The following is a 144,179-nucleotide window of genomic DNA, read 5'->3' on the forward strand; positions in this document are numbered from 1 at the left end:
CAAGGAGAGGGGGGCGGCCCCCCCCTTTCCTTTCTCTCTCCCTCCACTTTCCCCCTCCACTCCTAGTCCAACAAGGAAAATGGAGGGAGTCCTACTCCCGGTGGGAGTAGGACTCCTCCTGGCGCGCCCCTCCTGGCCGGCCGCACCTCTCCCCCTTGCTCCTTTATATACGGGGGCAGGGGGGCACCCTAGAGACACAACAATTGATCTCTTGATCTCTTAGCCGTGTGCGGTGCCCCCCTCCACCATAATCTACCTCGATAATATCGTAGCGGTGCTTAGGCGAAGCCCTGCGTCGGTAGAACATCATCATCGTCACCACTCCGTCGTGCTGACGGAACTGTCCCTCAAAGCTTGGCTGGATCGGAGTTCGAGGGACGTCATCGAGTTGAACGTGTGCAGAGCTCGGAGGTGCCGTGCGTTCGGTACTTGATCGATCGGATCGTGAAGACGTACGACTACATCAACCGCGTTGTGCTAACGCTTCCGCTTTCGGTCTATGAGGGTATGTGGACACACTCTCCCCTCTCATTGCTATGCATCACCATGATCTTGCGTGTGCGTAGGATTTTTTTTGAAATTACTACGTTCCCCAACAGCTATCGCCTCCTGAGCTGCAGCATGGCGGCGAGCTGCCTCCGCCCTCCTCTCGTACTCATCTGCCACCTCTCTGGAAATAACATATCTTCCTTTTGCCTGATAATCAAAGAAGGCAGGAGCAGGGAGAGTAATACAGACAGGACGACGTCTGGCAAAGATTAAGCGATACTGGAGAGGTGATTCATTCCTCTCAACAAACTGGTGGTGAACCATAGCATTAAAGTCTAGGTAAGCAGGAGGCAATTCAATATCATCATCACGTATGGTTACACCAAGAAAATCAGCTAAGCGGGTTGCATAAATTCCACCGAAGAAATCTCCATTAAATCTATTATTATGCAACCTACGTGCAACAATGGCTCCCAAATTATAAGATTTGTCTCCTAACACAGCACTCCTAAGAATACTGATGTCGGGGACACACATATGACATGCTTCATCTTTACCATTTATGCACCTACCTATGAAGAGAGCAAAATAATGTATAGTAGGAAAATGAATGCTCCCTATGGTAGCTTGTGCTATATCTCTAGATTCCCCCACAGTTATACTGGCAAGAAAATTTCTAAATTCAGATTTGCGAGGTTCACTAGCACTACCACATTGTGGAAGTTTGCAAGCAGTGGTAAAATCCTCTGAGTCCATCGTATAGGATTTTTCATAAAGATCAAACAGGACAGTTGGAGAATTACGTGAAGATGAAAATTCAAACCTCCTCACAAAGGAACTAGTGAGATAGTGGTACTGGCGGCACTTTTCTTCCTCGAAGCTCACAAGATCAACGTTACGCAAATATGCGTTAAATTCTTCCTTGATTCCCGCTCGATCCATAAAGTTTTCTGAAGACCATTCACAAGGCTGCACTGGAGCGTCCCTTGGTGGCTCATCGTCAGCATAGCGCATTGCAAGCCTGGGTCCTTGCTTCCTTGAAGAACCACCTTGGTACATTTTCCTAAGCATATTTCTTCCTCTGAAAAATTTCTGAAATTTTTAGTAACTTCAAACAAAAGTGAACCAAGCTCAATAAAATTGATAGCAACTAATCCTACAAGTGCCTAGAGACTATATCATGCATTAGAACTACTTGGAACCATATAAATTTGACATGCAAGCTCAAGAACATGGTCACCTAGGCAGCACAAATTTGCAATGAATAAAGCACTAGAACAAAAACTAATTGGACCAATGGAGGAGTCACATACCAAGGAACAATCTCCCAAGCAGTTTTGTGAGAGGTGCTTTGAGCAAGGAGATCGAAAATCGCAGCAAAATGAGCTAGAACTCGTGCTTGAGCTGGATGGTGATTTTTTTGGGAGGAAGAAGAAGTGTGTGGGTGCAGGAATAAGTGGAGGGGAGCCACCATGGGCCCATGAGGTAGGGGGGCGCGCCCTGTAGGGGTGGGCACGCCCTGGACCCTCGTGGCCAGGTGCTTGCTCCCCTGCTGTGTTCTCAGTGCCAGATATTCTCAAATATTCCAGAAAAAATCATATTCCATTTTCAGGGCATTTGGAGAACTTTTATTTTCGGGGTATTTTTATATTGCACGGATAAATCAGAAAACTGACAGAAAAATACTATTTTTACTTTATTTCAACTAAATAACAGAAAGTAGAGAGAGGGTACAGAAGGTTGTGCCTTCTAGTTTCATCCATCTCATGCTCATCAAAAGGAATCCACTAACAAGGTTGATCAAGTCTTGTTAACAAACTCATTCCGAATAACATGGAACCAAAGAAATTTCGAATAACACTATGTTACCTCAACGGGGATATGCACATCCCCAATAATAAGAATATCATATTTCTTCTTGATAGTAGGAAGAGGAAATTCAAAACCTCCAAAAATAATCGATGGAATTTTTCTAATAGAATTGATACTGTGGACCTGAGGTTGTTTCCTCGGAAAATGTACCGTATGCTCATTACCATTAACATGAAAAGTGACATTGCCTTTGTTGCAATCAATAACAGCCCTTGCAGTATTCAAAAAGGGTCTTCCAAGAATAATAGACATACTATCGTCCTCGGGAATATCAAGAATAACAAAGTCCGTTAAAATAGTAACGTTTGCAACCACAACAGGCACATCCTCACAAATACCGACAGGTATAGTAGTTGATTTATCAGACATTTGCAAAGATATTTCAGTAGGTGTCAAATTATTCAAATCAAGTCTACGATATAAAGAGAGAGGCATAACACTAACACCGGCTCCAAGATCACATAAAGCAGTTTTAACATAGTTTCTTTTAATGGAGCATGGTATAGTGGGTACTCCTGGATCTCCAAGTTTCTTTGGTATTCCACCCTTAAAAGTATAATTAGCAAGCATGGTGGAGATTTCAGCTTCCGGTATCTTTCTTTTATTTGTTACAATTTCTTTCATATACTTAGCATAAGGATTCATTTTGAGCATATTAGTTAATCGCATACGCAAAAAGATAGGTCTAATCATTTCAGCAAAGCGCTCAAAATCCTCATCATCCTTTTTCTTGGATGGTTTAGGAGGAAAAGGCATGGGTTTCTGCACCCAAGGTTCTCTTTCTTTACCGTGTTTCCTAGCAACAAAGTCTCTATTATCATAACGTTGATTCTTTGATTGTGGGTTATCAAGATCAACATCAGGTTCAATTTCCACATCATTATCGTTACTAGGTTGAGCATCATCATGAACATCTTCATTAATATTATCACTAGATTCATGTTCATTACCAGATTGTGTTTCAGCATCAGAAATAGAAATATCATTTGGATTCTCAGGTATTTCAGCAACAGGTTCACTAGAAGCATGCAAAGTCCTATCATTTTTCTTTTTCTTCTTTTTAGAAGGACTAGGTGCATCTATATTATTTCTCTGAGAATGTTGCTCAATTCTCTTAGGGTGGCCTTCAGGATACAAAGGTTCCTGAGTCATTTTACCAGTTCTAGTAGCCACTCTAACAGCATAATCATTATTCTTACTGTTTAATTCATTGAGCAAATTATTTTGAGCCTTAAGTACTTGTTCTACTTGAGTGGTAACCATAGAAGCATGTTTACTAATGAGTTTAAGTTCACCTTTAACTCTAGACATATAATCACCCAAGTATTCAAGCGTATCGGAATTGGATTTCAATTGTCTACCAAAATAAGCATTGAAGTTTTCTTGTTTGACAATAAAATTATCAAACTCTTCTAAGCATTGTCTAGCAGACTTATAGTGAGGAATATCACCTTCATCAAATTTATAGAGAGAATTTACCTTTACTACCTGTGTCGGGTTATCAAGACCATGAGTTTCTTAAATAGGTGGAGGATTAAGATCATATGTTTCTTCAACAGGCGGTAAATTAAGACCATGTATTTCTTCAATAGGAGGTAAATTCTTAACATCTTCAGCTTTAATACCTTTTTATTTCATAGATTTCTTTGCCTCTTGCATATCTTCAGGACTGAGAAATAGAACACCTCTCTTCTTCGGAGTTGGTTTAGGAATAGGCTCAGGAAGTGGCTTAGGAAGTGTCCAATTATTTTCATTTGTCAACATATTATTCAATAGAATTTCAGCTTCATCCGGTGTTCTTTCCCTGAAAACAGAACCAGCACAACTATCAAGGTAATCTCTGGAAGCATCGGTTAGCCCATTATAAAAGATATCAAGTATTTCATTTTTCTTGAGAGGATGATTAGGCAAAGCATTAAGTAATTGGAGAAGCCTCCCCAAGCTTGTGGGAGACTCTCTTCTTCAATTTGCACAAAATTATATATGTCCCTTAAAGCAGCTTGTTTCTTATGAGCAGGGAAATATTTAGCAGAGAAGTAATAAATCATATCCTGGGGACTACGCACACAACCAGGATCAAGAGAATTAAACCATATCTTGGCATCACCCTTTAATGAGAATGGAAATATTTTAAGGATATAAAGGTAGCGGGTTCTCTCATCCTTAGTGAATAGGGTGGCTATACCATTTAGTTTAGTAAGATGTGCCACAACAGTTTCAGATTCATAGCCATAAAAAGGATCAGATTCAATCAAAGTAACTATATCAGGATCAACAGAGAATTCATAATCCTTATCAGTAACACAGATAGGTGAAGTAGCAAAAGCAGGGCCAGGTTTCATTCTAGCATTAAGAGATTGCTGCTTCCATTTAGCTAATAACCTCTTGAGCTTGTATCTATCGTTGCAAGCTAAAATAGCTCTAGCAGCTTCTTTTTCCAGAACATAACCCTCAGGAACAACAGGCAATTCATATTTATTAGGGGGAGAGTCTTCATCACCACTTTCATCAATATTATCAGTTTCAATAATTTCATTCTCTCTAACCCTAGCAAGTTGTTCATCAAGAAATTCACCAAGTGGCATAGTAGTATCAAGCGCAGTAGTAGTTTCATCATAAGTATCATGCATAGCAGAAGTGGCATCATCAATAACATGCGACATATCAGAACAAGTAGCAGAAGCAGGTTTGGGTGTCGCAAGCTTACTCAAAACAGACGGTGAATCAAGTGCAGAGCTAGATTGCAGTTCCTTACCTCCCCTCGTAGTTGAGGGATAAATTGTTGTTTTTGTGTCTTTCAAGTTCTTCATAGTGACCAGCAGATATAAATCCCAAGTGACTCAAAGAATAGAGCTATGCTCCCCAGCAACGGCGCCAGAAAATAGTCTTGATAACCCACAAGTATAGGGGATCGCAACAGTTTTCGAGGGTAGAGTATTCAACCCAAATTTATTGATTTGACACAAGGGGAGCCAAAGAATATTCTCAAGTATTCGCAGTTGAGTTGTCAATTCAACCACACCTGGATAACTTAATATCTGCAGCAAAGTATTTAGTAGCAAAGTAATATGGAAGTAACGGTAACGGTAGCAAAAGTAATATTTTTGGGTTTTGTAGTGATTGTAACAGTAGCAACGGAAAAGTAAATAAGCGAAGAACAATATGTGAAAAGCTCGTAGGCATTGGATCGGTGATGGAGAATTATGCCGGATGCGGTTCATCATGTAACAATCATAACATAGGGTGACACGGAACTAGCTCCAATTCATCAATGTAATGTAGGCATGTATTCCGAATATAGTCATACGTGCTTATGGAAAAGAACTTGCATGACATCTTTTGTCCTACCCTCCCGTGGCAGCGGGGTCCTAGCAGAAACTAAGGGATATTAAGGCCTCCTTTTAATAGAGTACCGGACCAAAGCATTAACACATAGTGAATACATGAACTCCTCAAACTATGGTCATCACCGGGAGTGGTCCCGATTATTGTCACTTCGGGGTTGCCGGATCATAACACATAGTAGGTGACTATAGACTTGCAAGATAGGATCAAGAACTCACATATATTCATGAAAACATAATAGGTTCAGATCTGAAATCATGGCACTCGGGCCCTAGTGACAAGCATTAAGCATAGCAAAGTCATAGCAACATCAATCTCAGAACATAGTGGATACTAGGGATCAAACCCTAACAAAACTAACTCGATTACATGATAAATGTCATCCAACCCATCACCGTCCAGCAAGCCTACGATGGAATTACTCACGCACGGCGGTGAGCATCATGAAATTGGTGATGGAGGATGGTTGATGATGACGACGGCGACGAATCCCCCTCTCCGGAGCCCCGAACGGACTCCAGATCAGCCCTCCCGAGAGGTTTTAGGGCTTGGCGGCGGCTCCGTATCGTATAACGCGATGAATCCTTCTCTCTGATTTTTTTCTCCCCGAAAGTGAATATATGGAGTTGGAGTTGAGGTCGGTGGAGCGTCAGGGGGCCCACGAGGCAGGGGGCGCGCCTAGGGGGGTAGGCGCGCCCCCACCCTCGTGGATAGGGTGTGGGCCCCCTGACGTGGATTCTTCTTCCAGTATTTTTAATATTTTCCAAAAACATGTTCCGTGGAGTTTCAGGTCATTCCGAGAACTTTTTTTTCTGCACATAAATAACACCATGGAAAGTCTGCTGAAAACAGCGTCAGTCCGGGTTAGTTCCATTCAAATCATGCAAGTTAGAGTCCAAAACAAGGGCAAAAGTGTTTGGAAAAGTAGATACGACGGAGACGTATCACGTAATGGTGTGTCCGAACGTCGTAACCATACTTTATTAGATATGGTGCGATCTATGCTGTCTCTTACCAATTTACCACTATCGTTTTGGGGTTATGCATTAGAGACAGCTGCATTCACGTTAAATAGGGCACCGTCTAAATCCGTTTAGACGACACCGTATGAACTGTGGTTTGGCAAGAAACCTAAGCTGTCGTTTCTTAAAGTTTGGGGATGCGACACTTATGTCAAAGGCTTCAGCCTGATAAGCTCGAACCCAAATCGGAGAAGTGCGTCTTCATAGGATACCCTAAGGAAACAATTGGGGACACCTTCTACCACAAATCCGAAGGCAAGATATTTGTTGCCAAGAATGGAAACTTTCTAGAGAAGGAGTTTCTCTCGAAAGAAGTGAGTGGGAGGAAAGTAGAACTTGATGAGGTAATTGTACCTTCTCTCGAATTGGAAGGTAGCTCATCACAGAAAACCGTTTCCGTGATGCCTACACCAACTAGAGAGGAAGTTAATGATAATGATCATGAAACTTCAGATCAAGTTACTACTGAACATCGTAGGTCAACCAGAGCACGATCCGCACCAGAGTGGTATGGTAATCCTGTTCTGGAAGTCATGTTACTTGACCATGAAAACCTACGAACTATGAAGAAGCTATGATGAGCCCAGATTCCGATAAATGGCTTGAGGCCATGAAATCTGAGATAGGATCCATGTATGAGAACAAAGTATGGACTTTGGTGGACTTGCCCGATGATCGGCGAGCCATTGAGAATAAATGGATCTTCAAGAAGAAGACTGATGCTGATGGTAATGTTATTGTCTACAAAGCTTGACTTGTCGCAAAAGGTTTTCGACAAGTTCAAGGAGTTGATTACGATGAGACTTTCTCACCCATAGCGATGCTTAAGTCTGTCCGAATCATGTTACCAATTGCCGCCTTTTATGATTATGAAATCTGGCAAATGGACGTCAAAACTGCATTCCTTAATGGATTTCTTAAAGAAGAGTTGTATATGATGCAACCAGAAGGTTTTGTCGATCCTAAAGGTGCTAACAAAGTGTGCAAGCTCCAGCGATCCATCTATGAACTGGTGCAAGCATCTCGGAGTTGGAATATACGCTTTGATGAGGTGATCAAAGCATATGGTTTTATACAGACTTTCGGAGAAGCCTGTATTTACAAGAAAGTGAGTGGGAGCTCTGTAGCATTTCTAATATTATATGTGGATGACATATTGTTGATTGGGAATGATGTAGAATTTCTGGATAGCATAAAAGGATACTTGAATAAGAGTTTTTCAATGAAAGACCTCGGTGAAGCTTCTTACATATTGGGCATCAAGATCTATAGAGATAGATCAAGACGCTTAATAGGACTTTCACAAAGCACATACCTTGATAAATTTTTGAAGAAGTTCAAAATGGACCAGTCAAAGAAAGGGTTCTTGCCTATGTTACAAGGTGTGAAGTTGAGTCACACTCAATGCCCGACCACTGCAGAAGATAGAGAGAAAATGAAAGTCATTCCCTATGCCTCAGCCATAGGTTCTATCATGTATGCTATGCTGTGTACCATACCTGATGTGTGCCTTGCTATAAGTTTGGCAGGGAGGTACCAAAGTAATCCAGGAGTGGATCACTGGATAGCGGTCAAGAACATCCTGAAGTACCTGAAAAGGACTAAGGATATGTTTCTCATTTATGGAGGTGACAAAGAAATCGCTGTAAATGGTTGCGTCGATGCTAGTTTTGACACTGATCCGGATGACTGTAAGTCACAAACCAGATACATATTTATATTGAATGGTGGAGCTGTCAGTTGGTGCAGTTCCAAGCAGAGCGTCGTGGCGGGATCTACGTGTGAAGCGGAGTACATAGCTGCTTCGGAAGCAGCAAATGAAGGAGTCTGGATGAAGGAGTTCATATCCGATCTAGGTGTAATAACTAGTGCATCGGGTCCAATGAAAATCTTTTGTGACAATACTGGAGCAATTGCCTTAGCGAAGGAATCCAGATTTCACAAAAGAACCAAACACATCAAGAGACGCTTCAACTCCATCCGTGATTAAGTCAAGGAGGGAGACATACAGATTTGCAAAATACATACGGATCTGAATGTAGCAGACCCATTGACTAAGCCTCTTCCATGAGCAAAACATGATCAACACCAAGACTCCATGGGTGTTAGAATCATTACAATGTAATCTAGATTATTGACTGTAGTGCAAGTGGGAGACTGAAGGAAATATGCCCTAGAGGCAACAATAAAGTTGTTATTTTATATTTCCTTATTCATGATAAATATTTATTATTCATGCTAGAATTGTATTGATCGGAAACCTAAATACATGTGTGAAGACATAGACAAACATTGTGTCCCTAGTGAGCCTCTACTTGACTAGCTCATTGCTCAAAGATGGTTAAGATTTCCTAACCATGGGCATGAGTTTTCATTTGATAATGGGATCACATCATTAGGAGAATGATGTGATGGAGAAGACTCATTCGTTAGCTTAGCATTATGATCGTTCAGTTTTATTGCTATTGCTTTCTTCATGTCAAATACATATTCCTTCGACTATGAGATTATGCAACTCTCGGATACCGGAGGAATACCTTGTGTGCTATCAAACGTCACAACATTACTGGGTGATTATAAAGATGCTCTATAGGTATCTCCGAAGGTGTTTGTTCAGTTGGCATAGATCAAGATTAGGATTTGTTACTCCGAGTTTCGGAGAGGTATCTCTGGGCCCTCTCGGTAATGCACATCATAAGAAGCCTTGCAAGCAAAGTGACTAATGAGTTAGTTACAGGATGATGTATTACGGAACGAGTAAAGAGACTTGCCGGTAACGAGATTGAACTAGGTATGAAGATACAGACGATCGAATCTCAGGCAAGTAACATACCGATGGACAAAGGGAATAACGTATGTTGTCATAACGGTTCGACCGATAAAGATCTTCGTAGAATATGCAGGAGCCAATATGAGCATCCAGGTTCCGCTATTGGTTATTGACCGGAGAGGTGTTTCGGTCATGTCTACATAGTTCTCGAACCCGTAGGATCCACACGCTTAACGTTCGATGACGATTTAGTATTATATGAGTTATGTGATTTGGTGACCGAATGTTGTTCGGAGTACCAGATGAGATCACGGACATGACGAGGAGTCTCGAAATGGTCGAGAGGTAAAGATTGATATATAGGACGATAATATTCGGACACCGAAAGTGTTTCAGATAGCATCGGGTATTTATCGGAGTACCGGGGGGGGGGGGAGGGTTACCGGAACCCCGGGGGAAAGATATGGTCCATATGAGCCATAAGAGGGGAGCACACCAGCCCACAAGGGGTAGCGCCCCCCCCCCAAAGGAAGGAGGCCGAGTGGGAGAAGGGAAAGAGGGGATTCGCCACCCCCTTTCCTTCTCTCCTCCCTCTTCCCTTTCCCCCCTCCGACAAATATGGAAGGGGGGAGGCCGAATTGGGGAGGACCCCAAGTAGGATTCTGATACGTCTCCAACGTATCTATAATTTATGAAGTATTCATGCTATTATACTATCCTTCTAGGATGTTTTATATGCATTTATATGATATTTTATATGATTTTTGGGACTAACCTATTAACCTAGAGCCCAGTGCCAGTTTCTGTTTTATCCTTGTTTTAGAGTATCGCAGAAAAGGAAAACTAAACGGAGTCCAATTGACGTGCCACTTGACGAAGATCATTTTTGGACCAGAAGAAGCCCACGGAGTACTAGAAGTGGGTCAGAAGAGTCCCGGGCTGCCCACGAGGGTGGGGGGCGCGCCCCCCTGCCTCGTGGACAGCCCGGAGACCCCCCTGACGTGAAATCAATGCAAAACTCTTCTATATATATATACCCAAACTTCCATAAAGAAACCTAGATCGGAAGTTCCGCCGCCGCAAGCCTCTGTAGCCATGAGAAGTCAATCTAGGCCCTCTCCGGCACCCTGCCGGAGGGGGCCATCATCACCGGTGGCCATGGAGGAGTATCCCGGAGGGGCCATCATCACCATGAAGGCCAAGGACCAGAGGGTGGAGGCCATGGAGGAGGAAGCACAAGGGGGAGAACCTCTCCTCCTCTCTTCCGGTGGCGCCGGAGTGCCATCGGGAGGGGAATCATCGCCACGGTGATCGTCTTCATCAACATCACCATCATCATCACCATCCTCATCTCTTTTACGCGGTCCACTCTCCCGCACCCCGCTGTAATCCCTACTTGAACATGGTGCTTTATGCCACATATTATGATCCAATGATGTGTTGCCATCCTATGATGTTTTGAGTGGATATCTTTTGTCTTTGGGTTGGTTGATGATCTAGATTGGTATGAGTTGTATGTTTTACTTTGATACTGTCCTATGGTGCCCTCCGTGTCGCGCAAGCGTGAGGGGTTCCCGCTGTAGGGTGTTGCAATACGTTCATGATTCGCTTATAGTGGGTTGGTGATGTTGGAAATATGCCCTAGAGGCAATAATAAATGGTTATTATTACATTTCTTTGTTCATGATAATTGTCTATTGTTCATGCTATAATTGTATTGTCCGGAAATTGTAATACATGTGTGAATACATAGACCACAACGTGTCCCTAGTAAGCCTCTAGTTGACTAGCTCGTTGATCAACAGATAGTCATGGTTTCCTGATTATGGACATTGGATGTCATTGATAACGGGATCACATCATTAGGAGAATGATGTGATGGACAAGACCCAATCCTAAGCATAGCATAAAAGATCGTGTAGTTTCGTTTGCTAGAGCTTTTCCAATGTCAAGTATCTTTTCCTTAGACCATGAGATCGTGCAACTCCCGGATGCCGTAGGAGTGCTTTGGGTGTGCCAAACGTCACAACGAAACTGGGTGACTATAAAGTTGCACTACGGGTATCTCCGAAAGTATCTGTTGGGTTGGCACGGATCGAGACTGGGATTTGTCACTCCGTGTGACGGAGAGGTATCTCTGGGCCCACTCGGTAATGCATCATCATAATGAGTGTTGGAAATATGCCCTAGAGGCAATAATAAATGGTTATTATTATATTTCTTTGTTCATGGTAATTGTCTATTATTCATGCTATAATTGTATTGTCCGGAAATCGTAATACATGTGTGAATACATAGACCACAACCTGTCCCTAGTAAGCCTCTAGTTGACTAGCTCGTTGATCAACAGATAGTCATGGTTTCCTGACTATGGACATTGGATGTCATTGATAACGGGATCACATCATTAGGAGAATGATGTGATGGACAAGACCCAATCCTAAGCATAGCATAAAAGATCGTGTAGTTTCGTTTGCTAGAGCTTTTCCAATGTCAAGTATCTTTTCCTTAGACCATGAGATCGTGCAACTCCCGGATACCGTAGGAGTGCTTTGGGTGTGCCAAACGTCACAACGTAACTGGGTGACTGTAAAGGTGCACTACGGGTATCTCCGAAAGTGTCTGTTGGGTTGGCACGGATCGAGACTGGGATTTGTCACTCCGTGTGACGGAGAGGTATCTCTGGGCCCACTCGGTGATGCATCATCATAATGAGCTCAATGTGACTAAGGCGTTAGTCACGGGATCATGCATTGCGGTACGAGTAAAGAGACTTGCCGGTAACGAGATTGAACAAGGTATTGGGATACCGACGATCGAATCTCGGGCAAGTAACATACCGTTTGACAAAGGGAATTGCATACGGATTGATTGAATCCTCGACACCGTGGTTCATCCGATGAGATCATCGTGGAACATGTGGGAGCCAACATGGGTATCCAGATCCCGCTGTTGGTTATTGACCGGAGAGGCGTCTCAGTCATGTCTGCATGTCTCCCGAACCCGTAGGGTCTACACACTTAAGGTCCGGTGACGCTAGGGTTGTAGAGATATATGTATGCGGAAACCCGAAAGTTGTTCGGAGTCCCGGATGAGATCCCGGACGTCACGAGAGGTTCCGGAATGGTCCGGAGGTGAAGAATTATATATAGGAAGTCAAGTTTCGGCCACCGGGAAAGTTTCGGGGGTTACCGGTATTGTACCGGGACCACCGGAAGGGTCCCAGGGGTCCACCGGGTGGGGCCACCTGTCCCGGAGGGCCCCGTGGGCTGAAAGTGGAAGGGAACCAACCCTTAGTGGTCTGGGGCGCCCCCCTTGGGCCTCCGCCCATGCGCCTAGGGTTGGGAACCCTAGGGGGGAGCTTCCCCCTTGCCTTGGGGGGCAAGGCACCCTTTTCCCCCCACTTGGCCGCCGCCCCCCTTGGAGATCTGATCTCCCAAGGGCTGGCGCCCCCCCAGGGGTCCTATAAATAGTGGGGGGGAGGGAGGGCAGCAAGACACAGCCTTGGGCGCCTCCCTCCTCCCCTGCAACACCTCTCTCTCTCTCGCAGAAGCTTGGCGAAGCCCTGCCGGAGACCCGCTACATCCACCACCACGCCGTCGTGCTGGTGGATCTCCATCAACCTCTCCTCCCCCCTTGCTGGATCAAGAAGGAGGAGACGTCGCTGCACCGTACGTGTGTTGAACGCGGAGGTGCCGTCCGTTCGGCACTCGGTCATCGGTGATTTGGATCACGACGAGTACGACTCCGTCATCCACGTTCATTGGAACGCTTCCGCTCGCGATCTACAAGGGTATGTAGATGCACTCCTTTCCCCTCGTTGCTAGTAGACTCCATAGATGCATCTTGGTGAGCGTAGGAAAATTTTAAATTATGCTACTTCTCCCAACAGTGGTATCAGAGCGAGGTCTATGCGTAGTTACTATGCACGAGTAGAACACAAAGCAGTTGTGGGCGTTGAGTTTGCCAATTCTTCTTGCCGCTACTAGTCTTTTCTTGTTTCGGCGGTACTGTAGGATGAAGCGGCCCAGACCGACCTTACACGTACACTTACGTGAGACAGGTTCCACCGATTGACATGCACAAGTTGCATAAGGTGGCTAGCGGGTGTCTGTCTCTCCTACTTTAGTCGGAACGGATTCGATGAAAAGGGTCCTTATGAAGGGTAAATAGAAATTGGCAAATCACGTTGTGGTCATACGTAGGTAAGAAACGTTCTTGCTAGAAACCTACAAACCACGTAAAAACTTGCAACAACAATTAGAGGACGTCTAACTTGTTTTTGCAGCAAGTGCTATGTGATGTGATATGGCCAGAAGATGTGATGAATGATATATGTGATGTATGAGATTGATCATATTCTTGTAATAGGAATCACGACTTGCATGTCGATGAGTATAACAACCGGCAGGAGCCATAGGAGTTGTCTTTATTATTTTGCATGACCTGCGTGTCATTGAATAACGCCATGTAAATTACTTTACTTTGTTGCTAAACGCGTTAGCCATAGAAGTAGAAGTAATCGTTGGCGTGACAACTTCATGAAGACACGATGATGGAGATCATGGTGTCATGCCGGTGACGAAGATGATCATGGTGCCCCGAAGATGGAGATCAAAGGAGCATGATGATATTGGCCATATCATGTCACTATTTGATTGCATGTGATGTTTATCATGTTTTTGCATCTTATTTGCTTAGAACGACGGTAGTAAGTAAGATGATCCCATATAATAATTTCAAGAAAGTGTTCACCCTAACTGTGCACCGTTGCGAAGGTTCGTTGTTTCGAAGCACCACGTGATGATCGGGTGTGATAGATTCTAACGTTCGAATACAACGGGTGTTGACGAGCCTAGCATGTACAGACATGGCCTCGGAACACACGCAATACACTTAGGTTGACTTGACGAGCCTAGCATGTACAGACATGGCCTCGGAACACGGAGGACCGAAAGGTCGAGCATGAGTCGTATAGAAGATACGATCAACATGGAGATGTTCACCGATCTTGACTAGTCCGTCTCACGTGATGATCGGACACGGCCTAGTTATACTCGGATCATGTTTCACTTAGATGACTAGAGGGATGTCTATCTGAGTGGGAGTTCATAATCAGATGAACTTCATTATCATGAACATAGTCAAAAAGGTATTTGCAAATTATGTCATAGCTTGCGCTTTAGTTCTACTGGTTAAGATATGTTCCTAGAGAAAATTTAGTTGAAAGTTGGTAGTAGCAATTATGCGGACTGGGTCCGTAAACTGAGGATTGTCCTCATTGCTGCGCAGAAGGCTTATGTCCTTAATGCACCGCTCGGTGTGCTGAACCTCAGCGTCGTTTGTAGATGTTACGAAACATCTGACATACACGTTTTGATGACTACGTGATAGTTCAGTGCGGTTTAGAATTGTGGCACCAAAGACGTTTTTTGAAACGTCGCAGAACATGTGAGATGTTCCGAAGACTGAAATTGGGATTTCAGACTAGTGCCCACGTCAAGAGGTATGAGACCTCTGACAAGTTTCTTAAGCCTGCAAACTAAGCGAGAAAAGCTCAATCGTTGAGCGTGTGCTCAGATTGTCTGAGTGCCACAATCGCTTGAATCGAGTGGGAGTTAATCTCCCAGATGAGATAGTGATAGTTCTCCATAGTCACTGCCACCAAGCTAGTAGAGCTTCGTGATGAACTATAACATATCAAGGATAATTATGATGATCCTTGAGCTATTCACGATGTTTGACACCGCGAGAGTAGAAATCAAGAAGGAGCATCAATTGTTGATGGTTAGTAAAACCACTAGTTTAAGAAGGGCAAGGGCAAAAGGGATACTTCATGAAACAGCAAGTCGTTTGCTGCTCTAGTGAAGAATCCCAAGGTTGAACCCAAACCCGAGACTAAGTGCTTCTGTAATGAGAGGAACGGTCACTGAAGCAGTACTACCCTAGATACTTGGTAGATGAGAAGGCAGGCAAGGTCGACAGAAGTATATTGGATATACGTTATATGAATGTGTACTTTACTAGTACTCCTAGCAGCACCAGGGTATTAGATACTGGTTCGGTTGCTAAGTGTTAGTAACTCGAAATAAAAGCTGCGGAATAAATGGAGACTAGCTAAAGGTGAGATGACGATATGTGTTGGAAGTGTTTCCAAGGTTGATGTGATCAAGCATCGCATGCTCCCTCTACCATCGAGATTTGGTGTTTGCGTTGAACATGATTGGATTATGTTTACCGCAAAACGGTTATTCATTTAAGGAGAATAATGGTTACTCTGTTTATTTGAATAATACCTTCAATGGTCTTGCACCTAAAATGAATCTCGATCGTAGTGATACACATGTTCATGCCAAAAAGATATAAGATAGTAATGATAGTACCACATACTTGTGGCACTGCCACTTGAGTCATATTGGTGTAGAACGCATGAAGAAGCTCCATGTAGGTGGATCTTTGGACTCACTCATTTTTGAAAAGATTGAGACATGCGAACCATGTCTATTGGTATATATGCATGAAGAAACTCCATACAGATGGATCGTTTGGACTCACTTGATTATGAATCACTTGAGACATGCAAATCATACCACATGGGCAAAATGACTGAAAGTCCTCGTTTTCAGTGAGATGGAACAAGAGAGCAACTTATTGGAAGTAATACATTTTGATGTACGCAGTCCAATGAGTGCTGAGGCATGCAGTGGATATCGTTATGTTCTTACTTCACAGATGATTTGAGTAGATGCTGAGTGTATTTACTTGATGAAACACTAGTCTGAATTATTGAAAGGTTCAAGTAATTTCAGAGTGAAGTTGAAGATCGTCGTGACAAGAGGATAAAATGTCTGTGATATGATCATAGAGATGAGTATCTGAGATACGAGTTTGGCACACAATTGAGACATTGTGGAAAGTGTTTCACAATTAATACCGCCTGGAACACCATAGTGTGATGGTGTGTCCGAACATCATAACTGCACCCTATTGGATATGGTGCATACCATGATGTTTCTTATCAAATTACCACTATCATTTATGGGTTAGGCATTAGAGACAACCGCATTCACTTTAAAAGGGGCACCACGCAATTCCGTTGAGACGACACCGTTTATAGAAACCTAAGTTGTCGTTTCTTAAAAGTTTGGGGCTGCGATGCTTATGTGAAAAAGTTTCAGGCTGATAAGCTCGAACCCAAAGCGGATAAATGCATCCTCATAGAATACCCAAAATCAGTTGGGTATACCTCCTATTTCAGATCTGGAAGCAAAAGTAATTGCTTCTAGAAACGAGTCCTTTCTCGAGGAAAAATTTCTCTCGAAAGAATTGAGTGGGAGGATGGTGGAGACTTGATAAGGTTATTGAACCGTCGCTTCAACTAGTGTGTAGCAGGGCACAGGAAGTTGTTCCTGTGGCACCTACACCAATTGAAGTGGAAGCTTATGATAGTGATCATGAAACTTCGTATCAAGTCACTACCAAACCTCGTAGGACGACGAGGATGCACACTACTTCAGAGTAATGCGTGATCCTGTCTTGGAAGTCATGTTGCTAGACAACAATGAACCTACGAGCTATGGAGAAGCGATGGTGGGCCCATATTCCGACGAATGGCTCGAGGCCATGAAATCCGAGATAGAATCCATGTATCAGAACAAAGCATGGACTTTGGTGAACTTGCCCGATGATCGGCAAGCCATTGAGATAAATGGATCTTTAAGAAGAAGACGGACATGGACGGTAATGTTACCATCTATGAAGCTCGACTTGTGGCAAAGAGTATTTTCACAAGTTCAAGGAGTTGACTACGATGAGTTTTTCTCATCCGTAGCGATGCTTAGGTCCGTCGGAATCATGTTAGCATTAGCTACATTTATGAAATCTGGCAGATGGATGTCAAAACAAGTTTCCTTACCAGTTTTCGTAAGGAAAGGTTGTATGTGATACAATCAGAAAGGTTTTGTCGATCCTAAGGATGCTAAAAGGTATGCTAGCTCCAGCGATCCTTCTATGGATTAGAGAAAGCATCTCGGAGTCAGAATATACGCTTTGATGGGGTGATCAAAGTTTTTGGGTTTATACAAAGTTTGTTAGAAACATGTATTTACAATAAAGTGAGTGGGAGTGCTACAACATTTCTGATAAGTATATGTGAATGACATATTGTTGATCCGAAATGATGTAAAATTTCTGGAAAGCATAAAGGGTTGTTTGAAAGGAGTTTTTCAAAGGAAGACCTGGATAAAGCTGCTTACATATTGGGCATCAAGATCCATAGAGATAGATCAAGACGCCTGATGATACTTTCAAAAGACATCACACCTTGACATGATTTTGAAAGAGTTCAAAATAGATCAACAAAGAAGGAGTTCTTGGCTGTGTTACAAGGTGTGAGTATTGAGTGAGACTGAAGACCTGACCACAGCGGAAGATAGAGAAAGGACGAAGGTCGTCCCCTATGCTTTAGACATAGGCTCTATAGTATGCTATGCTGTGTACCGCACATGTAGTGTGCCTTGCCATGAGTTGGTCAAGAGGGTACAATGGTGATCCGGGAAAGGATCTCATGACAGCGGTCGAACTTATCCTTAGTACCTAGTGGATTAAGGAATTTTCTCAATTATGGAGGTGGAAAGGAGTTCGTCGTAAAGGGTTACGTCGATGCAAACTTTGACACTAATCCGGATGACTCTGAGTAGTAAACCGGATTCGTATAGTAGAGCAATTATTTGAAATGGCTCCAAATAGCGCGTGGTAGCATCCACAAGATGACATAGATATTCGTAAAGCACACGGTTCTGAAAGGTTCAGACCCGTTGACTAATAACCTCTCTCACAAGCATAACATGACCAAACCAGAACACATTGAGTGATAATCACATAGTGATGTGAACTAGATTGTTGACTCTAGTAAACTCTGTAGATGTTGGTCACATGGTGATGTGACCAGTGAGTGTTAATCACATGGTGATGTGAACTAGATTTTTGACTCTAGTGCAAGTGGGAGACTGTTGGAAATATGCCCTAGAGGCAATAATAAATGGTTATTATTATATTTCTTTGTTCATGGTAATTGTCCATTATTCATGCTATAATTGTATTGTCCGGAAATCGTAATACATGTGTGAATACATAGACCACAACCTGTCCCTAGTAAGCCTCTAGTTGACTAGCTCGTTGATCAACAGATAGTCATGGTTTCCTGACTATGGACATTGGATGTCATTGATAACGGGATCACATCATTAGGAGAATGATGTGATGGACAAGACCCAATCCTAAGCATAGCATAAAAGATCGTGTAGTTTCGTTTGCTAGAGCTTTTCCAATGTCAAGTATCTTTTCCGTAGACCATGAGATCGTGCAACTCTCGGATACCGTAGGAGTGCTTTGGGTGTGCCAAACGTCACAACGTAACTGGGTGACTATAAAGGTGCACTACGGGTATCTCCGAAAGTGTCTGTTGGGTTGGCACGGATCGAGACTGGGATTTGTCACTCCGTGTGACGGAGAGGTATCTCTGGGCCCACTCGGTGATGCATCATCATAATGAGCTCAATGTGACTAAGGCATTAGTCACGAGATCATGCATTGCGGTACGAGTAAAGAGACTTGCCGGTAACGAGATTGAACAAGGTATTGGGATACCGACGATCGAATCTCGGGCAAGTAACATACCGTTTGACAAAGGGAATTGCATACGGATTGATTGAATCCTCGACACCGTGGTTCATCCGATGAGATCATCGTGGAACATGTGGGAGCCAACATGGGTATCCAGATCCCGCTGTTGGTTATTGACCGGAGAGGCGTCTCGGTCATGTCTGCATGTCTCCCGAACCCGTAGGGTCTACACACTTAAAGTCTGGTGACGCTAGGGTTGTAGAGATATATGTATGCGGAAACCCGAAAGTTGTTCGGAGTCCTGGATGAGATCCCGGACGTCACGAGAGGTTCCGGAATGGTCCGGAGGTGAAGAATTATATATAGGAAGTCAAGTTTCGGCCACCGGGAAAGTTTCGGGGGTTACCAGTATTGTACCGGGACCACCGGAAGGGTCCCGGGGGTCCACCGGGTGGGGCCACCTGTCCCGGAGGGCCCCGTGGGCTGAAAGTGGAAGGGAACCAGCCCTTAGTGGGCTGGGGTGCCCCCTTGGGCCTCCCCCCATGCGCCTAGGGTTGGGAACCCTAGGGGGGGAGCTTCCCCCTTGCCTTGGGGGGCAAGGCACCCTTTTCCCCCCACTTGGCCGCCGCCCCCCCTTGGAGATCTGATCTCCCAAGGGCTGGCGCCCCCCAGGGGTCCTATAAATAGTGGGGGGGGAGGGAGGGCAGCAAGACACAGCCTTGGGCGCCTCCCTCCTCCCCTGCAACACCTCTCTCTCTCTCTCGCAGAAGCTTGGCGAAGCCCTGCCGGAGACCCGCTACATCCACCACCACACCGTCGTGCTGGTGGATCTCCATCAACCTCTCCTCCCCCCTTGCTGGATCAAGAAGGAGGAGACGTCGCTGCACCGTACGTGTGTTGAACGCGGAGGTGCCGTCCGTTCGGCACTCGGTCATCGGTGATTTGGATCACGGCGAGTACGACTCCGTCATCCACGTTCATTGGAACGCTTCCGCTCGCGATCTACAAGGGTATGTAGATGCACTCCTTTCCCCTCGTTGCTAGTAGACTCCATAGATGCATCTTGGTGAGCGTAGGAAAATTTTAAATTATGCTACAATTCCCAACAATGAGCTCTATGTGACTAAGGCGTTAGTCTCGGGATCATGCATTGCGTTACGAGTAAAGAGACTTGCCGGTAACGAGATTGAACAAGGTATTGGGATACCGACGATCGAATCTCGGGCAAGTAACATACCGATTGACAAAGGGAATTGCATACGGGATTGATTGAATCCTCGACATCGTGGTTCATCCGATGAGATCATCGTGGAACATGTGGGAGCCAACTTGGGTATCCAGATCCCGCTGTTGGTTATTGACCGGAGAGGCGTCTCGGTCATGTCTGCATGTCTCCCGAACCCGTAGGGTCTACACACTTAAGGTTCGGTGACGCTAGGGTTGTAGAGATATGTGTATGCGGAAACCCGAAAGTTGTTCGGAGTCCCGGATGAGATCCCGGACGTCACGAGGAGTTCCGGAATGGTCCGGAGGTGAAGAATTATATATAGGAAGTCAAGTTTCGGCCACCGGGAAAGTTTCGGGGGTTACCGGTATTGTACCGGGACCACCGGAAGGGTCCCGGGGGTCCACCGGGTGGGGCCACCTATCCCGGAGGGCCCCGTGGGCTGAAGTGGGAAGGGAACCAGCCCTTAGTGGGCTGGGCGCCCCCATGGGCCTTCCCCCTGCGCCTAGGGTTGGAAACCCTAGGGCAAGGGGGTGCCCCACTTGCCTTGGGGGGTAAGTCACCCCCCTGGCCGCCGCCCCCCATCCAGATGGGATCCCTGGCCGGCGCCCCCCCTCCCAGGGGGCCTATATAAAGGGGGGGAGGGAGGGCAGCAGCAATACAGCCTTGGGCGCCTCCCTCTCCCCCTGCTACACCTCTCCCTCTCGCAGAAGCTCGGCGAAGCCCTGCCGAGACCCGCTACATCCATCACCACGCCGTCGTGCTGCTGGATCTCCATCAACCTCTCCTTCCCCCTTGCTGGATCAAGAAGGAGGAGACGTCGCTGCACCATACGTGTGTTGAACGCGGAGGTGCCGTCCGTTCGGCACTCGGTCATCGGTGATTTGAATCACGGCGAGTACGACTCCGTCATCCACGTTCATTGGAACGCTTCCGCTCGCGATCTACAAGGGTATGTAGATGCACTCCTTTCCCCTCGTTGCTAGTATACTCCATAGATGCATCTTGGTGAGCGTAGGAAAATTTTAAAATTATGCTACGATTCCCAACCGTGGCATCATGAGCCAGGCCTATGCGTAGTTACTATGCACGAGTAGAACACAAAGAAGTTGTGGGCGTTGATGTTGCCAATTCTTCTTGCCGCTACTAGTCGTTTCTTGTTTCGGCGGCATTGTAGGATGAAGCGCCCCGGACCGACCTTACACGTACGCTTACGTGAGACAGGTTCCACCGACTGACATGCACTAGTTGCATAAGGTGGCTAGCGGGTGTCTGTCTCTCCTACTTTAGTCGGAACGGATTCGATGAAAAGGGTCCTTATGAAGGGTAAATAGAAATTGACAAATCACGTTGTGGTCATACGCAGGTAAGAAACGTTCTTGCTAGAAACCTACAAACCACGTAAAAACTTGCAACAACAATTAGAGGACGTCTAACTTGTTTTTGCAGCATGTGTTATGTGATGTGATATGGCCAGAAGATGTGATGAATGATATATGTGATGTATGAGATTGATCATATTCTTGAGGAATCACGACTTGCATGTCGATGAGTATGACAACCGGCAGGAGCCATAGGAGTTGTCTTTATTATTTTGCATGACCTGCGTGTCATTGAATAACGCCATGTAAATTACTTTACTTTGTTGCTAAACGCGTTAGCCATAGAAGTAGAAGTAATCGTTGGCGTGACAACTTCATGAAGACACGATGATGGAGATCATGGTGTCATGCCGGTGACGAAGATGATCATGGTGCCCCGAAGATGGAGATCAAAGGAGCATGATGATATTGGCCATATCATGTCACTATTTGATTGCATGTGATGTTTATCATGTTTTTGCATCTTATTTGCTTAGAACGACGGTAGTAAGTAAGATGATCCCTTATGATAATTTCAAGAAAGTGTTCACCCTAACTGTGCACCGTTGCGAAGGTTCGTTGTTTCGAAGCACCACGTGATGATCGGGTGTGATAGATTCTAACGTTCGCATACAACGGGTGTTGACGAGCCTAGCATGTACAGACATGGCCTCGGAACACACGCAATACACTTAGGTTGACTTGACGAGCCTAGCATGTACAGACATGGCCTCGGAACACGGAGGACCGAAAGGTCGAGCATGAGTCGTATAGAAGATACGATCAACATGGAGATGTTCACCGATCTTGACTAGTCCGTCTCACGTGATGATCGGACACGACCTAGTTAACTCGGATCATGTTTCACTTGGATGACTAGAGGGATGTCTATCTGAGTGGGAGTTCATTGAGTAATTTGATTAGATGAACTTAATTATCATGAACTTAGTCTAAAATCTTTACACTATGTCTTGTAGATCTAATGGCCAACGTTGTCCTCAATTTCAACGCGTTCCTAGAGAAAACCAAGCTGAAAGATGATGGCAGCAACTATACGGACTGGGTCCGGAACCTGAGGATCATCCTCATAGTAGCCAAGAAAGATTATGTCTTAGAAGCACCGCTAGGTGATGCACCAATCCCAGAGAACCAAGACGTTATGAACGCTTGGCAGCAGCGTGCTGATGATTACTCCCTCGTTCAGTGCGGCATGCTTTACAGCTTAGAACCGGGTCTCCAAAAGCGTTTTGAGAAACATGGAGCATATGAGATGTTCGAGGAGCTGAAATTGGTTTTCCAAGCTCATGCCCGGGTCGAGAGATATGAAGTCTCCGACAAGTTCTTCAGCTGTAAAATGGAGGATAATAGTTCTGTTAGTGAGCACATACTCAGAATGTCTGGGTTGCACAACTGCTTGACTCAGCTGGGAGTTAATCTCCCGGATGACGCGGTCATTGACAGAATCCTTCAGTCGCTTCCACCAAGCTTCAAGAGCTTTGTGATGAACTACAATATGCAGGGGATGGAAAAGACCATTCCCGAGGTATATTCAATGCTGAAATCAGCGGAGGTGGAGATCAGAAAAGAACATCAAGTGTTGATGGTGAATAAAACCACTAAGTTCAAGAAGGGCAAGGGTAAGAAGAACTTCAAGAAGGACGGCAAGGGAGTTGCCGCGCCCGGTAAGCCAGTTGCCGGGAAGAAGTCGAAGAATGGACCCAAGCCTGAAACTGAGTGCTTTTATTGCAAGGGAAGTGGTCACTGGAAGCGGAACTGCCCCAAATACTTAGCGGACAAGAAGGCCGGCAACACCAAAGGTATATGTGATATACATGTAATTGATGTGTACCTTACCAGTACTCGTAGTAGCTCCTGGGTATTTGATACCGGTGCGGTTGCTCATATTTGTAACTCAAAACAGGAACTACGGAATAAACGGAGACTGGCGAAGGACGAGGTGACGATGCGCATCGGGAATGGTTCCAAGGTCGATGTGATCGCCGTCGGCACGCTACCTCTGCATCTACCCACGGGATTAGTTTTAAACCTCAATAATTGTTATTTAGTGCCAGCTTTGATCATGAACATTGTATCTGGATCTCGTTTAATTCGAGATGGCTACTCATTTAAATCTGAGAATAATGGCTGTTCTATTTATTTGAGAGATATGTTTTATGGTCATGCCCCGCTGGTTAATGGTTTATTCTTGATGAATCTCGAACGTGATGTTACACATGTTCATAGTGTGAATACCAAAAGATGTAAAGTTGATAACGATAGTCCCACATACTTGTGGCACTGCCGCCTTGGTCACATTGGTGTCAAGCGCATGAAGAAGCTCCATGCAGATGGACTTTTGGAGTCTCTTGATTACGAATCATTTGACACGTGCGAACCATGCCTCATGGGTAAGATGACCAAGACTCCGTTCTCCGGAACAATGGAGCGAGCAACCAACTTATTGGAAATCATACATACCGATGTGTGCGGTCCAATGAGTGCTGAGGCTCGCGGAGGATATCGTTATGTTCTCACTCTCACTGATGACTTAAGTAGATATGGGTATGTCTACCAATGAAACACAAGTCTGAAACCTTTGAAAGGTTCAAGGAATTTCAGAGTGAGGTTGAGAATCAACGTGACAGGAAAATAAAATTCTTACGATCAGATCGTGGTGGAGAATATTTAAGTCACGAGTTTGGTGCACACTTAAGGAAATGTGGAATAGTTTCACAACTCACGCCGCCTAGAACACCTTAGAGAAACGGTTTGTCCGAACGTCGTAATCGCACTCTATTGGATATGGTGCGATCTATGATGTCTCTTACCGATTTACCGCTCTCATTTTGGGGCTATGCTTTAGAGACTGCCGCATTCACTTTAAATAGGGCTCCATCAAAATCCGTTGAGACGACACCGTATGAATTATGGTTTGGGAAGAAACATAAGCTGTCGTTTCTAAAAGTTTGGGGATGCGATGCTTATGTCAAGAAACTTCAACCTGAAAAGCTCGAACCCAAATCGGAAAAATGCGTCTTCATAGGATACCCTAAGGAAACCATTGGGTATACCTTCTACCTCAGATCCGAAGGCAAGATCTTCGTTGCCAAGAATGGGTCCTTTCTGGAGAAGGAGTTTCTCTCGAAAGAATTGAGTGGGAGGAAAGTGGAACTTGATGAGGTGATAGTCACCCCTTCCGTACCGGAAAGTAGCGCAGCGCGGGAAGATGTTCCTGTGGTGCCTACACCGACTGGGGAGGAAGTTAATGATGATGATCATGAAGCTTCGGATCAAGTTACTACTGAACTTCGTAGGTCCACAAGGACACGTTCCGCACCAGAATGGTACGGCAACCCTGTCCTGGAAATCATGTTGTCAGACAACGGTGAACCTTTGAACTATGAAGAAGCGGTGGCGGGCCCGGATTCCGACAAATGGCTAGAAGCCATGAAATCCGAGATAGGATCCATGTATGAAAACGAAGTATGGACTTTGACTGACTTGCCCGATGATCGGCGAGCCATAGAAAACAAATGGATCTTTAAGAAGAAGACAGACGCGGATGGTAATGTGACCATCTATAAGGCTCGACTTGTCGCTAAGGGTTATCGACAAGTTCAAGGGGTTGACTACGATGAGACTTTCTCACCCGTAGCGAAGCTGAAGTCCGTCCGAATCATGTTGGCAATTGCCGCATACTATGATTATGAGATATGGCAGATGGACGTCAAAACGGCATTCCTTAACGGCTTCCTTAAGGAAGAGTTGTATATGATGCAGCCGGAAGGTTTTGTCGATCCTAAGAATGCTAACAAAGTATGCAAGCTCCAGCGCTCAATCTATGGGCTGGTGCAAGCATCTCGGAGTTGGAACATTCGCTTTGATGAGATGATCAAAGCGTTTGGGTTTACACAGACTTATGGAGAAGCCTGTGTTTACAAGAAAGTGAGTGGGAGCTCTGTAGCATTTCTCTTATTATATGTGGATGACATATTATTGATGGGAAATGATATAGAATTCTTGGAAAGTATAAAGGCCTATTTGAATAAGTGTTTTTCAATGAAGGACCTTGGAGAAGCTGCTTATATATTAGGCATCAAGATCTATAGAGATAGATCAAGACGCCTCATTGGTCTTTCACAGAGTACATACCTTGACAAGATATTGAAGAAGTTCAATATGGATCAGTCCAAGAAGGGGTTCTTGCCTGTATTGCAAGGTGTGCAATTGAGCACGGCTCCATGCCCGACCACGGCAGAAGATATAGAAAAGATGAGTGTCATCCCCTATGCCTCGGCCATAGGGTCTATTATGTATGCCATGCTGTGTACCAGACCTGATGTAAACCTTGCCGTAAGTTTGGTAGGAAGGTACCAAAGTAATCCCGGCATGGAACACTGGACAACGGTCAAGAATATCCTGAAGTACCTGAAGAGGACTAAGGATATGTTTCTCGTTTATGGAGGTGACGAAGAGCTCGTCGTAAAGGGTTACGTCGATGCTAGCTTCGACACAGATCTGGATGACTCGAAGTCACAAACCGGATACGTGTATATTTTGAATGGAGGAGCAGTAAGCTGGTGCAGTTGCAAGCAAAGCGTCGTGGCGGGATCTACATGTGAAGCGGAGTATATGGCAGCCTCGGAGGCAGCACAGGAAGCAGTCTGGATGAAGGAGTTCATTACCGACCTAGGGGTGATTCCCAATGCATCGGGCCCGATGACTCTCTCCTGTGACAACACTGGAGCTATTGCCCTTGCAAAGGAGCCCAGGTTTCACAGGAAGACCAGGCATATCAAGCGTCGCTTCAACTCCATTCGTGAAAGTATTCAAAATGGAGACATAGATATTTGTAAAGTACATACGGACATGAATGTACCAGATCCGTTGACTAAACCTCTCCCTAGAGCAAAACATGATCAACACCAGGACACAATGGGTGTTCGATTCATCACAATGTAACTAGATTATTGACTCTAGTGCAAGTGGGAGACTGTTGGAAATATGCCCTAGAGGCAATAATAAATGGTTATTATTATATTTCTTTGTTCATGATCATTGTCTATTGTTCATGCTATAATTGTATTGTCCGGAAATCATAATACATGTGTGAATACATAGACCACAACGTGTCCCTAGTAAGCCTCTAGTTGACTAGCTCGTTGATCAACAGATAGTCATGGTTTCCTGATTATGGACATTGGATGTCATTGATAACGGGATCACATCATTAGGAGAATGATGTGATGGACAAGACCCAATCCTAAGCATAGTATAAAAGATCGTGTAGTTTCGTTTGCTAGAGCTTTTCCAATGTAAAGTATCTTTTCCTTAGACCATGAGATCGTGCAACTCCCGGATGCCGTAGGAGTGCTTTGGGTGTGCCAAACGTCACAACGTAACTGGGTGACTATAAAGGTGCACTACGGGTATCTCCGAAAGTATCTGTTGGGTTGGCACGGATCGAGACTAGGATTTGTCACTCCGTGTGACGGAGAGGTATCTCTGGGCCCACTCGGTAATGCATCATCATAATGAGCTCTATGTGACTAAGGCGTTAGTCACGGGATCATGCATTGCGGTACGAGTAAAGAGACTTGCCAGTAACGAGATTGAACAAGGTATTGGGATACCGACGATCGAATCTCGGGCAAGTAACATACCGATTGACAAAGGGAATTGCATACGGGATTGATTGAATCCTCGACATCGTGGTTCATCCGATGAGATCATCGTGGAACATGTGGGAGCCAACTTGGGTATCCAGATCCCGCTGTTGGTTATTGACCGGAGAGGCGTCTCGGTCATGTCTGCATGTCTCCCGAACCCGTAGGGTCTACACACTTAAGGTTCGGTGACGCTAGGGTTGTAGAGATATGTGTATGCGGAAACCCGAAAGTTTTTCGGAGTCCCGGATGAGATCCCGGACGTCACGAGGAGTTCCGGAATGGTCCGGAGGTGAAGAATTATATATAGGAAGTCAAGTTTCGGCCACCGGGAAAGTTTCGGGGGTTACCGGTATTGTACCGGGACCACCGGAAGGGTCCCGGGGGTCCACCGGGTGGGGCCACCTATCCCGGAGGGCCCCGTGGGCTGAAGTGGGAAGGGAACCAGCCGCTAGTGGGCTGGCGCCCCCCCCATGGGCCTTCCCCCTGCGCCTAGGGTTGGAAACCCTAGGGCAAGGGGGCGCCCCACTTGCCTTGGGGGGTAAGTCACCCCCCTGGCCGCCGCCCCCCATCCAGATGGGATCCCTGGCCGGCGCCCCCCCTCCCAGGGGGCCTATATAAAGGGGGGGGGGAGGGAGGGCAGCAGCAATACAGCCTTGGGCGCCTCCCTCTCCCCCTGCTACACCTCTCCCTCTCGCAGAAGCTCGACGAAGCCCTGCCGAGACCCACTACATCCATCACCACGCCGTCGTGCTCCTGGATCTCCATCAACCTCTCCTTCCCCCTTGCTGGATCAAGAAGGAGGAGACGTCGCTGCACCGTACGTGTGTTGAACGCGGAGGTGCCGTCCGTTCGGCACTCGGTCATCGGTGATTTGAATCACGGCGAGTACGACTCCGTCATCCACGTTCATTGGAACGCTTCCGCTCGCGATCTACAAGAGTATGTAGATGCACTCCTTTCCCCTCGTTGCTAGTATACTCCATAGATGCATCTTGGTGAGCGTAGGAAAATTTTAAAATTATGCTACGATTCCCAACAGGTGAGTGACTGAAACACAAATCCGAGTAAGAGGGATTGTTGCGTATGGGAATAAAGAGGACTTGATGCTTTAATGCTATGGTTGGGTTTTACCTTAATGATCTTTAGTAGTTGCGGATGCTTGCTAGAGTTCCAATCATAAGTGCATATGATCCAAGTAGAGAAAGTATGTTAGCTTATGCCTCTCCCTCATATGAAACTGCAATAGTGATTACCGGTCTTGTTAACGATTGCCTAGGAGAATTCCGCACACCGATCCACCATTATTCCGCACTCGCTATTTGTAATATTTAGTAATATATTCTAACTTTATGATAACAGCACCTACTTTTATATTTTAGCTCTCCGATATCATACAAAGTTATCCTCTTCATACCCACAACATAGTTTTATTTCTCGTTTCTAGTTGGAAGCAAACGTTCGGTGTACGTAGAGTCGTATCAGTGGCAGATAGGGCTTGAGAGAATATTGATCTTACCTTTAGCTCCTTGAGGGTTCGACACTCCATACTTATCGCTTCCACCTTTGGAAATTGCTACGATGATTCCCTGCACTTGGGGATTATCAAGCTCTTTTCTGGCGCCGTTGCCGGGGAGCAATAGCGTGGGGTTGATATTCTCGTGTGTGCTTGTTTGCTTTCTTCACTAAGTATATTTTGTTTTTTCCTTTTTGTTTCTGTTTAGTTGTGGGTGAAACATACAATTTTTTTAAAGAATGAAAATACAAAAAAAAAATTACTTGCCTTTCATGCCTAAAAAGTATTTCGAAAAGAGAAGTGATTGGAAAGTTATGCATTGAAGAAGTGAGGGTCGACCTTGAGCACTTGTGTTCATGCTCACGGAAACAATGTAGAATTTTTCATGGAAGTTTCTCTGTAAATAATTATTCCCTTGTATATATTCATTGTATTATAAAAATAATGTGCCAAGCTTTGGTTTTAGGATGATTAGATTGCTTGTTTACTATGTGCAGAACAAAAACAGAAACTTTGGCTGTGGTGTGTGAATTTACATTTTTTTACTGGAAAGTCAAATGGGTCTGAAACTTTTTGCACATTACTTCTGTACAAATTGTTCAAATTGTCAAATTTAGTTCATAATTTTATGAGTTACAGAAGTTTACCAAACTTCCAGATTACTACAGACTGTCCTGTTTAAGACGGATTCTGTTTTTGATGCTTTGATTGCTTGTTTTGATGAAACTATTGATTTCTATCAGTGGATTAAGCCATGGAAAAGTTATATTACAGTAGCTACAATGCAAAAACAAAATATGAATTGGTTTGCAACAGTACTTATAGTAGTGATTTGCTTTGTTATACTAACGGATCTCACAAAGTTTTTGTTAAGTTTTTATGGTTGAAGTGTTCGAAGAACGAGGAGTTACCGATGTGAGAAGAATAAAGAGAGGCAAGAGTTCAAGCTTGGGGATGCCCAAGGCACCCCAAGTAAATATTTCAAAGGATACTCAAGCATCTAAGCTTGGGGATGCCCCGGTTGGCATCCCATCTTTCTTCATCAACAAATATCGGTATACCTCGGTTTTTGTTTTGTTCACATGATTTGTGTCCTTTGTGTTTTTGTTTTTCCTTCAAGAACCATGATAGTGTGAGATGCCCCTTTATCAATTTATAGAATACTTCGTGTGCTTCACTTATATCTTTTAAGTATGACCTTATAGAATTGCTCTTTGTGCTTCACTTAAATCTTTTGAGTATCGTTTTATAGAATGCTTCATGTGCTTCACTTATATATTTTGAGCTTGGATATTGGTTAGTCTATGTTAATTGTAGAATGCTCCATGAACTTCACTTATATCTTTTGGAGTATGAATAATACTATCATTTAAAGTGGGTTTGGAAGAGTGTCAACTTTAGGAATTAGTGATCCCACTATTTTGGAGGTATTGAATCTTAGTGTGATATTTATGAAAGTGGATTTGGAAGAGTGTCAACTTTAGCTAGTAATGACTCCACTATTTCGGAAGAGGTTCCAATTGAGTATGAGAACAAAGTTGCTATCCATGATGCTACTGAAAATTATTATGAGGGAGGAATACATGCTTGTAGGAGTTGCAATAATATCAAGTTTCCTCTCTAAGTGCTTAAAGTTTTGAAGTTATACTTGTTTTGCCTTCCTATGCTAGTTGATTGTTGTTCTTATAAGTTGTGTGCTCACAAAATCCCTAGGCATAGGAAGTAGGTTATATTTAAATGTGCTAGTCATATTCTTCAAGATGCTCTCTTTGTGCTTCAATTCCTATCTTTTATGTGAGCATCATTGAAATCATCATGCCTAGCTAAAAGACATTAAAGAAAAGCGCTTGTTGGGAGACAACCCAATATTTACCCTTACTGTTTTTGTGTGTCAACATGATTAATATACTGTAGTAATCATGTTTTATAGCTTCTGTTTCAATAAAGTGCCAAGTAAGACCTTTGGGAAGACTTGGGTGAAAGTTAATGTGATCTTGCTGTAAAAAACAGTAACTTTGCGCTCACGAGAATAGATGTCATTTTTTTTACAGAAGAGTGCTTTTGAGTTGATTATTTTTGCAGAATATTAATAGACAAATTCCTCACGTCCACCAATTTATTTCATAATTTTGGAGTAGCAGAAGTATGGTTATTGTTCAGATCATTACAGACTGTTCTGTTTCTGACAGATTCTATTTTCATTGCATAGTTTGCTTGTTTTCTAGTTTCTATGGCTTATATTCTTCAATATAAACTGTAGAAATGATATGGTACAGTAGGCATTGTGTGAGAACAATTATGAACCTTGTCTTTGACAGTACCAAAGTGAATGGTTTGCTCTTTATCATACTAACCTATCTCACGAAGTTTGGTTAAGTTTTGTGTGATTGAAGTTTTCAAGTTTTGGGTGAGTTATCGATATGAGGAGAATAAGGAGTGGAAAGACCCTAAGCTTGGGGATGCCCAAGGCACCCCAAGGCAATATTCAAGGAATACTCAAGTACCTAAGCTTGGGGATGCCCCGGAAGGCATCCCCTCTTTCGTCTTCGAAACTATCGATACACCTTACTCGGAGCTATATTTTTATTCATCACATGATATGTGTTTTGCTTGGAGCGTATTTTCAATTTTACTTGCTGTTTGAATAAAATCATTGGATCTGAAATATTGAATGAAAAAGAATCCTCCGATGGCTAGTTAATTATTTGACTACTCAAGTTCTTCACTCATATCTTTTGGAGTAGTTTGTCATTTGCTCATGTGCTTCACATATATCCTATGAGTAAATGGTTGAATAAATTGAATGTCATAAATCTGAATTTATATAAGTTTTGTATGCTTATAACATGCGGAGTAATGACTTCACACATAATAAGTATAGGTAGTAAACTTATTGAAAGTTAGCAAACGTAGAATTGGTCACTTGAACAATTCATGAAAGAATATTGAAGGGAGAGGGATTTCACATATAAATATACTATCTTGGACATCTTTTATGATTGGGAGCACTCATTAAAATATGATATGCTAAAGAGTTGATGTTGGACAAGGAAGACAACGTAATGGGTTATGTTTTCTTATATCTGAAATAAAGTATATTGTCATGGATCATCCAACATGTTGAGCTTGCCTTTCCCCCTCATGCTATCCAAATTCTTTGCACCAAGTAGAGATACTACTTGTGCTTCCAAATACCCTTAAAACTAGTTTTGCCATGAGAGTCCACCATATCTACCTATGGATTGAGTAAGATCCTTCAAGTAAGTTGTCATCGGTGCAAGCAATAAAAATCGCTCTCTAAATATGTATGATTGATTGGTGTGGAGGAAATAAGCTTTATACGATCTTGTGATGTGGAAGAAATAAAAGCGACGAACTGCATAATAAAGGTTCATATCACAAGTGGCAATATAAAGTGACGTTCTTTCGCATTAAGATTTTGTGCATCCAACCCTAAAAGCGCATGGCAACCTCTGCTTCCCTCTGCGAAGGGCCTATCTTTTATTATTATCTTCTACCTTATGCAAGAGTCTTGGTGATCTTCACCTTTCCTTTTTACATTTTATCCTTTGGGAAGCACATGATGTTGGAAGGATCCTGATATATATATATATATATATATATATATATATATATATATATATATATATATATATATATATATATATATATATATATATCTAATTGGATGTAAGTTAGCATGAGCTATTATTGTTGACATTACCCTTGAGGTAAAAGGTTGGGAGGCAAAACTATAAGCCCCTATCTTTCTCTGTGTCCGATTAAAACTCCATAACCACAAGTATTGCATGAGTGTTAGCAATTGTGAAAGACTAAATGATAGTTGAGTATGTGGAGTTTGCTAAATCAAAGCTCTGACATAGACTCTTCCTGAAAATAAGATGAATTGCAATTGTTTGATGACTGAGAATATTGTTTGTTAGTTTTCAAGAAAGTATATGATCTATACTTTAAACGTGTGATTTGCTTGTTACTTGATCATGAAAAGTTTTATGAGATGAGCTATTGTTATGATATATAATGATGCTAGAAAAAGTGATTGGAATTATCATTGATCAAACTTATGCACTTGCTAGCATTCACACTTCATAAATTATTTCTTTTATCATTTACCTACTCGAGGACGAGCAGGAATTAAGCTTGGGGATGCTGATACGTCTCCAACGTATCTATAATTTATGAAGTACTCATGCTATTATACTATCCTTCTAGGATGTTTTATATGCATTTATATGATATTTTATATGATTTTTGGGACTAACCTATTAACCTAGAGCCCAGTGCCAGTTTCTGTTTTATCCTTGTTTTAGAGTATCACAGAAAAGGAAAACTAAACGGAGTCCAATTGACGTGCCACTTGACGGAGATCATTTTTGGACCAGAAGAAGCCCACGGAGTACCAGAAGCAGGCCAGAAGAGTCCCGGGCTGCCCACGAGGGTGGGGGCGTGCCCACCCCCTAGGGCGCGCCCCCTGCCTCGTGGATAGCCCGGAGACCCCCCTGACGTGAAATCAACGCAAAACTCTTCTATATATACCCAAACTTCCAGAAAGAAACCTAGATCGGAAGTTCCGCCGCCGCAAGCCTCTGTAGCCACGAGAAGTCAATCTAGGCCCTCTCCGGCACCCTACCGGAGGGGGCCATCATCACCGGTGGCCATGGAGGAGTATCCTGGAGGGGCCATCATCACCATGAAGGCCAAGGACCAGAAAGTGGAGGCCATGGAGGAGGAAGCACAAGGGGGAGAACCTCTCCTCCTCTCTTCCGGTGGCGCCGGAGTGCCATCGGGAGGGGAATCATCGCCACGGTGAACGTCTTCATCAACATCACCATCCTCATCTCTTTTACGCGGTCCACTCTCCCGCAGCCCGCTGTAATCCCTACTTGAACATGGTGCTTTATGCCACATATTATGATCCAATGGTGTGTTGCCATCCTATGATGTTTTGAGTAGATATCTTTTGTCTTTGGGTTGATTGATGATCTAGATTGGTATGAGTTGTATGTTTTACTTTGATGCTGTCCTATGGTGCCCTCCGTGTCGCGCAAGCGTGAGGGGTTCCCGCTGTAGGGTGTTGCAATACATTCATGATTCTCTTATAGTGGATTGGTGAGTGACTGAAACACAAACCCGAGTAAGAGGGATTGTTGCGTATGGTAATAAAGAGGACTTGATGCTTTAATGCTATGGTTGGGTTTTACCTTAATGATCTTTAGTAGTTGCGGATGCTTGCTAGAGTTCCAATCATAAGTGCATATGATCCAAGTAGAGAAAGTATGTTAGCTTATGCCTCTCCCTCATATGAAACTGCAATAGTGATTACCGGTCTTGTTAACGATTGCCTAGGACAATTCCGCACACCGACCCACCATTATTCCACACTCGCTATTTATAATATTTAATAATATATTCTAACTTCATGATAACAGCACCTACTTTTATATTTTAGCTCTCCGATATCATACAAAGTTATCCTCTTCATACGCACAACGTAGTTTTATTTCTCGTTTCTAGTTGGAAGCAAACGTTCGGTGTACGTAGAGTCGTAGCAGTGGCAGATAGGGCTTGAGAGAATATTGATCTTACCTTTAGCTCCTTGAGGGTTCAACACTCCATACTTATCACTTCCATCTTTGGAAATGGCTACGATGATTCCCTGCACTTGGGGATTATCAGATTCCTCCTATTTGGGGCGCACCCTTGCTGCTCCCCTCCCCCTCCCACCTGTATATACGTGGGGAGGGGGCGCCTAGAACACACAACATCAATTGTGAGCCGTGTGCAGCGTCCCCCTCCACAGTTTACGCCTCCGGTCATATTTTCATAGTGCTTAGGCGAAGCCCTGCGCAGATCACTTCATCATCACCGTCACCACGCCGTCGTGCTGACGGAACTCATCTACTTCCTCGACCCCTTGCTGGATCAAGAGGACGAGGGACGCCATCAACCTGAACGTGTGCAGAACTCGGAGGTGACGTACGTTTGGTACTTGATCGGTTGGAGCTAGAAGAAGTTCGACTACATCAACCGCGTTGTCGAACGCTTCCGCTTTCGGTCTACGAGGGTACGTAGACACACTCCCCCCTCATTGCTATGCATCTCCTAGAGAGATCTTGCGTGAGCGTAGGATTTTTTTTGAAATTGCATGCTACGTTTCCCAACAACTGATGCTCACCAGCCACCCAGCACATGCCAACACCTCATCTACAACCATCATGGAATATATTTCAAGCTGGGATAGAAGATAACTAGTTCTATTTTAACTTAGAATATGATGATAAATTATAGCTCTATATAGAAAATTGAAGTCCATTTGGAATCCGTATGTTACTTGCTATTGTGTGGGTCTAAAATTTTGGTGTGCATTAAATTTCGCATGAACTATCATTGTGTTTTGCCCATCTAATTCTAACTAAATTTAAATACACATCAATTGCGTCTCCCGTAGCAACGTACGGACATTTTTGCTAGTGTATATACACGTATCTATCCTTGAAGGGGGCATGGGCTGCCGGATGGCCCAAGTGGGCTCTTGATGGCACCGACAGCTTTATGTCCGCATTATGTGAGGCGTTTCTATGTATAGGCGTGACTATGTGACGCCCGCATCGGTTCCTATCGCAGCGTCGCTTGCAGGGAGCCCTTGCTGGCACTGCCCAGTGGTCTTGCCTGCTGATGTCATATTGAGGTCATCCATTTTTTTTCCTTTATTCATCACATCTTTAATATATTTTCTGTACCATTGTTTTTATTTTGAAATATTTCATATATATAATTAAAAAATTAAATATTTTATTTCGAAATATTCTATATAAACTTTGCATAAATTTAGAAAATGTTAAACATGCACTTGAAAAAGGTTAAACGTGCATAGAAAATATTAGTCATGTGTACGAAAAATGTTCTGACACTCAAAACATGTCACATGCCTAACAAAAGGTACGCGCCATTAAAAAAATCTTTATACAATGTAAAAAATGTTCATTTATTTTTTCAAAAATGTTTCATACATTCAAAAATTGTATGTTACATTTAGGAAAATCGTTCACAAGTTTTAAAAATCAGATTTTAAAAAAATCTGTATACAATATAAAAGAAAATATTTGCGCAATATAAAGAAATGTTTCATACCATTAAAAAATGTGTGTGACATTTTAAAGAAAAATTCCTGCATTTCATAAAAAATGTTCATGACAATTAAAAAAGTATAAAGTGTAAAATAATGTTACCTTAGGTCTAAAAAATTATTATTTCTATTAGAAAATGTATGTGAAATTTTAAATAAATATTCACATGCTTCCAAAAAATGTCTGTGAAAAAAATGAAAATGTTCGTTGATGCAAAAAATGTTTATTGCAATTAAAGAAATTTACAATGTGTATTTGAAAAATATTACCGTGTATTCAAAACTTGTATATTAAAAAATGTACATCATGTATTTGAAAGATCTGCACAGTGTATCAGAAAAATGTTCGCGTGTGCTCTAAAATTTAAATTTTATACGAAGAAAGTAGACATGAGTTCAAAAAACAAAAATCTACAAATCCACAAAGAAACAAAAAAGAAAAGTAAAAAACTGAAGAAAGAAAATAAAGAAACAAAGAAAACCAAATATAATGTAGAAAGAAAAGAAAACCAACGGGAAAACAAAGACAAACCAAAATAAAATAAATAAAAACTGAAGAAGACCGTGAAAAGGCAAATAAAACCAACAAAAATACAAAAAGAAATTAAAACTAAATAAAGGAAAGAATACTGGACCGATCGAAGGTACAGCGATCGCTACGAGCGGCGACTACCACACTAAATGGGCCAGCGGTGTGTCGCCCGTAGGTGATTCCTAGGAGGAACCGCTACTGGCGACACATAGTTCTCGCGTTTGTATGTCTCAAAGTGATTCCTATGTGTGCGTCGTCTGCAGGGACCGTCCCGTAACCACGTGGCCTCGTCATGCTGATGTCGTGCCGATGTCACATATTTTTTTATTTACTTTCATTTATATATTTTGAAAATAATAATACTAAATACATATATTATGAAAAATGAAATTAGTTAATTCTTTTGAAAGTGTTCATCACACATTTTAAAAATGTATGTATTGTAAAGAAAAAGTTTGCATCATGCCGCTCACAACCATGCAGCATGACATTTCGCAAGAAAAAAGAACCATGCAGCATGATGCAAAATCTGACAGCCTAAACGTGCGCGCTATAGATTTCCTAAGAAAAAAATGGATGATCTCCGTCCACAAAAATCCTCACCGAATTCACCATCAGTGTTGAACATACAAATGCAAACACCCTGAAACTTGGAGAAAGTTGGCACACGAATTCGAGAAACACAAAACGTACATCCATGCCCCACGCATCCAGTCAGAGACAGATCCAAATACATCCGCACACATTCACAGGTACGTACAGCTGAAAGCCAAGTCTGGTCGGTCAGTAGGAGCCGAGCTGGGTGATCTTGCCGCCGAGCTGCTTCTGCGCGTAGGCGAAGAGCCTGCCGGCCTCCTCCCCGCCAACGGCGCCGTCGCGGTTGGCGTCCGCGGCGCGCACCCCTCCCCGCGCCTTCCAGGACGCGAACCACAGGTTGAGGCTCCGCAGCGCGCGCTGCAGCTCCTCCCGGCTGATCCGGCCGTCGTGGTCCGCATCGAACTGCCCCAGCCACGCCCAGAACTCCTCCGCCGTCACCTCCCCCTGCGGCAGCCCACGGTACCGCATGAACGCCATGGATCGAGAGCGAGCTCCGCTTTGATCGTTTGCTAGCCTGGCTACTGCTTCTCTCTATCGGAGTGAGCAGCTGATGTGATTGTGTTGAGGAATTGGGCAGCGACGCACCGTCCTATATATACGGGGGAGCAGGGTTTGCAGCGGCACGGTTACCGCACGTTTTTCACAGCTCCACGGACGCGCGTTGTGATATGACGCGTAAATATTTCACTCGGCTTGGGTGATCTCATGTTAAAGAATGGGTCGACCGCTAGTGGGGTTTTAGCAAGGGAATAATCAGCGGTGTAGCTTAAAAGTGCTTCCTTTAGAGATGGATTAGGCGAGTGGCATATAATTGGTCTACAAATGTAGGGAGCTAAGGGGTTGTATGAACCAACTGGCCAGATTGGTAAGCTACCAATAAAAAAAATAAGGAGTTGTATGATCATATTTTGAGAATCAACATATAACACTTGGCAAAAATATTGCAAGTACACACTTTGAGAGGTTGGCTACACTTATTGGATGCCCAATCGGTTTCTTTTAAGTATGCGATGACAATCAGCGTCGTACAATTGTACAAACCGCTGAGGAACAAGGGAGTTAGGGACAATGATACTCGTCGGAAAGAACCGCCGCCTTTTGAGCTGTTGGATTCATGCACTAGAAGCCACCCGTCAGCCGTTTAGTGCGACGCATCAGCTCATCAAGACGAAGGTGAACATTTGCAACAATGGCTATGTTGCAAACACAACATGGACCATGTTACGGTTACCTCCAGCTTGCATGGCAAACATGTGGGTCACCATGTTGCGGTCACCTCCAACAACGACAATGACAACACCGAGCAGACAACCCGCCGTAGCTTCACCTCTGGCTTGTAGCATCCCCATGGAGAGTGGTGCTCATCGTTGTGTTGCACCGAACCACTTCGGAAAAGCTGCGCTGTTAAAGGGGAGGACGTGATGTCGCCGTTGTAGCGTTCGACGTCGTGCCGTGCGCGCCTCCGCCTAGGCTAGAGTTCAAGGCTGTTGTGTGCCGACACGGAGTGGTGCTAAGTCGTGCGCCTACCCTCCTCCATCAGCCGTTGTCGAAGCCGATGCACGGCGAGCCTGTTGGCTGTCCTTGGTTTGAATTTGCCTTAGGACAATCCTAGAGTTTTAATAATTTTAAAGCGGAGAGAGTATTTCTCTTCCAGCAAAACTAGGCTTACAATACTTTAGATTGAGCATCACCTCCACGTCAACGTTTGTGACATAGCGTTACCATGAGTTAGTTTACCCCGTCGAATATTATCAATGGTCCTCCATGGGTTAGACTAAAGAGTTGGATCTAGATGAAGAGTGCTCGGTTAACTAAAAAAAAAAAGAGTTGTGGTTTTATGAAACCTTCATCTCAGTTTGTCATGAATTCTTAATATTCAGCGTTGCAAAGGATGCGTTTATTCATATTTTATACAGGAAATGCACCGACATATTTGTTAACAACACTCAACAGGCAGAACACAAGCAAAATAATCAACCGAGCTTGGAGAAACGTCCATCATGTCTAACAACTCTGCAAATCTTCACAGAGTTCACAGTGCTGAAAATACAAAGTAGGAAACCCTTGGGAAACCATTGCAAAGGTTGTCCCAAGAACTCCGAAAACACAAACATCCATCTCATATTGGAATACTCCACACACCATCATAGTTACAACAGCAGATTAACTCATGCCCAGCTTGATCAGTAGGAGCCGAGCTGGGTGATCTTGCCACCGAGCTGCCTCTGCGCGCACTAGTAGAAAAAGGGGCTTTCGTTCGGGCCTGGCCAGCCCATTAGTCCCGGTTCTTTCACGAACCGGGAACAATGGAGGCATTTGTCCTCGTTCGTGAGCCCAGGGGGCTGGCCGGGGCCTCGTGGGTATTGGTCCCGGTTCGTCTAGGCCCATTTGTCCTGGCTATTGGCACGAACCGGGACCAATGGGCCTCGCTCCTGGCCCACAACCATTGGTCCCGGTTCGTGGCAGGAACCGGGACAGAAGGATGGCCTTTAGTCCCGGGTCGTGTCACGAATCGGGACAAATGATTTGCCTATATATACCCCCTCGCCGGCGAGCAGAGCACTCCACAGTGCTCTGTTTTTTGCTGGCCGGCGAGGGGGAGGGCATTGGGTGCTCTAACTCACCTCCTATGCACATGAGGTGTTCGATGAAATGCCCGAACCACACTAGTTAAGCTTTCTCCTCTCGAAGCTCGACCTCCGAGCTCCATTTTTCCCGAGATTTGTCTAGGTTTATATTAGCGGTCCGTCACGCCCCATCCCCGTCTTCACCGCCGTCGATCGCCCGCGGCGATCTCGTCGCCGGGACCACCGCGGTGAGCCTCTTGTTCTTATCTTTTTTCTGAAAGAAAAAAAATCTTACTTTAGATAGATACTTGTCTAATTTTCTTACTTTTAACACACATAATTATATATAATGCACACAGATGAACCGGCAATGGATGTACGGTGACAGACACACCTCCGAGTACATTAAGGGCGTGCATAATTTTCTCGAAGTGGCTGAGGCAAACAAGCAGAATGGTTTTATGTGTTGTCCATGCCCTAATTGTGGGAATACGAGGTCTTACTCTGACAAGAAAATCCTTCACACCCACCTGCTTTATAAGGGTTTCATGCCACACTATAATGTTTGGACGAAGCACGGAGAAATAGGGGTTATGATGGAAGACAGCGAAGAAGAAGAGGACGATGACAACTATGTGCCCCCTAAATACGGTGATGCTGCAACGGGGGAAGCTGAAGATCAAGGGGAACCATACGATGTGCCCGATGACGATCTCCGCCGGGTCATTGTTGATGCAAGGGAAAAGTGCGAAAGTGAAAAGGAGAAGCTGAAGTTCGATCGCATGTTAGAGGATCACAAAAAAGGGTTGTACCCCAATTGCGAAGATGGCAACACAAAGCTCGGTACCGTACTGGAATTGTTGCAGTGGAAGGCAGAGAATGCCGTGCCTGACAAAGGATTTGAGAAGCTACTGAAAATATTGAAGAAGAAGCTTTCAAAGGATAACGAATTGCCCGACAGTACGTACGCAGCAAAGAAGGTCGTATGCCCTCTAGGATTGGAGGTGGAGAAGATACATGCATGCCCTAATGACTGCATCCTCTACCGCGGTGCATACAAGGATTTGAACGCATGCCCGGTATGCGGTGCATTGCGGTATAAGATCAGACGAGATGACCCTGGTGATGTTGAGGGCGAGCCCCGCAGGAAGAGGGTTCCTGCGAAGGTGATGTGGTATGCTCCTATAATACCACGGTTGAAACGACTGTTCAGAAACAAAGAGCATGCCAAGTTGATGCGACGGCACAGTGAGGACCGTAAAAAAGACGGGAAGTTGAGAGCACCCGCTGATGGGTCGCAGTGGAGAAAAATCGAGAGAAAGTTCTGGGCTGAGTTTGCAAGTGACCCAAGGAACGTATGGTTTGCTTTAAGCGCGGATGACATTAATCCTTTCGGGGAGCAGAGCAACAATCACAGCACCTGGCCCATGACTCTATGTATGTATAACCTTTCTCCTTGGATGTGCATGAAGCGGAAGTTCATTATGATGCCAATTCTCATCCAAGGCCCTAAGCAACCCGGCAATGACATTGATGTGTACCTAAGGCCATTAGTTGAAGAACTCTTACAACCTTTTCGTAGTTCATTTGAAATGCCTGTTGTAACAGACGAGTTTCCGTATGAAATCCTGATACTTCGAAACAGATTGTCCGTTTTGTACACGAAGTGCATCCAGTTTTTGCCGTAACCCTCTCTACTTTCTTGCACATGCTATGTGGGTGAAATGATGATACCATGCCAACTTTCAACCTTTTCAGAGTTCATTTGTAGTGCTTTTCAATTTCAGGGTCTTATAGCTCAAAATGATCAGTAAATGCATGAAAAATAACAAATATCATAAAATAAAATAAATAAGTAATTAAAAACAGAATAAAATAAACTTTAATAAAATATACAAGTAGAAACAAAACAAAATAAAATAAACTTTAATAACATAAATAAAATTTATGAAACTAAAATTATCAACGTATTTTCTGTTCAAAACATTATAAGCAACCTCTAGTATTATTGAAACTAAAATTATATAAAATTGATGCAACTAAAATTATCAAAGTTTTTTCTGTTCAAAATCATTAAAAGCAAAAAGAATTTTCATAAAGAACTTTTTTTGTTAGAAACTTTAATAGCAAAAAGAATTATCATAAAATAAAATAAATAAGTATTTTGTTGTAAGTAAAAACAAAATAAAATAAATAAACTGGGAAAAATAACAAAAATGCTACCTACTGGGCCACAACGGCCTGAATACGACTAGAAACCCACCCATGGGCCAGGATTCAGGCCCGCAGAAGGCCCAGCAGACCCACAGGCATAGCACTACGAGATTAGGCCCAGAGGCCTGCAATTCAGAGGAGTTCAATGGAGATGGCGGGGCAGGGCTTATAAACAGGTCCTACCGCTCATCGGCTAGCGAGGTGGGACTAAACATCCCACTGCACCGTGGCTTTGGGAGGCGCAGGCCTTTGGTCCCGGTTGGTAGCACCAACCGGCACTAAAAGGGGGCATTGGTCCCGGTTGGCGCCACGAACCGGTACCAAAGACACCCTTCAGTCCCGGTTGGTGCCACCAACCGGGACCAAAGGCATGTGCTTCCCGCCCTTTGGGCTGCTGAAAAGAGGCCTTTGGTCCCGGTTGGTGGCACATGCCTTTGGTCCCGGTTGGTGGCACCAACCAGGACTAAAGGGTGGCTTTGGTCCCGGTTGTTGTCACGAACCGGGACTAAAGCCTTTCCTATATAAGCCAGCACTTGTCATTTTTTAAGATTTCATCGCCAGTTGCCGCCCGACGACGCCGACCTCCTCGACGCCGCCAGGCTGCCCCGCCGCCGTCGCCGTCGCCCGTGCCCCCGAGCCCACGCCGCCGCCGTCCGCCGCCCCCGAGCCCACGCCGTCGCCGGCCGCGCCCCTGCGCCACGCCCCGACGCCGTTCCACCCCGTCCCGACGCCGTCGCCGCCCTGCGCCGCCCCTGCCCCGACGCTGCCTCCTCGTCGCCGTCGCCGCGCACCCTGTGAGCGCCGCCCCGATCCCCTCCTCCTCCTCCTCCTCCCTGTAATGGCCGCCGTCGCTGCCGCCGCACCGCCGCGCCCCTAGCTATTATGTGTAGTTTAGATTTGTAATTTAGTTGTATTAATTTGGATGTGTAGTTAGATGTGTAGTTAATTTAGTTGTTCTAATTTAGATGTATTAATTTGGATATGCAGTTTAGATTTTTTTGGTGATATTATTATTGAATATGCAAATGTTTGTATGTTCATATGTAAAGAATATGTCAATTTTTTCATAAAATTTTTATGATTTTTTATGCTGTAATTTTGTTCATAGAATTTTTATGATTTTTTCTGTTGTAATTTTGTTCATAGAATTTTTATGACTTTTTTGTTCATAGAATTTTCTTTGTCAATTTATGTATATGTTCATATTGTGTAGGAATCTGAAAATTGTGTATGATCAAAGTCATTTATGTATGTTCATATTTAGAAGAAAAAGAAGGAGAGAAAAAAGGAAAATAAGAAGAGGAAGAAGGAGGAGAAGAAGAAGAATAAGAAGAAGTGGAGAGGAAGAAGAGGAGAAATAAATAAGAAGATGAAAAAGAAGAAAAAAAGAGGAGAAGAAGAAGAAATAGAGGAGAAGAAGAAGAAACAGAATAATATATTATTCTATTTTTTTCTTCTTCTCCCTCTATTCCTTCTTCTTCTCCTCTTTTTTTTCTTTTTTTTCTTCGATCTCCTCCTCTATTCCTTTCTTCTTCTCCTCTTTTTTTTCTTCTTCTTCCTCTTTTATTTTTTTATTGGGTATGTCGTTGTCGATATACACCCCTCCCCGATAACTTTTAGTAAGTACTACTTAGAAAGTGTTTAATAGAATTAGTTAGAAAAATAATAGAACTAGTTAAACTAGTTTATTTTTAGTAAGTACTACTTTATTCTATTTATAGTAAGTGCTTAGTAGTTGAACTAGTTGATTTAATAAAACTAGTTTATTTTACTATATAGAAGTAGTTTATTTTTAGCAAGAAAATTAATAGAACTAGTTTATTTTTTTAGTTAAAGCAATTATTCCCGCATCGACGTCGACGATGCCTATCCCGCATCCTCGTCGTCGACTCGGCGGAGGAGGCCGGCTTGATCAGAGGGGCCATGTCCGGGACTGGGCTCCGCCGGGCTGGTTTTGGGAGGTGCTACCTTCCGGGGGGCGTAGGTTGGTGAGGAGCCAGCCCGTCGTTGACCCGATCCTTATTTGGTGGCGGTCGCGTGGGCCAGTGACGGTGCCGAGGCTTCCGGACACCGAGGAGGTGGTACGTCATCGTGTCAGCGAGGAGGATGAGCACGTCCGTCGCTACATGGTTGCGTTGGAGGGCAGGTTCGACGATACCTGGCAGGTTCTTCAGGGATCTCACTGGAGCTATGATCCTGTGATGGTTCCTTCCCTTTGGGTGTCCACCGCCCGCGCCGATACCCGTCGGGCACTACGGTTCTAGCTGTACTAGCGATGGTATATGTATGATAGTATTCGAGGTGTATTAGTGATAATATTCGACGATGCACGTACGGAAGAGATGATGTAGTTTTGCTTATAATTGAATGCATGCTAATTTGAATACTACTTTATTTTACGATTTGGTTTTGCTTATTGAATGCTCAAATTGGAAAACTACTCCTACTTTGAATGCTAAAATTGGAGAGCACTATGCAAGGCGTATGCATATGATTAGTTGATAGCTTATAGGGTTTTTGTTGTCGCAGAAATCTAGGAGCCCCCCTCCATCATCCCCGCCGTCGTCCCCGTCACCGACCCCCCCTCCGACCTCGAGGTGAGACCAGCCAAATCCTTTTTTTAGAAAGATAATTAAACGATATTTCGGGTTGACTTTAAGTCTGTCGAGTCTCCATCATATATATATGAGAGGACGAAGAATCCCGACTGTTGCCGTGGGGGTCGCTTCTCCTTCGTTCCCGTGTGCTAGACATTTTGGTGTAATGCACTCGGGGACAAATGGAGGAGCGACCATCACCAACGGTCGAATGTATACACCACGTGAGCTGATAGTTTTCAAAAAAAGACTCGACAGACCGATAGTCAACCCGTGATGAATAATAATAATCTAATTTAGTTTTTGTAGTACATATATTTAATCGTACAAGTTTAATCTTTGAATTATGAACGTAGGAAATGTCGTCATCGGACGACGAAAGTCTCCCGGGGGAGTGCGGCTGGTGCCACGACGATCGAGGTTTGTGCGACAGGCCTCACCTGGATGATGATCGGCGCTTCAGCATTAAGCTCGAGGAGACCTTCGATGTTGAAATGGTACGCAACGGCGACAAGTATTTTTTTCGTAATTAAGCATGACTTCAACTATTTCAACGTGTAATTTTCATCTTTTACAATTCGAGTATAGCTTATCCCATGCCATGCAAGACGCTATGTCTTGGAGAGGATGGATTTTGAAGACCATGAAAATTTTGAAACGAAGAAAATTCACCTAAGGACCCATCATGATGTGGATTTTGAAGTAATTCTGTATAATGCTGAGAGCGTAACCCATTGGTTGCAAAAATTGGGAAGCATTTTGCAAGATGTATGGTTTTGATGAGGGTATGCTTGTCACCATGGATCTTGGTGATCCTGACATCGACCAAGACAATATGGACATTTAGGTCCTTGTTGATACGCCTTCGGTTCTACCGCTATGTGAGTTTCTCAAACATAGTTAATTATTAACTAATTTATATTGTTTATTTCAAAATAGTTGACAGCTTATTTCCATTGACAGCTTATTTTGATTGTTCAAACAATGTGCGGAACATGGTAGACAAAACTCACTACACCGATGGCTCCGAGTTAACTTATCAGGAGAAAAATTATCTGGTCAGATTTTGTACTGATCTTGAGAATTACAATATCTACAATCAAACTCCTCAACATTATGGTCAATACGTGCCACTAGTGCACGTGTTGAACTACGGTAACTACCATGGAGATACCCTGGTAAGATGTTTTACTATTACGACATCCATGCATCTTTTGCATACTTCTAAAACTAGTACATCATTGCTAACTATGAAGTTATTACTATGTTTTCAACAGAGAATCCCAGAGGGCTGTGCCTCACTTGATGTATCAGAATGGCAGCCTTCGTGTTTTGAACATATATCTAGGTCATCCTACGAATCTCAACTGTCCATATAGGATTTCTAAAAGAAGTGGAGACATGCGAATCAGAGAATGGAAAAAAATGTATGGGCAGTCGTAAGGAGGTTCTTGGAAGCAAAAGGAAGCGCTGCGCAAGAATTGGAGACAGGATGATCTCCATTCTCCATAATGGAGAGTCAGGGTCTATATTGTTTTATACTATTTTATCTTTAATAGGGTATTTAGGTCCTGCATAATACTGATGATCATGTGCTAAGAACAATTAAGTAGGGCTGGTTCGATGACTATCAGGATGATGATCGTATGACTTGTTATTAATAACGAGTAGAAGTTGTATGATGATGATTAGTAGGACTTGTTATTATGATGATGCATGATGCGAGCATGAAGAGTTATTATATATCTGTGGGTGAAATGAACATGGATTGGATTAAAGTGAAGCCAACATGCATGTGGTGCATGTCGAAAGTAGTACAATCCAGACTTGATCAAGTTAGGATTAGTATTACTTTCGACATGCACAACATGTTGCCCCACTTCAATCTAAGTCATGTTTATAAATAGCAGTAGCACGGAGATAAGAGAGGACACATCTCTCTATTGGCTACCTATAACAACCTAAATTAACCTCCAAAACCCCTAAACCACCTCCTTTAAAAAAACCAGCCCCTAAAATACTGACACGTGGAAGCTTATTGGTCCCGGTTGGTGCTACCAACCGGAACCAAAGGCCCTCCTACTTGCGCTCGCCGGAGCGGCCACGTGGAGGCCCATCTGTCCCAGTTGGTATAAGAACCGGGACTAAAGGCCTAGGCATTAGTAACGACCCTTTAATCCCGGTTCCACAACCAGGATAGATGAGCTTTATGAACCGGAATAAATGACCCTTTTTCTACTATAGGCAAAGAGCCGGCCAGCCTCCTCCCTGCCGACGGCGCCGTCGCGGTTGGCGTCCGCGGCTTGCACCCCTTCCCGCGCCTTCCAGGACGCGAACCACAGGTCGAGGCTCCGGTGCGCGCCCTGCAGCTCGTCCTGGCTGATCGGGCCGTCGTGGTCCGCGTCGAACTGCCCCAGCCACGCCCAGAACTCCTCAGCTGTCACCTCTCCCTGCGGCAGCGCACGGTACCGCATGAACGCCATGGATCCCCCTCCCGCCGGAACCTAGCTTGGTCGATTAGCTGCTCTGGCTGCTGCTTCTCTCTGGGTGAGTGCGAGTGTGAGCTGATGGTGATGAAGATGTTGAGCGGCCGCGCACGGTGCTATATATACGGTGGAGCCTGAACAGTTACCGCACGTTTTTCACGACTCCGTGAACGCGCCTTGTAGTTGTCGTCGTGTTTCACTTGGGTGATTTGGGGTTTAAGAAATGAGTGGGTCAGTAGTGGGGATTTGGCTGGGGAATAATCAGCGGTGTGGCTTAAAAGCTCGTTCTTTAGAGAGCGATTAGGTGAGTGGCACATTGTTAATCTGGAACTGTGGGGAGAGTAAAGGGGCTGTATGATCAAATGTTGAGAATCGACATAACAGTTGCCAAAAATATAGCAAAGCATACTTGGACGTTGGCTACACATTTTTGGATGCCCAATTCGATGGGGCTACAAACATCTGAAAAATTAGTTCAACACTTCGACTTGCTTGGCTAAATCCTTTTCAATCCTCAATCAGTAATGTAAAACCTTTGGCGTCTACGTACTTGTTTTAAGAAAGTACCCCCTTGTAGTTTACAAAAACGTTTTATATTGTAGGATGGAGGGAGTACTTGTTACAACACTTGAAAGGTTAATTGATAATACTCCCTCCGTTTCTAAATATAAGCCTTTTTAGAGATTTCAATACATACTATATACAGAGCAAAATGAGTGAGTCTATACTCTAAAATATGTCTATACATCTGTATGTGGTCTGTATTGGCATATCCAAAAAAATCTTATATTTAGAAACGAAGTGAGTATTTTCTTAGAGAAGGACATGGACATGGTTTTGCGACAAGTTTTTTTTGTTGCGAAAAATGCCCATAGAAAGAGGTTGCTTGCTTCCTAGCTAAATTATCACGTGTAAGGACGGGCGCGCCGAAATTTCAGGTGAGCATCTGATTGGTTGTCATAGTTATGTGTTGCCACACATTACTACTCAAAACTTGACTTCTTGGCAAAGTTATAGCTTTGAACCAACCATGTCATAAAAGCTAGAAGCCTAGTTGAGCTATAGGTGGCGGCTGGAGACCAAACTTTAAATTTAATGATTAGCAGCCTCAAATATTTTAGGCAATCCACTTATCTTACCCCTCAGGCGGCTAATGATAGGTTATGAAAATTCATAGGTCATGTCTTCCCCGAGAAGATAGTCTTTCTCTTCTGAATTATATGCATATAATAAAAAGTACAAATAGGTAAGTATCAAGAAGATACCAACTAACCAAATATTTACAACAACATGATATCAAGAGCTCGTCAAGACATCGATGGTGCATACATGATCAGTATTACTCTTGCATCGCAAGAGAAGTTAGACACGGGAGACATTATCCATTTTTGTTACATATTGAAATATTAATATCTCCATCCTCTGTTTTCATTTCCCGAGTGGCCAAAATTTTCCGAGTATTGTTCTTACGTTTTCAGGAAACAAAGGAAGAAAAAAACATTCCGGTAGGCCACCTGGTTCAGCTCCTCCTGAAACCACTTAGTCCCAACTTAATCTTCAGCGCATATTTCACCACAAGTTGCCCCTGGGACTAATATTGCATGGTCATCGTGATCTGCGTATTTGTTTTGAAAATCACATATCTTTATCCATTTTCAATAACAAGTACATCGTTTATGAGGAGCGGTACAATTTCACTCAAAGGCTCCTCAAACCAGTGCAAAGCTAACGAAAATCTAGCTAACTTAGCAAGTTCATGGGCAACCCTATTGGCTTCCCTATTACAGTGCTCGAATCTAATAATGAGAAAATCACAAGCCAAAAAATAACAGTCGTCAAACACTGTCGCCGTTGTACTTGCCGGTCCTCCATTATTCATGGTTTCAATGACTTCCAAGTTATCCGAGTTAATAACTAGACGGTTGCAACCCGCCCTTTGAGCAATTGATATACCATATCTAAGTGCCAAAGCTTCCGCCGTCAGGACATCTGTGCACCAATCAATTCTCCAATTCCCCCCTACGATGAATTTTCCTTTATCGTCCCTCAAAACAGCACCAGCCGTGCCACTAAGCAAGTCATGATCAAAAGAGGCATCCACATTAAGTCTTACCAATCCCCTTGGAGGTTGGACCCAACCCCCTCTTTTTTATAGTAGCCTTTGGTGATATAGCCATAACATAATTTAACGTAATTGTTGGGAAACGTAGTAATTTCAAAAAAATTCCTACGCACACGCAAGATCATGGTGATGCATAGAAACGAGAGGGGAGAGTGTTGTCCACGTACCCTCGTAGACCGTAAGCGGAAGCGTAATGACAACGCGGTTGATGTAGTCGTACGTCTTCACGATTGACCGATCCTAGTACCGAACGTACGGCACCACCGCGATCTACACACGCTCAGCTCGGTGACGTCCCACGAACTCACGATCCAGTAGAGTGTCGAGGGAGAGCTTCGTCAGCACGACGGTGTGATGACAGTGATGATGAAGCAACCGGCGCAGGGCTTCGCCTAAGCACTATGATGATATGACCAAGGTGGATTATGGTGGAGGGGGGCACCGCACACGGCTAAGAGATCAATGATCAACTTGTGTCTTGGGGTGCCCCCTGCCCCCGTATATAAAGGAGCTAGGGGGGAGGCGGCCGGCTAGGAGGAGGGCGCGCCAAGGAGGGAGTAGGACTCCTCCTTTCCTAGTAGGAGTAGGAGAAGGGGGAAGGAGGAGAGAGAGGGGAAGGAAAGGGGGGCGCCGCCCCCCTCCTTGTCCAATTCGGACTAGAGGGGGAGGGGGCGCGCGGCCTGCCCTGGCCGCCCCTCCTCTTCTCCACCAAGGCCCAATAGGCCTATTATACTCCCCGGGGGGTTCCGGTAATCCCCCGGCACTCCGGTATATGTCCGAAACCTCCTGAAACACTTCCGGTGTCCGAACATAGTCGTCCAATATATCGATCTTTACGTCTCGACCATTTCGAGACTCCTCGTCATGTCCGTGATCATATCCGGGACTCCAAACTACCTTCGGTACATCAAAACACAAAAACTCATAATACCGATCGTCACAGAACTTTAAGCGTGCGGACCCTATGGGTTCAAGAACTATGTAGACATGACCGAGACATGTCTCTGGTCAATAACCAATAGCGGAACCTGGATGCTCATATTGATTCCTACTTATTCTACGAAGATCTTTATCGGTCAAACCGCATAACAACATACGTTGTTCCCTTTGTCATCGGTATGTTACTTGCCCGAGATTCGATCGTCGCTATCTTAATACCTAGCTCAATCTCGTTACCAGCAAGTCTCTTTACTCGTTCCGTAATGCATCATCCCGCAACTAACTCATTAGTCACATTGCTTGCAAGGCTTATTGTGATGTGCATTACCGAGAGGGCCAAGAGATACCTCTCCGACAATCGGAGTGACAAATCCTAATCTCGATATATGCCAACTCAACAAACACCATCTGAGACACCTGTAGAGCACCTTTATAATCACCCAGTTACGTTGTGACGTTTGGTAGCACACAAAGTGTTCTTCCGGTATTCGGGAGTTGCATAATCTCATAGTCACAGGAACATGTATAAGTCATGGAGAAAGCAATAGCAGTAAACTAAATGATCAAGTGCTAAGCTAACGGAATGGGACAAGTCAATCACATCATTCTCCTAATGATGTGATCCCGTTAATCAAATGACAACTCATGTCCATGGCTAGGAAACTCAACCATCTTTGATTAACGAGCTAGTCAAGTAGAGGCATACTAGTGACACTATGTTTGTCTATGTGTTCACACATGTATTATGTTTCGGTTAATACAATTTTAGCATGAATAATAAACATTTATCATGATATGAGGAAATAAATAATAACTTTATTATTGCCTCTAGGGCATATTTCCTTCAGTCTCCCACTTGCACTAGAGTCAATAATCCAGATTACACAGTAATGATTCTAACACCCATGGAGTCTTGGTGTTGATCATGTTTTGCTCGTGGAAGAGGCTTAGTCAACGGGTCTGCAACATTCAGATCCGTATGTATCTTGCAAATCTCTATGTCTCCCACCTGGACTTGATCCCGGATGGAATTGACGCGTCTCTTGATATGCTTGGTTCTCTTGTGAAATCTAGATTCCTTTGCCTAGACAATTGCACAAGTATTGTCACAAAAGATTTTCATTAGACCCGATGCACTAGGTATGACACCTTGATCGGATATGAACTCCTTCATCTAGACTCCTTCATTTGCTGCTTCCGAAGCAGCTATGTACTCCGCTTCACACGTAGATCCCGCCACGACGCTTTGTTTAGAACTGCACCAACTGACAGCTCCACCGTTCAATATAAACACGTATCCGGTTTGCGATTTAGAATCGTCCGGATCAGTGTCAAAGCTTGCATCGACGTAACCATTTACGACGAGCTCTTTGTCACCTCCATAAACGAGAAACATATCCTTAGTCCTGTTTAGGTACTTCAGGATGTTCTTGACCGCTGTCCAGTGATCCACTCACTACTAGGAAAAGGCCTGCTAGTGGCGCACCTGTTTTGGCCATTAATAGCGCACTACAGGTGCGCCACTAGCATCACGCCACTAGTAATTAATACTAATGGCGCACCCCTGGTGCGCCATTAGTATATCACACGGTGCGCCATTAGTATACCAGATACTAACAATTTTTTTTCAGAATTTTTTTTTCAAATTTTTTTTCGTTTTTTTCTTAATCTCGGGTCACTATGGCTTAATCTTGGATCAATATGCTTAATCTCAAGTCAAATCGCACTCCATGGTCAAACTTCCCGAAAGGTCACCCATCCACACACTACTCCAGCCCAAGCACGCTTAACTTCAGAGTTCTATCCAACCCCAGCACCAGCTCACTTAATACGCACTTGTTGATATATCTAGCATATCAATCCTATTAAACCTTGTTGATGTCTAGGATTTTGTTCATGTTCATGAGTGTGCTGAAATTTTGATTTTTTTTAAACTTTCGTTCATATTACGTATCATATTTTGAATATTTTTTTAAAAAAATTCGAAACTAAATTTTTTTCTGTTACTAGTGGCGCACCTAGCAAATGGTGCGCCACTACTAAGTTTAAATTTTTTTCCCATTTTTTTCCCTCTAAATCTTAAAAGCCCCATAACTTTTTTTTTCTGTTAGGTTTTTGGGGATTCTAAAAATGTTCAACGGGGTTGCCCCAGTTGAATTCGGATGTAACTTTTATTTTATTTTATTTTATTTTTTGACATTTCCATCATTTTCTTTTATTTTTTTTAAACTGAAAAGGCGGTCCGGGGGGGGGGTGCATTCGGTGGAAATTTTGGGCAAAACTAGTAATGGCGCACCATACCTACGATGCGCCATTACTAGTTTTGAAAAATAAACAAATTTTTTTAGTAGGTATGGTGCGCCATTACTAGTTTTGAAAAATAAATAAATTTTTTTAGTAGTGGCGCACCGAGGGTGTGGTGCGCCATTACTAGTTAAAACTAGTAATGGCACACTATCCCCTGGTGCACCATTACTAGTTAAAAAAATAAAAAAAAATTGTTAGTAGTGGCGCACCGTGGATGTGGTGCGCCATTAGTATTTGGACACTAATGGCGCACCAACACATGATGTGCCACTGCTATATAGTAGTGGCGCACCACATGTGTGGTGCGCCATTAATGTCCATATTATCTATAGGCCTTTTCCTAGTAGTGACTTCTGGATTACTTTGGTACCTCCCTGCTAAACTAATAGCAAGGCACACATCAGGTCTGGTACACAGCATTGCATACATGATAGAGCCTATGGCTGAAGCATAGGGAACACTTTTCATTTTCTCCCTATCTTCTGCAGTGGTCAGGCATTGAGTCTGACTCAACTTCACACCTTGTAACACAGGCAAGAACCCTTTCTTTGCTTGATCCATTTTAAACCTTTTCAAAACTTTGTCAAGGTATGTGCTTTGTGATAATCCAATTAAGCGTCTTGATCTATCTCTATAGATCTTGATGCCCAATATGTAAGCAGCTTCACCGAGGTCTTTCATTGAAAAACTCTTATTCAAGTATCCTTTTATGGTATCCAGAAATTCTATATCATTTCCAATCAACAATATGTCATCCACATATAATATTAGAAATGCTACAGAGCTCCCACTCACTTTCTTGTAAATACAGGCTTCTCCAAAAGTCTGTATAAAACCATATGCTTTGATCACACTATCAAAACATTTATTCCAACTCCGAGAGGCTTGCACCAATCCATAAATGGATCGCTGGAGCTTGCACACTTTGTTAGCTCCCTTTGGATCGACAAAACCTTCTGGTTGCATCATATACAACTCTTCTTCCAGAAATCCATTCAGGAATGCAGTTTTGACATCCATTTGCCAAATTTCATAATCATAAAATGCGGCAATTGCTAACACGATTCAGACAGACTTAAGTATCGCTACGGGTAAGAAAGTCTCATCGTAGTCAACCCCTTGAACTTGTCAAAAACCTTTCGCAACAAGTCGAGCTTTGTAGACAGTAACATTACAGTCAGCGTCAGTCTTCTTCTTGAAGATCCATTTGTTCTCTATGGCTTGCCGATCATCGGGCAAGTCAACCAAAGTCCACACTTTGTTCTCATAAATGGATCCCATCTCAGATTTCATGGCCTCAAGCCATTTTGCCGAATCTGGGCTCACCATCGCTTCTTCATAGTTCGTAGGTTTGCCTTGGTCAAGTAACATGACCTCCAGAATAGGATTACCGTACCACTCTGGTGCGGATCTTACTCTGGTTGACCTACGAGGTTTGGGAGTAACTTGATCTGAAGTTTCATGATCAACATTATTAGCTTCCTCACTAATTGGTGTAGGTGTCACAGGAACCGGTTTTTGTGATGAACTACTTTTCAATAAGGGAGCAGGTACAGTTACCTCATCAAGTTCTACTTTCCTCCCACTCACTTCTTTCGAGAGAAACTCCTTCTCTAGAAAGGATCCATTTTTAGCAACAAATGTCTTGCCTTTGGATCTGTGATAGAAGGTGTACCCAACAGTTTCCTTTGGGTATCCTATGAAGACACAGTTCTCCGGTTTGGGTTCGACCTTATCAGGTTGAAACTTTTTCACATAAGCATCGCAGCCCCAAACTTTAAGAAACAACAACTTTGGTTTCTTGTCAAACCACAGTTCATAAGGCGTCGTCTCAACGGATTTTGATGGTGCCCTATTTAACGTGAATGCAGCCGTCTCTAAAGCATAACCCCAAAACGATAGCGGTAAATCAGTAAGAGACATCATAGATCGCATCATATCTAGTAAAGTACGATCACGACGTTCAGACACACCATTACGCTGTGGTGTTCCAGGTGGCGTGAGTTGCGAAACTATTCCGCATTGTTTCAAATGTAGACCAAACTCGTAACTCAAATATTCTCCTCCACGATTAGATCGTAGAAACTTTATTTTCTTGTTACGATGATTTTCCACTTCACTCTGAAATTCTTTGAACTTTTCAAATGTTTCACACTTATGTTTCATTAAGTAGATATACCGATATACCCATATCTGCTCAAATCGTCTGTGAAGGTGAGAAAATAACGATACCCGCCGCGAGCCGCAATATTCATCGGACCACATACATCAGTATGTATGATTTCCAATAAATCTGTTGCTCGCTCCATTGTTCCGGAGAACGGCGTTTTAGTCATCTTGCCCATGAGGCATGGTTCGCAAGTACCAAGTGATTCCAGAAGTCCATCAGTATGGAGTTTCTTCATGCGCTTTACACCAATATGACCCAAACGGCAGTGCCACAAATAAGTTGCACTATCATTATCAACTCTGCATCTTTTGGCTTTAACATTATGAATATGTGTATCACTACTATCGAGATTCAACACAAATAGACCACTCTTCAAGGGTGCATAACAATAAAAGATATTACTCATATAAATAGAACAACCATTATTCTCAGATTTAAATGAATAACCGTATCGCATCAAACAAGATCTAGATATAATGTTCATGCTTAACGCTGGCACAAAATAACAATTATTCAGGTCTAAAACTAATCCCGGAGATAGATGTAGAGGTAGTGTGCCGACGGCGATCACATCGACTTTGGAACCATTTCCCACGCGCATCGTCACCTCGTCCTTAGCCAGTCTTCGCTTAATCCGTAGTCCCTGTTTCGAGTTACAAATATTAGGAACAGAACCAGTATCAAATACCCAGGTGCTACTGCGAGCTCTAGTAAGGTACACATCAATAACATGTATATCACATATACCTTTGTTCACATTGCCATCCTTCTTATCCGCCAAATACTTGGGGTAGTTCCGCTTCCAGTGACCAGTCTGTTTGCAGTAGAAGCACTCAGTCTCAGGCTTAGGTCCAGACTTAGGTTTCTTCTCTTGAGCATCAACTTGTTTGCCGTTCTTCTTGAAGTTCCCCTTCTTCTTCCCTTTAACCTTTTTCTTGAAACTGGTGGTCTTATTGACCATCAACACTTGATGCTCCTTTTTGATTTCTACCTCCGCAGCCTTTAGCATTGCGAAGAGCTCGGGAATTGTCTTATCCATCCCTTGCATATTATAGTTCATCACAAAGCTCTTGTAGCTTGGTGGCAGTGATTGAAAAATTCTGTCAATGACACTATCATCCGGAAGATTAACTCCCAGTTGAATCAAGTGATTGTTATACCCAGACATTTTGAGTATATGTTCACTGACAGAACTATTCTCCTCCATCTTGCAGCTGTAGAACTTATTGGAGACTTCATATCTCTCAATCCGGGCATTTGCTTGAAATATTAACTTCAACTCCTGGAACATCTCATATGCTCCATGACGTTCAAAACGTCATTGAAGTCCCGGTTCTAAGCCGTAAAGCATGGCACACTGAACTATTGAGTAGTCATCAGCTTTGCTCTGCCAGACGTTCTTAACATCGTTAGTTGCATCTGCAGCAGGCCTGGCACCCAGCAGTGCTTCTAGGACGTAATTCTTCTGTGCAGCAATGGGGATAATCCTCAAGTTACGGACCCAATCCGTGTAATTGCTACCATCATCTTTCAACTTTGCTTTCTCAAGGAACGCATTAAAATTCAACGGAACAACAGCACGGGCCATCTATCTACAACAAAATAGACAAGCAAAATACTATCAGGTACTAAGTTCATGATAAATTTAAGTTCAATTAATCATATTACTTAAGAACTCCCACTTAGATAGACATCCCTCTAATCATCTAAGTGATCACGTGATCCATATCAACTAAACCATAACCGATCATCACGTGAGATGGAGTAGTTTTCAATGGTGAACATCACTATGCTGATCATATCTACTATATGATTCACGCTCGACCTTTCGGTCTCAGTGTTCCGAGGCCATATCTGCATATGCTAGGCTCGTCAAGTTTAACCCGAGTATTCTGCGTGTGCAAAACTGTCTTACACCCGTTGTAGATGAACGCTGAGCTTATCACACCAGATCATCACGTGGTGTCTCGGCACGACAAACTTTGGCAACGGTGCATATTGATCAGGGAGAACACTTTTACCTTGAAATTTAGTGAGAGATCATCTTATAATGCTACCGTCAAACAAAGCAGAATAAGATGCATAAAGGATAAACATCACATGCAATCAATATAAGTGATATGATATGGCCATCATCATCTTGTGCCTTTGATCTCCATCTCCAAAGCACCGTCATGATCACTATCGTCACCGGCGCGACACCTTGATCTCCATCGTAGCATCGTTGTCATCTCGCCAACTATTGCTTCTACGACTATCGCGACCGCTTAGTGATGAAGTAAAGCAATTACAGGGCGATTGCATTTCATACAATAAAGCGACAACGATATGGCTCCTGCCAGTTGCCGATAACTCCGTTACAAAACATGATCATCTCATACAATAAATATAGCATCATGCCTTAACCATATCACATCACAACATGCCCTGCAAAAACAAGTTAGACGTCCTCTACTTTGTTGTTGCAAGTTTTACGTGGCTGCTACGGGCTGAGCAAGAACCGTTCTTACCTACGCATCAAAACCACAACGATTTTTCGTCAAGTATGTGCTGTTTTAACCTTCAACAAGGACCAGGCGTAGCCACACTCGATTCAACTAAAGTTGAAGAAACTGACACCCGCCAGCCACCTGTGTGCAAAGCACGTCGGTAGAACCAGTCTCGCGTAAGCGTATGCGTAATGTCGGTCCGGGCCGCTACATCCAACAATACCGCCGAACCAAAGTATGACATGCTGGTAAGCAGTATGACTTGTATTGCCCACAACTCACTTGTGTTCTACTTGTGCATATAACATCTACGCATAAACCTGGCTCTGATGCCACTGTTGGGGAACGTAGTAATTTCAAAAAAATTCCTGCGCACACGCAAGATCATGGTGATGCAGAGAAACGAGAGGGGAGAGTGTTGTCCACGTACCCTCGTAGACCGTAAGCGGAAGCGTTATGACAACGTGGTTGATGTAGTCGTACGTCATCACGATCGACCGATCCTAGTACCGAACGTACGGCACCTCCGCGATCTGCACACGTTCAGCTCGGTGACATCCCACGAACTCACGATCCAGTAGAGTGTCGAGGGAGAGCTTCGTTAGCACGACGGTGTGATGACGGTGATGATGAAGCTACCGGGACTCCGAACTACCTTCGGTACATCAAAACACAAAAACTCATAATACCGATCGTCACAGAACTTTAAGCGTGCGGACCCTACGGGTTCGAGAACTATGTAGACATGACCGAGACATGTCTCTGGTCAATAACCAATAGCGGAACCTGGATGCTCATATTGGTTCCTACATATTCTACGAAGATCTTTATCGGTCAAACCGCATAAGAACATACGTTGTTCCCTTTGTCATCGGTATGTTACTTGCCCGAGATTCGATCGTCGCTATCTTAATACCTAGCTCAATCTCGTTACCAGCAAGTCTCTTTACTCGTTCCATAATGCATCATCCCGCAACTAACTCATTAGTCACATTGCTTGCAAGGCTTATTGTGATGTGCATTACCGAGAGGGTCCAGAGATACCTCTTCGACAATCGGAGTGACAAATCCTAATCTCGATCTATGCCAACTCAACAAACACCATCTGAGACACCTGTAGAGCACCTTTATAATCACCCCGTTACGTTGTGACGTTTGGTAGCACACAAAGTGTTCTTTCGGTATTCGGGAGTTGCATAATCTCATAGTCACAGGAACATGTATAAGTCATGGAGAAAGCAATAGCAGTAAACTAAATGATCAAGTGCTAAGCTAACGGAATGGGACAAGTCAATCACATCATTCTCTTAATGATGTGATCCCGTTAATCAAATGACAACTCATGTCCATGGCTAGAAAACTCAACCATCTTTGATTAACGAACTAGTCAAGTAGAGGCATACTAGTGACACTATGTTTGTCTATGTATTCACACATGTATTATGTTTCGGTTAATACAATTTTAGCATGAATAATAAACATTTATCATGATATGAGAAAATAAATAATAACTTTATTATTGCCTCTAGGGCATATTTCCTTCAGTAATAGCATGAATCCCCATAACCAAGCCACTATATCTGGGGAAGTTTATGCCCTCACGTTTACCCACTTGTTTGAAAGCAACTTGAGAGCATGTGGGATGAGGACACGTGCATTAGTTTGGGCTACTGTGGGGTACAAATTCATGGTGACTGTAGTTTTTCGTTGTAAATTTTGTCAACGTGATTCGCGTTTTTGTGTGTGCGTTGAGTGGCTCTACCACTTTACGCTGGATTTGCTCCACCAGTTTGCTATTGGTCCAATGTGTGTTGAACGCCGTGTTTCGATTGGCTTGCATGGGTGGGCTGGGGCCGGTGTTTGATTTGACCACATTCCTACGATTGAATATGCATGCTTATCCCTTGCCACCGCTTTGTTTATTTCCCCCCTCCTTATTTCCTTTCTCTTGCATGCTTGCGCGCCATGTCGAGCGTCTCTCTCGGCAGGTGGGCCTGTCTTTTCTCGCATATTCTGTTGAGAGTGCCACATTAGCGGTCATTTACAATTTTGCTTTCATTCGTAAAACGTGTGTCGTTGGTCTGCATGTATAGGTGGTTGCCGCTTTGGCCGCGCGTTCTGGGCGTCTCACGTTGGGATGTTTTTGTTCGAATTGGTTTTGCGTCCGAGCTCCTATAAATATGGGCTTTCCTTGCTGCTGCTCCTTCAATTCGGCCGCGTGGTCATCGCCCAGTTTCACCTTATTCCTGGCCTTTGCGGCGTCCCCGGGCACGTTGTCGCTCTTCGTCGCCGCGGTCACCTAGGCCGGCGGCATCTCCGTTTGGTCCGCGGGCGATGGCGTGCCCGTCGACTCTGGGGGCTCGCTCCGTCCTCGTCCATCGGTGACCTGCAGCTGTTCAACGGCTCCAGTGCCGTGCTCTGGTCGCCCGGCACCGTCGTCGCCCTCCAAGAGCGGCAACCTTGTGCTCAAGAACTCCGTGGCGGGCGTCCTGTGTCAGTCCTTCGACCACCCCACGGACAGTATGGTCATGTCACAGAGCTTTGCCTCCGGCATGAACCTAATATCCGGCCCCCACGTCTTCACCGTTGACAAGGCCACCGGCAACCTAACGCTGAGGTGGGCCATCGCTGGCTCCGTCACCGTCGCCTACTTCAACAAGGGCTACAATTCCACCTTCACCGCCAACAAGACGCTCAGCTCCCCGACGCTCAAAAATCAAGATGCAGATGAACGCATCGTCTCTCTCACCGACAACATGCTCTCCTCCTCCGTTTCGTTGCCTACAACAGCAACTACGGCGAGAGTGGCGACATGCTGCGCTTCGTGCGCCCGGACATGGGCGAAAACTTCGGCGCTTACTACGGTGGTGCGTCAGTGGCACGGCGACCGAGCAGTGGTCAGCGGTGGCGGACCAGTGTGAGGTGTTTGGCTACTGCAGTAACATGGGCATGTGCTGCTTCTCTCCCTCTCCTACACCGTTCCGCGTTGCCTTCTCTGTTGGTGTCTAGCCTACTCACTGAACCACGGCGATCACCGAAGACAAGGAAGAAACAAGAAAGAGATAGGACATGAGGTTTCCGGGCGCACAAACGCCTCCGGCCGCACGAACAGTCCCTTGTATTTCCAGCGAGCTCGAACTCTGCCACACACATCACCCCACGGCGAGTACACATACACTCCGAGAGGCTATATCTCTCTCTGGCTCCTCACCCTTGGCCTCGCAGCCGAGTACACTTTATAAAGCCACACCCACGCACACAAGCCCATGGCCACACACACCTAACTCACGCATGCATGCACCACACCGGCTACTACCGCATGACCCGGCCACCACGTTGGCACTAACCACCTGGAACTAACTCCTTGGATCACTCCATGGGACACCAACTAACTCATCCATGCATGACCCAGCCGCTGCTCTCGGCCACACGCTGCTGCTTGGTTCCGGCCGCACGCACGCAGGGCTCATTCACCATGGGCACGGTGCGGCACCAGCGTCCGGACTCGATCAACACACGCACACGTGTTGATCATCATTGTGACGTGGCTTATTCCTAACGTTCTCCCCCTAAGCCATGATCTCGCCGTCGTCGGAGTTGTTGCAGCTCCCGTCGTTGTCGTCGTCACGAGCGTGACCCAGCCCGCGGACCCGACCTGGCGTAACGACGTCGGTCGCACCGTGCTCCGTCATGACTATGGCGACACACGTCGAGCTCCTTCTCCGCCGGCGACACACGCCTGGCGTCCCTCTGCGCCCGCACGTCCGGCGCGCACCCGACGCGCCCGATGAGCCCAACCGCACCAGTGCGTCCCACACGTCCCGCGCGCACCCGACGCGCCCAACGAGGCCGACCGCACCAGACGCTCACCACGCACCGCCTCCACGTCCGCCATGGCAGCCGCCAGCGACAAACGCCGGAAGGATGTAGCGGAACTCGAGCACGGACTCGAGCACAACGGCGACATACGCCTCCTCCCAACGTCAACCGCATGCTGTACGCGCGCCCGTGGTCCCGACGCGTCCAGTGCGCACCCATAACACGCACCAGTCGCGCCCGGCTCGCCGCCACGGCTTATTGCCCTGCACCGCTGCGGCCTCAACCGCAGCGCAGCACCTCCATGCCGCCATGCCGCTGTGTGTCGTTGAAGCCGCCACCACGCAGGTCCTCCGCGTCCTCCTCACCGTGCCGACGCAGCCACCGCGGCCTCCTCGCCGCGCCGCGCACCTCCATAGACCGACACACGGCCCGGAGCATCGCGCAGCCGCCGGCGAACTCCGCCACCGCAGGCACGCCTCCGGCAAGGAGAACGACGCCCAAGATGAACCAACTCATGATACCAATTGTTGGTGTCTAGCCTACTCACTGAACCACGGCGATCACCGGAGACAAGGAAGAAACAAGAGAGAGAGAGAGGACATGAGGTTTCCCGGCGCACAAACGCTTCCGGCCGCACGAACAGTCCCTTGTATTTCCGGCGAGCTCGAACTCTGCCACACACAGACCACCCCACGGCGAGCACACATACACTCCGAGAGGCTACATCTCTCTCTGGATCCTCACCCTTGGCCTCGCAGCCGAGTACACTTTATACAGCCACACCCACGCACACAGGCCCGTGGCCACACACACCTAACTCACGCACGCATGCACCACACTGGCTACTACCGCATGACCCGGCCACCACGTTGGCACTAACCACCTGTAACTAACTCCTTGAATCACTCCATGGGGACGCCAACTAACTCATCCATGCATGACCCAGCCGCTGCTCTCGGCCACATGCTGCTGCTTGGTTCCGGCCGCACGCACGCAGGGCTCATTCACCATGGGCACGGTGCGGCACCAGCGTCCGGACTCGACCAACACGCGCACACGTGCTGATCATCATTGTGACGTGGCTTATTCCTAACATTCTCTAGAGTCTACATGCCACGCACCGCCTAGATCATCGCGGGGAAAACATCCATCTAGAAACAACAAGTTTCTTCCAGGCCGATCTTGACGGCCTCCGACTAGAGGCCAGATCCAAGCGAGGTGGGTTGCACCGGCGAGGGTCTTTCGCTCGTGTCATCTCCTCTTCCCAGTGTCGGTCTAGGGGGCTCGCTGCAAAACTGGCTTCGCCCCGTGCTCACCTCGCACCACTGCCATGTTGCCTCTGCTTCTAGCTCCTCCATCGCCTACAACGGTATTTGGGGTTCCTATGTGGCAGCGTGACGGCCATGCTCGAGGCTGCGTGCTCCGCGGGCCCGGAAGACGCTTGCCGCATCATAGGTAGCAGGGCTGTGGGAGAGCACCGTGCCAGGTTCAATGGCGCGCTGGATCCCGGGACGGTTGTTAGAGTAGTCATTATGGTATACGACTTCTAGTCCAAGTCAGTTTTGTACCCCTACCCCAAGTCGGTTTGTACCCTCATATATACTCTTGTATGCCGCACCAAATCATCAATAAGCAATAGTTTTATTCAGCTTTCATGGTATCAGATACCGGTCCCAGGGTTTAGGGTATGGCTCCGCCAATGCCACCGCCGCCGCCCGGCTACTTCGAGCGCCGGGCCGCACTCATCGCCAAGGCTGCCAACGCCGCGGCCGCTTCTCTCTCGGCCCTCACCATAGCTCCACAAAACTACCCAGCACCCATCCTCGCCGCACCAATATCTCTTGCTGACACAATCTCCGACGTCAGCCCCTACATCCCCATAGTTCTTGATCTCGCCGCCCACAACTACTACCATTGGAGACATCTCTTCGATCTCCACCTCGGCCGCTGCAACCTGCGCTCGCATGTCGCTGCCAACTGTCCTCCCCACCCCGACGATCCGCAATGGTTGAAAGACGATCTCGCGATCGTCCAGTGGTTCTACACCCGCATCACCACCGAGATCTTCAACATGCTCGATCACGACGGCGCCACCGCTGCCAACATCTGGCACCCCCTCCGTCAGCTCTTCCAAAGCAACACCAACGCTCGGAAAAACGCTCTCCACACCGAGCTTCGCAATATGGTGCAAGGAGACGCCCCGGTGAACCTGTTCTGCCAGCGCGTTAAGACCATTGGTGATGAGCTCCGCGAACTCGGTGATACAGTTAGCGACTCACAGCTAATCAATATCGTCGTCGTCGGCCTTAGCGAAGACTTTGACAAGCAAGCCTCGTTCATACCGATGATACGGCCCCCTCCTACCTTCGCTGAAGTTCGTTCCTTGCTACAACTCGCGGCGGAAACACAAGCTCGCAAGGACTCTCGCCCAAGGTCTTTCATGCTGCGGCTCATCCTCCTCTACCGTCTACACCAGCGCCGCCTTCTAGGCCGGCTCCTGCCGCCGGGCCGCCCGCATCATCATCTGTTCAACCGCCCCCAGGCTGGCGTCCTAGTCCGAACTACCGCGGCAAAAACCCTATCTACAGGCCGCCGTCGACTCGTTCGGTTCCGCCTACGACATCACCAGCACCGAGTCCTGCACCACCCACCAGTGCTCCATCTGCAGTTGCATGGCGGCCTCCTCATGATCCTTGGACGGGGCTTGTTCAAGCATGGCCCATGCCCTGGTCCGCTCCGTCCACCCTCGGTGCTCCGCCGGCATACTCAGGTGCCTGGCAACCCGGCCTTCGGCCGTCTACTGGTGCTCCCGGGGTTCTCAACCTCCGACAGCCGGCCAATGCCTATCACACCGCCCCGACGTATGCTCCTTCTGGTCATTACAGCACCGAAGGCGGCGCCTACTACACACCTCAGCCGGCCGTGCTTCCGACGCCACCCTCACCTGCGACGCCGAGCTGGGATCAAGCTGCCTTTCTCTAGGCCATGAATAACTTTGCTGCACAAGGAAACTCAGGTACGGATTGGATCTTTGATTCAGGGGCCTCTAGTCATATGTCTGCATCTAGTAATTGGTTATCTTCTTGCACTAAATCTCTTTTCCCTTCCATTATCCTTGGAGATGGATCATCTATTCCTATATATTGTGTTGGTCAGGCTCAACTTCCCTCTTCCACCAAACCTCTTTTACTTCGCGATGTTCTAGTTGCACCCGCCCTCATTAAAAATCTTATCTCTGTTCGCCAATTTACTTGCGACAATCTAGTTTCGGCTGAATTTGACCCTTTTGGTTTATCTGTGAAGGATTACCTGACCAAGGCCGAGATCGCTCGCTTCAATAGCTCCGGTGATCTTTATTCTCTTAATGGAGTTCCTGCCGCCACCCCTCCAACATCCATGCTGGCCTCCGTCGATCTCTGGCATCGTCGTTTGGGCCATCCCAACCCCGCCGTCTTAGCTTCTATGCTTAGTGAATTTACCATACCATGTAATAGGGACTCTCATAATTCTGTGTTTTGCGAGTCTTGTCAATTAGGCAAACATGTGCGTCTTCCCTTTAGTTCCTCTAGTTCTTGTAGCACTTATCCCTTTGAATTAATACATTGTGATTTATGGACCTCTCCCATTGCAAGTGTTTCGGGTTTTAAATACTACCTTGTTATCCTAGATGATTTCACCCACTTTGTCTGGACTTTTCCTCTACGCAACAAATCCGAGGTCCATTCTCTTTTCCTTAATTTTCAACGCTATGTGTCTGTTCACTTCTTCCTCCCAATTCGCTTTATCCAATGTGACAATGGTCGCGAGTTTGATAACATTAAAAATCGTACTTTCTTCTTACAACATGGCATCCTGCTTAGGTTCTCATGTCCCTACACCTCCCCTCAAAATGGTAAAGCAGAACGCTCTCTTCGCACCCTCAATGATATAGTTCGCACTCTCCTCATTCAATCATCTATGCCTCCCAAGTTTTGGGCTGAAGCCCTACACATGGCCACCTTCCTTCTAAATATTCGACCTTCTAAAACTAAACCCAACACTACTCCCTACTATTCCCTCTTTCTTTCTCACCCCGACTACTCCGCGGTTCGTGTTTTCGGCTGTCTCTGTTTTCCCAATGCCTACGCCACTTCTGCAAATAAATTGTCACCACGCTCTATCCCATGTGCTTTTCTCGGCTTCTCTGATGAGCACAAAGGCTATCGCTGTCTCGACCTTCACACCGGACACGTTCATGTCTCTCGTCATGTCACGTTTGCTGAGCACATTTTTCCTTTCTCACAACGCACTACTACACCATCCAACACCCCTAGCTTCGCAAACACCCCCTCTCCCCGTCCTTTCCAACTATATACTCCCCTACCTGCCGAACACAACTTATCACCACCACCATTAACACCCACCATAGCCAATCCCAACCATACACTCACCCCACCCGAGACGTCCCCAACACCCCCGACCCCTGCTCCCTCCCCAACACCCCCGGCCCCTACTCCCACTCCACCACCCAGCCCTACTCCTTCGTCCGACTCTTCCGCTGCGCCGGACTCACCAGTACCCACCTTACCCCCTCGTGCTATTCCTACAGCAGCCCCGATTAATGATCATCACATGCGTACTAGGGCCAAATCAGGATTTCATCAACCCCAAGACCGCCTAAACCTTCATACCTCCGTATCTCTCACTTCTCTTCCAAAGAATTACAAAACTGCTCTACTTGATCCCAATTGGGCCGCTGCCATGCAAGAAGAATATAATGCTTTACTTCAAAACAACACCTGGCAACTTGTTCCTCGTCCTCCCAATACAAATATTGTTTCTGGCAAATGGATTTTTTGCCAAAAGTTCCACTCCGATGGGAGCCTCTCACGATATAAAGGCAGGTGGGTTTGTCGTGGCTTTTCTCAGCAACAAGGAATTGATTACGAAGAAACCTTCTCCCCCGTTGTTAAACCTAGCACCATTCGCACCGTTCTTAGTGTTGCTGTCTCCTCTTCATGGACCATTCACCAACTTGATGTTAAAAATGCTTTCCTCCATGGTTCCCTTCAAGAAACTGTCTACTGCCAACAACCTCTGGGTTTTGAAAATCCATCCTTTCCAACTCATGTATGTCTTCTTCAGAAATCTCTCTACGGTCTTAAACAGGCCCCACGAGCTTGGTTTCAACGCTTCTCCTCCTTCATTCAAACAATAGGCTTCACTCCATCTCTCTCCGACACCTCTCTTTTTGTGTATCATCAAACTTCTGACACTGCCTATTTACTTCTCTATGTAGATGATATCATTCTTACCGCCTCCTCTCAAAAGTTCTTAGATCATATTGTCTCTCTTCTTAAATCTGAATTTTCTATGACTGACCTAGGACTCCTTCATCATTTCTTAGGCATTGCTGTTGTTCGAGATTCCTCCAGCCTTTTTCTTTCCCAACGCCAGTATATTCTTGATCTTCTTAATCGTGCTGGTATGCTTGACTGTCAATCATCTCGCACTCCTGTCGATACTAGTTTTAAACTTTCGGCTACCGGTGAACCCTTTTCCGATCCTACTCTCTATCGTAGCCTAACAGGTGCTCTCCAATATCTCACCATTACTCGTCCTGAAATCTCTTTTGCTGTTCAACAAGCATGTCTCTATATGCATGATCCCCGGGTTCCTCACTATAATCATGTTAAACGCATTCTTCGGTATTTAAAAGGAACTCTCAATCATGGTCTCCACCTCAATAATTCTTCTCCAAACTCGCTTACCGCATACTCTAATGCAGACTGGGCTGGTTGTCCTGACACTCGAAGGTCCACTTCCGGTTTTTGTGTTTTTCTTGGTAACAATTTGATTTCTTGGTCTTCGAAAAGACAGGTTACAGTCTCACGTTCGTCGGCCGAGGCTGAGTATCGCGCTGTGGCACATGCCGTTGCAGATACAATCTGGATTCGGCAGGTACTCTCCGAGCTACACAGGCCTATTGAGCAGGCCACTATTGTCTACTGTGACAACATATCAGCAGTCTACATGACCAGCAATCCAGTTCAACACCGACGCACAAAGCATATTGAGATTGATATTCATTTTGTTCGTGAAAAGGTTGCTCTTGGTCAGGTTTGGGTGCTTCATGTTCCCTCTACGGCTCAGTTTGCTGACATTTTCACCAAGGCACTGCCTACTAAGCCGTTTCAAGATATCTGTTTCAGTCTCAACATCGTCGAGCCTGCCGTTGATACTGCGGGGGGATGTTAGAGTAGTCATTATGGTATACGACTTCTAGTCCAAGTCAGTTTTGTACCCCTACCCCAAGTCGGTTTGTACCCTCATATATACTCTTGTATGCCGCACCAAATCATCAATAAGCAATAGTTTTATTCAGCTTTCAGAATGCACTCATGGCTCACCTGCCGCACGCACTGTCGATGGTATGCAATGCTCACTCTAACGATTGTGAGTTGGGACATGTATGTGCAGGCAAGTTTGCCGAACTGGAGTCGCTAAGAACAACGAGAAACAAGGAGCGCGTCATGACGCTGCCGCCAAGCATAGATCGCTGAAGGTGAATGGCCATGTTGACGACGTGGTGTGGGGTCGAGTGGCTGTTGGGCCACGGCCGCGCGGTCACGCCGACGTGTGCCCTGCCCAAAGACGTGGATGATAAGATGATATTGTTGCTTCGCTAGCATACTTATACTGTAAATCGTTATAAAAAAGAATACGCATATTGTAGATTTGTCATCCAAAATCAAGGTGATCTACTGAACAAATTAGTCTCTTCATAATTATGAAGTGGTGTGGTGCGCATGCCCTTTGTTTTCCTGGTTTACCAATGGCGGATTTGTACAAATAGATAAATAGTACCCCCTCCGTCTCATAATGTAAGACGTTTTTTGACACTAGCGTAGTGTCAAAAAATGTCTTACATTATGGGACGGAGGGAGTAATTTTTTAGAGCTACTTCTTGCTGAACATCCCCCCTATATATCTCTTACTTGCTATTTAGCTCTCCATTCAGAAATCAGTTGAGAAGTGCGAAGTAATAGATGAACCATTCAAGCAAAAAGTGCTTCCGACTTCTTATCACTGTGTGTCTGTATCTCCATGTACAGCTCGGTATGTAGGGTTAGCAGTATATGGTTTCAGTAAGTAGTTCTTGTTAAAGGTGTGCCAATATCAATCGTTCTGCTTGTGTCCATGCATTTGAATGGTCGTAATAAGTCAATTTCCTTGTCATCTTCAACATTTTTATGTATCGTTATGCCTCTCTTTAATTGTTAGCGAATTACTATTTATTACTCTATTATTTGGACCATAGTCTACATAGTCGTGACTGATCGACGGGCGCGGCGTGTCGCCGCGCAGGCTAAGTTAGTAGAGATCTAGTTAGCATTCTCTTTATGGACTAATTTTCGCCTCTCCCACCATAAGTACCAAGTTGTAATTGCAATCATCTCACGAATATTCAGAATACCCAAGATAGGGATCACCTGTTCAGGCGTAGAAAGCAAGAATTCAAGAACCGCCTCACCAACATAATCAACTTCCCAAGCTCTTTTAATGACCTGATCCAGTCCCAGCACTCTCCAAACCTCCTTTGCTTTTTGACATTGAAATAACATATGTTTTGTATCTTCTAATCCAAGTGGACAAGCAGGACAATTGGGGGCAATTTTTATGTGTCCGTTTGCCAAAGTAACTCTACACGGAAGTGTGCTATGCAGCGTTCTCCAAATGCAAATTTTAACCTTCAAAGGACAAGATAACTTCCAAATCTCACTCTATATAGGGTTAGTAGTCCTGATCTGCGCTTTGTTCTTCGCTGAATCTATATATGCTTTTTCCTTTAAGCCCTCGACAAAATATTCACTGGCCTAGTGGTGGTAGGACAATATCTTACGTTATCAGGGAGAACGATGGGAGTAGTATAGTCTACGGAAAGTGATTGTACCAATCTATCAGAAGCCTCAAAACAAGATTCTTTGTTTGGAAATATGCAGAAAACTCATTGATTAACGAAGAACCGTATTCTTTTGGTAGGCTTTCCGAGGCATTCGTGGATCAGCGCTTGCAGCGCAAAGTGTCAGTTGTTTATGCTTGTATAGGATGTGATGGGTGCCTAGCTAGGCTATAATCGCCAAAATGATAAACACATGCAGTGTACAGTAATTCAGTAACTTTCTTATTCGTCGCAGTAAAGATAAGCATTTATCCTTGTACCTACCGAGCAAGAAAATTGCCGACGTAGACTAATTCATTTACTTACTCGTAGCTGTAAAGATAAGGACTTATCCATGTACCAACGAAGAAAGCCGTCGTGGTAGACTGATGTGACAGAACTTGGGTAGCATTTGAAAATTCAGAAATGTCAGAAACTGAACTGAATATTTTACTTGAGACTTAAGCGACGAGGGTCAAAAGAGAAAATGGGTCAAATGACGTGATTTCGCACCGCATTAAAGAACACATCTGTCAGCTTGGTGCATTTGAAGATCCCATTAAAAAGACAACGCATAAAAACCTTTGTTGAATAACATAAAATCGTCCTTAAAACTTTAGAATTATATATGCCTATGTACTAACTCTGTACCAAAATATAAGACGTTTTTTAAGTTAGTTTAGCCTACAGAACCGTTTTATATTTTGATACGGAGGGAGTACTCATCTAGTCAGCTAAGGGCATTTCTAACCGATCCCCTAAAAGTTAGTGGAGTAAAAGTTAGAGTAAAGTTAGTGGAGTAAAAATTTACTCCAGTAACGGTGGCCGCACCTAGCCGATCCCCTATAGTTTAGCGAAGTAAAATCAAATTTATGCATGTTTTGTATACTAGCTGCACAAACACAATCTCTATACACTTAAAATCATTCAAATTAAAGCATGGATAGCAATAATCGTCATAACATAAAGTTTCATCACCGCGTTTTTCAAATTTAAACATGCGAAGTTCACCCAAAAGACATGACTTCAAACACAATGTTTGATTCAAAATCACCACAAGCATAGCATGTATATGTTGTGGATCGAGCCAATCTTTGGCATGCACCACCGCCCTCTCGGCCACCACCACTCAAACGACGTCCTCGGCAAAGAAATCAACCTCGACATCCTCTCGGCCACCATCACCACCACCACCACCCTCTCGGCCACCATCACCATCCTCTCGGCCACCATCACCACCACCACCACCCTCTCGGCCACCATCACCATCCTCTCGGCCACCATCACCACCACCACCATCACCACATCCACCATGACCACCATCACCACCCCTCAGCCACCATCACCACCACCCCCTCGGCCACCACCAACATTCCGAAGAGAGGCCAAGATTTCTCCACGAGTGAGCTCCCAATACTTTCTTGTGGTTTCATCCATTGTGTTTGGATTCATGAACATGATAGCACACTCTTCGGCCTTCTTCGCATCACGAATCCTCTCCTCCTCAAGTGCAAGCCTACGCTCCTCAGCCTTCAACTTTTTCTCTTCGGCCACCAACTTGGTCTTCCACTTCTCATCCTCAAATGCCTTGAGCTCATTCCACCTCGCTATCTTGTCTTCTTTGCGTTCGGCCGCCAACACCTTCTTGGTCTTGATCATTACCACAAGTTCATCCTTGTAAGTGCCAATGAATGCATTCCTCTTCTTTCTTTCTTTTACAATCTTGTTCCCTTCCGGTCTATTGTTGGCATCTTCATCAACCTCGTCGTCGTCCTCAACGGATATGCTCAACCTTGACCTCTTTGGAGTGGTCTCCGCAATTCTTTGGATTCACTTCTCATTCTTGCATAGCTCTTTGTAGCAATGATGCAAAGTGAAGGGCTTATGGCCCAACTTGGTGTTCTGATGCTTGAATAGCTCTTGGATGTAGGGGCCAATACTCTGCCACTTGCACACCACTCGGTGGAGCATGACTCACTGGGTCGATGCAACTGGATCATCGGTTGCATTGGTCATGAATGGTGCTCCAATGATGCCCAAGAGAACCTTGGGTACGACTTGATCGCACGTCCACGGAGTTGTTGTAGTGGTCGGTAATCCTCTCCCAAACATGGTCTTGGTTTGATCCGTTCCGATCATTGCATCCATGGAGATGGCACACCAAGCGTTGCAAAGCACAAGGTCCTCCTTTTGGTTGTAGTTTTGGGTGCGGCTCCTTGAGGCCTTGGTGCTTGCTTCAGTCACCTCCACTACCTCGTCCTCGGTCACCACCTCTTGGACATCCTCCTCGGCCTCCTCCGTGTCTTGGGTGGCCGAATGACCCCAAAAAGAGTCATAGTTGACATCATGAAGGCAAACGGTGGCCGAGGACTCCAATGATGCGAGGAATTCGGCTGTGTTCATCTCTACGCTACAATGTCAAAGCAAGCACTATAAACAGCTTTTCTGACTAGCGACCCGTGTCCTTCTCCTTTTTTTTCTAAAGACGCAGCAGAATCGTCAAACGGGACATCAAAAGTGGGAAGTTGATTGTAGGATTTCTATTCCTCACTCTCGTATAGGTGAACTTGGTTCGTTCAATGAAAAGGGATAAGAAGGATCCACTGGGAATGAATGGGAAGACTGGGGTAGTATCTTCATTAGCCGGAAGGAATTAGTCTACCGATCACAAACAATCACTACTGAATACCAAAGGGACATGAGGTTTTATTTTTACCTTGTTGGCGTTTCATCGAGCACTTGGCGGCCGCGTTTTTCGTTGCTGGCTGCGGCCGTCGCTCACACCGAAGCAGTTGCCATAGGGGCAGCCAGAGTTGCCACACAGGGCGTAGGCTTTGGACGAGGCGCCACTGTGGTCTTCTTCATCTTCTTCTTGGCGGCCGCCTCGGCGAGCTCCGACGCTGCCGCCATTGGCTTTCGAGCCCGTTTGCCTCCGGTAGGTGCGGCGGGAGGATGGCGTACCGTTGCCGGAGACGCGGTGGCCAACCCGGACACCACTTGCGTGGTTGGAGGCGGAGCTTGGACCCGGTGGTTCTTTGTCATCCCCAAGCTTTTTTTCGGCACCGGCGGCGGTGCGTGGGTGGTTTCCTGCGGTGAAAAGCCGGCGCTGGTGGCCGGTGGGGTGAGCGCGGGGCGGGGGTTGGTTATCCTTTTCGACCGGCTCGGAGGTCATCGCTGGCAGGGAGGAGGGGTGGCGGCGGGGGGGGGGGGGGGTGGTGCAGCGGGAGGGCAAGAGGGAGTTTTACTCGGCCGCCACATGATGGAGTATATTTAGGGAAATCTTGGGGGAGAATAGGGAGTTGGAGTAAAAATTAAACTCCGTTACATTTTTAGGGGATCGGCAAGGTCTGCCGTAACGGAGTAAACCAAAAATTTACTCCCTTATAGCGGTATCGGGGATCGGTTAGAAATGCCCTAAATACGGAGTGCGCGTTGAAAGACAATTACACCATTTCAGTCAGGGCAACCAAAGCCTCCTCGATCGAGACTGAGCACCCATGTGCTGCCAGCGTTAGAGCGACTTGCTACTTCTTGAGCTTGCGTTGATTTTTCCCTTGAAGAGAAAAAGGGTGATGCAGCAAAGTAGAGATAAGTATTTCCCTCGGTAAAGAACCAAGGTATCAATCCAGTAGGAGGCACAAGCAAGTCTCCAATCTATGCACTTGCACAAACTAACAAACACTTGCACTCAACGCGCAAAAGGGGTTGTCAATCCCTTCGCGGTCTCGAACAAGAGTGATGTCTAATAGAGATAGGCATAAAAGATAAATAAAAAGGAAAACTAAAGTAAATATAAATAAATTACAGCAATGTATTTTTGGGTTATAGATCTGAAAATATATTATGGAAAATAGACCCGGGGGCCATAGCTTTCACTAGAGGCTTCTCTCTTGAAGATAGCATACGGTGGGTGAACAAATTACTGTTGAGCAATTGATAGAAAAGCGCAAAGTTACGACAATATCTACGGCAATGATCATGAATATAGGCATCACGTCCGTGACAAGTAGTCGACCGACTCCGGCCTGCATCTACTACTATTACTCCACACATCGAACGCTATCCAGCCTGCATCTAGAGTATTAAGTTCATAAGAACGGAGTAATGCCTTAGGTAAGATGACATGATGTAGAGGGATTAACTCAAGCAATATGATATAAACCCCATCATTTTATCCTTGATAGCAACAATACAATTCGTACCTTCCAAGCATTGTAACTAATGAGTTAGTTGCGGGATGATGTATTACGGAACGAGTAAAGAGACTTGTCGGTAACGAGATTGAACTAGGTATTGAGATACCGACGATCGAATCTCGGGCAAGTAACATACCGATGACAAAGGGAACAACGTATGTTGTTATGCGGTTTGACCGATAAAGATCTTCGTAGAATATGTGGGAGCCAATATGAGCATCCAGGTTCCGCTATTGGTTATTGACCCGAGACGTGTCTCGGTCATGTCTACATAGTTCTCGAACCCGTAGGGTCCGCACGCTTAAAGTTTCGATGACAGTTATATTATGAGTTTATATGTTTTGATGTACCGAAGGTTGTTCGGAGTCCCGGATGAGATCGGGGACATGACGAGGAGTCTCGAAATGGTCGAGACGTAAATATCGATATATTGGACGACTATATTCGGATATCGGAAAGGTTCCGAGTGATTCGGGTATTTTTCGGAGTACTGGAGAGTTACGGGAATTCGCCGGGGAGTATATGGGCCTTATTGGGCTTTAGGGGAAAGAGAGAGGAGAGACTGTGCGCCACCCAAGGCCTAGTCCGAATTGGACTAGGGGGAGGGGCTGCGCCCCCTCCTTCCTTTTCTTCTCTTTCCCCTTTCCTTGACTCCTACTCCTACTACTTGGAAGGGGGGGGATCCTACTCCCGGTGGGAGTAGGACTCCTCCTAGGGCACGCCATAGAGAGGGCCGGCCCTCCCCCTCCTCCACTCCTTTATATACGGGGAGGGGGGCACCCCTTGGAGACACAACAATTGATCGTTTGATCTTTTAGCCGTGTGCGGTGCCCCCCTCCACCATAGTCCACCTCGATAATACTGTAGCGGTGCTTAGGCGAAGCCCTGGGTTGGTAGAACATCATCATCGTCACCACGTCGTCGTGCTGACGAAACTCTCCCTCAACACTCGGCTGGATTGGAGTTCGAGGGACGTCATCGGGCTGAACGTGTGCTGAACTCGGAGGTGCGGTGCGTTCGGTACTTGATCGGTCGGATCAGGAACACGTACGACTACATCAACCGCGTTGTGCTAACGCTTCCGCTTTCGGTCTACGAGGGTACGTGGACAACACTCTCCCCTCTCGTTGCTATGCATCACCATGATCTTGCTTGTGCGTAGGATTTTTTTTGAAATTACTACGTTCCCCAACAGTGGCATCCGAGCCTGGTTTTATGCGTTGATGTTATATGCACGAGTAGAACACAAGTGAGTTGTGGGCGATATAAGTCATACTGCTTACCAGCATGTCATACTTTGGTTCGGCGATATTGTTGGATGAAGCGGCCCGGACAGACATTACGCGTACGCTTACGCGAGACTGGTTCTTCCGACGTGCTTTGCACAGAGGTGGCTGGCGGGTGTCAGTTTCTCCAACTTTAGTTGAACCGAGTGTGGCTACGCCCGGTCCTTGCGAAGGTTAAAACAACACCAACTTGACAAACTATCGTTGTGGTTTTGATGCGTAGGTAAGAACGGTTCTTGCTCAGCCCATAGCAGTCACGTAAAACTTGCAACAACAACATAGAGGACGTCTAACTTGTTTTTGCAGGGCATGTTGTGATGTGATATGGTCAAGATGTGATGAGATATAAGTTGTTGTATGAGATGATCATGTTTTGTTGAAGTTATCGGCAACTGGCAAAAGTTTTATGGTTTGTCTCTTTATTGCATAACATCCAAGCGCCAAATAATTGCTTTACTTTATCGCTATGCGATAGCAATAGTTGCAAGAGCAATAGTTGGCGAGACGACCATGTGACGACACATTGATATAGATCAAGATGATGGAGATCATGGTGTCATGCCGGTGACGATGGAGATCATGACGATGCTTTGGAGATGGAGATCAAAGGCACACGATGATGATGGCCATATCATGTCACATATTATGATTGCATGTGATGTTTATCTTTTATACATCTTATCTTGCTTTGATTGACGTAGCGTTATAAGATGATCTCTCACTAAATTATCAAGGTATAAGTGTTCTCCCTGAGTATGCACCGTTGCGAAAGTACTTCGTGCTGAGACACCACGTGATGATCGGGTGTGATAGGCTCTACGCTCAAATACAGCGGGTGCAAAACAGTTGCACGCGTGGAATACTCAGGTTAAACTTGACGAGCCTAGCATATAACAGATATGGCCTCGGAACACTGAGACCGAAAGGTCGAGCGTGAGTCATATAGTAGATATGATCAACATAAATGATGTTCACCATTGAAACTACTCCATCTCACGTGATGATCGGACATGGTTTAGTTGATATGGATCACGTGATCACTTAGATGATTAGAGGGATGTCTATCTAAGTGGGAGTTCTTAAGTAATATGATTAATTGAACTTTAATTTATCATGAACTTAGTCCTGGTAGTATTAGCATATCTATGTTGTAGATCAATAGCTCGCGATGTTGCTCCCCGTTTAATTTTTATATGTTCCTAGAGAAAACTAAGTTGAACGATGTTAGTAGCAATGATGCGGATTGGATCCGTGATCTGAGGTTTATCCTCATTGCTGCACAGAAGAATTATGTCCTTGATGCACTGCTAGGTGACAGACCTATTGCAGGAGTAGATGCAGACGTTATGAACGTTTGGCTAGCTCAATATGACGACTACTTGATAGTTTAGTGCACCAAGCTTAACGGCTTAGAATCGGGACTTCAAAGATGTTTTGAACATCATGGACCATATGAGATGTTCCAGGAGTTGAAGTTAATATTTCAAGCAAATACCCGAGTTGAGAGATATGAAGTCTCCAACAAGTTCTATAGCTAAAAGATGGAGGAGAATAGCTCAAGTAGTGAGCATGTGCTCAGATTGTCTGGGTACTACAATCGCTTGAATCAAGTGGGAGTTAATCTTCCAGATAAAATAGTGATTGACAGAATTCTCTAGTCACCATCACCAAGTTAGTAGAACTTCATGATGAACTATAATATGCAAGGGATGACGAAAGTAATTCCCGAGCTCTTCGCGATGCTGAGATCGGCGAAGGTAGAAATCAAGAAAAGAGCATCAAGTGTTGATGGTTAACAAGACCACTAGTTTCAAGAAAAGGGCAAAGGGAAGAAGGGGAACTTCAAGAAGAACGGCAAGCAAGTTGCTGCTCAAGTGAAGAAGCCCAAGTCTGGACCTAAGCCTGAGACTGAGTGCTTCTACTGCAAAGGAACTGGTCGCTGGAAGCGGAACTACCCCAAGTATTTGGCGGATAAGAAGGATGGCAAGGTGAACAAAGGTATATTTGATATACAGATTATTGATGTGTATTTTACTAGTGTTCATAGAAACCCCTCGGTATTTGATACTGGTCCAGTTGCTAAAAAGTAGTAACTCGAAACGGGAGTTGCATAATGAACAGAAACTAGTTAAGGATGAAGTGACGATGTGAGTTGGAAGTGGTTCCAAGATTGATATGATCATCATCGCACACTCCCTATACTTTCGGGATAAGTGTTGAACCTAAATAAGTGTTATTTGGTGTTTGCGTTGAGCATGAATATGATTTGGTCATGTTTATTGCAATACGGTTATTCATTAAAGTCAGAGAATAATTGTTGTTCTATTTACATGAATAAAACCTTATATGGTTACACACCCAATGAAAATGGTTCGTTGGATCTCGATCGTAGTGATACACATATTCATAATATTGAAGCCAAAAGAAGCAAAGTTAATAATGATAGTGCAACTTATTTGTGGCACTGCCGTTTAGGTCATATTGGTGTAAAGCGCATGAAGAAACTCTATGCTGATGGGATTTTGGAATCACTTGATTATGAATCACTTGATGCTTGCGAACCATGCCTTATGGGAAAGATGACTAAAACTCCGTTCTCCGGAACAATGGAGCAAGCAACTGGCTTATTGGAAATAATACATACTGATGTATGCGATCCGATGAGTGTTGAGGCTCGCGGCGGGTATCGTTATTTTCTGACCTTCACAGATGATTTGAGCAGATATGGGTATATCTACTTGATGAAACATAAGTCTGAAACATTTTAAAAGTTCAAAGAATTTCAGAGTGAAGTGGAAAATCATCGTGACAAGAAAATAAAGTTTCTATGATCTGATCGCGGAGACAAATATTTGAGTTACGAGTTTGGTCTTCAATTAAAACAATGTGGAATAGTTTCACAAATTCGTGCCACCTGGAACACCACAGCATAATGGTGTGTCCGAACGTCATAACCGTACTTTATTGGATATAGTGCAATCTATGATGTCTCTTACCGATTTACCACTATCGTTCTGGGGTTATGCATTAGAGACAGCTGCATTCACATTAAATAGGGCACCGTCTAATCCGTTGAGACGACACCGTGTGAACTATGGTTTGGCAAGAAACCTAAGCTGTCATTTCTTAAAGTTTGGGGTTGCGATGCTTATGTGAAAAAGTTTCATCCTGATAAGCTCAAACCCAAATCGGAAAAGTGTGTCTTCATAGGATACCCAAAAGTTACTGTTGGGTACACCTTCTATCACAGATCCGAAGGCAAGATATTCGTTGCTAAGAATGGATCCTTTCTAGAGAAGGAGTTTCTCTCGAAAGAAGTGAGTGGGAGGAAAGTACAACTTGATGAGGTAACTGTACCTGCTCCCTTATTGGAAAGTAGTTCATAACAGAAATCTGTTCCTGTGACTCCTACACCAATTAGTGAGGAAGCTAATGATGATGATCATGTAACTTCAGATCAAGTTACTACCGAACCTCGTAGGCCAACCAGAGTACGATCCGCCCCAGAGTGGTACGGTAATCCTGTTCTGGAAGTCATGTTACTAGGCCATGATGAACCTACGAACTATGAGGAAGCGATGATGAGCCCAGATTCCGCAAAATGGTTTGAGGCCATGAAATCTGAGATGGGATCCATGTATGAGAACAAATTATGGACTTTGATTGACTTGACCAATGATCGGCAAGCCATTGAGATTAAATGGATCTTCGAGAGGAAGACGGACACTTATAGTAGTGTTACTATCTACAAAGCTAGAATTGTCGCAAAAGGTTTTCGACAAGTTCAAGGTGTTGACTACGATGAGAGTTTCTCACTCGTATCTATGCTTAAGTCTGTCCGAATCATGTTAGCAATTGCCGCATTTTATGAAATCTGGCAAATGGATAAACAAAACTGCATTCCTTAATGGATTTATTAAAGAAGAGTTGTATATGATGCAACCAGAAGGTTTTTTCGATCCTAAAGGTGTTAACAAAATGTGCAAGCTCCAGCGATCCATCTATGGACTGGTGCAAGCATCTCGGAGTTGGAATATACGCTTTGATGAGTTGATCAAAGCATATAGTTTTATACAGACTTGCGGTGAAGCCTGTATTTACAAGAAAGTGAGTGGGAGCACTACAACATTTCTGATAAGTATATGTGAATGACATATTGTTGATCGGAAATAATGTAGAATTATTCTGCAAAGCATAAAGGAGTGTTTGAAAGGAGTTTTTCGAAGAAAGACCTCGGTGAAGCTGCTTACATATTGAGCATCAAGATCTATAGAGATAGATCAAAACGCTTGATAAGTTTTTTCAATGAGTACATACCTTGACAAGATTTTGAAGTAGTTCAAAATGGAACAGTCAAAGAAAGAGTTCTTGCCTGTGTTACAAGGTGTGAAATTGAGTAAGACTCAAAACCCGACCACGGCAGAAGATAGAAAGATAATGAAAGTCATTACCTATGCCTCAACCATAGGTTCTACAAAGTATGCCATGCTGTGTACCAGATCTATTGTATACCCTACCACTGAGTTTGGCAAGGGAGTACAATAGTGATCTAGGTGTAGATCACTGGACAACGGTCAAAATTATCCTTAGTGGAATAAGGATATGTTTCTCGATTATGGAGGTGACAAAAGGTTCATCATAAAGGGTTACGTCGATGCATGTTTTTGACACTGATCCAGATGACTCTAAGTCTCAATCTAGATACATATTGAAAGTGGGAGCTATTAGCTAGAGTAGCTCCGTGCAGAGCATTGTAGACATAGAATTTGCAAAATACTTATGGATCTGAATGTGACATACCCGTTGACTAAAATTATCTCACAAGCAAAACATAATCACACCTTAGTACTCTTTGGGTGTTAATCACATAGCGATGTGAACTAGATTATTGACTCTAGTAAACCCTTTGGGTGTTGGTCACATGACGATGTGAACTATGGGTGTTAATCACATGGTGATGTGAATTATTGGTGTTAAATCACATGGCGATGTGAACTAGATTATTGACTCTAGTGCAAGTGGGAGACTGAAGGAAATATGCCCTAGAGGCAATAATAAAGTTATTATTTATTTCCTTATATCATGATAAATGTTTATTATTCATGCTAGAATTGTATTAACCGGAAACATGATACATGTGTGAATACATAGACAAACAGAGTGTCACTAGTATGCCTCTACTTCACTAGCTCGTTAATTAAAGATGGTTATGTTTCCTAACCATAGACATGAGTTGTCATTTGATTAATGGGATCACATCATTAGGAGAATGATGTGATTGACTTGACCCATTCCGTTAGCTTAGCACTTGATCGTTTAGTATGTTGCTATTGCTTTCTTCATGACTTATACATGTTCCTATGACTATGAGATTATGCAACTCCCGTTTACCGGAGGAACACTTTGTGTGCTACCAAACGTCACAACGTAACTGGGTGATTATAAAGGTGCTCTACAGGTGTCTCGAAGGTACTTGTTGGGTTGGCGTATTTCGAGATTAGGGTTTGTCACTCTGATTGTCGGAGAGGTATCTCTGGGCCCACTCAGTAATGCACATCACTATAAGCCTTGCAAGCATTGTAACTAATGAGTTAGTTGTGGGATGATGTACTACGGAACGAGTAAAGAGACTTGCCGGTAACGAGATTGAACTAGGTATTGAGATACCGACGATCGAATCTCAGGCAAGTAACATACCGATGACAAAGGGAACAACGTATGTTGTTATGCGGTTTGACCGATAAAGATCTTCGTAGAATATGTGGGAGCCAATATGAGCATCCAGGTTCCGCTATTGGTTATTGACCGGAGACGTGTCTCGGTCATGTCTACATTGTTCTCGAACCCGTAGGGTCCGCACGCTTAAAGTTCGATGACGGTTATATTATGAGTTTATGTGTTTTGATGTACCGAAGGTAGTTCGGAGTCCCGGATGAGATCAGGGACATGACGAGGAGTCTCGAAATGGTCGATACGTAAAGATCGATATATTGGACGACTATATTCGGACATCGGAAAGGTTCCGAGTGATTCGGGTATTTTTCGGAGTACCGGAGAGTTACGGGAATTCGCCGGGGAGTATATGGGCCTTATTGGGCTTTAGGGGAAAGAGAGAGGAGAGGCTGCACGCCCCCCAAGGCCTAGTCCGAATTGGACTATGGGGAGGGGCTGCGCCCCCTCCTTCCTTCTCTTCTCTTTCCCCTTTCCTTGACTCCTACTCCTACTACTTGGAAGGGGGGGAATCCTACTCCCGGTGGGAGTAGGACTCCTCCTAGGGCGCGCCATAGAGAGGGCCGGCCCTCCCCCTCCTCCACTCCTTTATATACGGGGAGGGGGGCACCCCTTGGAGACATAACAATTGATCGTTTGATCTTTTAGCCGTGTGCGGTGCCCCCCTCCACCATAGTCCACCTCGATAATACTATAGCGGTGCTTAGGCGAAGCCCTGCGTCGGTAGAACATCATCATCGTCACCACGCCGTCGTGCTGATGAAACTCTCCCTCAACACTCGGCTGGATCGGAGTTCGAGGGACATCATCGGGCGGAACGTGTGCTGAACTCGGAGGTGCCGTGCATTCGGTACTTGATCGGTCGGATCATGAAGACGTACGACTATATCAACCGCGTTGTGCTAACGCTTCCGCTTTCGGTCTACGAGGGTACGTGGACAACACTCTCCCCTCTCGTTGCTATGCATCACCATGATCTTGCGTGTGCGTAGGATTTTTTTTGAAATTACTACGTTCCCCAACATCTAATTGGCCAAACCAAACCGATAGTTCGAAGAGAAATAGAAAGATATCTTAATCATGCATAAAAGAGTTCAGAGAAGACTCAAATAATATTCGTAGATAATCTGATCATAAATCCACAATTCATCGGATCTCAACAAACACACTGTAAAAAAGTATTACATCGAATAGATCTCCAAGAACATCGAGGAGACCATTTTATTGAAGATCAAAGAGAGAGAAGAAGCCATCTAGCTACTAGCTATGGACCTGTAGGTCTGTGGTAAACTACTCATGCATCATCGGAAGGGCAACAAGGTTGATGTAGAGGCCCTCCGTGACCGAATCCCCCTTCGGCAAATCATCGGAAAAAGCCCCAAGATGGGATCTCACCGGAATAGAGGCTTGCGACGGCGGAAAAGTAATTTAGTGGATGCCTCTGTTGGTTTGGGAATATTTGGGAATTTATAGTGCAAAGATTAGGGTTGGGAGACCTCCGAGGGGCACACAAGCCCTCAGGGCGCGCCTGGCAGGCTTGTGGCCTCCTCAGGAACCTTCTGGCCCTCTCTCCAAGTCACGTATGTGTCTTCTGGTCCAAGAAAAATCACCGCAAAAGTTTTATTCCGCTTGGACTCCGTTTGGTATTCCTTTTCTGTAAACTCAAAAACAAGGAAAAAACAGAAACTGACACTGGGCTCTAGGTTAATAGATTAGTCTGAAAAATAATATAAAATAGCATATAAAACATCCAAAACAGATAATATAATAGCATGGAACAATCAAAAATTATAGATACATTGGAGACATATCACAAATCCAATGCGCCGACCCAAACGGACAGCGATTTTGTCCCTTTGGGTTGGCGGCCCGCTCGGCGTCCGCCCTGTTTACGTTTTGGGTCGGCGGTGCGCCCAACGCGCCGACCCATATTTACCGGCGTGGCCGGCTGGCCGCCATTTTTCAACAAATATGCACATATTTTGCATAGTTTCACAAGTAAACAAAAATAGCATAGCTTTTCACAACCAAATAAAGCATAGTTTCACAACCAAATAAATTTAGCATAGTTTTACAAGCCGAATAAAAATTAAATTGTCTCAAATACATTTGAAAAAAATACATCTATTGGTTGCCAACATGAGCCCACATATGTTCAACCAAATCATTTTGCAGCTGCATGTGGGTTTCCCAATCATGCATTTCATGATGAAATTGGTGAACTGTGCAAACGTTGCTGCTCCTCCATGCTCAGGCACAATATTCTCACCCTGAAATTAAAACCCTTGATCGTAGATATGTTCCGGGTGCCCATCCTCTACGATCATATTGTGCATGATCACACAGGTAGTCATCACCTCCCACAACTTCTTGGTGCTCCAAGTCCTAGCAGGATACCAAACGATGCCCCGTCAATATTGCAGAACACCAAAGGCATGCTCGACATCCTTCCTAGCATTCTCTTGCTCTTGGGAAAATCTTTTTCTCTTCTCTCGGACAGGGTTGGGGATTGTCCTCACAATATTGGTCCATTGAGGATAGATACCGTCACCTAGGTAGTATCCTTTGTCGTAGTTGTGACCGTTGATGGTAACATTCACTGGCGGGCTGTTACCTTTGGCAAGCCTTGCAAAGACCGGCGAGCATAGAAGCACGTTGATATCATTGTGCGATCCGGCCTTGCCAAAGAAAGATTGCCTGATCCAAAGATCTTGTGAGGCCACAGCCTCAAGTATGACAGGGCAAACCCTGACATGGCCCTTATACCGCCCTTGCCAAGCAGAAGGGTAGTTCTTCCACTCCCAGTGCATGCAGTCTATGTTGCCAAGCATCCCTGGGAAGCCCCTGCTAGCACCCATCGCCAACAAACGGGCCGTGTCTTGAGCAGTCGGCTCTCTCAAGTACTCAGGGCCAAACGCAGCAATCACAGCCTTGCAGAACCTATACATGGAGTCTAGGCATGTAGACTCGCTCATACAGACGTACTCATCAATGAGATCACCGGACACTCCGTATGCAAGCATCCGGATGGGTGCAGTGCATTTCTAATAAGATGAGAAGCCAATCTTTCCAAGGGCATCCTCTTTGCACTCAAAATAATTGTCGTATCTGACAACCCCCCCTCTAATATGGTTGAAAAGATGCCTACCCATACGAAAATGCCGCCGGAATTTCTGATGTTTGAACAGCGGGTTGGTTGTGTCAAAGTAGTCCTTCCAAAGAAGGAAATGGCCGCTCTCTCGGTTGCGATTCAACGCCGGAAGGTGCCCCGGGATCGAGCCACGGAACAACGGCCGCTGCGCGTTAAGGTGGTGATGGGCCAACACGACAGCCAAGATCTCTTCCTCATCATCGGACGAGGAATCGTCAGAGTCGCAAAGGAAATTGTGGAAAAAGAACTCGTCAGCGGAGTCCATTTTGTACCTTGGCAAATTGTCGACCAACTTGCGGGCATCGACGAAGAAGCTGGCCGACAAAGAGACGCGCGCCTCCCTTGGGCCAGGTGGCTAGCCTAGTGGCGTCCGATGAGCGTGCTGGCGTCAGGACAACGGGCGTTGTCGGACGAAGGAGCTGTTCGGGGCGGGGAGCCGGCTTTCTGCTCACAGCCGCGTCGGGGGGTGGGGGTGAGAAGCTCCGGTGCCCCGGCGGCGAGGCAGTGGTGGCGGCGACGTGGGAGGTGGCAGCATTGGGGGGAGGTGTGTCGACACCGCCTGCTAGCAGAGGCACCGAAAATGGGCGGCGGCAGCGGCGATGGGGCGGAGGCGGGCGAGGGTTTGCTGTCGATATGAGGTGGGAGAGGATGGCCAATGTGCCGCGTGCATCCGCTTGGAATCCGCGCTGACGCAAATGAGGCTCAGAATTGGGCTGGGAATGGGTCGGCAGGCGGACGAAAAGCGGACGTGCGTTCGTCTGGGTCGGCGCGTTGGGCCGACTTTTTCTGTCCGTTGCGACCCAAACGGACGCGCGCGGACGGAATGGGTCGGCTTGTTGGAGTTGCTCTTAGTTATGCCAAAATTTATATTCGATCTGGACAACTGTTCTGGGACGTGCAGAGTGGTCAAAAAACTCTTTCCCTTTTTCCACCAAGGAACATGCAAAAAAATGCTCCAAACAACAAGTCAAAAAGTAGGAAACCACTGGAAAGATTGTGCCGAGAACTTTTTTTTTAAAGGAGGTGCTTGCCTGGCCTTAAAATGAGACCCTTACAAATCCGACAGTCTTGCCCAGCGGCCAGGACCAAAGTACCAAAGTACAAAGCGAAACAAACAAGTGCCAATGCGAGAAAAAGGGTACAAGACCGTAGACGGATACATAGCGGCGCATCGCTAGTAAAGGCTAAGTGACCAACGTTTGCTCTCGAGGTAGCAGGGGCGCCATGCAGAAGTCTGGCATCTGTGCCCTATGATGCGCATCGAAGCTCAGTGCACCTTGCCCGCACCCTTCTGACGAGATCCTCCACGAGCCCTTTATCCCGTCGCTTTGCCAGAATCTTCCATAGCTGCAGGAAAGACACCATTTTATATAACATATTAGCCGGATGTCTGATAAAAACTCCCTCTATTAGTGCTTTATTTCGGGTGGTCCAAAGAGACCATGATAGGGCCCCAAATCCTAGCCATGTCATCCTCTTATCCCTCCCGGAAGTTGAGTCCGCGAGCCAGTAAAATTTTGAGAACCCACTTGGGTTCCACGTGGAACCAGTTGCCGAGCGCACTGCACTCCACATAAATCGAGCCATAATGCAGCGGAAAAGAATATGATCCCGGTCTTCACTCTCGCCACACCACACACATCTGCCATCTGCCGGGCCATATCGTTTTTGGACCTGATCCCAGCTTGTGATTTTGTTACGGGCGACTTTCCATAAGAAGATCTTGATTTTGGATGGCAATCATGCTCCCACAACCCCGACATGTCGCATGGGGTTGAATTTTGAAAATCTCCTTGTACAAGGACCCTGTGGAGAATTGACCCGGTGACTCGAGTCGCCAAACGACCTCATCCTTTTCATGACTCACGTTGTACCCTCTCAGCTTATTCCGCAGCTCTTCCCACTTAGGATTTTCTGTGTTTCCTAATGGACGCCGAAAACGTGGAGACCATTGTCCCTGCCGCCAACATTCTGCCACTTTGGCATTCTGGTTTTCAGCAATCGCAAATAGTGCCGGAAAGCCATCCCGGAGACGCCTATCCTCACACCAGATGTCCAACCAAAAGGACGTGGCCTTGCCATTGTGCACATGAAATTTAGTCCCTAGCCTAAGAAGAGGCTAACGCCTCTTTCTTGATTGTCCATTAGCAAATTTTTTATGGCGGACTGTTCACATAGCTTTTAATATTACTCCTCCGAACACTATCAACACGTTATTTGGGATGTGGCTTGACGGGATAGATTCCGAAACAGCGAGACACATTCGTGTAGGAGTATGTGTTTTATTATGGGCAGTCTGGAACTGCAGAAATGATTTGGTTTTTAACAGAACAACAAATACTCATTTTTTGCAGGTTATCTTCCGAGCCACTGCGTTGATCCGTATGTGGTCGCTACTCACTCCGACGAAGGCCAGGGAGCGTGTGGTTACTGGATCTATCCGATGGAAGATGGTAGCTCGAACTATTTTCAACCGGTTTGGATGACGGTTATGTAATAGGATAGGCAATTAGTTTTCCTATCTTTCTTTTGCCAGCCGGTTGTGGCTTTACTTTTACTTTTCTGCTCTTTGTGAGCATTTTTGGTTCGTTTGTTTGAGACTTCAAGACCTGTGTCGAACTTATTTGCTTATTCATAAATGTGACCGTATGCATCGTTCTGATGTAGAGGCCAGAGATCTCCTCCTTTTTGAAAAAAAAGCCTAAAAAGAGGTTGTACTTTCTTAACATCCCTCACGAATTGTGACAGTTTAGTGTTCCTCCTAAATTCCACCCCTTCTTCATCCATGTACTTTTGTCTGAATATATCTAACCAAAGGCCACCCTGGCCGGTTAGAATTTTCCACGCCCACTTAGTCACGAGGCACCAGTTCATTACTTTAGAGTTACAGCCACTCCCGAGAACTCCGAAAACACAAACATCCATCTCATACTCCACATCATTCGCAGCTTGATCAGTAGGAGCCGAGTTGGGTGATCTTGCCGCCGAGCTGCCTCTGCGCGTAGGCGAAGAGCCGGCCGGCCTCCTCCCTGCCGACGGCGCCGTCGCGGTTGGCGTCCGCGGCCTGCACCCCTTCCCGCGCCTTCCAGGACGCGAACCACAGGTTGAGGCTCCGCAGGGCGCGCTGCAGCTCCTCCCGGCTGATCCGGCCGTCGTGGTCCGCGTCGAACTGCCCCAGCCACGCCCAGAACTCCTCCGCCGTCACCTCTCCCTGCGGCAGCGCACGGTACCGCATGAACGCCATCGATCCTCCTCCCGCCGGAACCGGGCACGATGTGCTAGCCTTGGTCGATTAGCTGCCCTGGTTGCTGCTTCTCTCTGTGTGAGTGCGAGTGTGAGGCTGTGAGCTGGGTGATGACTGATGAGGATGTTGAGCGGCCGCTCACGGTGCTATATATACGGTGGAGCCTGAACAGTTACCGCACGTTTTTCACAACTCCATGGACGCGCCTTGTAGTTGTCGTTGTGCTTCACTTGGGTGATTTGGGGTTTAAGAAATGAGTGGATCAGTACAGGGGATTTGGCTGGGGAATAATCAGCGGTGTAGCTTAAAAGTTTATTCTTTAGAGAACGGTTAGGCGAGTGGCACATTGTTAATCTGGAACTGTGGGAGCTAAGGGGTTGTACGATCAAATGTTGAGAATCGACATAACACTTGCCAAAAATATAGCAAGCATACTTGGACGTTGGCTATACTTTCTGGGATGCCCAATTCGATGGGGCTACAAACATCTGAAAAATAAGAGTTGAACACTTCAACCTGCTTGGCTAAACCCTTTTCAAACTTCAATCGGTAATGTAAAAGAGAACTTTTCGCGTTCAGTACTTAATTTAAGAAAGTACTACTTGTTAGAACACTAAAAGGTTAATTGAGCATATTTTCTTGGAGAAGGACACGGACATAGTTTTGTGACAAGTTTTTTGTTGTTGTTGCGAAAAATGCCCATAGAAAGAGGTTGCTTGTTTCCTAGCTAAATTATCATGTGTAAGGATGGGCGAAATTTCAGGTGACCGTTTGATTGATTGTCACAGTTATGTGTTGCCACACTTCTCTACTCAAAACTTGGCTTTTTGGCAAAGTTATAGCTTTGAACCAACCATGCCATAAAAGCTGAGTAGAAGCGTACTTGAGCTATAGGTGGCAGCTGGAAACAGAACATTAAATTTAATGGTCAGCAACCTCAAATATTTTAGGCAATCCACTTATCTCTAGTCATAAGGCAGCTAAGATATAGATAGCTTTTATGAGAAATGATAGGTTATGATAAATTCATTTAGATAGCTCAAGGCTCATGTCTTCCCCGAGAAGATAGTCTTTCTCTTCTGAATTATATGCATAATTATTCGCAAAAAAATAAATTATTTGCATAATAAAAAGTAATATATAAGTATCAAGAAGATACCAACTAATCAAATATTTACGACAACATGATATCAAGAGCTCGTCAAGGCATCGAGGATGCATACATGATTAGTATCACGCTTGCATCACCCGCAAAAAAAGTATTACTCTTGCATCGCAAGAGAAGCCAGACACGGGAGACATTCTTTTTTTTGTTAGATATTGGAATATCTCCATCTTCTGTTTCCATTTTCTGAGTGGCCAAAATTTGCTTGCAATTATATTGGTTTTTACAATTTCAGGAAACAAAGGGCAAAAACGTTCCTGAAACCAGTTAGTCCAACATAATCTTCGGCACCTATTTTGACCACAAGTTGCCCCTGGGATTAATATTGCATGGTCATCGTGATCTGCGCTTTGTTCTTCGATGAATCTACATATGCTTTTCCTTTAAGCCCCCGTCTACAAAATATTCACTGGCTTAGTGGTGGTAGCACAATATCTTACGTTATTAGGGAGAATAATGGGAGTATTCTAAGAAAAGTGAGGCCTTAGCACGAGAATTTTTCGACCGTCTACTATAGCAAGTTTGGCCCAGGTCCAATGAGGGAGGGGCGATGACGGCGACGCGCCATCGGCTTGCTCCAGTGCTTGTAGTCGTCGCTAGGTGGTTTACGGATATTGATGTAATTTTTGTTATTTCTATGTCCATGGTACTACCATGGCATGATGATGAACAGATCAAAAGTTTCCTCGAAAGAAAAAAAAAAGTTTGTGCCATAGCATATGTAACGCCCGGATAATCATGCTACAGTAGTTAAATCCCACGTTGGTTCAAATCAATCCAAAATTCAGATTTGAAATAAAGGCAAACATCAAAAGTTTTCAAACTTTAAAACTAACATGTTCGGTTTGTGACTAATAAATCGCAAGTAATTGCGGTGAAGAAACCCACATTTATAAAATGATTAAATACTCTAAGGTGAATAAAACAGTAGCAAAAACCAATATTAAATGCTTTTATAATTAATAAAAAACGAAACTAAATGGTTTTGGGGTAAAACCTTTTGGTTGCAGTGGGTTTTGTGTTATTACTAATTTAGGGATCATTTTAAATATTAAGTAAAAACTAAACAGAAAAGAAAGTATAATTAAAAATAAATAAATAAAAGGAATAGAACAAAACAGGAAATGAATAAAAGGAAACCCCCCCACTGGGCCATACGGCCCAGCCGGCCAGCCCAACTGGCCCCAACCGGCCCGCTGCCCCCTGCTTAACCCCCCCTCCCCCAACTCCCACCGAACCCTAGCCCACGTTCCCCACTCCCCCACTCACGGTCCACTCCCTCCCGATCTAGATCGGCACCGCGCCAGCCGCCGACGTCGCCCCGACGTCGCCCCGACACCGCCTCGCCGTCGCTGCCCCGTCCTCGACCTCCTCCTCACCAGAGCCACCCCCTCGTCTACCTCCACCTCGTCAGACGCCTTGTCATCATCTCGTCCCCGCCGCCCGAAGCTCATCCGCCCCGACCCGACGCCGTTGACCGTCGTCGCCGGACCACCTCGCCGGACCGCCTCCGTCGCACGTCCCCGACCTCCTCCCCGCACCCCACTGCCACTCCCCTACACCGTGTCGTGAGACCTCGCGCGCCCGTGTCCTCGCTCCTCTCTGCATGTCACCGATGCGTCGTCCGCGCTCACCGCAGCCTCGCCCCGCCCGGCGTGCCCCTGTACACGCGCCCGGGCGCGCTCCAATGCCTCGCCTCCCCCGTACGCGCTCACCTCGTGCTGCCGCTACGGCACTCGCACCCCTATCGCCCGGGCCTCCAGCGCCCCCCTGCGCTCCGGCCGGCCTCGCCTGAGCACGCCGCGTCCGCCCCTGACCCCGTTGGCCGCGCCCTGCTCCCGCTTCAGCCGCCCTGGCCACTGGCTTGGCCCCGCCGCACTCCCTACGGGCGAGCGCCCGCCCAGGCGCCCGTTAGCCCGCCCCGCTGTGGCCCCTAGGGCCAATGACATGTGGGGCCCAGTCCCTGGAACGCAATAAAAAGGATATAAAAAAGAATGAAAAATAAATAAATAAAACAAATATTAATTAATTAATTAACTAAATTAATTAAGTTAATTAAATCTTGATTAGTTGACTAGTTTAATCTACTTAACCTGCTAATTAAACTAAGTAACTGTTAATTAGTTATCAGTCTATGACAGAATGGACCCACGCGTCAGTTTGACCAAGTCAACTAACTGCTGACATCACCCTGATGTCATGCGAAGCTGACATCATAATGGCATTTCCTAATTAATTTAATTCTGTTAATTCTAAAAATGAATTAAAACTTTGAAAAATAATGTAAAATAAACCGTAGCTCGGATAAAAAAACTTTGTACATGAAAGTTGCTCAGAACGACGAGACGAATCCGGATAGGCAGCCCGTTTGTCCGCCACACACCCCTAACATATCGAACACGCAACTTTCCCCCTTCGGTTCATCTCTCCGAAAACGCGAAACACCGGGAATACTTTCCCGGATGTTTTCCCCCTTCGCCGGTATCACCTACTACCGCGATTGGGCACCCCTAGCAACGCTCATTGTCATGTCATGCATCGCATGCATATGTTTGCATTATATTTATTGTTTCTTCCTCCTCTTCTCTCGCTAGACTACGAGACCGACGCCGCTGCTGGTGCCCCGACCGACTACGCTGTTGACGACCCCTCCTTCTTGCCAGAGCAACCAGGCAAGCCCCCCCCCTTGATCACCAGATATCGCCTATTCTTCTCTATACTGCTTGCATTAGAAGAGTGTAGCATGTTACTGCTTTCGGTTAATCCTATTCTGCTGCATAGCCTATCATTGTTGCTACAGTTGTTACCCTTACCTGCTATCCTACTGCTTAGTATAGGATGCTAGTGTTCCATCAGTGGCCCTACACTCTTGTCCGTCTGCCATGCTATACTACTGGGTCGTGATCACTTCGGGAGGTGATCACGGGTATATACTATATACTTTATATACATGACACATGTGGTGACTAAAGTCGGGTCAGCTCGTTGAGTACCCGCAAGTGATTCTGATGAGGGGGCTGAAAGGACAGGTGGCTCCATCCCGATAGAGGTGGGCCTGGGTTCCTGACGGCCCCCGACTGTTACTTTGTGGCGGAGCGACATGGCAGGTTGAGACCACCTAGGAGTGAGATGGGCCTGGCCCTGGTCGGTGTTTGCGGATACTTAACACGCTTTACGAGATCTTGGTATTTGATCTGAGTCTAGCCATTTGGTCTATACGCACTAACCAACTACGCGGGAACAATTATGGGCACTCGACGTCGTGGTATCAGCCGAAGCCTTCGTGACGTCAGCGACGGAGCGGCGCGCGCCGGATTGGACTGGAACGCCTGCTAGGCTAGGTTTGCTTCCGGTCGCGTACGCAACGTGCAGGTGTGCAATGGGCGATGGGCCCAGACCCCTGCGCGCATAGGATTTAGACCGGCGTGCTGACCTCTCTGTTGAGTCTAGGTGGGGCTGCGACGTGTTGATCTTCCGCGGCCGGGCATGACCCAGAAAAGTGTGTGCGGCCAAATGGGATCGAGCGTGTTGGGTTATGTGGTGCACCCCTGCAGGGAAGGTTATCTATTCGAATAGCCGCGTCCCTCGGTAAAAGGACGACCCCGAGTTGTACCTTGACCTTATGACAACTAGAACCGGATACTTAATAAACACACCCTTCCAAGTGCCAGATATAACCCGGTGTTCGCTCTCTAACAGGGCGACGAGGAGGGGATCGCCGGGTAGGATTATGCTATACGATGCTACTTGGTGAACTTACCATCTACTCTCTTCTACATGCTGCAAGATGGAGGTGGCCAGAAGCATAGTCTTCGATAGGATTAGCTATCCCCCTCTTATTCTGGCATTCTGCACTTCAGTCCACCGATATGCCCCTTTACACATATACCCATGCATATGTAGTGTAGCTCCTTGCTTGCGAGTACTTTGGATGAGTACTCACGGTTGCTTTTCTCCCTCTTTCCCCCCTTTCCCTTCTACCTGGTTGTCGCAACCAGATGCTGGAGCCCAGAAGCCAGACACCACCGTCGACGACGACTCCTACTACACCGGAGGTGCCTACTACTACGTGCCGGCCGCTGACGACGACCAGGAGTAGTTAGGAGGAACCCAGGCAGGAGGCCTACGCCTCTTTCGATCTGTATCCCAGTTTGTGCTAGCCATCTTATGGCAACTTGTTTAACTTATGTCTGTACTCAGATATTGTTGCTTCCGCTCACTCATCTATGATCGAGCACTTGTATTCGAGCCCTCGAGGCCCCTGACTTGTATTATGATGCTTGTATGACTTATTTTTATTTTTAGAGTTGTGTTGTGATATCTTCCCGTGAGTCCCTGATCTTGATCGTACACGTTGCGTGTATGATTAGTGTACGGTCAAATCGGGGGCGTCACAGCATTAGTAGGAGTCATTTTACCCCGTCAAATATTATCAATGGTCCCGCACAGGTTAGAAACGTTGTCACTAGCCCTAATACACTAAAACATTGGATGGATGAAGAGCGCTCGGTTAACTGGAAGAAAAGAAAAAACAAGAGTTGCGGTTTTTTGAAACCTTCATCTTAGTTTGTCGTGGTTTCTAAAATTCAGTATTTTCTAAAATTCAGTATGAGATCATATTATGCAAATATTAGAAATAAAAACTCCCTCCCATCTAAATTAATTGACGCAGTCCCTCCAATACAATGTTGTATAGTGGTTGCTCAATTATTTTGGATCGGAAGGAGTAATAAAAATTCGTGCAAAGGATGCATTTATTTATATTTTATACAGGAAATGCACCGATGTATTTGTCAACACTCAACTGGAAAAACATAAGCAAATTAATCAACAGAGCTTGTAGAAACGTCCATCACCTAACAACTCTGCAAATCTCCACAGAATTCACAGTGCTGAAAATACAAAGTAGGAAACGCTTGGAAAATAACTGCAAAGGTTGCCCCAAGAACTCCGAAAACACAAACATCCATCTCATACTCAACATCATTTGAAAAAAAATCTCCATATCATCACAGTTACAACAGCAGATCAACTCATGCCCAGCCTGATCAGTAGGAGCCGAGCTGGGTGATCTTGCTGCCGAGCTGCCTCTGCGCGTAGGCGAAGAGCCGGCCGGCCTCCTCCTTGCCGACGGCGCCGTCGCGGTTGGCATCCGCGGCCTGCACCCTTTCCCGCGCCTTCCATGACGCGAACCACAGGTTGAGGCTCCGCAGCGCGCGCTGCAGCTCCTCCCGGCTGATCCGGCTGTCGTGGTCCGCATCGTACTGCCCCAGCCACGCCCAGAACTCCTCTGCCGTCACTTCCCCCTGCGGCAGCGCACGGTACCGCATGAACGCCCACTAGTAGAAAAAGAGGCTTCCATACGCCCCCATTAGTCCCCAAAATAATCGAACCGCGACAAAAGGGGTTTTTAGTCGCGGTTCGGGAGGAGACCCGCGACCAACTATCTGGGCCCAGCGCGCTCGGTCGACAGCTGGCGGACGGGAGGGGCTTTAGTCCCGGTTGGCCTGGCCAACCGGGACTAGGTCCCCGAAGGCCTTTAGTCGCGGTTGGCCAGGCCAACCGGGACTAAAGGCCCATCCTAGTCGCGGTTGGCCAGGCCAACCGGGACTAAAGGCCCATCCCTATATATAGGACTCAGCTCACTTCACTTCACTCAGCTCACTTCACAATATTCAGAAGGGGGTGGTGGGTTTGCTTTTGGTTCCTCCTATGCACACAAGGTGTTCGATGAAATGCCCGAGAGCCTGAAACAAACATGATATGAAGTGTCCGAGCCACACTTGAGCTTTCTCATTTATTTTTCCTCCGCGATCGCGGTTAGCAACTTGAACCTTTCATGTGTCATTGATAAAATATGCATGTGTGTAGTTCATTGTTTAATTTGTATTATTTCTAGCTAGTTAGTTTAACAAATGCATGATGGTTAATTATATACTTTATATAATAATAATGCAGATGAATCGGCAATGGATGTACGGTCCCCGACTCTCCGGCGAGTTCACTACGGGTTTGAAAGATTTCCTCGTAGTGGCAAATGCGAACAAGCAGCTAGGTTTTATTATCTGTCCATGTGCTGTCTGTAAGAATCAGAAGGGTTACTCCTCCTCAAGAGACGTTCACATGCACCTGCTTCGGCACGGTTTCATGCGAAGCTATAATTGTTGGACCAAGCATGGAGAAAGAGGGGTTAGAATGGAAGAAGATGAATAAGGGGATGATATCGATGACAACTATCATGATCATTTCGGTGATACTTTCATGGAGGATGATGCTGAAGGTGGGGAAGGGTTAGGTGAAGGTGAAGAAGAGGCACATGATGAGCCCGCTGATGATCTTGGTCGGACCATTGCTGATGCACGGAGACGCTGCGAAACTGACAAGGATAGGGAGAATTTGGATCGCATGTTAGAGGATCACAAAAAGTCGTTGTATCCAGGATGCGATAATAGTCTAAAAAAGCTGGGCTGCACACTGTATTTGCTAAAATGGAAGGCACAGGAAGGTGTAGGTGACTCATCATTTGAAAATTTGCTGAAAATGTTGAAGAATATGTTTCCGAAGAATAACGAGTTGCCCGCCAGTACGTACGAAGCAAAGAAGGTTGTCTGCCCTCTAGGTTTAGAGGTTCTGAAGATACATGCATGCATTAACGACTGCATCCTCTACCGCGGTGAATACGAGAATTTGAATGAATGCCCTGTATGCACTGCATTGCGTTATAAGATCAGAGGCGATGACCCTGGTGACGATGTTGAGGGCGAGAAACCCAGGAAGAGGGTTCCCGCCAAGGTGATGTGGTATGCTCCTATAATACCACGGTTGAAACGTCTGTTCAGGAACAAAAAACATGCCAAGTCGTTGCGATGGCACAAAGAGGACCGTAAGTCCGACGGGGAGTTGAGACACACCGCTGATGGAACGCAATGGAGAAAGACCGACAAAGTGTTCAAAGATTTTGCAGCTGACGCAAGGAACATAAGATTTGGTCTAAGTACTGATGGCATGAATCCTTTTGGCGAGCAGAGCTCCAGCCATAGCACCTGGCCCGTGACTCTATGCATCTACAACCTTCCTCCTTGGTTGTGCATGAAGCGGAAGTTCATTATGATGCCAGTGCTCATCCAAGGTCCAAAGCAACCCGGGAACGACATCGATGTGTACCTAAGGCCATTAGTTGATGAACTTTTACAGTTGTGGGCCAGACCTGGTGTACGTGTCTGGGATGAGCACAAAGGAGAGGAATTTGACCTACGAGCGTTGCTTTTTGTAACCATCAACGATTGGCCTGCTCTCAGTAACCTTTCGGGACAGACAAATAAGGGATACAATGCATGCACGCACTGCTTCCATGAGACTGAAAGTGTGCGTTTGGTTAATTGTAAGAAGAACGTGTACCTGGGTCATCGTCGATTTCTTCCCCAAAATCTTCACGTAAGAAAGAAAGGCAAGCATTTCAACGGCAAGGCAGATCATCGGCCGAAGCCTGCGGAACGTACTGGTGCTGAGATATTTGATATGGTCAAGGATTTGAAAGTCATCTTTGGAAAGGGTCCTGGCGGACAATCAGTTCCGCAGGGAGTTGACGGGCACGCACCCATGTGGAAGAAGAAATCTATATTTTGGGAGCTAGAATATTGGAAAGTCCTAGATGTCCGCTCTGCAATCGACGTGATGCATGTTACGAAGAATATTTGCGTGAACCTGCTAAGCTTCTTGGGTGTGTATGGGAAGACAAATGATACATAGGAAGCACGACAGGACCAGCAACTTTTGAAAGACCCAGATGACCGGCATCCGGAATGGTTTCAAGGTCGTGCCAGCTACGCTCTTACCAAAGAAGAGAAGGTCATTTTTTTTGAATGCCTGAGCAGTATGAAGGTCCCGTCTGGCTTCTCGTCGAATATAAAGGGAATAATAAACATGGCGGAGAAAAAGTTCCAAAACCTGAAGTCTCACGACTGCCACGTGATTATGACGCAATTGCTTCCGATTGCTTTGAGGGGGCTCCTACCGGAAAATGTTCGAGTAGCCATTGTGAAGCTATGTGCATTCCTCAATGCAATCTCTCAAAAGGTAATCAATCCAGAAGATCTACCACGGTTACAGAACGATGAAGTCCAATGCCTTGTCAGTTTCGAGTTGGTGTTCCCACCACCCTTCTTCGATATTATGACGCACCTCCTGCTCCACCTAGTCGAAGAGATTTCCATTCTCGGTCCTGTATTTCTACACAATATGTTCCCCTTTGAGAGGTTCATGGGAGTATTAAAGAAATATGTTCGTAACCGTGCTAGGCCAGAAGGAAGCATCGTCAAGGGCTATGGAAATGAGGAGGTAATTGAGTTCTGTATTGACTATGTTCCTGACCTTAAGCCGATTGGTATTCCTCAATCGCAACACGAGGGGCGACTAAGTGGAAAAGGCAAGATCGGAAGGAAATCCACGATATGTATGAACGGTCATTCTATGACTGAAGCACACCACACAGTTCTGCAAAATTCCAGCTTGGTGGCTCCGTACTTCGAGCAACACAAGAATATTTTACGCTCGGACAACCCGGGGAAGCCTGAATCCTGGATTAGAAAGGCCCACATGGAGACTTTCGGCAGTTGGTTGCGAAAACATTTAATGAATGACAATGATGATGTTGGAGATCAGCTGTACATGTTGGCCAAGAAACCATCTTCGACTATAACGATTTTCCAAGGGTACGAGATAAATGGGAATACATTTTACACCATCGCCCAAGATAAAAAGAGCACCAACCAAAACAGTGGTGTCCGCTTTGATGCAGCAACCGAGAATGGGCGAAAGGTCACATATTATGGTTACATAGAGGAGATATGGGAACTTGACTATGGACCCTCCTTTAAGGTCCCTTTGTTCCGGTGCAAATGGTTCAAGCTAACAGGAGGTGGGGTAAAGGTGGACGAGCAATACGGAATGACAATGGTGGATTTCAACAATCTTGGTTACCTTGACGAACCATTCGTCCTTGCCAAAGATGTCGCTCAGGTTTTTTATTTGAAGGACATGAGTAGCAAACCGAGGAAACGGAAAGATAAGAAAACGATCGGTACATCATGCGATGATCCAAAGCGCCACATTGTTCTTTCAGGGAAAAGAAACATCGTGGGAGTGGAGGACAAGACAGACATGTCAGAAGATTATAATATGTTTGGTGAAATTCCGCCCTTCAAAGTGAACACTGACCCAAGCATTAAGTTAAATGATGAGGATGCTCCATGGATACGGCAAAATCGTAAGCAAGCAGGGACACAAGGGAAGAATTGATGTGTAATAATTTATTGTACCAAACTTTGTTGAATGGATCATGTGAATTAAAACGTACGATGGCGAATCCGGATGATTTGTATTTGGTCGATGAACTGAATGATGTATCAAACCTTTTGTCAAACCTTCAAGGGATCGATGAACTGAATTTTTTGATATATTATTTGTATTTTTAAGATTTTAAAATGAATTAGTTTTATTTTTCTGATTTTTTTGATATATTATTTGTATTTTTAAGATTTTAAAATGAATTAGTTTTATTTTTCTGATTTTTTGATATATAATTGTATTTTTAAGATTTTAAAATGAATTAGTTTTATTTTATATGAAAAAGGACCTTTAGTCGCGGTTCGTGACACGAACCGCGACTAAAGGCTCTTTCTGCGCGGGAACGAAAGCGGCGCCAAAACCCTTTAGTCCCGGTTGGGGAGGAGGACCGCGACTAAAGGTACCCTTTAGTCGCGGTTGGTGTCCCCAACCGGGACTAAAGGGTACCTTTAGTCGCGGTCCGCCTCCCCAACCGGGACTAAAGCTCTGTCTATATATACAGCACTTAGCATTTTCCGCGGTCCGCCTCCCATTCTCCTCTCGACGCCGAAGCCCTGCCCCGAGGCCGATCGACGCCGACGCCGCCAGGCTGCTGCCCCGACGCCGATCGACGCCGACGCCCTGCCCCGACGCCGACGCCCTGCCCCCAGTGAGCTCCGCCGCCCCCCACTTCCCCTGCCCTGCGCGCCGCCGCCCCCGCCCCCAGTGAGCGCCGTCGCCGCCCCTGCCCTGCCCTAGCGCGCCGCCGCCGCCCCTGCCCTACCCTGCCCCTGCCCGCCGCCCCTGGCCCTGGCCCTGCCCGCCGCCCGCCGCCCCTGGCCCTGCCCCTACCCGCCGCCCGCTGCCCCTGCCCGCCGCCCCTGGCCCTGCCCCTGCCCGCCGCCCGCCGCCCGCTGCCCCTGCCTGCCGTCCTCCGCCTCCCGCCGCCGCCTGCCGTCCAGGAATGGAAGAAGAAAGAAACCAAATGAAAACCAAAAAGAAAAAGGAAGAAGAAGAAAGAAACCAAAAAGAAAAAGGAAGAAGAAGAAAGAAAAAGGAAGAAGAAGAAAGAAACCATATGAAAATGTTAAATGTTAAATGTGTTTCAAAAAAAGGAAGAAGAAAGAAACCAAATGAAAACCAAAAAGAAAAACAAAGAAAACAAAACAAAAGAAACCAATGCAAAAGAAACCAAAACAGAAGAAAAGGAAAAACAAAATAAGAAAAGGAAGAAGGAAAGGAAGAAGAAAAGGAAAAAGAAAAGGAAGAAGAAAAGGAAAAACAAAATAAGAAAAGGAAAAAGGAAAGGAAGAAGAAAAGGAAAAACAAATAAGAAAAGGAAAAAGAAAAGGAAGAAGAAAAGGAAAACAAAATAAGAAAAGGAAGAAGAAAAGGAAGAAGAAAAGGAAAAAGAAAAGGAAAAAGAAAATACTTGGCAGTGCTCAATAATCTTATTTTTTAATTCCTCCTCCTCTATGTCCCCTTAATCTTATTTTTTAATTCCTTTATACTTAAAGAATTTTTACTACATGCAGGAGTGACATATGGCGGACGATAGAGCCGAGCCGCTTAGGGATCCGGAGGCTGAACGTTATTTAATGGGCATCATCAACAACGAGATTCCTTATGTGCCGGGCTCAGAATATGAGCAAGAAGAGGATGTAGTCTCTTCTTTTCTGAACCTTGACGGTGGAACAGACATTGTCGATGATCAAGAAGGTGAAGGAACGGACATTGTCGACGGAGGTCAACCGTCAACAAACGACGATCTCGAATTGCAAGTAGCAACCACCTCCGGCGAGGTATATATATACATTGAGCCTCTCGTGATACAAACTTACTGAAATGTGAATACATATGTATTAACGCGCGCGACTCTCTTTCTTTTTTTAGCCCTCGGCCGGATCGAGTACGACAAAGCGTGGCAAATCCAAGGCGATGAAAACAGGAGAAACATATGCCATTGAGTTTGTCAGTGAAACTGGCAAGCCCCTACAGCACACCTCAAAGTTTATCAACCAATGCGGAGTCGTTGTTAGAGACAACGTCCCGATCACCATCCAGGAATGGAAGGAGCCAAAGAAGGCACGTCTTGGTTTCAGTTTTGTCGACAAGAGAACGAAAAAGGATTGCTGGAGAAAGCTTATGGAACATTTCATTCTACCTCCGGAATACAACAAAGTCGATAAATTCGGTAACGAGGTTCCGGGTGGACGTGAGAGGAGGAGGCTAGTTAAAGAGTTTGCTCTTCAGAAGATGGGCGAAGCATTCCGGAACTTCAAGAAAAATTTAACCCGTGACTATGTCAACAAGGGCAAGACTCCGGATTTCAATGGACAACATGAGAAACTGAAAGATGATTGGCCAGAATTTGTGAGGCAAAAGCAATCAGAGCATTTCAAGGAAATATCGAAAAAAATAAGGATAATGCGAGTAAGAAAAAGTTCCATCATATTATGGGGCCAGGAGGATACCGCCTTTCGGAGCCTAGGTGGCAGAAAATGGAGGAGGACCTGAGGGTGCGAGGAATCCCTCTAGGTACAGAGGGATGGGACCCAAGGGCCAAAAGCTGGTGGTACGGGCATGGGGGATCGCTAGACCCGGAGACAGGGGTGTGTGTTCACCGGAAGAAAAAGTTTGCTCCCACCCAAGCCCTTATTGACGCAATGACCCAAGCTCAAGAGGGCTTGATCAAGTTCAACAGAGAGAAAGACGCACTGACAAGAGCCCTCGGTAATGATGAACACGGAGGACGTGTACGAGGCAAAGGCAAAGTTCCGTGGAAAGTAGGGTTTGCCCAGGACAATGGCCCATACTGTTACAGAAGCCGTAAGAGAAAGACGGACCGGGATGCAGATCTTGTGGCGAAGTTTGCATCGGAACTCCATGAGTTGAAGCAGACCGTGCATGAACTAGTAAAAGAAAAATCGGCAGCAGGGCCGCATGAAGATCATGAAGCGGATCGCGGAAGCCAGCAGCGGAGAAGCAGCGTGGCTTCCACGGATGCCCCGCCTGGTGCTAGTGCACCGATGATCGAGATTCGTGCACCGGAGCCTCACTACCCCGTGGATGATGTAAAGGAGATGAAAGAATGTGATCTGCATTATCCCGTGGGGAACGTTTCCACGAAGGTAGCTAGCGGCAGTGCTTTACCCTGTACACCTGGAGCACTCCACCACAACAACCCCATTGCATATGGCTATGCTCGTGTCACGGTGGAAGACATAGTCCAAGGGTTTGAGGACCTGGAGATTGACAAAGCTACACCCGAAGGGGAGAGAAGACTTGGAGATGTCAAGCGCCAGATCATTCTATGGAAAAAGAAGTACATAGTGTTTCCAGGCGAGGCGCCAAGGCTAACAAGTCCACCCCCCTCCGATGGTGGTGGTGGTGGCGGTGGTGGCGGTGGTGGTGGTCGTGGTGGTTCACCTACACCTCCTTCACGCCATTCGACGCCGTCCCCCGATCCACAACCTCCGGCGGGTACGACGCCCCCCAATCCTCCTCCGGCGGGTACGACGCCCCCCAATCCACCTCCGGCGAAGAAGCAGAAGCAGGCGGACAGCAAGGAAACCCGCTCCTGGACTATTAACCCGGACCCTTATGTACCTAAGACCACAAGGGTACCGGAGCCATCACTGAAGCCTCTCCTCCCAAGGCCTTGGGAACTTAGTGAAGCTGAAACCAAATTGGCCGCGTCTGCTCATTATGAGAAACGGAAGGCGGATATGAAGGCGATAAAAGAGCCTGAGCCCAAGCAAGTATTCACTGAGAAGCAAAAGAAGTGGGCTAAGGATTTTTTGACGACACCGTCCCAAGCCGAGCTGAATATGCCTGACGACTATGGACATGAACTTCGTAGGCAAGCAAAAATATTGAAGGAGGAGAAAGAAGAAAGTAAAAAAAGCGGGAAACAACTTGACCAGCTCGGGATGCAGAATAAACAATCGATCCCCCCGCTCATAGTGAAAGCCGGTCCGGAAGAGGACCCCGAGATCATAGCAGCTGCGGCAGCACTTGGATTGACTGTAGCGAGTGCCATGAAACAAGCGTCCGAGATGGGTTTGACTCTTCGTGCCTTCTTAGGCCTTGAGGATGCGCCAGTATGTGAGGTAGCATTACAATATGTGCGGAATGGGCCTCTCGTCGAGCCTGCGCGGGAAAAGAGTCTACCACCACAAATGCGAAATCTGCTACGTTGGTACAAGCAATTCATAACATGGGCCGACAAAGAATATGTTTATGCGGATGTTACAGAGGAGCATCACACCAAACGGTACTCTGTACAAGTTCATATGAGTGAATTGTTCCAGCTGTTCAATCTGCGCGACCTCGAAAAATCTATGCTGAGTTGCTACGTTCTGTAAGTGATTTATTTCTACCTCATCTCGTTCTTCATTGCCTGCACTATATATATATATATATATATATATTGTCCTAACTATATTGTTGCGTATGCTATTATGCAGATTGAAGATTTGGGAATGCAAAATAAGAAACATCCATGATGTTGGGTTCATTGACCCACATATCGTTAATGGACATGTGTTACAAAATCACCCCGAAGACGTGGAGAAAGACTTGTACAAGTTTCTTAGAAAGCATCAACTCAAAAGTCATATTCTATTTCCTTACCATTTTGGGTGAGTGTTTCTCTCTTGTGCCCATTCTCTTTTGTTTACTCCATGCATGGTATGTCTAATTGATGAGTTATGCATGACTGTGCATGTAACGTGTCCGCAGGTTCCACTGGATTCTGCTAAATATTGAAGTTCACACCTCCAAAGTTCTAATCATGGACTCTATGGATTCGGATCCAAAGCGTTGGGCCGACATGAGAAAAATGCTGCAAAAGTAATTATTTTCAATCATTTGAGCTCTATATCGATCGGTCTCTTTCGTTCATTTCCTAATATCAAGTAACTAATAACTCCCTTGTTCATTTAATTTTCTTTGCCCTGTAGGGTTTGGAGACGGTTCTCAGAAGAAATTGTCGGTGAATTCAAACATGAGCAAGATTTTAGAAGGTTAGTTAATGTGGATAAGCAGCCACCGGGGACCAATCTATGTGGATACTATGTTTGTGAGAACATCCGGAGACACACCTCTGAGCGGAAGGCATCGGATAGCGTGCGCAAGGCGACGGATAACTTGCGGAGGAGGCTTAGTCCAGAAGCTCGCTTCCGACCAATTCAAGATGAATTAGCAGGATTTTTCATGAGGGAAGTCATCAATCCTAAAGGAGAACACTATACCGAGGACGAAGAAATTTATATGCATACCCGAGATTGAAACTTGTTCGAAGTTGTATATGGTCATCCATCCTAATTGTGTATGGAAACTTGTTCGAAGTTGTATATGGTCACCCGAGATTGAATATATATTATATATTCCTCTTGAATTCTTCTTGTTTGAAATTTCATATGCATGTATATAGTAGCGTAGAATATGTGTACTGAAACTTCATCAAAATTAAAATAAAACACAAAATAAAATATAAAAGAAATAAAACACTACAAATTAAAAAGAAACCAGGTTTAGGGGGGCTAAAACCCTAAACCTGCGGAGGAGGCCTTTAGTCCCGGTTAGCCACGAGAACCGGGACTAAAGGTCCTCCACCCCGACGGACCCCTGGCGCCCACGTGGACGGGCCTTTAGTCCCGGTTAGCCACGAGAACCGGGACTAAAGCCTTTAGTCGCGGTTCGTAAGAGGCGCGACTAAAGGGGGAGGGGTCTTTAGTCGCGCATATTTAGTCCCGGTTGCACAGCCGGGACTAAAGGCCTTTGCGAACCGGGACTAAAGGCCCTTTTTCTACCGGTGGCCATGCCTCCTCCCGACGGAATCGGGCAAGAGATCTGCTAGCCTTGGTCGATTAGCTGCCCTGGCCTGCTGCTTCTCTAATCTCTATGGGTGAGTGCGAGAGTGAGCTAGATGATGACGATGTTGAGTAGCCGCGCACGGTGCTATATATACGGTGGAGCCTGAACAGTTACCGCACGTTTTTCACAACTCCACGGACGCGCCTTGTAGTTGTCGTCGTGTTTCACTTGGGTGATTTGGGGTTCAAGAAATGAGTGGATCAGTAGAGGTGTAGCTTATCAGTAGCGGTGTAGCTTAAAAGTTCATTCTTTAGAGAACGATTAGGCGAGTGGCACATTGTTAATCTGGAAATGTGGGGAGCAAAGGGGTTTTATGATCAAATGCCCGATTCCATGGGGGTACAACACCTGAGAAATAAGAGCCAAACAATTCCATAGGCAAAGGCTGCGGTGGGGGCGGGCCCGACGCCGAAGGAGCCGGGGATCTGGATGCGGTGGCGATCTCCTGGTGTAGATGGGGCGTGGCCCGGAGGGAGTTGCGCACAACGGACAGGGTGGCGCACCTGGTCGTGCGGCGGCCGCGCTCTCCTCCGATCCATGACCAACGGGATTTGAGGTCTCCGGCGATGTTGAGCGCGGTGGCGGCCGTGGATCTGGTCCCCAACCAGATGCGTCGTCAGTCTTGTCTATGGCCAGCTAGCGGCATGTTGTGGGGCCGGTGAGGGTTGCTGGTTCCCTGCTGGCGTACCAATGGCGGCACACGTTTTCATGGCAAGGCTCTGCGTGGTCCCAGACAGCTACGAGATAGCGGCGACGCGGCTTCAGGTGAATATCGCGCCTACTGCGGTCATGGAGGACGATGGCAGCGTCTCTAACGTCATGTCCTTCTTGAGTCATCGTCATTGTAGGTTGCGTCAACACGATCGGGATGTTCCGAGGGAAACCCTAGATCTGGGCCTCCTAGATCGGACGATGGCGGCGCCTTCGGTGTCATTCTCCCTCATGGGGGCATCATTTTGGAGCAGGAGCTGGTTGGAGGGGACAAGAGGAGGAGCGGTGTTACATCTATCGCAAGGCTGCCGACGGGACTTGGCGGCATGATGCAGCGGAGTGCCGTCGATGGGCATTGGTGTTTGGCAGCGCGCAGGCTGGTGGCGCTGTCTGGCGTCATGGTGTTATCGACGGCAGATGGGACTGGCAAATCTATGCAATGGTTCCTCCTGAAGACGGGACATCGGAAGATGGCGACGACGAATCCTAGAGTGTGCGCAGTGGGATGACTAGACCGGTTGGTACTCTCAGCTTGCAAGGCAAGCGGCTTCTTGAGGGCACTGGATTAGATGATTTGTTGATGCGGCCAGGGCACATCTTTATACTTATAGGTGTAGCGACTTTGTTGCACATCTTTATGCTTGTAGGTGTAGCGACTTTGTTTGCCTCTAAGGTGTCTTTGGGTTGATCTTTGTATTTATTTTGTTAGACTCTGATGAATAAATTAATAGAGATGGTTGCATGCATTATTTTGATGCAAAGGCCGGGGGTAATCCTCCTTTTCATGAAAAAGTCAAACAATTCGACTTGTTTCGCCAAATCCTTTTCGATGCGCAATCGGTAATGTAAAAGAAAACTTTCCACGCCTACATACTTTGTGAATATTGATTTTTTGCATGGTAATACGTGTCTCATTTATATAATAAGATCATAGTACAAGTTACGTACACATCGACCCGACAAAATTAAAAAGACAGCAAAACATTAACCTTTGCACAAAGGAATAACAACAAAGAAGAAAAAAATACAATCAAGACTGAAGAAACCTATAAACTTGATCTTGTTAACCGCATGCCATGAGGTAACGTTTACGTACTTTGGGTTTTAAGAAAGTATGTACTTGTTACAACGCTTATAAAAGGTTAATTGAGCATATTTTCTTGGAGAAGGACGCGGACATAGTTTTGTTTACAAGTTTCTTTTGTTGCGAAAGATACCCATAGAAAGAGGTTGCTTGTTCCTTAGATAAATTACCACGCGTAAGGATAGGCGCGCCGAAATTTCAGGTGATCGTTTGATTGGTTGTCATAGTGTTATGTGTTGCCACACTTTACTATACAAAACTTGGCTTTTTGGCAAAGTTAGCTTTGAACCAACCATCTAATAAAAGCTACAAGTATAGTAGTACTAGAGCTAGATGGCAGCTGGAGAGCACACTTTAAATTTAATGTGTAGGAGTCTCAAATATCTTTCTTTTTTGTGAATGAAGTCTCAAATATCTTACGCAGTCCACTTCTCCCTAGCCATAAGCCCCCTACTGCTTAGGGGGGGAAAAACGTTCCTGTAGGCCATCTGGTTCAGCCCTTCCTGAAACCACTGAGTCCAATCTTAATCTTCAGCGCCTATTTTGACCACAGGTTACCCCTGGGACTAATTTTGCATGGTCATCGTGATCTTCACTTTGTTCTTGGATGAATCTACATATGCTTTTCCTTTAAGCCCTGGTCTACAAAATATTCACTGGCCTAGTGGTGGTAGGACAATATCTCGTTATTAGGAAGAATGATGGGAGTAGTGGTCTACGAAAAGTGATTGTACCAATCTATCAGAAGCCTCAAAACAAGATTCTTTGTTTCAAAAGACGCAGAAAACCCATTGATTAACGAAGAATCGTATTCTTTTGGTAGGCTTTCCGAGGCACTCGTGGATCAGCGATTGCAGCGCAAAGTGTCAGTTATTTATGCAGTATGCAGTAATTCAGTAACTTTCTTATTCGTCGCTGTAAAGATAAGCATTTATCCTTGTACCTACGGAGCAAGAAAATTGCCGTGGTAGACTAATTCATTTACTTACTCGTAGCTGTAAAGATAAGGACTTATCCTTGTACCAAGGAAGAAAACCGTCGTGGTAGACTGATGTGACAGAACTTGGGTAGCATTTGAAATTTCAGAAATTTCAGAAACTGAACTGAATATTTTACTTGAGACTTAAGCTACGAGGGTCAGAAGAGAAAATGGGTCCAATGACGTGATTTCGCACCCCATTAAAGAACACATCAGCTTGGTGCATTTTGAAGATCCCATTAAAAAGATAACGCATAAAAACCTATGTTGAATAACATAAAATCGTCCTTAAAACTTTAGAATTATATATGCCTATGTACTAACTCTGTATCAAAATATAAGACGTTTCTTAAACTAGTTTAGCCTACAAAAACGTCTTATATTTTCTTAGGGGAGAGTACTCATCTAGTTATCTAAGGGCATTTCTAACCGACTCCTAAAAGTTAGTGGAGTAAAAGTTGGAGTAAAGTTAGTGGAGTAAAATTTTACTCCACAACGGTGGCCGCACCTAGCCGGTCCCCTATAGTTTAGGGGAGTAAAATCAAATTTTTGGCCGTTTTGTATACTAGCCGCACAAACACAATCTCTACACAATACATGTCTTAAAATCATTCAAATTAAAGCATGGATAACAATAATCGTCATAATATAAAGTTTCATCACCGCGTTTTTTAATTTAAACATGCAAAGTTCACCCAAAAGACATCACTTTAAACACAATGTTTGATTCAAAATCACGACAAACATAGCATGTATATGTTGTGGATCAAGTCAATCTTTGGCATGCACCATCACCCTCTCGGCCACCACCACTCAAACGACGTCCTCACTGATGCCTACTACGCAACTTTATCCTTGTAGACGTTGTTGGGCCTCCAAGTGCAGAGTTTTGTAGGACAGTAGCAAATTTCCCTCAAGTGGATGACCTAAGATTTATCAATCCGTGGGAGGCGTATGATGAAGATGGCCTCTCTCAAACAACCCTGCAACCAAATAACAAGGAGTCTTGTGTCCCCAACACACCCAATACAATGGTAAATTGTATAGGTGCACTAGTTCGGCGAAGAGATGGTGATACAAGTGCAGTATGGATAGTAGATATAGGTATTTGTAATCTGAAAATATAAAAACAGCAAGGTAACTAACGGTAAAAGTGAGCGAAAACGGTATGGCAATGCTAGAAAATAAGGCCTAGGGTTTATACTTTCACTAGTGCAAGTTCTCTCAACAATGATAACATAATTAGATCATATAGCAATCCCTCAACATGCAACAAAGAGTCACTCCAAAGTCACTAATAGTGGAGAACAAATGAAGAGATTATTGTAGGGAACGAAACCACCTCAAAGTTATTCTTTCTGATCGATCTATTGGGCTATTCCTATAAGTGTCACAAACAGCCCTAGAGTTCGTACTAAAATAACACCTTAAGACACACATCAACCAAAACTCTAATGTCACCTAGATACTCCAATGTCACCTCAAGTATCCAGGGGTTTGATTATACGATATGCATCACACAATCTCAGATTCATCTATTCAAACCAACACAAAGAACTTCAAAGAGTGCCCAAAGTTTCTACCGGAGAGTTAAGACGAAAACATGTGCCAACCCCTATGCATATGTTCACGAGGCCACAGAACCCGCAAGTTAATCACCAAAACATACATCAAGTAGATCACGTGAATATCCCATTGTCACCACAGATAAGCACATGCAAGGCATACATCAAGTGTTCTCAAATCCTTAAAGACTCAATCCGATAAGATAACTTCAAAGGGAAAACTCAATCCATTACAAGAAGGTAGAGGGGGAAAAACGTCATAAGATCCAACTATAATAGCAAAGCTCGCGGTACATCAAGATCGTGCCAAATCAAGAACATGAGAGAGAGAGAGAGATCGAACACATAGCTACTGTTACATATCATCAGCCCCGAGGGTGAACTACTCCCTCCTCGTCATGGAGAGCGTCGGAATGATGAAGATGGCCACCGGTGATGGTTTCCCCCTCCAGCAGGGTGCTGGAACGGGCTCCCGATTGGTTTTTGGTGGCTACAGAGGCTTGTGGCGGCGGAACTCCCGATCTAGGTCCTGTTCTGGAGGTTTTGGGATATATAAGAGGTGTTGGCGTCGAGAACAAGTTAGGGGAGTCCACGAGGGTCCCACAAGGTCGGAGGGCGCACCCTGGGGGTAGGGCGCGCCCTCCACCCTTGTGGAGGCCTCGTGGCTCTTCTGGCCCAACTATTTTATTTCGGGGGCTTCTTTTGGTCCAAAAATCATTGTTATAAAGTTTCAGGTCAATTGGACTCCGTTTGATATTCCTTTCCTGCGAAGCTCAAAAACAAGGAAAAAATAGAAACTGGCACTGGGCTCTAGGTTAATATGTCAGTCCCAAAAATCATATAAAATAGCATATAAAACATCCAAGATTGATAATATAATAGCATGGAACAGTAAAAAATTATACATACGTTGGGGACGTATCAAGCATCCCCAAGCTTAATTTCTGCTCGTCCTCGAGTAGGTAAATGATAAAAACAGAATTTTTGATGTGGAATGCTACCTAACATATTTATCTATGTAATTTTCTTTATTGTGGCATGAATGTTCATATCCATAAGATTCAAAATAAAAGTTTAATATTGACATAAAAACAATAATACTTAAAGCATACTAATAAGGCAATTATGTCTTCTCAAAATAACATGACCAAAGAAAGCTTATCCCTACAAAATCATATAGTCTGGCTATGCTCCATCTTCGTCACATAAAACATTCAAATCATGCACAACCCCGATGACAAGCCGAGCAATTGTTTCATACTTTTGATAGTCTCAAACTTCTTTCAAGCCAAGCACTATAGGTGGAATAGATGGTGGTTGTGGAGAAGACAAAAAGAAGGAGATAGTGTCACATCAACTAGGCGTATCAACGGGCTATGGAGATGCCCATCAATAGATATCAATGTGAGTGAGTAGGGATTGCCATGTAACGGATGCACAAGAGCTATAAGTTTATAAAAGCTCAAAAAGAAACTAAGTATGTGCATCCAACTTGCTTGCTCATGAAGACCTAGGGAAATTCGAGGAAGCCCATCGTTGGAATATACAAGCCAAGTTCTATAATGAAAAATTCCCACTAGTATATGAAAGTGACAACATAGGAGACTCTCTATCATGAAGATCATGGTGCTACTTTGAAGCACAAGTGTGGTAAAAGGATAGTAGCATTGCCCCTTCTCCCTTTTTCTATCTTTTTCTTTGTTTTTTTCGTTTGGGCCTTCTCTTTTTTGGGGCCTTTCCTCTTTTTTTTTTATTTCCTCACATGGGACAATGCTCTAATAATGAAGGTCATCACACTTTTATTTACTTTATAACTCAAGAATTACAACTCGATACTTAGAACAAAATATGACTCTAGATGAATGCCTCCGGCGGTGTATCGGGATGTGCAATGAATCAAGAGTGACATGTATGAAAGAATTATGAACGGTGGCTTTGCCACAAATACGATGTCAACTACATGCTCATGCAAAGCAATATGACAATAATGGAGCGTGTCATATAAACAGAACGGTGGAAAGTTGCATGGCAATATATCTCGGAATGGCTATGGAAATGCCATAATAGGTAGGTATGGTGGCTGTTTTCAGGAAGGTATATGGTGGGTTTATGGTACCGACGAAAGTTGCGCGGTACTAGAGAGGCTAGCAATGGCGAAAAGGTGAGAGTGCATATAATCCATGGACTCAACATTAGTCATAAAGAACTCACATACTTATTGCAAAAATCTATTAGTCATCGAAATAAAGTACTACGCGCATGCTCCTAGGGGGGTAGATTCGTAGGAAAAGACCATCGCTCGTCCCCGACTGCCACTCATAAGGAAGACAATCAAAAAATATCTCATGCTCCAACTTCGTTACATAACGGTTCACCATACGTGCATGCTACGGGACTCACAAATCTTAACACAAGTATTTCTCAAATTCACAACTACTTACTAGCATGACTCTAACATCACCATCTTCATATCTCAAAACAATCATAAGGAATCAAACTTCTCATAGTATTCAATGCCCTTTATGTTGGGGAACGCAGTATTTCAAAAATTTTACCTACGATCACGCAAGATCTATCTAGGAAATCCATAGCAACGAGACGGGAGAGTGTGTCCACGTACCCTCGTAGACCGAAAGCGGAAGTGTTTAGTAACACGGTTGATGTAGTCGAACGTCTTCGCGATCAAACCGATCCAGTACCGAACGTACGGCACCTCCGTGTTCAGCACACGTTCAGCACGATGACACCCCTCGAGCTCTTGATCCAGTTGAGGACGAGGGAGAGTTCCGTCAGCACGACGGCGTGGCAACGATGATGATGAAGTTACCAGCGCAGGGCTTCGCCTAAGCACTACGAGAATATGACCGAGGTGTGTAACTGTGTAGGGGGGGACACCGCACACGCCTAAGAGAAGACTTGGTGTGTCTTTGGGGTGCTCCCTGCCCACGTATATAAAGGAGGGAGGGAGAGAGGCCGGTGAAGGAAATATGCCCTAGAGGCAACAATAAAGTTATTATTTTATTTCCTTATATCATGATAAATGTTTATTATTCATGCTAGAATTGTATTAACGGGAAACTTGATACATGTGTGAATACATAGACAAAACAAAGTGTCCCTAGTATGCCTTGATACGTCCATTTTGCATCATGCTTTTATATTGATATTTATTTCATTATGGGCTGTTATTACACATTATGTCACAATATTTATACCTATTCTCTCTTATTTTACAAGGTTTACATAAAGAGGGAGAATGCCGGCAACTGGAATTCTGGGCTGGAAAAGAAGCAAATATTAGAGACCTATTCTGCACAACTCGAAAAGTCCTGAAACTCCACGGAAGTTATTTTTGGAAATAATAAAAAATACTGAGCGAAGAAAATACCAGAGGGGGCCCACACCCTGGCCACGAGGGTGGGGGGCGCGCCCTACCCCCCTGGGTGTGCCCCCTGCCTCGTGGGCCCCCTGGTGGCCCTCCGGTACCCATCTTCTACTATATGAAGTCTTTCGTCCGAGAAAAAAAATCATAAGCAAGCTTTCGGGACGAGACTCCGCCGCCACGAGGCGGAACCTTGGCGGAACCAATCTAGGGCTCCGGCAGAGCTGTTCTGCCAGGGACACTTCCCTCCGGGAGGGGGAAATCATCGCCATCATCATCACTAACGATCCTCTCATCCGGAGGGGGGCCATCTTCATCAACATCTTCACCAGCACCATCTCCTCTCAAACCCTAGTTCATCTCTTGTATTCAATCTTTGTCCCAAAGCCTCAGATTGGTACCTGTGGGTTGCTAGTAGTGTTGATTACTCCTTGTAGTTGATGCTAGTTGGTTTATTTGGTGGAAGATCATATGTTCAGATCCTATATGCATATTAATACCCCTCTGATTATGAACATGAATATGCTTTGTGAGTAGTTACATTTGTTCCTGAGGACATGGGAGAAGTCTTGGTATTAGTAGTCATGTGAATTTGGTATTCGTTCGATATTTTGATGAGATGTATGTTGTCTCTCCTCTAGTGGTGTCATGTGAACGTCGACTACATGACACTTCACCATTTTTTGGGCCTAGAGGAAGGCATTGGGAAGTAATAAGTAGATGATGGGTTGCTAGAGTGACAGAAGCTTAAACCCTAGTTTATGCGTTGCTTCGTAAGGGGCTAATTTGGATCCATATGTTTCATGCTATGGTTAGGTTTACCTTAATACTTCTTTTGTAGTTGCGGATGCTTGCAATAGGAGTTAATCATAAGTGGGATGCTTGTCCAAGTAAGGACAGCACCCAAGCACCGGTCCACCCACATATCAAATTATCAAAGTACCAAACGCGAATCATATGAACGTGATGAAAACTAGCTTGACGATAATTCCCATGTGTCCTCGGGAGCGCTTTTCTCTATATAAGAAATTGTCCAGGCTTGTCCTTTGCTACAAATAGGATTGGGCCATCTTGCTGCACTTTATTTACACTTATTAGTCATTATTCGTTAGCAATTACCAAGGTATTTCTGGCGCCGTTGCCGGGGAGTGAAGTGCCTTTGGTAGGTGGAATTTGGTAAGGTGAATTTATATAGTGTGCTCAAATTTACTGTCACTTGTTACTACGGAAAGTAATCCTTTGAGGGGCTTGTTCGGGGTATCTTCACCCCGACCAGTTGAGCAAATAGTTTCTCCTCAACCTACTGAACCTACTGATAATGTTTACTTTGAAATTCCTTCGGGTATGATAGAGAAACTGCTAGCTAATCCTTTTGCAGGAGATGGAACATTACATCCCGATTTACACTTAATCTATGTGGATGAAGTTTGTGGATTATTTAAGCTTGCAGGTATGCCCGATGATGTTATCAAGAAGGTCTTTCCTTTATCTTTGAAGGGAGATGCATTGACATGGTATAGGTTATGTGATGATATGGGATCATGGGACTACAAGCGATTGAAATTGGAATTTCATCACAAGTTTTATCCTATGCATCTTGTTCATCGTGACCGTAATTATATATATAATTTTTGGCCTCGCGAAGGAGAAAGCATCGCTCAAGCTTGGGGGAGGCTTAATTCAATGTTATATTCATGCCCCAATCATGAGCTCTCAAGAGAAATGATTGTTCAAAATTTTTATGCTCGGCTTTCTGACAACAATCGCTCCATGCTCGATACTTCTTGTACTGGTTCTTTTATGATAAAGACTATTGAATTCAAATGGAATTTATTGGAAAGAATTAAATGCAACTCTGAAGATTGGGATCTCGACGAAGGTAAGGAGTCAGGTATAACACCTATGTTTGATTGTGTTAAATCTTTTATGGCTACCCATGTTTTCCGTAAATTTAGCACTAAATATGTACTTGACTCCGAGATAGTAGCTTCTTTTTGTGAATCCTTTGCTACTCATGTTGATCTCCCTAAGAAGAAGTGGTTTAAATATCATCCTCCCATAGAAGTAAAAGTAGTTGAACCTATTAAAGTTGAAGAAAATACTATCACTTATAATGATCCTATTGTTCCTACTGCTTATGTTGAGAAACCACCTTTCCCTGTTAGGATAAAGGATCATGCTAGAGCTTCAACAGTGGTTCGTAAAAGCAATATTAGAACTTATACACCTCCTGAGCAAGTTAAAGTTGAACCTAATATTGCTATTGTTAAAGATCTCTTGGCTGATAATATCGATGGGCATGTTATTTATTTATGTGAGGAAACTACTAGAATTGCTAAACCTGGTGCTAAAGATAAACATAGACCCGTCGTAGGCATGCCTGTTATTTCTGTTAAAATAGGAGATCATTGTTATCATGGCTTGTGTGATATGGGTGCTAGTGCAATACCTATTTCCTTATACAAAGAAATTATGCATGATATTGCACCCGCTGAGTTGGAAGATGTCGATGTTACCATTAAGCTTGCCAATAGAGATACTATTTCACCGATTGGGATTGTTAGAGATGTTGAAGTCTTGTGTGGGAAGGCAAAATATCCTGATGATTTTCTTGTTCTTGGTTCCCCACAAGATAGCTTTTGTCCCATTATATTTGGTAGACCCTTCTTGAACACTGTTAATGCTAAGATAGACTACGAAAAGGATGTTGTTACTATCGGTTTGGATGATATGTCTCATGAGTTTAATTTTTCTAAATTTCGTAGACAACCTCGTGATGAGGAATTGCCTAGTAAAGATGAAATTATTGGTCTTGCTTCTATTGCCGTACCTCCTAGTGATCCTTTAGAACAATATTTGCTAGACCATGAAAATGATATGTTTATGAATGAAAGAAGGGAAATAGATGAAGTATTCTTTAAACAGGGACCTATTCTGAAACACAACTTGCCTATTGAAATCCTAGGGGATCCTCCTCCACCTAAGGGTGATCCCGTGTTTGAGCTTAAACCGTTACCTGATATTCTTAAATATGCTTATCTAGATGAAAAGAAGATATATCCTGTTATTATTAGTGCTAACCTTTGAGAGCATGAAGAAAAATTATTGAAAACTCTGAAGAAGCACCGTGTTGCTATTGGATATACTCTTGATGATCTTAAGGGAATTAGCCCCACTCTATGTCAACACAAAATAAATCTGGAGAAAGACGCCAAACCCGTTATTGATCATCAACGACGGTTAAATCCTAAGATGAAAGAAGTGGTAAGAAAGGAAATATTAAAGCTCCTTGAGGCAGGTATAATTTATCCCGTTGCTGATAGTCAGTGGGTAAGTCCTATTCATTGTGTCCCTAAGAAGGGAGGTATTACTGTCGTTCCTAATGATAAACATGAATTGATTCCGCAAAGAATTATTATAGGTTATAGGATGGTAATTGATTTCCGTAAATTAAATAAAGCTACTAAAATATCATTACCCCTTGCCTTTCATTGATCAAATGCTAGAAAGATTATCCAAACACACACGTTTCTGCTTTCTAGATGGTTACTCTGGTTTCTCTCAAATACCTGTGTCAGCTGATGATCAAGCAAAGACCACGTTTACTTGCCCTTTCGGTACTTTTGCTTATAGACGTATGCCTTTTGGTTTATGTAATGGACCTGCTACCTTTCAAAGATGCATGATGGCTATATTCTCTGATTTTTGTGAAAAGATTTGTGAGGTTTTCATGGATGATTTCTCCGTTTATGGATCCTCTTTTGATGATTGCTTGAGCAACCTTGATCGAGTTTTGCAGAGATGTGAAGAAACTAATCTTGTCTTGAATTGGGAGAAGTGCCACTTTATGGTTAATGAAGGCATTGTCTTGGGGCATAAAATTTCTGAAAGAGGCATTGAAGTTGATAAAGCTAAAGTTGATGCTATTGAAAAGATGCCATGTCCCAAGGACATCAAAGGTATAAGAAGTTTCCTTGGTCATGCCGGTTTTTATAGGAGGTTCATTAAGGACTTCTCAAAAATTTCTCGGCCTCTGACTAATCTATTACAAAAAGATATACCATTTGTCTTTGATGATGATTGTGTAGAAGCATTTGAAATACTTAAGAAAGCTTTGATTTCTGCACCTATCGTTCAGCCACCTGATTGGAATTTACCCTTTGAAATTACGTGTGATGCTAGTGATTATGCTGTAGGTGCTGTTCTAGGGCAAAGAGTTGATAAGAAATTAAATGTTATTCAATATGCTAGTAAAACTCTAGACAATGCCCAGAGAAATTATGTCACTACTGAAAAAGAATTCTTAGCAGTTGTATTTGCTTGTGATAAGTTCAGACCTTATATTGGTGATTCTAAAGCAACTATTCACACTGGTCATGCTGCTATTAAATATCTTATGGAAAAGAAAGATGCTAAACCTAGACTTATTAGATGGATTCTCTTGCTACAAGAATTTGATTTGCATATTATTAATAGAAAGGGAGCTGAGAACCCCGTTGCAGACAATTTGTCTAGGTTAGAGAAGGTTCTTGATGACCCACTACCTATTGATGATAGCTTTCCTGATGAACAATTAGCTGTCATAAATGCTTCTCGTACTGCTCCATGGTATGCTGATTATGCTAATTACATTGTTGCTAAATTTATACCACCTAGTTTCACATACCAACAAAAGAAAAAGTTTTTCTATGATTTGAGGCATTACTTCTGGGATGACCCACATCTTTATAAAGAAGGATTAGATGGTGTTATTAGACGTTGTATACCTGAGCATGAACAGGAACAGATCCTACGCAAGTGTCACTCGGAAGCTTATGGAGGGCACCATGCTGGAGATAGAACTGCACATAAGGTATTGCAATCCGGTTTTTATTGGCCTACTCTCTTCAAGGATGCCCGTAAGTTTGTCTTGTCTTGTGATGGATGTCAAAGAATTGGTAATATTAGTAGACGTCAGGAAATGCCTATGAATTATTCACTTGTTATTGAACCATTTGATGTTTGGGGCTTTGATTATATGGGACCTTTTCCTTCCTCTAATGGGTATACACATATTTTAGTTGCTGCTGATTACATTACTAAGTGGGTAGAAGCTATTCCAACTAGTAGTGTTGATCATAACACTTCTATTAAGATGCTTAAAGAAATTATTTTTCCGAGGTTTGGAGTCCCCAGATATCTAACGACTGATGGTGGTTCACATTTTATTCATGGTTCCTTTCGTAAAATGCTTGCCAAGTATGATGTTAATCATAGAATTGCATCTCCATACCACCCACAGTCTAGTGGTCAAGTAGAATTGAGTAATAGAGAGCTCAAATTAATTTTGCAAAAGACTGTTAATAGATCTAGAAAGAATTGGTCCAAGAAACTTGATGATGCATTATGGGCCTATAGAACTGCATATAAAAATCCTATGGGTATGTCTTCGTATAAAATGGTCTATGGAAAAGCATGTCACTTACCTCTCGAACTAGAACATAAGGCATATTGGGCTATTAAAGAGCTCAATTATGATTTCAAACTTGCCGGTGAGAAGAGGTTATTTGACATAACCTCACTTGATGAATGGAGAACCCAAGCCTATGAGAATGCCAAGTTGTTTAAAGAAAACATTAAAAGATGGCATGACAAAAGGATACAAAAGCGTGAGTTTAATGTAGGTGATTATGTGTTGCTATTCAACTCTCGTTTAAGATTTTTTGCAGGAATGCTTCTCTCTAAATGGGAAGGTCCTTACGTTATCGAGGAGGTCTATCGTTCCGGTGCCATAAAAATCAACAACTTCAAAGGCACAAATCCGAAGGTGGTGAACGGTCAAAGAATTGAACATTATATCTCAGGTAATCCTATAAATGTTGAAACTAATATTATCGAAACCGTAACCCCAGAGGAATACATAAGAGACACTTTCCAGAACGTTTCAGACCCCGAAAAGGAATAGGTATGTGGTACGGTAAGTAAACCGACTCCAAAACAGTTCTAATGGTAATTTTTCTCTGTTTTGGAATATTTAGAAAAATAGGAAAATAAGAAGCAGTCCGAGAAGGACACGAGGCTTCCACGAGGGTGGGAGGCGCGCCCTACCCCCTGGGCGCGCCCCCTGCCTCGTGGGCACCTCGTGTGCTCTCCGGACTCCGTTTTCTTGCACGATACTTCTTTCGGTCGGTAAAAATTCATTATATAATCTCCCGAAGGTTTTGACCACCGTATCACGCAATTATCCTCTATTTTTGTTTCGAGCTGTTTCTGTAGCAGATTTGGAGCAAGATGTCATCTCAGGATTCCGACGGAGAGAGCTATGTCTCACACCTCATTGCTGACCCAAAGACCTATGGGGATCTATCTCCTTGTGGTCGAACTACGGATGAGGAGGAGGATGCTCATTTGATGAGGATCAATGATTCAAGTTCGGAGGAGGAGGATGTCCCTCTACTTCAACCTGGGGATATGAACGTGAAGTTCAAGAAATCTAGTCTCCCTAAGAGGGCTAAACTATCTAACAACCGATCTATTCCTTCTCGTTTTTGGGCATAAAAGCAAAGGAGATTTATGTGACAAGATCTTGAAGCTGGAATCGGAGGTCGATGATTTAAAGGAGGAAATTGCTCTTCTCAACTACAGTATGAAGAAGCTAAAGGCACAACTGTCATCATCAACAACTCCACCAGCAAAGGAGATATAATTACATGGGTATGGGCACTCCCCTTGGCAACTGCCAAGCTTGGGGGAGGTGCCCCGGTATCGTATCACCATCACACTCCTATCTTTACAGTTTTTCTTACTTTGATCCTTTTGGTATATCTTGCTCCAGTAGAATAAAGTTTTTGGTATGATCTAGTTTTGAGTTTTGTTTTATGATCCCTCTATGTAATCGAGTCCATGAGCTATATAATAAAGATTAGTGTTGAGTCAAGGGCTTGATTATCTTGCTATGATTATGAGTGAATAAAAGAAAAAGAAAGAATAAAAAGAGATCATATTGATCTTATGGAGAGTAATGACTTCACATATAAAGAGTATGACGATTAAAAGTTGTTGAGAGTTGACAAACATAGTTTTGGTCATCGTTGCAATTAATAGGAAGTAATAAAGAAAGAGAGGTTTCACATATAAATATATTATCTTGGACATCTTTTATGATTGTGAGCACTCATTAAAATATGACATGCTAAAGAGTTGATGTTGGACAAGGAAGACAACGTAATGGGTCATGTTTTCTTATATCTGAGATAAAGTATATTGTCATGGATCATCCAACATGTTGAGTTTGCCTTTCTCCCTCATGCTAGCCAATTATTTGCACCAAGTAGAAATACTACTTGTGCTTCCAAATACCCTTAAACCCAGTTTTGCCATGAGAGTCCACCATATCTACCTATGGATTGAGTAAGATCCTTCAAGTAAGTTGTCATCGGTGCAAGCAATAAAAATTGCTCTCTAAATATGTATGACTTATTAGTGTGGGAGAAAATAAGCTTTATACGATCTTGTGATGTGGAAGAAATAAAAGTGACGGATTGCATAATAAAGGTCCATATCACAAGTGCCAATATAAAGTGACGTTCTTTCGCATTAAGATTTTGTGCATCCAACCCTGAAAGCGCATGACAACCTCTGCTTCCCTCTGCGAAGGGCCTATCTTTTACTTTTATCTTCTACCTTATGCAAGAGCCATGGTGGTCTTCACCTTTCCTTTTTACATTCTATCCTTTGGCAAGCACATTGTGTTGGAAAGATCCTGATATATATATCTAATTGGATGTAAGTTAGCATGAACTATTATTGTTGACATTACCCTTGAGGTAAAAGGTTGGGAGGCGAAACCATAAGCCCCTATCTTTCTCTGTGCCGATTAAAACTCTGTAGCCACAAGTATTGTGTGAGTGTTAGCAATTGTGAAAGACTAAATGATAGTTGAGTATGTGGACTTGCTGAAAAGCTCTTATATTGACCCTTTCTGATGTTATGATAAATTGCAGTTGCCTCAATGACTGAGATTATAGTTTGTTATTTCTCAATGAAGTTTCTGATTCATACTTTACATTGTGAATAGATTATTACTTGAGCATAAGAAATCATATGACAATATCCATATATGTTGCTGTTATAAGAATGATCATGATGCCCTCATGTCCGTATTTTATTTTATCGACACCTCTTCCTCTAAACATGTGGACATATTTATCGTTATCGGCTTCCGCTTGAGGACAAGCGAGGTCTAAGCTTGGGGGAGTTGATACGTCCATTTTGCATCATGCTTTTATATTGATATTTATTGCATTATGGGCTGTTATTACACATTATGTCACACTATTTATGCCTATTCTCTCTCATTTTACAAGGTTTACATAAAGAGGGAGAATTCCGGCAGCTGGAATTCTGGGCTGGAAAAGGAGCAAATATTAGAGACCTATTCTGCACAACTCCAAAAGTCCTGAAACTCCACGGAAGTTAATTTTGGAAATAATAAAAAATACTAAGCGAAGAAAATACCAGAGGGGGCCCACACCCTGGCCACGAGGGTGGGGGCGCGCCCTACCCCCCTGGGCGTGCCCCCTGCCTCGTGGGCCCCCTGGTGGCCCTCCGGTGCCCATCTTCTACTATATGAAGTCTTTCGTCCGAGAAAAAAATCATAAGCAAGCTTTCAGGACGAGACTCGCCGCCACGAGGCGGAACCTTGGCGGAACCAATCTAGGGCTCCGGCAGAGCTATTCTACCGGGGACACTTCCCTCCGGGAGGGGGAAATCATCGCCATCATCATCACTAACGATCCTCTCATCGGGAGGGGGTCCATCTTCATCAACATCTTCACCAGCACCATCTCCTCTCAAACCCTAGTGCATCTCTTGTATTCAATCTTTGTCCCAAAGCCTCAGATTGGTATGTGTGGGTTGCTAGTAGTGTTGATTACTCATTGTAGTTGATGCTAGTTGGTTTATTTGGTGGAAGATCATATGTTCAGATCCTATATGCATATTAATACCCCTCTGATTATGAACATGAATATGCTTTGTGAGTAGTTACATTTGTGCCTGAGGACATGGGAGAAGTCTTGGTATTAGTAGTCATGTGAATTTGGTATTCGTTCGATATTTTGATGAGATGTATGTTGTCTCTCCTCTAGTGGTGTCATGTGAACATCGACTACATGACACTTCACCATTGTTTGGGCCTAGAGGAAGGCATTGGGAAGTAATAAGTAGATGATGGGTTGCTAGAGTGACAGAAGCTTAAACCCTAGTTTATGCGTTTCTTTGTAAGGGGCTGATTTGGATCCATATGTTTCATGCTATGGTTAGGTTTACCTTAATACTTCTTTTCTAGTTGCGGATGCTTGCAATAGGAGTTAATCATAAGTGGGATGCTTGTCCAAGTAAGGACAGCACCCAAGCATCGGTCCACCCACATATCAAATTATCAAAGTACCGAACGCGAATCATATGAACGTGATGAAAACTAGCTTGACGATAATTCCCATGTGTCCTCGGGAGCGCTTTTCTCTATATAAAAAATTGTCCAGGCTTGTCCTTTGCTACAAAAAGGATTGGGCCATCTTGCTGCACTTCATTTACACTTGTTACTTGTTATTCGTTACCAATTACCTTATCACAAAACTATCTATTACCGATAATTTCAGTGCTTGCAGAGAATACCTTGCTGAAAACCGCTTATCATTTCCTTCTGCTCCTCGTTGGGTTCGACACTCTTACTTATCGAAAGGACTACGATAGATCCCCTATACTTGTGGGTCATCATGCCTCTACTAGACTAGCTCGTTAATCAAAGATGGTTAAGTTTCGTGACCATAGACATGTGTTGTCATTTGATGAACGGGATCACGTCATTAGAGAATGATGTGATGGACAAGACCCATTAGTTAGCTTAGCATTATGATCGTTGAGTTTTATTGCTATTGCTTTCTTCATAACTTATACATGTTCCTATAACTATGCGATTATGCAACTCCCGAATACCGGAGGAACAGTTAGTGTGCTATCAAACGTCACAACGTAAGTGGGTGATTATAAAGATGCTCTACAGGTGTCTCCGATGGTGTTTGTTGAGTTGGCATAGATCGAGATTAGGATTTGTCACTCTGATTGTCAAAGAGGTATCTCTGGGCCCTCTCGGTAATGCACATCACTATAAGCCTTGCAAGAAATGTGACTAATGAGTTAGTTACGGGATGATGCATTACGGTACGAGTAAAGAGACTTGCCGGTAACGAGATTGAACTAGGTATGGTGATACCGACGATTGAATCTCGGGCAAGTAACATACCGATGACAAAGGGAACAACGTATGTTGTTATGTGCTTTGACCGATAAAGATCTTCTGAGCATCCAGGTTCCGCTATTGGTTATTGACCGGAGATGTGTCTCGGTCATGTCTACATAGTTCTCGAACCCGTAGGGTCCGCACGCTTAACGTTCGATGATAATTTGTATTATGAGTTATGTGATTTGGATAAGATCACAGACATGACAAGGAGTCTCAAAATGGTCGAGACGTAAAGATTGATATATTGGAAGGCTATATTCGGACATCGGAAAGGTTCCGAGTGATTCGGGTATTTTTCGGAGTACCGGAGAGTTACGGGAATTCGCCGGGGTAAGTAGTGGGCCTTAATGGGCCATACGGGATAGGAGAGAATGGCCTCAAGGGGTGACCGCGCGCCCCCCCATGGCAAGTCCGAATTGGACTAGGGAGGGGGCGGCGCCCCCCTCTCTTTCCTTCTGCCTTTCCTACTCCTTCCATCTCTCCCCTCTTGGAAAAGGAAGGGGCTCCAACTAGGATTGGGAATCCTAGTTGGACTCCCCCTATAGGCGCGCCCCTCATAGGCCGGCCTCCTCTTTCTCCCTCCTTTATATACGTGGCCAGGGGGCACCTCAATAGCACAACAGACAATCTCTTAGCCGTGTGCGGTGCCCCCCCACAGTTAACATCTCAGTCATATCGCCGTAGTGCTTAGGCGAAGCCCTGCACCGGTAACTTCATCATCACTGTCACCATGCCGTCGTGCTGAAGGAACTCTCCCTCGGCCTCAACTGGATCAAGAGTTCGAGGGACGTCACCGAGCTGAACGTGTGCAGATCGCGGAGGTGCCGTACGTTCGGTACTTCGATCGGTTGGATCGCGAAGACATTCGACTACATCAACCGCGTTACTAAATGCTTCCGCTTTCGATCTACGAGGGTACGTGGACAACACTCTCGCCTCTCGTTGCTAAGCATCACCTAGATGGATCTTGCGTGTGCGTATGATTTTTTTTGAAATTACTGCGTTCCCCAATAGTGGCATCCGAGCCAGGTCTATGCGTAGATGTTATATGCACAAGTAGAACACAAAGAGTTGTGGGCGATAATAGTCATACTGCTTACCAGCATGTCATACTTTGATTCGGCGGTATTGTTGGATGAAGCGGCTCAGACCGACATTACGCGTACGCTTACGTGAGACTGGTTCTACCGACGTGCTTCGCACACAGGTGGCTAGTGGGTGTCTGTTTCTCCAACTTTAGTTGAATCGAGTGTGACTACGCCCGGTCCTTGTTGAAGGTTAAAAGAGAAAACTTGACGAAAAATCATTATGGTTTTGATGCGTAGGTAAGAATGGTTCTTGCTAAGCCCGTAGCAGCCACGTAAAACTTGCAAAAACAAAGTAGAGGACGTCTAACTTGTTTTTGCAGGGCTTGCTGTGATGTGATATGGTCAAGACGTGATGATATATAAATTTTTGTATGAGACGATCATGTTTTGTTAAAGTTATTGGCAACTGGCAGGAGCCTTATGGTTGTCACTTTATTGCATAAGATGCAAGCGCCATATAATTGCTTTACTTTATCGCTATGCGATAGCAATAGTTGCAAAAGCAATAGCTGGCAAGACGACCATGTGACGACACGTTGATAAAGATCAAGATGATGGAGATCATGGTGCCATGCCGGTGACGATGGAGATCATGACGGTACTTTGGAGATGGTGATCAAAGGCCCAAGATGATGATGGCCATATCATGTCACATATTTTGATTGCGTGTGATGTTTATCTTTTATACATCTTTTTTTGCTTAGTTCGGTGGTAGCTTTATAAGATGATCCCTTACTAAAATTTCAAGGTATAAGTGTTCTCCCTGAGTATGCACCGTTGCGACAGTTCTTCGTGCTGAGACACCACGTGATGATCGGGTGTGATAAGCTCTACGTTCACATACAACGGGTGCAAGCCAATTTTGCACACGCAGAATACTCGGGTTAAACTTGACGAGCCTAGCATTTGCAGATATGGCCTCGGAATACTGAGATCGAAAGGTCGAGCGTGAATCATATAGTAGATATGATCAACATGGTGATGTTCACCATTGAAAACTACTCCATCTCACGTGATGATCGGACATGGTTTAGTTGATTTGGATCACGTGATCATTTAGATGACTAGAGGGATGTCTATGTAAGTGGGAGTTCTTAAGTAATATGATTAATTGAACTTTAATTTATCATGAACTTAGTCCTGATAGTATTTGCATATCTATGTTGTAGATCAATAGCTTGCGATGTAGCTCCCTGTTTATTTTTTATATGCTCCTAGAGAAAAATAAGTTAAAAGATGATAGTAGAAATAATGCGGACTTGGTCCGTGATCTGAGGATTATCCTCATTGCTGCACAGAAGAATTATGTCCTTGATGCACCGCTAGGTGACAGATCTATTGCAGGAGCAGATGCAGACGTTATGAACATTTGACAAAGCTCAGTATGATGACTACTTGATAGTTTAGTGCACCATGCTTTACGGCTTAGAACCGGGACTTCAAAAACATTTTGAATGCCATGGATCATATGAGATGTTCCAAGAGTTGAAATTGGTATTTCAGACTCATGCCCGTGTTAAGAGGTATGAGACCTCTGACAAAGTATTTTGCCTACAAGATGGAGGAGAATAGCTCAGCTAGTGAGCATGTGCTCAGAATGTCTTAGTACTACAATCACTTGAATCAAGTGGGAGTTAATCTTCCAGATAAGATAGTGATTGACAGAGTTCTCTAGTCACTATCACCAAGTTACTAGAACTTCGTGATGAACTATAATATGCAAGGGTTAACGAAAACGATTCCCAAGCCCTTCACGATGCTGAAATCGGCGAAGGTAGAAATCATGAAAAGCATCAAGTGTTGATGGTTGACAAGACCACTAGTTTCAAGTAAAAGGGCAAGGGAAAGAAAGGGAACTTCAAGACGAATGGCAAGCAAGTTGCCACTCCCATGAAGAAGCCCAAAGCTAGACCCAAGCCTGAAACTGAGTACTTCTAACTGCAAAGGAAATGATCACTGGAAGTGGAACTACCCTAGATACTTGGCAGATAAGAAGGATGGCAAAGTGAACAAAGGTATATTTGATATACATGTCATTGATATGTACTTTACTAGTGTTTATAGCAACCCCTCAGTATTTGATACTGGTTCAATTGCTAAGGTAGTAACTCGAAATGGCAGTTGCAAAATAAACAGAGACTAGTTAAGGGCGAGATGATGATGTGTGTTGGAAGTGATTGCAAGGTTGATAAGATCACCATCACACACTCCCTTTACATTCGGGATTAGTGTTGAACCTAAAATAAATGTTATTTGGTGTTTGCGTTGAGCATGAATATGATTGGATCATGTTTATTGCAATACGGTTATTCATTTAAGTCAAAGAATAATTGTTGTTCTATTTAGATGAATAAAACCTTCTATGGTCATACACTCAATATAAATGGTTTATTGAATCTCGATTGTAGTGATACACATATTCATAATATTGAAGCCAAAAGGTTCAAAGTTAATAATGATAGTGCAACTTATTTGTGGCACTGCCGTTTAGTTCATATTGGTGTAAAGCGCATGAAGAAACTCGATGATGATGGGCTGTCGGAATCACTTGATTATGAATCAATTGATGCTTGCGAACGATGCCTCATGGGCAAGATGAGTAAGACTCCGTTCTCCGGAACAATGGAGCGAGTAACAGACTTATTGGAAATAATACATACTAATGTATGTGGTCCGATGAGTGTTAAGGCTCGCGGCGGGTATCATTGTTTTCTGACCTTCACAGATGATTTATCTACTTGATGAAACATAAGTCTGAAACATTTGAAAAGTTCAAAGAATTTCAGAGTGAAGTGGAAAATCATCGTAACAAGAAAGAGGTTCTATGATCTGATTGCAGAGACGAATATTTGAGTTACGAGTTTGGTCTTCATTTGAAACAATGTGGAATAGTTTCGCAACTCATGCCACCTGGAACACCATAGCGTAATGGTGTCTCCGAACGTCATAACCGTAATTTATTAGATATGGTGCGATCTATGATGTCTCTTACCGGTTTACCACTATCATTTTGGGGTTATGCATTAGAGACAGCTGCATTCACGTTAAAAAGGGCACCATCTAAATCCGTTGAGATGACACCATATGAACTGTGGTTTAGCAAGAAACCTAAGTTGTCGTTTCTTAAAGTTTGGGGTTCCGACGCTTCTGTGAAAAAGTTTCATCCTGATAAGCTCAAAACCAAATCGGAGAAGTGCGTCTTCTTAGGATACCCAAAAGTAACTGTTAGGTACACCTTCCATCACAGATCCGAAGGCAAGATATTCATTGCTAAGAATGGATCATTTCTAGAGAAGGAGTTTCTCTCGAAAGAAGTGAGTGGGAGGAAAGTAGAACTTGATAAGGTAATTGTACCTTCTCCCGAATTGGAAATTAGGTCATCACAGAAATCAGTTCTAGTGATTCCTACACCAATTAGTGAGGAAGTTAATGATGATGATCATGAAACTTCGGATCAAGGTACTACAGAACTTCATAAGTCAACCAGAGCACAATCCGCACCAGAGTGGTACGGTAATCCCGTACTGGAAGTCATGTCACTAGACCATGATGAACTTACGAACTATGAGGAAGCGATGATGAGCCCAGATTCTGCGAAATGGCTTGAGGCCACGAAATCTGAGATAGAATCCATGTATGAGAACAAAGTGTGGACTTTGGTGGACTTGCCCGATGATCGGCAAGCCATTGAGAATAAATGGATCTTCAAGAGGAAGACGGACATTGATATTAGTGTTACTATCTACAAAGCTCGACTTGTCGAAAAGGGTTTTTGACAAGTTCAAGATGTTGACTACGATGAGATTTTCTCACTCGTATCGATGCTTAAAGTCTATCTGAATCATGTTAGCAATTGCAACATTTTATGAAATCAGACAAATGGATACCAAAACTGCATTCCTTAATGGATTCATTAAAGAAGAGTTGTACATGATGCAACTAGAAGGTTTTGTCAATCCTAAAGGTGCTAACAAAATGTGCAAGCTCCAGCGATCCATCTATGGACTGGTGCAAGCATCTCGGAGTTGGAATATACTCTTTGATGAGTTGATCAAAGCATATAGTTTTATACAGACTGCGGTGAAGCCTGTATTTACAAGAAAGTGAGTGGGAGCACTACAGCCTTTCTGATAAGTATATGTGAATGACATATTGTTGATCGGAAATGATGTAAAATTTTCTAGAAAGCATAAGGGAGTAATTGAAAGGAGTTTTTTCAAAAGAAATACCTCGGTGAAGCTGCTTACATATTGGGCATCAAGATCAATAGAGATAGATCAAGATGCTTGATAAGATTTTCAATGAGTACATAACTTGACAAGATTTTGATGTAGTTCAAAAAGGAACAGTCAAAAAAAGAGTTCTTACTGTGTTGCAAAGGTGTGAAGTAGAGTAAGACTCAAAACCCGACCACGGCAGAAAATAAAAGAGAATGAAAGTCATTCCCTATGCCTCAACCATAGGTTCTATAAAGTATGCCATGCTGTGTGCCATACCTATTGTATACCTTGCCATGAGTCTGGTAAGGGAGTACAATAGTGATCTAGGTGTAGATCACTGGACAAGTATCAAAATTATCCTTAGAGGACGAAATATTTCTCGGTTATGGAGGTGACAAAGAGTTCATCGTAAAGAGTTACGTCGGTGCAAGCTTTTACACCGATCCAGATGACTCTGCGTCTCAATCTGGATACTTATTAAAAGTAGGAGCAATTAGCTAGAGTAGCTCCGTGCAGAGCATTGTAGACATAGGAATTTGCAAAATACTTATGGATCTGAATGTGTTAGCCCCGTAGACTAAACTTCTCTCACAAGCAAAACATGATCACTCTTTGGGTGTTAATCACATAGCGATGTGAACTAGATTATTGACTAGTAAACCTTTTGGGTGTTAGTCACATGGCGATGTGAACTAATCACATGGTGATGTGAACTATTGGTGTTAAATCACATGATGATGTGAACTAGATTATTGACTCCAGTACAAGTGAGAGACTGAAGGAAATATGCCCTAGAGGCAATAATAAAGTTATTCTTTATTTCCTTATATCATGATAAATGTTTACTATTCATTCTAGAATTGTATTAACCGGAAACTTGATACATGTGTGAATACATAGACAAAACAAAGTGTCCCTAGTATGCCTCTACTAGACTAGCTCGTTAATCAAAGATGGTTAAGTTTCCTGACCATAGACATGTGTTGTCATTTGATGAACGGGATCACATCATTAGAGAATGATGTGATGGACAAGGCCCATCCGTTAGCTTAGCATTATGATCGTTGAGTTTTATTGCTATTGCTTTCATAACTTATACATGTTCCTCTGACTATGAGATTATGCAACTCCCGAATACCGGAGGAACACTTAGTGTGCTATCAAATGTCACAACGTAACTGGGTGATTATAAATATGCTCTACAGGTGTCTCCGATGGTGTTTATTGAGTTGGCATAGATCGAGATTAGGATTTGTCACTCTGATTGTCGGAGAGGTATCCCTGGGCCCTCTCGGTAATGCACATCACTATAAGCCTTGCAAGCAATGTGACTAATGAGTTAGTTACGGGATGATGCATTACGGAATGAGTAAAGAGACTTGTCGGTAACGAGATTGAACTAGGTATGGTGATGTAACGCCTGGATAATTAGGCTACAGTAAAACTCTCCTGATGATGCCATGTCATCTCTGTTACTGTTTCTAATCAAGTGTTAGTTCAAAACATTTCAAATTCAAAAAAATGAATTAGTGACAAACACCCAAAGTTTTCAAAAGTCAAAACAAAAATGTTCGGTGGGTGCCAAATATTGCAGTGGTAATTATTGTGGAGAAAACATTTTTTTAGAAAGTGCCTAAGTATTTTAAAGTGAAATAAAACAGAAAACAAAAATAAAGAAAAGAAAAGAAAAAGAACCCCCCCCCTCACTGGACCAGGTGGCCCAGCTCACAGGCCAGACCGACCCACCTGGCCCAGCTGGCCAACCGCCGGCCCAGCCCCCATGCCTCGTCTCCCTTCCCTGTTCCCCCGACCCGGGTCGGAACAGGGGCGCATCGCCACCAGACCTCCCTCGCCGGCGTCGAGGAGAGGATAAGGCCGCCACGCCCCCGCCTCCTCGATCCCGCCTCCCACTCGCCCCCACTCTCGCCCTCGGTTCTTGCGCCACTCCCCCTCGTTTCCCCACTGCCCGAGCGTGCTCGCCACCGTTCTCCATCGTCCCCGCTGCCACCGTCATCGCCCTGCACCCCCGACATGCCGTAGGCGTCCGTCGTCGTCCTCCACGCCGACTGGTGCCCGTCGTTGGAGCCGGGAGGCACCACAGCGCCGGATCCACCTCGGCCGCCGGTGATTCCCGTCGACCACGGCCTCCCTCTACGCTCCCGTTCACTCACGGGGCCTCCTTGCGCCCGCACGGTGAGCACCACATGTTCTCCCGCTGCCTCCCCCTCGTTCTGCTACGCATAACATCGCCGCCGTGGACGACCGAACGCAGCTCCGCCGTCTCGCTTCCTTCGATGCCATGGCCGTCCGAGCACACCATCGTGCTCGGGGCACTCCAGTGGTATGGCCTGGCGCTTTAGATTGTTTATGCGCGCGCTAGTTCTTCATTTTCGCCGAGCTACCGTAGACCACCGACGTCGGCGACCTTGCAGCTCCCTGTTCCGGCCTTCTCCGGTCGGTCCAGTGGCACCACTCGACGCGCGGCAGCGTCAGCGTTCGAACGCAGGTGAAAATGCGTGAGTTGGCGCTCTGTAGCGAAGATCCGAGCCTCTTCGGCGAACTCGCCGCCACGGAGAGCTCGCCGGCGCAACTCCAGCGCCGGCCGCCGACGTGGCACACCTGGGGCCACCCCCTATGTCACTGCTAGTGGGGCCCTTGGTCCCCTATTGACCAGTTGACCTGGTCAACTGTGCTGACTGGGCAGGCCCCAGCCACTGACCTGCGGGCCCCACCGCTTAATCCCATAACGAAAATGTTTCAATAATTAAAACTGATTAGTTTAGCTAATTAGTCTATGACAGGTGGGGCCTACCTGCTAAATATCTTTGTTTAGTTAGTTTTAAAACTCTGTTATCTCTCTGTCTATGACATGTGGGTCCCACTAGACCCACTGGTTAGGTTTGACCTGGTCAGCCGCTCTGTTGACTGTTGAGGTCATCAAGACGTCATGCTGACGTCATATTCCATTTCTGTTAATATAAGTAAAATCAGAAAATGATTAAATCTTTAGAAAATCATATAAAATAATCCGTAACTCGGATGAAAATACTTTCTACATGAAAGTTGCTCAGAACGACGAGACGAATCCGGATACGCAGCCCGTTCGTCCGCCACACATACATAATATATCGAACTTGCAACTTTCCTTCTCCGGTTCATCTGCCCGAAAACGCGAAACACCGGGAATACTTTCCCGGATGTTTCCCCCTTTTGCCGGTATCACCTAGTACCGCGTTGGGCACACCTATGCATCACGCTTTGTCATGTCATGCATCCCCATGCATATGTTTGCATTGTATTTATTGTTTCTCCCCCCTCTTCTCTCGCTAGACACCGAGACCGACGCCGCTGCCACCCACTACGACTACGGTGTTGACGACCCCTCCTTCTCGGCTGAGCTTCTAGGCAAGCCCCCCCTGATCACCAGATATCGCTTATTCTTCTCTATACTGGTTGCATTAGAGTAGTGTAGCATGTTACTGCTTTCCGTTAATCCTATCCTGATGCATAGCTTGTCCTTGCTACTACTGTTGTTACTTTTACCTGCAATCCTACATGCTTAGTATAGGATGCTATTTTTCCATCAGTGGCCCTACATTCTTGTCCGTCTGCTGTGCTATACTATCGGGCTGTGATCACTTGGGCGGTGATCACGAGTATATACTTACATACTCTATACATGATACCTGTGGTGACTAAAGTCGGGTCGGCTCATAGGAGTACCCGCGAGTGGATCTTGTGGCGGAACGACAGGGTAGGTTGAGACCACCTAGGCGAGAGGTGGGCCTGGCCCTGGACGGCGTCCGCGGTTACTTCAAAATAACACGCTTAACGAGTTCTTGGTATTTGATCTGAGTCTGGCCATTTGGTCTATACGCACTAACCAACTACGCGGGAACAGTTATGGGCACTCGACGTCGTGGTATCAGCCGAAGCTCTTTTGACGTCAGCAACGGAGCGCCGCGCGCCGGATTGGACTGGAACGCCTGCTAGGCTAGGTCTGCTTCCGGCCACCCTCGCAACATGCAGGTGTGCAATGGGTGATGGGCCCAGACCCCTGCGCGCATAGGATTTAGACCGGCGTGCTGACCTCTCTGTTGAGCCTAGGTGGGGCTGCGACATGTTGATCTTCCAAGGCCGGGCATGACCCAGGAAATGTGTCCGGCCAAATGGGATCAAGCGTGTTGGGTTATGTGGTGCACCCCTGCAGGGAAGTTTATCTATTCGAATAGCCGTGTCCCTCGGTAAAAGGACGACCCGGAGTTGTACCTTGACCTTATGACAACTAGAACCGGATACTTAATAAAATACACCCTTCCAAGTGCCAGATACAACCCGGTGATCGCTCTCTAACAGGGCGACGAGGAGGGGATCGCCAGGTAGGATTATGCTGTTGGATGCTACTTGGAGGACTTCAATCGACTCTCTTCTACATGCTGCAAGATGGAGGTTGCCAGAAGCGTAGTCTTCGACAGGACTAGCTATCCCCCCCTTATTCTGGCATTCTGCAGTTCAGTCCACCAATAGGGCCCTTTACACATATAACCATGCATATGTAGTGTAGCTCCTTGCTTGCGAGTACTTTGGATGAGTACTCACGGTTGCTTTTCTCCCTCTTTTCTCCCTTTCCTTCCTACCTGGTTGTCGCAACTAGATGCTGGAGCCCAGGAGCCAGACGCCACCGTCGACGATGACTCCTACTACACCGAAGGTGCCTACTACTACGTGTAGCCCGTTGACGGCGACCAGGAGTAGTTAGGAGGATCCCAGGCAGGAGGCCTACGCCTCTTTCGATCTGTATCCCCGTTTGTGCTAGCCTTCTTAAGGCAAACTTGTATAACTTATGTCTATACTCAGATATTGTTGCTTCCGCTGACTCGTCTATGATCGAGCACTTGTATTCGAGCCCTCGAGGCCCCTGGCTTGTATTATGATTCTTGTATGACTTATTTATGTTTTAGAGTTGTGTTGTGATATCTTCCCGTGAGTCCCTGATCTTGATCATACTCGTTTGCGTGCATGATTAGTGTACGATTGAATCGGGGGCGTCACAAGTTGGTATCAGAGCCGACTGCCTTTAGGAATCCCCCTTCCACACTCCTTGGCCGAAGTCGAGTCTAGACATTACAAAACTTTTACTAACATGGCTGTGTGTCTTACGGGCCCACGTCGCCATTGGGTGGTACTAGGATCTTTTACTCCTCGACATTTACTCTGGGACTCTGAACTCTCTTCTACTCGGGTTAAACGAATTTACTAACTCTAACACTAGGATCCCGTGACCACATTCACCCCAAAGTTGGATAAGCCATAGTTATTTCTTAGAATAGTATTTTGAACAATTCCCACACCGTCATTTAACTCCTTTGAAACATCTTTGCTTTCAGATGGAACCCACGAGGCAGGTCGTGCGCCACACGACGGCCATTGGTGCCTCGGGATCACCTGCTGTGCTAGCTGAGATGATGACCTATCTGGGTTATCGCTGGCACCCTGAGTACACCGTCTACGAGGAGTACCAGGACTTTAACCAGGAGCAGTACCATGCCATTGTCCACCTCTACTCTCGGGAGTATGACTCCACTACTGTGCTGCAGACCGCTCATGGTGTTGGAGTGACCATCGATATGGCTGTCCACGATGCTGCTTATGCTGCTCTGACACGTCTTCGTGGAGAGTATCGGGAGTTGGACACCTCCCCTTTCAGGCACATTGCTATCGCATCTGATGTTGGTGCGGAGGGATACTATACTGCTGCCTACTCCACTGTCACCCGAGAGCCCTTCTACCATCAGAACCTGGTTCTGCATGCTGATGGGCTGAATCGAGCTAACCGAGCTCTTCGCCACGAGTTGTACACCACCCGTCAGCACCTTCACCATGCTCTGACGCTGTTGTACCCCTTTGTCCGATCTAGAGAGTTGCCCCATTCTGCGATCTACCCAGCCAGGACTGTGATGCCCCAGCGTGTCGGCTGGCCAGATGTGGGAGGCTACTCTCCCGCACTTGGTCCTCTTCTGCCACCTGAGCGTCAGGTTCTGCACCAGAGTATTCGCGGACCCCAGGTTGCTAACATGGAGTTCCCGATGCGACACTACCAGCTTTCAGGCTACACCTACCTCCACAGTACCTCTTGGGACTGATGTAGGCTTGCTTGTTAGTGTTAGATGCATTCGTCGCGAGCCTATGTGCCTCCTATGGTGTTTTAGTCTATGTACTGAACTCTATGTACTAAACTCTATGCATGACCCCTTTTGTAAGTTATGCCGACTACTATGTAGTAGCTATCGTGCTCCTTTCATTATGCATGTTTCATCATGAATGATTCTTGTCTTTGCAAATTTCTCAATGCTGAACTACCCCTGTTATATATTAGCAGGATGGTTAGACCAGGTGGTCGTGGTAGTGGTGGCAATGCCCCACCACCACCTGAGTACATGGCTGGTATGATCCAACAGTTCAAACTGAACCGCCAATTCATGGAAAATATGATGGCTCAGTTTCCTCGCCCCAATATGGACCAGCAGCCAACCCCAGTAACTCTGTAGGATTTCATGCGTCTCAACCCAACTGTGTACCACAACTCAACTCAGCCTCTGGATGCTGATTACTGGCTCCGTGACATCACCTATGAGATGGAGTCTGCCGATGTAGCCCCTGCCAGCTATGTCACCTTTGCTTCCTTCTTCCTGAAGGGACCCGCAGCTCAATGGTGGGACAGCCACAGGCGTACTCTGCCAGCTGGAACAATCATCACCTGGCTAGAGTTCCAAGCTGCTTTCCGTGCCCGCATCATTCCTCAGGGAGTCATGGACCGGAAGAAGCGTGAGTTCCGTAACCTCACCCAAGGCAACAAAACTGTTGAAGCTTATCAGCGGGAGTTTCTGGACTTGTCTCGCTATGCTGAAGAGGACATTGCAACTGATGCACGCAGATAGGAGAAGTTCCGTGATGGCCTTCAAGCTGACATCAAGCTCGCACTTCTAGTGCATGACTTTACTGATTTCGCCACCTTGGTGAACAAGGCCATCAATGTCGAAACTGGTCTGCAGGAATACCAGAGCTCTCATAGGCGCAACCGTGACACGGGCTCATCTTCGGGTCCGCCCTCGCAGAAGCGTAAGATATGGATTCCCAACAGCATGTACCAGCCAACTGCACCTGCCCCAAGGCAGACCTATGCTGCACCTCGTCTGCCTACTCCTCCAACTAGGCAGCCAAGGCTTCCAGCACCACCACCCCGAGCTCTTGCTCCCACTCCCAATAATGGTTTGTGCTTCAGGTGTGGTCAACCAGGACACCGTGGTAGAGAATGCAACCAGAACCAGAATCAACTGGCCCTTGCAGCAACTGGCCATGGAAGCAACCAACCCCGCAGCAACAAGGCCAAGTCTTATGGTCGTGTTCATGCCAACCACGTTGATCTCAATGAAGCTCAAGACCAGCCTGCTACTGTGATGGGTACACTCCTCGTAAATCAGTACCAGCATCCGTTTTATTTGATACAGGTGCATCACATTCATTCATGTTAGAAGATTTTGCATTCATGCATGGCATTAAAAGCGAAGACATGAATGCTTCACTATTAGTACACACCCCTGCGGGCCAATGTCGAACCTCCATGATTTGCAACGACGTCCCCGTTGAAATCGAAGGACTGGAATTTCTTGTCTCTCCCATCGTACTGAAGTCCTATAGCATTGATCTCATTCTGGGAATGAATTGGTTAAAAGCGCATACTGCTTCAATCGTTTGCGCCACTAAGACCGTCCATCTGCTACACCCTTCAGATGAAATAGTTACTTACCAAGTTCATCTGGTGCAAAATGCCGAGGCAAGGCTCTATGCATTGAATGCATTGAACACTGCACCACTCGAGGGCATTGAAAACATTCCCGTCGTGCGTGAATTCCTCAACGTCTTTCCTGAAGAACTTCCAGGGATTCCCCCTGTTAGAGCTGTTGAATTCATCATCGACTTGAAACCAGGCACCACTCCTATAGCCAAGCGACCCTATAAGATGTCGCTGCATGAACTCCTTGAGCTTAAGGAGGAAATCGACAAATCTCTTCGCAAAGGATTCAATCACCCAATTGCTCTCCTTGGGGAGCACCTTCTCTCTTTGTCAAGAAGAAGGATGGGACAAACCGATTAGTTCAAGACTACCGTCCTATAAACCAAGCTACCATTCAGAATAAATATCCTCTTCCTCGGATCAATGATCTGTATGATCAACTGGCACGTTCATCAGTGTTCTCTAAGCTCGACTTGAGGTTGGGTTACCACCAGATCCGTGTTCGCGAAGAGGATATCCCAAAGACCGCCTTCGTGACTCGATATGGTTCATACGAGTACACCGTCGTGTCTTTCGGTTTAACCAATGCTCCAGCCACCTTCTCTCGTCTGATGAACTATATATTCATGGATTACCTCGACAAGTTCGTCGTGGTTTATCTGGATGATATCCTGGTATTTTCCAAGAACGAAGAGGAACATGCTGAACATCTTCGTCTTGTGCTGGAAAAGCTACGAGAGCATCAACTATATGCCAAGTTCTCCAAATGTGAATTCTGGCTACCCGAAGTAACCTATCTTGGGCATGTCATCTCTAAAGATGGTATTGCCGTCAACCCTGAATGAGTCCAGGCTATCCTTGATTGGACTCCTCCCAAGAACGTTAAGCAAGTCAGAAGTTTTCTCGGTCTCGCCAGCTATTGCCGTCGATTCGTTGAGAACTTCTCCAAGATCGCCAGGCCTCTGACTAACCTGTTGCATAAGGGCATCAAGTTCCAATGGACAGACAAATGTCAGGAAAGTTTCCAGGCACTCAAAGACAAGTTGACTTCTGCCCCAGTGCTAGCTCCACCTGATACTAAAGGACTTTGTCATTTACTGCGACGCTTCCCGTCAAGGATTAGGCTGTGTCCTAATGCAAGACCGCAAAGTGATTGCCTATGCCTCTCGGCAATTGCGCCCTCACGAAGAGAACTACCCAGTTCACGACCTCGAACTTGCTGCTGTCATTCATGTGCTGAAGCAGTGGCAACATTACCTTCTCGGTAATCGTTGCGAGATCTTCACTGACTACCAAAGTCTGAAGTATCTGTTTACTCAGCCAGACCTGAACCTCCGTCAGCAGAGATGGATGGAGATTGTTGCAGACTTTGACTTGGGTATTTCCTATACGCCAGGCAAGGCTAATGTAATGGCTGATGCCTTGAGCTGCAAGTCTTACTGCAACCACCTCCAGGTTCACAAAGTTCAGCCCTCGCTTGTTGAAGAATTCAGAAAGCTGAACCTCCATATTGTTCCTCCGGGTGCACTCACTCCCCCTCCTAAGGAGTTTCGCAAGATGAACGTCCGTGTTGTTTCCCAGGGTTCCCTCAATACCCTGGCTATCGAACCAGATCTCTTGGACTCCATCAAGAGAATACAGGGATATGACTCTGAAGCCCACAAGATTAAGCGCTACCTCGCAGAAGGAAAGCCCTCATTCTTCACTATTGCTGATGATGGCACTTTGTACTTCAAGGGCCGCCTAGTGGTGCCATGTGCAGAGAAAAACCTGGATATGACTCAGGAGGTTATGAAAGAAGCTCATGATACGCCTATATGTATCCATCCTGGTAGTACAAAGATGTACCAAGACATCCGTCAGAGATTCTGGTGGTCTAATATGAAGCAAGACATTGCTCGTTATGTTGCTGAGTGTGACGTTTGCCGTCGTATCAAAGCAGAACATCAAAGGCCTGCTGGAACTCTGCAACCTATCTCTATTCCTGAATGGAAATGGGACCATGTTGAGATGGACTTCGTCACTGGATTTCCCAAATCACAGAAAGGTAATGATGCTATTCTTGTCGTCATTGACCGGCTTTCCAAAGTTGCACATTTTCTGGCGGTCAAAGAAATGATCACTGCTAGTCAGCTGGCAATGCTCTATATGTCCAGGATTGTTTCACTCCACGGTATTCCATTGGTTATCAGCTCAGACCGTGGCAGCTTATTCACTTCAAGATTCTGGGCAAGTTTCCAAGAAGCTATGGGAACTCATCTGTCATTCAGTACTGCGTTTCATCCTCAGTCGCAAGGGCAAGTTGAACGTGTCAACCAAGTTCTCGAAGACATGCTTCGAGCTTGTGTTATTTCCTTCGGCAAGAAATGGGAGGAATCTCTCCCGTATGCTGAGTTCTCTTATAATAATAGCTATCAAGCTAGTCTGAAGATGGCCCCCTTCGAAGTGTTATATGGGCGAAAGTGCTGAACCCCTCTGAACTGGTCAGAAACTGGGGAACGTCCACTCTTTGGTCCGGATATTATCCAACATGCCGAAGAACAAGTCCGCATTATTCGTGAGAATCTCAAGACTGCTCAGTCGCGTCAGAAGAGTCAGTATGACCGTCATCATAAAGACATGGTCTATCAACCTGGCGAAAAGGCTTATCTTCGAGTCACACCAATGAAGGGTGCTCACCGCTTCAGGATCAAGGGCAAACTGGCTCCTCGCTATATTGGCCCATTCACTATTCTCGAAAGGCGTGGAAAAGTGGCATACCAACTGGAGCTTCCGCCGAACCTTTCTCAGGTTCACGATGTGTTCCACGTGTCACAGCTCCGCCGTTGCTTCAAGGACCCAATCCGAGCAGTGGATCATGAAGTGCTCAAAATGCAGCAGGACCTCTCCTATAAAGAGCATCCGATTCGCATTCTCGACCAAGCTGAACGCCGCACACGTCAGAAGGCGATCAAGTTCCTCAAAGTCCAGTGGTCGCACCATTCTGAAGATGAAGCCACCTGGGAACGCGAGGATCGCCTGCGTGATGAATACCCCGCACTGTTTCCTTCTACCTCCTAAATCTCGGGACGAGATTTCTTGTAGTGGAGGAGATTTGTAACGCCCGGATAATTAGGCTACAGTAAAACTCTCCTGATGATGCCATGTCATCTCTTTTACTGTTGCTAATCAAGTGTTAGTTCAAAACATTTCAAATTCAAAAAATGAATTAGTGACAAACACCCAAAGTTTTCAAAAGTCAAAAGAAAAATGTTCAGTGGGTGCCAAATATTGCACTGGTAATTATTGTGGAGAAAACATTTTTTTAGAAAGTGCCTAAGTATTTTAAAGTGAAATAAAACAGAAAAGAAAAGAAAAAGAAGCCCCCCCTCACTGGACCAGGCGGCCCAGCTCACAGGCGAGACCGGCCCACCTGGCCCAGCTGGCCAACCGCCGGCCCAGCTCCCCTGCCTCGTCTCCCTTCCCCGTTCCCCCGACCCGGGTCGGAATAGGGGCGCGTCGCCATCGGACCTCCCTCCCCGACGTCGAGGATAAGGCCGCCACGCCCCCGCCTCCTCGATCCCGCCTCCCACTCGCCCCCACTCTCGCCCTCGGTTCTTGCGCCACTCCCCCTCGTTTCCCCACTGCCCGTGCGTGCTCGCCGCCGTTCTCCGTCGTCCCCGCGGCCACCGTCATCGCCCTGCACCCCCGACATGCCGTAGGCGTCCGTCGTTGTCCTCCACGTCGACCGGTGCCCGCCGTTGGAGCCGGGAGGCACATCAGCGCCGGATCCACCTTGTCCCCTTCCGCCTCGGCCGCCGGTGATTCCCGTCGACCGCGGCCTCCCTCTGCGCTCCCGTTCACTCACGGGGCCTCCTTGCGCCCGCACGGTGAGCACCACACGTTCTCCCCCTGCCTCCCCCTCGTTCTGCTGGGCATAACGTCGCTGCCGTGGACGACCGAACGCAGCTCCGCCGTGCCGCTCATCGTCGTCGCTTCCTTCGATGCCATGGCCATCCAAGCACACCATCGTGCTCGGGGCACTCCAGTGGTGCAGCCTGGCACTTTAGATTATTTATGCGCGCGCTAGTTCTTCGTTTTCGCCGAGCTACCGTAGACCACCGACGCCGGCGACCTTGCAGCTCCCTGTTCCGGCCATCTCCGGTCGGTCCAGTGGCACCACTCGACGCACGGCAGCGTCAGCGTTCGAACGCAGGTGAAAACGTGTGATTTGGCGCTCTGTAGCGAAGCTCCGAGCCTCTCCGGCGAACTCGCCGCCGCGGAGAGCTCGCCGGCGCAACTCCGGCGCCGGCCGCCGACGTGGCACACCTGGGGCCACCCCCTGTGTCACTGCCAGTGGGCCCCATGGTCCCCTGTTGACCAGTTGACCTGGTCAACTGTGCTGTCTGGGCAGGCCCCAGCCACTGACCTGCGGGCCCCACCGCTTAATCCCCTAACGAAAATGTTTCAATAATTAAAACTGATTAGTTTAGCTAATTAGTCTATGACAGGTGGGGCCTACCTGCTAAATATCTTTGTTTAGTTAGTTTTAAAACTCTGTTATCTCTCTGTCTATGACATGTGGGTCCCACTGGAACCACTGGTTAGGTTTGACCTGGTCAGCCGCTCTGTTGACTGTTGAGGTTATCAAGACGTCATGCTGACGTCATATTCCATTTCTGTTAATATAAGTAAAATCAGAAAATGATTAAATCTTTAGAAAATCATATAAAATAATCCGTAACTAGGATGAAAATACTTTCTACATGAAAGTTGCTCAGAACGACGAGACGAATCCGGATACACAGCCCGTTCATCCGCCACACATCCCTAACATATCGAACTCGCAACTTTTCCCCTCCGGTTCATCTGTCCGAAAATGCGAAACACAGGGAACACTTTCCCGGATGTTTCCCCCTTTTGCCGGTATCACCTAGTACCGCGTTGGGAACACCTATGCATCACGTTTTGTCATGTCATGCATCGCCATGCATTTGTTTGCATTGTATTTGTTGTTTCTCCCCCCTCTTCTCTCGCTAGACACCGAGACCGACGCCGCTGCCACCCAGTACGACTATGGTGTTGACGACCCCTCCTTCTCGGCTGAGCTTCCAGGCAAGCCCCCCACTTGATCACCAAATATCGCCTATTCTTCTCTATACTGCTTGCATTAGAGTAGTGTAGCATGTTACTGCTTTCCGTTAATCCTATCCTGATCCATAGCCTGTCCTTGCTACTACTGTTGTTACATTTACCTGCAATCCTACATGCTTAGTATAGGATGCTAGTTTTCCATCAGTAGCCCTACATTCTTGTCCGTCTGCTGTGCTATACTATCGGGCCGTGATCACTTGGGCGGTGATCACGGGTATATACTTATATACTCTATACATGATACCTGTGGTGACTAAAGTCGGGTCGGCTCGTAGGAGTACCCGCGAGTGGATCTTGTGGCGGAGCGACAGGGCAGGTTGAGACCACCTAGGCGAGAGGTGGACCTGGCCCTGGACGGCGTCCGTGGTTACTTCAAAATAACACGCTTAACGAGTTCTTGGTATTTGATCTGAGTCTGGCCATTTGGTCCATACGCACTAACCAACTATGCGGGAACAGTTATGGGCACTCGACGTCGTGGTATCAGCCGAAGCTCTTTTGACGTCAGCGACGGAGCGGCGCGCGCCGGATTGGACTGGAACGCCTGCTAGGCTAGGTCTTCTTCCGGTCGCCCTCGCGACGTGCAGGTGTGCAATGGGCGATGGGCCCAGACCCCTGCGCGCATAGGATTTAGACCGGCGTGCTGACCTCTCTGTTGAGCCTAGGTGGGGCTGCGACGTGTTGATCCTCTAAGGCCGGGCATGACCCAGGAAAGTGTGTCTGGCCAAATGGGATCAAGCATGTTGGGTTTATCTATTCGATTAGCCGTGTCCCTCGTTAAAAGGACGACTCGGAGTTGTACCTTGACCTTATGACAACTAGAACCGGATACTTAATAAAATACACCCTTCGAAGTGCCAGATACAACCCGGTGATCGCTCTCTAACAGGGCGACGAGGAGGGGATCGCCGGGTAGGATTATGCTATGCGATGCTACTTGGAGGACTTCAATCTACTCTCTTCTACATGCTGCAAGATGGAGGCTGCCAGAAGCGTAGTCTTCGACAGGACTAGCTACCCCCCTTATTCTGGCATTCTGCAGTTCAGTCCACCGATATGGCCCTTTACACATATAACCATGCATATGTAGTGTAGCTCCTTGCTTGCGAGTACTTTGGATGAGTACTCACGGTTTCTTTTCTCCCTCTTTTCCCCCTTTCCTTTCTACCTGGTTGTCGCAACCAGATGCTGGAGCCCAGGAGCCAGACGCCACCGTCGACGACGACTCCTACTACACCGGAGGTGCCTACTACAACGTGCAGCCCGCTGACGACGACCAGGAGTAGTTAGGAGGATCCCAGGCAGGAGGCTTGCACCTCTTTCGATCTGTATCCCCATTTGTGCTAGCCTTCTTAAGGAAAACTTGTATAACTTATGTCTGTACTCAGATATTGTTGCTTCCGCTGACTCGTCTATGATCGAGCACTTGTATTCGAGCCCTCGAGGACCCTGGCTTGTATTATGATTCTTGTATGACTTATTTATGTTTTAGAGTTGTGTTGTGATATCTTCCTGTGAGTCCCTGATCTTGATCGTACATGTTTGCGTGCATGATTAGTGTACGATTGAATCGGGGGCGTCACAGGTGATACCGATGATCGAATCTCGCGCAAGTAACATACCGATGACAAAGGGAACAACGTATGTTGTTATGCGTTTTGACCGGAAGATCTTCGTAGAATATGTAGGAGCCAATATGAGCATCCAGGTTCCGCTATTGGTTATTGACCGGAGATGTGTCTCGGTCATGTCTACATAGTTCTCGAACCCGTAGGGTCCGCATGCTTAACGTTCGATGATGATTTGTATTATGAGTTATGTGATTTGATGTACTGAAGGTTATTCGGAGTCCCGGATAAGATCAGGGACATGACGAGGAGTCTCGAAATGGTTGATATGTAAAGATTGATATTTTGGAAGGCTATATTCGGACATCGGAAAGGTTCCGAGTGATTCGGGTATTTTTCGGAGTACTGGAGAGTTACGGGAATTCGCCGGGGGAAGTAGTGCGCCTGACTGGGCCATACGAGAAAGGAGAGAAGGGCCTCAAGGGGTGGCCGCGCGCCCCCCATTGCAAGTCTGAATTGGACTAGGGAGGGGGCGGCGCCTTTCGTGGTTCTAAGTCTGACAGTAGAATGGGGGGTAGGTATGAGGAGGCAAGATCCTAGCTACGGTGAAGTTGTTCACGCAAGATTTACGAGCTCAGGCCCTTCTCGGAGGAAGTAACAGCCCTACGTCTCAGTGGTCGATTGGATTATGCATGAAGTTACAGGGTGTGCGAACCGTCGGTCGAGTGGGCAGCATCTTGAGGTGATTCCAGTCAGTAGAAGTTGATGTCCTTTGAATGTCTTTGACTGTGAGGCAGTGTCCTTGGGAAGGGTGTTTAGACCCGGTCCATTACCCTACCCTAGGTACACAACATTGTCATTAGCCCCCGAATTGTTTAGGGTCCGAGTGGAAATGGAGTTGAAGATGGTTCCGACCCAGTTTTCATGCTTCGGAAGCGTTCTACTTGGATTGACGGACCACGTAACAACTTCGACTTCATTTTCAGTCGCCTTGATCCATTCCAAAATTGTCGAGTGAACTTTGCTGATAGCTTCGAGTGTTCACATGGTACAAGATCTTTGGCATGATCGACTGCACTTCCATTCCCGGATCTCATGGGATTCGAAATTTGGGGAAGCGCGGGGGACGGAGAGGACCGTAGTAAGCGGAGCGGATTAGGCAGGGGCGCCTCGATTCTCATTCCACCTTTTTTGCCACGTACTGAGCGATGACTGTTGCGGGATTTGACAAGATTGCCTGGGCCCACAAGTCAGTCACTCGGGGAATAGGCCCATATAAGGCGTCTGGGCCGGTGTTTTCTGCACAGTGCGTCCCATTTTCTTTCTTCCTCCTCCGCTTCTCCACTGCGTCTGCCCCCACCCTCGGCGCCGCCACCCAGCTCAAGCGCAACCTGCTGCGATGGCGAAGGACAAGACGGCGGCTCTGGGGCGTGCGAAGAAGGCGACGGTGAAGGCAAAAGGCAAGAAGACGAGCCGAGGAGGGTCGTCGTCGAGATCCAGCCTGCCGCCCGGATGGATCCAGGGCGACTGGATTCGGTCCACGATCCATCAGGAGGATCTGGAGGATCTGGTCGAGGGGGGATTGATTCCCCATGGTTCCTGGCAGCTTCCGGAGGACGAGACGTAGCCGCGGCCGCAGGAGGGTGAGTGTGTCCTTCTTGCGACCCACTTCGACCGCGGTTTTTCTTTGCCTCCCCATCCTTTCTTCCGGGGTTTTTTGAACTTTTTTGGAGCCCAGCTTCATCACTTATCTCCCAACACCATCACGTACCTCGCTGCATTCGTGTCCATGTGTGAGAATTTTCTGGGTTGTCGACCGCACTGGGGTCTCTTCAAACACATTTTCACTTGTCGTTCTCAGTCTGTAAAAAAGGCTAATCCGAGTGATGAGAGGACGCACGTGATCCAGATGTGTGGAGGTCTAGGGATACAGATGAGGGGCAAAAGTACTTTCCCTGCTATGATTCTTCCCGATTCAGTCAGAGGATAGCAGTCGACCTGGTTCTATTGTAAGGACCAACCGGCCCCTGGTCAGTCGACTGGCCTCCCTCCGTTTTCCATGGAGCGAGTTGAGAAGCCCTCTCCGTTGAAAGTGACTCCAGCTAAGAAAGTAGAGGTGAATATGTTGGTTGAGCGAGTAGTCCAACTTGTCCGCAACGGTGTGACTAGCATGGACTTATTAGAGGTGTTTCTCAGTCAACTCATCCATCCACTCCAAGCCCGTGATCATCCAATGTGGATGTACTCGGGTATTGATGACAACACTCGGATCCACCCGGAGGAAGTTGATGAGGAGATGGTGGCGCAGTGGCTGCAGGGCATTACTGGCAACAAGGACAACCCCAGGGGGTCTAGGAGGATTCCTCCACTCGACAACAGCAAAGAACCAGACAAGGTTTGACCCTTTTCTTCCGAGTGTCTTTTTGTTCTGACATGTATTTGTTCTCGAAACTGATTGATATCCGCTCGACTCTGTGTGTCGCATATTTATACTGAGATGTATTCCATGCCCAATGGAGAGGAGGAGCAGGAGCATGAGGGAGAGGCAAGCGGAGGTGACAGCGGCGACTGGCATTCTGACGGAGGAGAAGATGAGGAGAGTGAAGACTCAAGCAATGGCGAGGAGGTCGACTCTCCACCCTGCTCAGAAAGACGCTCCAAGCAGAGGCAAGACCCAGCGAGTGTTCATGGAAAGGTGACTGCACCGACTGGACAGACTTCAAAGCGCACTCGAACATCTTCTCCTGTGCCGACTGAGAAAGCTCTGAAGCAGCCCAAAGTCGCATCGTCAAAGCCTCGGAAGGCCTTTCCCAAGATCAAAGTGGCCGTCCCCATCGCTTCTGGGTAATCATTGTGCTCGACCTCTTTGTTTTGCATGATTTGACCTTCGGTCGACTCACTTTCCTGTTTTGACCAAGCGAATTCTGAAATTTCCTGTGTTGCTACCTCTGCGACTTCTATTTATAAAGATGATGATGAGGAGGAGATGGAAGACGCTGTCACCTCCAACGCAGGTATAACTCTTGTCATCTTGTCTTTACCTTATCAGCCACTTTGGCAGTCGGCTGAACTCTTGCGATCGATTCCTTTGCAGCCCCGCCCAATGTTATTGAACTTCCGGACGACGACGAAGATGTGCCACGGAGGCCCACAGGAAGGAGGGGCAGGACTTTGGGCAGGAAGGCATCAGCTAGCAAGATGCCCCAGTCGACGCCGGTGACGGAACCAGTGATTCAGCAGTCCGGGGACCTCAACCGGGCTTCTGTTACTTTTGTCGTTCCATTGTCGAGTGCACACCCTTCAGCATCGACTGCACAAGCTCCTGTTTCATCTGTGCAACCTCATGCCTCAGATTCTCGAGCTACTATATGAAGGAAATATGCCCTAGAGGCAATAATAAAGTATTATTTATTTCCTTATATCATGATAAATGTTTATTATTCATGCTAGAATTGTATTAACCGGAAACATAATACATGTGTGAATACATAGACAAACAGAGTGTCACTAGTATGCCTCTACTTGACTAGCTCGTTAATCAAAGATGGTTATGTTTCCTAGCCATAGACATGAGTTGTCATTTGATTAACGGAATT

At 45.4% G+C, this 144,179-nt stretch overlaps 4 protein-coding genes and 2 pseudogenes across 4 annotated transcripts; 1 reads left to right on the forward strand and 5 right to left on the reverse strand.

The window, feature by feature from the left end:
* Positions 1-37,159: 37,159 nt before the first annotated feature.
* LOC109756152 (uncharacterized) lies at positions 37,160-37,816 on the reverse strand. The gene has a single exon (XM_020315025.4). The coding sequence runs from the start codon at positions 37,641-37,643 to the stop codon at positions 37,353-37,355; it is 291 nt and encodes a 96-aa protein (XP_020170614.1). The 5' UTR covers positions 37,644-37,816; the 3' UTR covers positions 37,160-37,352.
* A 21,421-nt stretch (positions 37,817-59,237) lies between these two features.
* LOC109779364 (G-type lectin S-receptor-like serine/threonine-protein kinase At1g34300) lies at positions 59,238-60,066 on the forward strand (annotated as a pseudogene).
* A 9,477-nt stretch (positions 60,067-69,543) lies between these two features.
* LOC141026927 (uncharacterized) lies at positions 69,544-71,200 on the reverse strand (annotated as a pseudogene).
* Positions 71,201-82,420: 11,220 nt separating this feature from the next.
* On the reverse strand, positions 82,421-82,957 carry LOC109780002 (uncharacterized). The gene has a single exon (XM_020338601.2). It carries the CDS (start codon positions 82,955-82,957, stop codon positions 82,421-82,423), a length of 537 nt encoding a protein of 178 aa, XP_020194190.2.
* Positions 82,958-85,878: 2,921 nt separating this feature from the next.
* On the reverse strand, positions 85,879-86,496 carry LOC109780023 (uncharacterized). The gene has a single exon (XM_020338619.4). It carries the CDS (start codon positions 86,402-86,404, stop codon positions 86,114-86,116), a length of 291 nt encoding a protein of 96 aa, XP_020194208.1. The 5' UTR covers positions 86,405-86,496; the 3' UTR covers positions 85,879-86,113.
* A 5,862-nt stretch (positions 86,497-92,358) lies between these two features.
* On the reverse strand, positions 92,359-92,900 carry LOC141026377 (uncharacterized). The gene has a single exon (XM_073502828.1). It carries the CDS (start codon positions 92,897-92,899, stop codon positions 92,618-92,620), a length of 282 nt encoding a protein of 93 aa, XP_073358929.1. The 5' UTR covers position 92,900; the 3' UTR covers positions 92,359-92,617.
* Positions 92,901-144,179: the final 51,279 nt, after the last annotated feature.

The sequence above is a fragment of the Aegilops tauschii genome, chromosome 7 (genome assembly GCF_002575655.3).
Source record: "Aegilops tauschii subsp. strangulata cultivar AL8/78 chromosome 7, Aet v6.0, whole genome shotgun sequence".
NCBI lineage: Eukaryota > Viridiplantae > Streptophyta > Magnoliopsida > Poales > Poaceae > Aegilops > Aegilops tauschii.

Excerpts from the sequence above, each read along its gene's own strand:
- LOC109756152 (XM_020315025.4), bottom strand. The coding sequence starts at position 37,643 with ATGGCGTTCATGCGGTACCGTGGGCTGCCGCAGGGGGAGGTGACGGCG.
- LOC109780002 (XM_020338601.2), bottom strand. The coding sequence starts at position 82,957 with ATGTATAGGTTCTGCAAGGCTGTGATTGCTGCGTTTGGCCCTGAGTAC.
- LOC109780023 (XM_020338619.4), bottom strand. The coding sequence starts at position 86,404 with ATGGCGTTCATGCGGTACCGTGCGCTGCCGCAGGGAGAGGTGACGGCG.
- LOC141026377 (XM_073502828.1), bottom strand. The coding sequence starts at position 92,899 with ATGCGGTACCGTGCGCTGCCGCAGGGGGAAGTGACGGCAGAGGAGTTC.